General features: G+C 41.2%; 3 protein-coding genes and 1 non-coding gene across 17 annotated transcripts; 2 read left to right on the top strand and 2 right to left on the bottom strand.

Moving 5' to 3' along the window:
• Window positions 1-18,199: 18,199 nt before the first annotated feature.
• On the bottom strand, window positions 18,200-27,677 carry LDLRAD1 (low density lipoprotein receptor class A domain containing 1). Of its 3 annotated transcripts, XM_065928984.1 has the most exons (6): window positions 27,657-27,677; window positions 27,094-27,148; window positions 24,263-24,391; window positions 22,044-22,181; window positions 19,770-19,898; window positions 18,200-18,348 (listed from the first exon to the last, which is right to left on the bottom strand). In XM_065928984.1, the coding sequence occupies exons 1-6, from the start codon at window positions 27,675-27,677 to the stop codon at window positions 18,200-18,202; spliced, it is 621 nt and encodes a 206-aa protein (XP_065785056.1). The 3 variants fall into 3 exon arrangements, with proteins under 3 accessions (XP_065785056.1, XP_065785060.1, XP_065785063.1); XM_065928988.1 differs by lacking the exon at window positions 24,263-24,391; XM_065928991.1 differs by lacking the exons at window positions 22,044-22,181; window positions 24,263-24,391.
• Window positions 27,678-35,586: 7,909 nt separating this feature from the next.
• Window positions 35,587-59,274, bottom strand: TMEM59 (transmembrane protein 59). Of its 5 annotated transcripts, XR_010660027.1 has the most exons (10): window positions 58,967-59,274; window positions 55,267-55,299; window positions 54,161-54,266; window positions 52,710-52,804; window positions 49,705-49,857; window positions 47,564-47,645; window positions 46,342-46,426; window positions 43,899-44,007; window positions 36,428-36,662; window positions 36,055-36,224 (listed from the first exon to the last, which is right to left on the bottom strand). XR_010660027.1 is itself a non-coding variant. In XM_065912474.1 (9 exons), the coding sequence occupies exons 1-9, from the start codon at window positions 59,153-59,155 to the stop codon at window positions 36,069-36,071; spliced, it is 1,008 nt and encodes a 335-aa protein (XP_065768546.1). In that variant the 5' UTR covers window positions 59,156-59,260; the 3' UTR covers window positions 35,587-36,068. The 5 variants fall into 5 exon arrangements, 4 of the variants coding, with proteins under 4 accessions (XP_065768546.1, XP_065768555.1, XP_065768562.1 ...); XM_065912474.1 differs by lacking the exon at window positions 36,428-36,662 and having other exon boundaries at window positions 35,587-36,224; window positions 58,967-59,260; XM_065912483.1 differs by lacking the exon at window positions 36,428-36,662 and having other exon boundaries at window positions 35,587-36,224; window positions 46,342-46,423; window positions 58,967-59,258.
• A 173-nt stretch (window positions 59,275-59,447) lies between these two features.
• TCEANC2 (transcription elongation factor A N-terminal and central domain containing 2) lies at window positions 59,448-102,923 on the top strand. Of its 8 annotated transcripts, none has more exons than XM_065912557.1 (5): window positions 59,448-59,487; window positions 60,306-60,449; window positions 76,648-76,789; window positions 93,912-94,105; window positions 101,451-102,923. In XM_065912557.1, the coding sequence occupies exons 2-5, from the start codon at window positions 60,348-60,350 to the stop codon at window positions 101,637-101,639; spliced, it is 627 nt and encodes a 208-aa protein (XP_065768629.1). In that variant the 5' UTR covers window positions 59,448-59,487; window positions 60,306-60,347; the 3' UTR covers window positions 101,640-102,923. The 8 variants fall into 8 exon arrangements, with proteins under 8 accessions (XP_065768629.1, XP_065768596.1, XP_065768584.1 ...); XM_065912524.1 differs by lacking the exon at window positions 59,448-59,487 and adding an exon at window positions 59,563-59,720; XM_065912512.1 differs by lacking the exon at window positions 59,448-59,487 and adding an exon at window positions 59,563-59,720 and having other exon boundaries at window positions 60,283-60,449.
• LOC136156435 (small nucleolar RNA SNORA42/SNORA80 family) lies at window positions 78,680-78,810 on the top strand. The gene has a single exon (XR_010660989.1). It is a non-coding gene; the product is annotated as a small nucleolar RNA SNORA42/SNORA80 family (small nucleolar RNA).
• Window positions 102,924-112,644: the final 9,721 nt, after the last annotated feature.

Below are 112,644 nucleotides of genomic sequence, written 5' to 3'. Positions count from 1 at the left end.
GTGGCTACTAGAAAATTTACATGACTTGCTTTCATGATTTGCGTTGTATTTCTGTTGGACAGGATGGTATGCTCCATACCATATTCCATTCATAAAAGGTGAGCTTAAAGCAAGACCTGCTGGCTTGTAAAAGGAAGGGAGAGAATACCTTAAGGAATTAGGAACTTGGTGTAACAGATTTGACATCTTGAAATACTCTGGAGTTGAACCAGGATTTTAATAAAATTAGATCTTGGATCTGACATGTGTTCTATTTGCTATTCAGAGCAAGGCAAGGTGCTCCCTTTGTAAATGTGGCTGCCTATTGCCCAGGGTCATATCAAAAGCTCTGATTTCTGAAATTTATCCCATGAAAAAGCAGATTCAGTGCAGATTTTTTTGTTGTTGTGGAGGTAGAGTTGAGCTTTAATGTATCATGGGTGAACGGTAGCACACCTTGCCAGATTCCCAGTACAAACAACTAGCCTTGTCAAACTTAGCATGTAATGTTAGTCAAACGTGAATCTAATTTGATCACCGCCCACCATCACCAGGCTACTGTTGCTGTGGTATAATGCTACAGCACAAAGTGGCATCTGATTACTCGTCAAACATCCCACCCATTCTGATCGTTTAGGAGGGCAAATCTTTCAAAGCAACATCTGATTACTTTTCTTTTATAAACACAGTGTACTCTTGAAACTAAAATCTCTCTTTAGCTTTTTTTTCTTTCAAGTTTCTCATTTTCCCTTGCTGGTGAGTCCTTTAAACATATATATTTTGTTTGATCCAAACAGTTCATTGTAGTCATTCATAGAGTTATGAAAGTCTAGTCTTTGTTTTAATGACTGAAACAAATGATGAAGGTCAAGAAATTATGACTAGCATAAAATAGACGAGGTAATCTCTGTGTGTGTTTTAACTTGTAAGATTTGCGTGTTTAAAATTAGAGTTTCTTGTTTCTAGAATTCACTTGCTAACTAATGATGAACTTTGGGCAAGTGATTCAGTTCTGCTAATACTTAGCTTACTGTTTAAAACTAAGCCACCTTACCTACAGAAAGCTTGCAAGAGTGAATATATCAATGAACTATAGCCCGCCAGGCTCCTCTGTCCATGAAATTTTCCAGGCAAGAATGCTGAAGTGGGTAGCCTTTCCCTTCTTCAGGGGATCTTCCCAACCCAGGGATTGAACCTGGTCTCCTGCATTGCAGGTGGGTTCTTTACTGTCTGAGCCACCAGGGAAGCCAGTGTTACCCAAAAACTGTGGTGAGTGATTCCCTGCCCTAGAGTCTCCTAAGGATTTGTTAAAATAAAAACTCCTGTACCCCACCCATATTGACTGAATCAGAATTTTTCAGTTTGTTTGGATTACATAATAATCTGACATTAGGCCAAATTTTCTTTTCATACATTTACTCCAAAAAATGCTGAGCTATTCATTTGAAGAAGTATCCATTGAACTTTTAACCTGTGCCTAGTCCTGGGGATTCAGCACTGAACAAGACCAAAGACAGTATTTGCCTTAAAGAAGCTTCCACTCAAGGGAAGTGAGACAGACATGTAAGTTAACAGGACGTAGATCAGCAGGCTAAATTCACATAATGATAAAATAGAGCTGGTAATGAGATGCTGGGGGAGGGAGACGGGGAGGGTTAAGTTTTTAATTAACTTAGGGATTGCAAAAGGCCTCGGAGGAAGAGACATAGGAGCTGAGTATGACAAGAAGGAGCTAGGCCTACAAACATCTGGGTAGAAAGGTTCTGAGGAAAGGAAAGAACAAGTGCAGAGCCTGAGATGGCGAGTGCTTGGCACCTTCTAGGGACGGAGAGAAGAAAGAGTGAAGGTCACGTGGCTTGTACAGTGAACAGGTGGGGAAGGATGAGAGAGGCAAGCGGCAGATCATCTCGGCCTTGTGGTCGTGGACTTTGGCTTTTACTTCAGTGTAACAGAAAGCCTCTGATTAAATGTAAATCATGTCATCTGAGTTATAATTTGCAGATTGAATCCTTGCTGCTTGATGGGCCCAGTGTGTGGGTCATGGGTCATGGGGGCTGGCCAAGAGTAGAGTAGGGAGGTGCAATCAGGACCATTAAAGGAGCCCAAGTGAGGGATGCTGGCAGCTTGGACCAGATGATAGCAATAGCAATGATGATGGTGATGATGATGAAAGGTTAGATAGGAGGCTGTTTTGTAGGTAGAGCTGATAGGTTGTGTTGATGCATTTAATGTCAGAGTGAAGGAACAGAGGGAGTAAAATCAAAAGTGACTTCTTCCTAAGGTTTTACCTGAGCATCTGAATGGATGGGAAAATGCAGGAGAGGAATAGATATGGGGTGAGTGTGGAAATCAAGAGTTCTGTTTTAGATAAGTTTGAGAGGCATAATGAGATGCTCAAGCAGGCAGTCAGACATATGAGTAGAGCTCAGAGAAGTCATCAGGACTGAAGGTATAAATAAAGTTGGGGTTCTACAGTATAGGGTTGACATTTGGAACCCATGAGAGTATAGAATCACCTAGGGAAAGTGTAGATAGAAAAGAGACACAACCTAGGGCCTTCCCACACTTAAGATCATGCAAAGTAGAAGGAATGGATGTTGAAGACAGGTAAAACCAGGAGAGCATGAGCCTAGAAGTGAAAGTGCTATGATAAGAAGGGAGTAGTGAATTGAGTACTTCAATTTGGATGAGGACAAATTATTTGACAAGTTGGAGGTTGTCCATGGCTTTGATTGGGTTGGGGGGAGAGGTGAATGTTAAAAACCCAAGTGGAGTAGATTAAAGAGAATGGGAGATAAGGTGGTAATAAGAACTACAGGAGAAATTCCCAAGCCATGTCTTTTCCATCTAAACTACATAAAGGAGTGTAAATTCCAAATTGTTTTAGTAATTGATGTCTTATGGTCAAAGGAGTATTTTGTTTCAGTTTTTTCATTCAAACATTTAAAAGAATAGAACAAACCCACATATTACTCATTGCGATAGGCTAAATAATGACCACCTCAAAGATGTCCAGATCATAACCTCTGGAAATGTTACTTTACGTGGTAACAGGGACTTTGTAGATGTGCTCAAATTAAAAATATTGAGATAGGGAGATTATCCTGTCATCAGAAGGGTCATTCTAAGAGGGAGGCAGGAAGATCAGATTCAAAAGTGAGAGATGTGATGACAGACCCAAGAGGTCGGAGTATTACAGTACAGGGACCACAAACCAAGGAAGATGGGTAGCCTCTAGATACTGACGAAGGCAGAGAAATAGATTCTCCCCCTGAAGCCTCCAGACAGAGGGAAAACACATGAGCATGAGAAAGCATGGGGAGTGTTTAAAAAATGCTTTCCAATTATGGATATGCTTGGGACCATTTAACATCTTGACAAGTTTCACAGAGTTAGCTTGTAGCTTTCTCTGGTCTTGAGATTCTCCCCACTGCCTTTTTCGTGTTAAACACAGCTTTGATCATCTGGAGTCTTGCATTAATAAATACAAGACTATTTTCAGAGGGAGGGTTTTCCTGGGGCAGAGGAACATGATTTTTCTGGATCCAGAACTAATTAAAAGAGATTTGATTCAGTAGCACAGCTATGGGAAGGAGTAGTAAGGTCCTCTGAAGTGTGCATACAAAAGCTGGGTGATTATTTGGCAAGACTGGTACATAGACAATGCAAACATCAGGCGGGGGTTGGATTAGATGACTTTCAAAGTCCTTTCCAGGCTTGAAAATCTCAAACACTTAGGTTTCCCTGGTCATCTCAGAGAATTCTGTGAAATGATCAAAAAGATTATTTTGATTCATACATACATATTTTTAAATCAAGTCACGTAATGCTCATGAGGTTAGGAACAGAAAGGGATAACAAGATAAAACATCCAGCAAGTGTACATCTTGGGAGGAAAATTGCTGACTTAAGAGTTTGGATTAGTATTCACTGAAGTTCCCAGAGATCACTCAAGTGAAGTCGCTCAGTCACGTCCGACTTCTTGCGACCCATGGACTGTAGCCTACCAGGCTCCTATATCCATAGGATTTTCCAGGCAAGAGTACTGGAGTTGGTTGCCATCACTCAAGGAGCCTGTAGGAAAAAAAAAAAAAAAAAGCAGGGATCTCCCTGGCAGTCCAGTGGTTAAGACTTTACCTTCCAATGCAGGGGGTACAGGTTACATCCCTGGTTGAGGAGTTAAGATCTCATATGCCTTGTGGCCAAGAAAAACAGAACATAAAGCAGAAGCAATATTGTAACAAATTCAATAAAGACTTTAAAAATGATCCACATTAAAAAAATATCTTGGAAAAAGTGCAGATAACCTCCACCCCTCCATTCTGATTCTGGAAAGTGAATTTGCCCCAGGAGCATGCATTTTAATTAATCAGCACATTCCCACCCCTCCCAAGACTCTGATGTGGCAGATCCCAGGAATCCTTTTTGAGACACTGAATGAAGATGATGGGATGAGGGTGACAATGATCTTCTAAGTAAAGTGCTCTGTAATTTCAGTGTGCTTAGAAGATGGGAAACTAGTCTCAGAGATGTGAGGGGGGTGGTCCTTTTTGGGAAAGTCAAGATGTAATCTCAGGTTGATTCTCGGGTTCAGTATTTCCCCAGAGCAGAGTGCAGGCCAAAAGGGAGAATTTTGTAGGTCTTAGTCTCTTTCATTCCCATCTGAAAAGAATAGGAGATTTGAGTCATTGCCTAAGTCTCCCAACCTATAAAATGAAACAATGATGGTTGGATCTTGTCTTCTCAGTGAATGAGGTAGGACAAATCTGAAGGTATAGACCTCTGGCCTGGTGGCGCTGAAAAACTATGGTGAAGTATCTCCCTCTGCCTTACTCAAAGGGTTCAGAAGGCAGTCACAATGCAATAAAGGACCCAGGTTTTCTTTCCTGCCTGAAACAACCAAAAAAGCAGGCAGAATATATAAAGCAACAGTTTATAAACTGGCAATAAAGCACAGTGACTCCCTAGAGACAGGATACTTGAGCCCTATGATTGCTCCAGCTTACTGCCTAGAGAGATTTCCTAGACTGCAGCAGAGGGACAGGGAATCCAGGCAGAGCCTAACATAATCCATGAATTGAGGAGTTAGAGCTTAGAGTTCAGGAAAAAACAAGGCAGCTAGAGTTCACAGGACAGAGCAGCAGAGAGGAGAAAGCCACAGGCACAGAGAACTCTGGAGATGGGCAGAGAGTGCCTCTCGAGAATCCCGGAGAGGACCGATCAGCACTCGCCTGTAAGGAAACTGCTTCAGGCCAGAGAGAGAACCACCCAGAAGGATTAGAGGAAGCAGTACTTGATGGCCACACAGGACTAGGAATAGCAGATAAACCTCATTATCCACGGTATTGAATTCAGAAAATTCTTACCTCCGTAGTGGAGAATAATTAGTCCCAGATAATAATTAGCCAAGACAAAACATGGCTCTGGGCTTCCTCGGTGGCTCTGACTGTAAAGAATATGCCTGCAAGGCAGGAGACCTGGGTTCACTCCCTGAGTTGGAAAGATCCCCTAATCTGAAGGTATAGGCAACCCTTTTGAGTATTCTTGCCTGGAGAGTCCCATGGACAGAGGAGCCTGGCGGGTTACAGTCCATAGAGTCACAAAGAGTTGAACGTGACTGAAGCGACTTAGCGTGCACTCACGCAAACATGGCTATAGTCCTGCGCAGTAAGTCTTAAAAGCAAGACCTTAAAGAATCAAGTGTTATAAGTAATTTAACAACATTTCAGAGCCACATCAAGAATACAGGAAATCAAAAAATGTAACACTCAACAAACTAAAATTCACAATGTCTAGCATCCAATAAAACTTTAGCAGGTAGAGTCTAGAAATAAACCCTCAATTTACAGTTAATTGATTTTTGACGGGTGCCAAAATAATTCAATGGGGAAACGATAGTCTTTTCTACAAATGGTGCCAGGCATCTTGATAGCCACAAGCAAAGAATAAAATTAGACCCTTTCCTCATACCAAATACAAAATTTATCTAAAAATGGATCATAGACCTAAATGTAAGGGCTAAAACTATAAAACTCTTGGAAGAAAGTATAGGCATAAATCTTCATGACTTTGGGTTAGGCAAAGTCTCTTCAGACGTGACACCAAAAGCACAATTGGCCAAAAATGAAAATTAAAGATGAAAAGTTAGACTGCATCCAAGCTAAAATCTTCTATGCTTCCGTGGACAGCAGTGAAAAGACAGCCTACAGAATGGCAGAAAATATTTGCAAAGCATGTATTTAATAAGGTCTTTAGTATCCAGAATATATAAAGAATTCTTACAACTCAACAGTAAAATAAATTACTAAAAAAGTGGCAAAGTAGCTGAGTAGACATTTCTCCAAATAAGATATGCAGGTAGACAATAAACACATTAAAATGTGTTCAACATAATCAGTTATCAGGGAAATGCAAATAAAAATCACAATCCACATGAGATGCCACTTCACACCCACTAGGATGGTTATAATAAGAAAGGGACAATAACAAGTGCTGGTGAGGAGGTGGAGAAATTGGAACCCTTGTATATACACTACTGGTGGGAATGTAATATGGTACAACCACTGTAGAAAACAGTCTGACACGTCCTCAGAAGATTAAACATATTTATGACCCAGCATAAATATGTTTAAAGATTAAACATATGCCCAGGTTAAACATATGACCCAGCCGTCCCACTCCTAGAGAAATTAAAATGTTCATACAAAATCGTACATAAATGTTCACAGTAGCTCAAAAGTAGAAACAACCCAAATGTCCATCAACCAAGGAACTGATAAACAAAATGTGATATATATATATCACTTATATATAATATATATATTCACATAGTGGAATATTACTCAGCAATAAAAAGGAATAAAGTACTGATACATACTATGAAATGGATGAACTTCAAAAATATGTAAGTGAAAGAAATTAGCCACCAAAAACCCCCACATTTTGTGTGATTTCATTTATATGGAATGCCCCAAATAGGCAAATCTACAGGGACAGAGTAGTGGTTGCCTAGGGAGAGAGGCTGGGTAGAAAAGACAGCCAATGAATACGAGGGTTCTTTTGTGGGTGATGAAAATGTTTTAAAAGTGATTATAGTGATGGTTACACAACTCTATGAATAAAGATTATTGCACATTTTAAAGTAGTGAGTTGAATGATATGTAAATTATACCACAATATAGCTATTGTTCAGTTCAGTCGCTCAGTCGTGTCCGACTCTTTACGATCCCATGTACCGCAGCATGCCAGGCCTCCCTGTCCATCACCAACTCCCAGAGTTTACTCAAACTCATGTCCATCGAATCGGTGATGCCATCCAGCCATCTCATCCTCTGTCGTCCCCTTCTCCTCTTGCCCCCAATCCCTCCCAGCATCAGGGTCTTTTCCAATGTAGTATATGAAAAGTAAAATTATCAGGGATGAAAAGAAAGAAAATACAATGGGGTTGTAAAGAGTCGGACATGACTGACACAGCATAGTGAGAAGAAAAGTCTATCTAAATTCACCCAGAACTGACAGGTGTTAGAATCATCACAGAGGGACATTAAAAGTAATTGTGTTCTATGTGTTGAAAGAGTTAAGTAGAGGCATGGAGGATACAGGAAAGACCCAAATCAAACATATCCTTGTAATGAAAACAACATTGTATAAAATGAAAATTATTGACATTAATGGCAGGTTAAAATGGGCTGAAATGAGAAGAAATAAAAGGCATCCAGATTAAAAAGAAAGAAAACTGCCTTTATTCACAGACGATATGATTTCAAGTATTATTGTAAAGCAACCCGAATCAAGATAATGTGGTATTGGTATTGACAGTCAATGGAACAAATAGATCACAAGTGTATGAATCACCATATTTTAACAGAGATGCAAGGACGAATGAAGGGCCTCCCTGGTGGTTTAGTCATAAAGACTCCACCTGCAATGTAGGAGGTTACCTGCAATGCAGGGGATTGCCTACAAAGGAGACTGCTTGCAATGCAAGAGATTGCTTGCAGTGCAGGAGACTGCATGCAGTTCAGGAGACCTGGGTTCAATCCTTGGGTTGAGAAGATCCCTTGGAGAAGGGAATGGCAATCCACTCCAGTATTTTTGCCTGGGAAATCCCATGAACAGAGGAGCGTGGTTGGCTACAGTCCACGGAGTCACATGAGTCGAACACAACTTAGCGACTAAACCACCACCAAGGACAGTCAAATAGAGAAAGGACTGCCTTTTCAACAAATGGCGCTGGAACAGTTGGATTCCATGTGCGAATACAAAACAAAAATAATATGGATTCATTATTTGCACCATATACAAAATTTAACTCAAAGTTAATCGTAGACCTAATTATAAAACACTGAGGTTGCCTCAGAACTGGTGAAGACGTCAGGACAGGCTTTCAGCTCTGTGAAAGAGCTCTGAGAGTACTCATGGACTTCCCAGGAGACTCTTCTTCCAGATGTGATATGTATTGGATAGCTATTCCAAATAGGGAATACTGATACTAGAATTAGGTTGTCTAAGTTATACTTACAGTTCTATCTAGGTCACAGCAGAATTCCCCTACTGCAACTACATGCTGAATATTTGATTCCAAAACTGAGAGTAATTCAACATGGAGGATGAGTCATTGGAAACTCCTGGATTCTTTTTCTAGGCTTTAAAAATGGCTTTAGTGAACAAGTCTAATTGCTTAGTTTATTTGCCAGAATCTCACCAGCAGTTAAGAGAATTCATTATTATTCAATTCAAAGTGATATTTTGAAGTTTAACCAATGAATGTCTAAGTTATAAATCCTTGCAAAGAATTGTTTTACTTCACACCTTCAGGATGAAACCAAATTGAACTTGAATTGTTTTGTGTCAATGGCTTTTCAAAGAAAGAGTATCTTTTTCTCCTTGTGGAGAAATCAGCTTAGACACTACTGAAATTTATCTAAACAAAAGAATGGAGCTTTTTTATCACTCCATTATAAAATGGGGTTTTTCTTAGAAAGAAAAAAGCCCTAAAATTATAAACACTCTAGAAGAACATATGGTATAAAATCTTTGTGATCTGCATTAGGTAATTATTTCTTAAACACAACAACCAGAAGCATGATCCATAAAAGAAAAAATTTGACAAATTGGACTTTTATCAAAATAAAAAAATTTGCTGTTTGAAAGACACTGTTAAGGGAATGAAAAGACAAGCCATAGACTGGAAGAAGTATTTGCAAATGATAATCTAATAGACAGTGTGTGTTCCAAGTATATAAAGAACTTTCAAAACCCAGTAGTGGGGTTTCCCCGTTGGCTCAGTGGTAAAGAGTCCACCAGTGCAGGAGACATGGATTTGATCCCTGGTCTGGGAAGATCCCATGCTGTGGAGGGGCTAGGTCCATTCACCACAACTACTGAGCCTGTGCTCTAGAGCCCAGGAAGTGTTACTGAGCCCATGTCCCACAGCTACTGAAGTCTGCACGCCTTGGAGCCTGTGCTCCACAACGGGAGAAGCCACGGCAATGAGAAGCCCTAGCCCCTCAGCAAAGGGTGGCCCCTGCTCATTGCAAGTAGAGAGAAAGCCTGTAGAGCAACCAATACCCAGCACAGCCAAAATAAATTTAAAAATTTTTTAAAAACCCAATAATGAAAAAACAAGCAATTAGAAACTGTTTGAGCAAACTTTTCACCAATGGAGATATATGGATGGCAAATAAGTGCATGAAAAGATACTCAACATCATTAGTCTTTAGGGAAATACAAAGTAAAATCACACTGAGATGCTGCTAGGACTTCCCTGGTGGGCCAGTGGTTAAGACTCCATGCTTGTGCTGCAGGAGGCACTGGTTTATCCCTGGTCAGGGACTAAGATTTTGCAGGTCCAGTAGCACAGCCAAAAACCCCACAAACCAAACAAATAACAGCAAAACAATGAGATGTTACCACCTACCCATTAGAACAGCTAAAATTAAATAAAGACCCATCTTACCAAATGTAGGTAAGAATATGATACAACCATGTTGGAAAACAATCTGTTTCATAAGCAGTTAAACCTACACCTACCACATCCAGCCATTCTATTTTCCAAGATAAATGAAAGTAGATGTCCATATGAAGATTTATACAAAAATGTTCAGATCAGCTTCAGTTGTAATAGTCCAAACTGAGAATAGCCTAAAACCTATTAGCAAATGAATGGATAAATGGAGAGTGCATCTCTTAAACCTGGAATTCACAAATGATGGCATATCCATACAATGGAATACTACTCAGCAATAAAAAGCAGTGACTATGGGCAGGCTACAACGTGGATGAATCTCATAAGAACTATTCTGAGTGAAAGAAGCCAGAGAAACAAACAAAAATTATATGCAGTGTGATTTCCCTTACATAACATTCTAGAAAAGTGAAACTAACCTATACTGATGGAAAATCAGTTCAGTTCAGTGGCTCAGTTGTGTCCAACTGTTTGTGACTGCATGAACCGCAGCACGCCAGGCCTCCCTGTCCATCACCAACTGCCAGAGTTTACCCAAACTCATGTCCATTGAATTGGTGATGCCATCCAACCATCTCATCCTCTGTCGTCCCCTTCTCCTCCTGCCCTCAATCTTTCCCAGCATCAGGGTCTTTTCAAATGAATCAACTCTTCGAATCAGGTGGCCAAAGTATTGGAGTTTCAGCTTCAACATCAGTCCTTCCAATGAACACCCAGGACTGATCTCCTTTAGGATGGACTGGTCGGATCTCCTTGCAGTCCAAGGGACTCTCAAGCGTCTTCTCCAATATCACAGTTCAAAAGCATCAATTCTTCAGCATTCAGCTTTCTTTATATTCCAACTCTCACATCCATACATGACCACTGGAAAAACCATAGCCTTGATTAGACAGACCTTTGCTGACAAAGTAATGTCTCTGCTTTTTTTTTTTTTTTTTATGTCTCTGCTTTTTAATATGCTGTCTAGGTTGGTCATAACTTTCCTTCCAAGGAGTAAGCATCTTTTAAATTCATGGCTGCAGTCACCATCCACAGTGATTTTGGAGCCCAGAAAAATAAAGTCAGCCACTGTTTCTCCACTGTTTCCCCATCTATTTGCCATGAAGTGATGGGACTGGATGCCATGATCTTAGTTTTCTGAATGTTGATCTTTAAGCCAACTTTTTCATTCTCCTCTTTCACTTTCATCAAGAGGCTCTTTAGTTCTTCTTCACTTTCTGCCATAGGGTAGTGTCATCTGCATATCTGAGGTTATTGATATTTCTCCCGGCAATCTTGATTCCAGCTTGTGCTTCTTCCAGCCCAGCGTTTCTCATGATGTACTCTGCAGTGATTGTCTAAATATGGAAGTGAGGGTCAGGGTGGGGTGAGAGTGAAGGATTACCAAGGATTACCAAGGGGCACAAGGACTCTTGAGGGTGATGGGCATGTTCACGGTGGACATGAAATTATGTGATAGTTTCATGGGTATATATGTGTGCCAAAATTTATGAAAGTGTACATTTTAAATATGTATAGCTTACTGTTTGTCAATCATATTTCAATAAACCTGTTTGTTTTTTTTTTTTAAATAACTCACTGAGGGACTTCCCTTGATAGTCCAGTTGTTAAGAATCCACCTTGCAATACAGCAGACACAGGTTTGTTCCCTGGTCAGGGAACTAAGTTCTCACAAGCCATGAAGCAACTAAGTCTGTATGCCTCAACTGCTGAGACTCGTGCCACAAGCAGAGAGTCCATGAGCCACAGTGAAAGATCCTCCCTGCCACAGCTGACCCAACGAAGCCAAAGAAAATTAAAAAACTCACTGAACTATACACTTAAGATCTGCGTATTTCACTAAATGTAAATATAACTATAAATGTGTGTTGTGTGTGTGTGTGTGTGTGTGTGTGTTTTGTTTTTTAAATAACTTAAAAAAAAAAAGAGAAATCACTTTTTTTGGAAGAGAAATCGCTCTTTTTAGAAGAGAAATCACTTCTGCCTGGCCTGGAGTTGCTGGGTGGCCCTCAGAATCCCAGAGATGGCTACCAGGCAGTGCCAGTTTGGGCTGGTCCCCTCCCTCTCTACTTCTCCAGGAAGCAGTGTCTTCCTACCAGAAATCTGGCTGGACTCTGAGCTCCTTACTACCTCTGATGTTTGTGGCTCGGTGAATCTAAGGATGAATGGAGAGCCCCAGGCAAACAGTGATGGCAGAAGGTTAAACCAGGTCAGGTTTCCAGTCCAGACCCTGTGGTGAAGCCTGAGCCATTTTAAATTCCATTCATCTATCCCTGCATATTTGCACAGAGGAGAACCTGTTGTACTTAACGTACTGATCATGGAGCTGGGGCCAGGGAGGCTGGGACATGGCAAATATTGACGCTGGCTGCCTGAATTCTCTCTGCAGGTTGTGGCATTAAATCCCCTGCTCTGCTGATGTGAACCAAGTGAGGGGCCTGGCTGATCACCGTGGGTTCTGCGTCTTCCTGGACTAGCTTATGGAATGCTGTTTGGAAGGTTGCTACAGCACCTGCTTCTTTCTGAAAAGAAGAACCAATAAAGCAGAAAAGAACAAACACCATTCTTATGCCAGCACCAGCCACCTCCTGTTGACAGGCTGCCTCCCCCGGCGTAGGCTCCAGCTTTCTCTTCTAGGGAGTCCTGGCTAAGAAAGAGTGAGCCATCAAGGAGTGGGGGTAGAAGGCTCTGGGCTTGGGCCCATCAAGGTTTGATCCTGGCACCACCTTTTAAAAACTGTGTGGTCTTAGCCCAGCAACTTCATCTGTCTTAGCCGCTGTGAAGTACGAATACCAAGCCAGGTTCCTTTATAAGGATAAAATAAAATGAGGTACAAGAGCTAACACATAGAAGTTTACAATAGTACTTGGCATGTACTAAATGCTCACCAAATATTGCTAATATTTGTAGACAGGGACTGTTGCCTGCCATTCCAGTAAACAAAGAATGGTGCCCACTACACATACCACTTTTGTAAAGATCAAGCCATTAGCCCTTGCAGCCTCCCACCAATGGTGCACCATGAGGGGAATCCAGAATGGAGAAAACCAGGAAATACTCTCTGCTTTGGATACTGGTCCGAGATAGTTACAATGCATATGTAAAGAATGATTTCAGTGAACCCAGAGTCTTGTATCTTTCCATGAATAGAAAAGTGCCAAAATCATTCATTTGAGATGTCTGTTCTTTGTGATTAGCGGTAATCTTTTGATGTTCAACTACATGTGTGTGTTTGTCTTCCCAGCAAGAAAGAAAAGCAAACCTGTATATCCTGGCTCCTCCCTTGTCTCTTTGGAGTGGTTCCTCAGACCTGTCTGGGAGGCTGTCTCCTGGACTATAGTTTTCAGTAAGGTCCCTGAGTAAAACTTAACTTACAACTTTTAGTTGTTTATTTTCCTTCTGTCTACATACTCATTAAAGGCCCTGCCCTTTCTTCTGCTGGAAGTTTACTGTTTCCCAGGGGAATTCACCTTTTGGCTTTCCCTCTCCCCTTCCTGCCTGCAAAGTAGTCTGGTCATGACATCCGTTTACAAAGGAAAGCCTTCTGAGGAGAGCCTCTCTTCCAGAAACAGGAAGCAAATGTGTTTTTTGTCTGCTGAAAACCTCTGCCAGCACCCTGCATGTTCAGGGTCAAGTTCACCCCTCCTGCTCAGAATCCAAGACTCTTCTTTATACTCCAGCCCTGAGGGACTGCTTCTCATGCCCATAGGCTCCCTCCTTGCACTGGCACCCTGCAGCTCTTCAGCCTGGTCTGCCCTGTCTCTGGCTCCTCCATGGCCCTGCTCAGGAGTCTCTGCCACTGGAAGCTTCCCAGACCTCCTGAAACTTAGCATGAAACAGCCAACTGCCATAGCTAAGTGTCCAGACTCCTGGTGTTGTCAAACCCAAGTCCACGTGCCCAAGGCACAGGAAGGCCAGATGAATGGAAGTATCAGAATTTAGAGCAAAGAAAGGTTTATTGCATGGCCAAGCAAGAACAGGCAGCTCCGGCTCAAAAGACCCGAACTCCCCAATGGCTTTCAGGGGAGCATTTTGTTTTTACAGGGGAGCATTTTTAAAGGCGACATTTGGGGATGGGCTCCAGGATTCCTGATTTTCTTTTCACTGGTTGGTTGAGAAGTAACAGTGTGGTGTTTCAGGAACCTTAACCATCCACTCTCTGGTTCCGAACAGCCTGGGGGTCTAGTGCTTGTGCTCAGCCTGTGGTCACCAGCCTCCATCTGACTTTGGGGGTCTTAGTTGCTACAGAACAACTCGAAGATAGGCATCAGATTGCTATGTTTATTCCTTGAGGAGGAAGTAGGACTCTGTTTTATCCCTGAACTATTATTACTTTTCTTTCTTAACTTTTCTTGTTTTCTCGTTATTTTTCTTGTTTAACTGCTGTTCCTTTGTTTCTATATTCTTCCCATCCCTAGTTATTAATAGTAATTGCTTGAGTCTGCTCTTTGTAACTCGGGAAAGACCTAAGAGACCAAGTGAGAAATGAGGGGGTGAGGCACGGAAAGGCTTTCGTTCTGGGAGACCGCGCAGGATTCTCAGTTTCCCTGCCTCTGGGCTCACCAGTCATGCGCCTTCAACAAGTTGCCTGGCCTCTCTAAACCTTGCATAAACACTGTTCCACCCTCGGAGCCTTGTTGGAGGATGAGAGGTGAAGTTCTTCCTAGCACGGTGCCTGGTTAGTAGTGAGCACTCAGGAAGTGTCAACCGTGTGCGCCTAGAAAGCTGGCTTTTCATCTTCCCCTGCTACTGACATGCTGAATGGACTCAGGCAAGTTGGTCTTAGCTTTGGTTTCTTCATCCTATAAACTGAAACATCTTAACCCCACGGGCCAGTTAGGGAACGGTTGACTGAAACCATCCACCTTGGCCAGACACAATGATAACTTGCTCATGTGTTGTCTCACAACAGGAGGTCTCATCAGTAAGGACCCTGAGTCAGACCAAATATGGGCCAAACACAACCCCTAAATTAACCCGATTACCACCATACAGCTGGAACCATGTGGCAGAGCAGTTCTCCTGGGTTCCCTATTGCTCTCCATCCTGGGGCCCCTTCACAATAAAGTTTTTTGCTATGTCAGCTTGTGTGTCTTCTCGGACAACTCATTTCTGAGTGTTAGGCAAGAACCCACTTTCAGGCCCTGAGAAGGGGCCCCCTTCCTGTAAAGGCCCATGGATGGGCTTGATTGGGAGAGGAGGGTAAAATTATGTGCAACTGAGAGCCTCTGAGCATTTTTCTGAGAAACCGCAGCCCGCTGAAGAAGCTCAAGACTGAATGAGCACTGAGGTCTCCTCATCTTCTCTCCCACAGGGGCCAAACTTTGCACCGCCAGCCCCTGGCGGGAACGGGGCCTCTGCGGCAACTGAAACACCGAGGCTGACTGGTATTGAAACAGGAGGGAAGGAGTCAGCGCACAACCTTTAAAAGAATGGCAAAGCCCTTGAGGACACAACATAGACTGATTAGAACCGTTAGGTCCAATTTGGCAGACGATTTGACTTCCAGTGGATCTCACTGTTCACTGACATTAGCATGTACTGATTGACATACCCACAGGCGCCATGACAGTTCCCAGGTTAACCATAAAGGGCCAAAAGGTGGATGGTGGGCCAATTCCTGGAAAGCTCCCCTTTCCCAAAATAGTTGGAATAATCCTCCCATTCATTAGCCTATGAAATGACCCATCCCATAAAAACTAACCACCCAGTGTTTCAGGTCCTTCACCTTCCGAGATGGCCCGTGCTCTGTGTGTGGAGTGTGTTTCTCCCGGGGCCATTCTCACCTTTTGAGATGGACCGCATTCTGTCTGTAGAATATGTATCTCTCTAAAGAAGTCCACTTCTTACCTATCCCTGAATTCTTTCTGCAAAGAGACCTAAAGAACCTGAGCTTCGTTAAGTCCTGAGACCAGGCATTTGACCTCAATTAAAAGACAGTGGGTTCAAGTCCTAACCTGGGTTTTGGCTGAGTGTGAGCCCTAATCTAAGTTGTGTGGTTTCAGCGGGAGCTAGCATAGGCTTCTGTTCCCATGGGCTCTCCCCAACAACCTTGTTTTCAACTCTAATGCTCCGGGTATCAGGAACATGTTGGCCTGTGAATCCTGGGAATGAACTGCTGGACCTTTTCTTGTTCCCCGTGTTATTCTTAGCTGCTCAGTTGTGTCTGACTCTTTGCTACCCCATGGTTTATAGCCCGCCTGGCACTCTGTCCAAGTAATTTTTCATTTTTTCCTCCTCAGGGGTCAGTCAGTTCCTCTGGATCAGTCTTCGGAACCGAGGATGCCCCGAGCATGCTGGTTGTGCCCCATTTGTGCTGCCCTTGGAGAGAAACTCAGCCAAACGTGCCAGAACCCAGGGCTGGGCCTCACTTGGGTGGGATCTCTGAGGCGTCCTGTTCCATGAGCTGGCCCTCAGGTCATCTGAGTCAGAAACGTGGTTACATCCTGGCTCTCCAAGTCCCGTCCTTGGTGCCCTCAGCCCAGCACTTCCCGCTGTCCCACCCATCCTTCCAGTGTGAGATGCCTCCTCCGTGACACCTTCTTCTCCTCGGGTGCTGGGGTCCAGGTCTGTTCACCTCTGGCTGCCTGGCACTGGGCTTTGCACAAAACAGGCACACAGAGACTGTTCAGTGAGCAAATGAATTGACTCAGGTGGCAATAAAGAAACTGGAGCTCATCTGTCTCTCAGATGCCCATTTTTAATTCAAAACTCACAGAAGACTGATACATGCTGCTGCTGCTGCTGCTGCTAAGTCGCTTCAGTCGTGTCTGACTGTTTGCAACCCCATACATGGCAGCCCACCAGGCTCCCCTGTTCCTGGGATTCTCCAGGCAAGAACACTGGAGTGGGTTGCCATTTCCTTCTCCAATGCAGGAAAGTGAAAGTGAAGTCTCTCAGTCGTGCCTGACTCATAGCAACCCCATGGACTATAACCCACCAGGCTCCTCTGTCCGTGGGATTTTCCATGCAAGAACTCTGGAGTGGGTTGCCATTGTCTTCTCCAATACAGGAAAGTGAAAAGTGAAAGTGAAGTTGCTCAGTCGTGCCCGACTCATAGCAACCTCATAGACTGCAGCCCACCAGGCTCCTCCATCCAGTGGATTTTCCAGGCAAGAACACTGGAATGGGTTGCCATTGTCTTCTCTGAGACTGATACATAGAATTGATTATATTAATTTCTAACAGGGATATGTAGGTCTCCAACAACAAGAACCCTCTTATTAGCCAGATTCCAAGTCCATGTTTCAGAATAAGGGTGGGACACTTTCTGACCCTCAAGCTACATTTTTAAACCCAGAGACTCTGCCTTTACCCCGGCCAAGATAGGGTCACATTGGTAGCAAAAACGACTTTGGGTTGGGACACCATGGACCGTGTTTGAGTCCCACTTCTGAGCCCGACTTTGCTGTAAGATCCTGGGGGCCACAGTTTCCTCATCTGTTTAATGGATATATCCATCCATGCCTGCCTGGGTGTTGTAAAGCTGGAATATATGCCAAGAAACAGCTGGTTCACTCAGACTTTGGGACTGAAATACAATCCCTACTTGAAGGAACCTGGGCTGTTTGGTTGGGCAGTGGTCTTGGGGTGAGGGTGGAAGTGGTTCAGAGGAGAGGAGATGGAAAGGGTTGAGGAGGGGCTCCTCAAGCTGTTCTTCCTACAGCTCAGAGCCTCCTGGGGTGGTTTCCTTGTGGTAGGATGACAAGTACCCTGTCTCATGTACATCTCATGTGATCCATCAGTGGGCCCCACTAGGAGTATTGAGCTGAGAAAAACACTGAGGCTATATCCAAACCTAGCAACATGTGCCTTAGGTAGCAAAGCGGCAGGAAGTGGCATATATATTATATATGTGCCATCCAGAAGGGCTAAACTTCTCAGCTTGGTGTTCAAGCCCCAAACTTATTTTCTCCAAGGAGTGACAAGGTCAGTATCTACAAGCCTGTCTTGGAACAAAGGAACAGATTTCCTCTGTGTGTCGCCAGAGGCAGGCCTCAAATCATGGAGGCAGATTTCCCTCATCTTTGTTAGGAGTTGCCTAACATGGTAATGAGCCCCCCATCCCTGGAAGAATTCAAGCAGAGGTTGAAAAACTTGAAAGCAGGAGAGGCAATTCCTATTCAGAGACAATGGTGTGTAGATTCCTCTATGTAATCTCAAAGACTCCTTTCTGCTCTTGGATTCATAACACATGTGAAGGGTTATCAATACCATTCCAGCCAGCATCCCACTCTGGCCTGGGTGACTCAGTCAAGGGCCAGGACAGGAGTACTCATCGGACCAGTCGGAACAATGCTGCACATGATCCCGGCAGAGGCTCCTGGGGATACAGCTGCAGTATTTGAAGACAGTCGAGGGGCAGAGCCACCACCCAGGGCCGCAGGGCGGGCAGGTAGTCACTGGGAAGACAGAAGAACAACTGGAATGCCCCATGCACCAGGACACTCCTTAGCCCTGCAACTGGCCATAGCCCCCACAGCCCCACTCTGTCTGACACAGGTTGACTGTATTCCTTATTTCCTGCAGAAGAGAGGATCTAGACTCCCCAGCTCAGCTCAGAGCCTCCTGGGGTGGCTTCCTTGTGGCAGGGTGACAGGTACCCTGTCTCATGTTCATCTCATGTGATCCATCAGTAGGCCCCACTAGGATTATTGAGCTGGGAAAAACACTGAGGCTGTATTCAAGCCTAGCAGTATCTGCCTTAGGTACCAAAGCAGCAGGAAGTGGCATATATACCATATATGTGCCATCCAGAAGGGCTAAACTTCTGTGTGACTTTACGTGTGACCTCAACAAAGTCTCTCACCCTGTCTGAGCCTCAGTTTCCTCATCTGCTCAAGGTTGTTACTAAGAAAGATAGGCCAAGTGCCAGGCCCACGGTCAGTGTTCAAATATTATTGGGTGCATGTCATCTCCCATCCTCCTCTCTCACCCTAAATTTGGTCCCACCAGCCCACTTATGACTCCCTGAGGGAACCTTGCAGGCTTCCCTCCTTTACCCTGGACCCTGGGTCTCCAGCATCCCCTGCTTCACACCCAGCCTCTGCCTGGTGAAACCCTGTCTGTTTTTTAAGGCCTGCTTGATTACAGCCTCTTCTAAGAGATCTCCCTTGATGATTTCTTCTCCCCTTCCCCCCAACAAAAACCTCTCCAGGACTCCTGGCACTACCTTTGGTCACTAGCATGATGTAAGTCCTGGGGATAGGACATATGTTTGACCCCTGGCTGTCTCCCAGCAGGACCTGGCACCAGGCCAGCCCCCAACAGTGCTCAGAACATATTTGTGGGTTGAATGCCAGGGAGGAGATTGGGAGCAAACTCTGGGGCAGTGAAAGAACTCAAATCTTAGAGTTGGGAGACCTGGGTTTATACCCAAGTTCCCTCTTTATCACTCATTTTACTAAGTCGCTTCTCCCCTCTGGCCTCCGTTTACCTACATATAAATTGGGGCCAGTGATTCCTGCCCTGCTTTTCCTCACAGGATTGTTGGGTGGTGCAGAGGAGATGAGGGAAGCCCAGGTTCAAACCCCAGTTGGGCCATGCATGTACTCTTATTGTGACTGTCCTCTGGGCTCCCTGGCTTCCTCATTTGAGACCTTGAAACTAAGTTTCCCACCACAGAAGAATAACCCTCCAGAAGGAACCACTTGTAGTGGTAATGAACACCATGCCACTTGAGGCATTTAGGCAGAAGTGGAAAACTTCTTCCTAGAATGCGAATAGGGGACGCAGGGGGAACCTCAGAGATTCTCTGGCTACCTTCTGCCCTCCGGCCGCTGCCTGGCCAATTGCCCAGCCCGGCCTGTGCCCAGACCCCCACCTGGGCTCAGTTCATCTGAGCAGTCCCCACAGTTGTTGATCCCATCACACATTTGGTCTGAGTAGATCCAGGAAGCAGGGTCTCCACAGTGAGCCACGAGAAAGCCAGGGAGGCTCTGGGGCACAGCTCCTGCAGAGGGAGAGAGGAGGCAGGAGCAAGTCCACATTTGGCTGCAGTTCAGGTACATTCAGGCTGGTACACTCAGGCTGCAGGTGTCTCATGGCTAAATGGAGGGGGATTGTCCTGACCACCGTGGCAACTGATAAACCCGGGGTCCCTGAGCATCCAGGAAGGGCACAAGGAGAAGATTTCCTGGGGAGGAGGTCAGTCAAGGGGAGATGAGGGTTCTTGCCCTGTTTATCCAACTGGATGCCCAGAGCTGCTTCTCCCTTCCTCACTCCTACTCAGCTCTTGCTCCTTCCCATCCACACGATGTCTTACTCTGCTCCTCCCTCCAGAAATGTCCTTCTCGACACCTGTCCAAAACCATCCCACCTGCAAGTCCAGATTCAAGTTCCTTCACCTCCAGGAAGCTTCCTCCAACTGGAACACAACAAAAATAAATGTGGGGTTTCCCTGGTGGCTAACCGGTAAAGAAATCACCTGCCAATGCAGGAGACACGGATTCAATCCCTGATCTGGGAAGATTTTACCTCCAATGGAGCAACTATGCCTGTGAGCCACAACTATTGAGCCGGTGCTCTAGAGTCCGAGAGCCACAGCTACTGAGCCCATGTGCTGCAACTACTGAAGCCCCTGCACTTAGAATCCGTGCTCCACAACAAGAGAAACCACTGCAATGAAAAGTCCGAGCACTGCAACTAGAGAGTAGCTTCTGCTCTTTGCAACTAGAGGAAAGCCATACCAGCAATGAAGACCCAACACAGCCATAAAGAAATAAAATAAATGATTTTAAAAAAGAATAAATGTGAAGTCTTGCACTTGGGTCCTGGAATTCAGGGGATGTGCGTTCACATGTTTTGTGAGAGGGAATCATAGAACCCTTCTTGAAAGTGGGTTCTGTGTTAGACGGCAGTGTGACAGGGCTACCAAAAATTAACACTAACTCGAGCCACATCCCTAGAGATATAACCCAGACTTAGGAGGGGAAAAGTCTTTGTTCCCTGGACTGGCCAGAGCCAGCCGGAAGTGTCACGGATGCCTCTGAAGCTAGTCCAGGGAGAGGGACATGGCAGTTGGTTTGTGTTCTGTGGATGCTGGTGGAGTGGGAAAGACCAATCACAACGGGGTGACTGGGAGTTCAAAGGATAGTTCAGGGAAGAGGAGACTCATGTGGGACAACAAAGCAATCTCCAATCCACGCAGTGCCACCATCACGGGAAACAGATTGACATGTGGTTTTTGGAGGGTAGGGGTTGATGAGAGGTTAGAGTTGGAACCAGTCAAGGGCGCTATTGGGAGGTAGCCCTAAACTCTGTACAAGGGAGACATCCCCATGGGAAAGCCAGAGTGATAGGAGCAGCTGCCTCAAGTTGTAGTGAACTCCTATCCTGGGAGTGTGTACGCAGAGGATGGATGGCAGAGGGGATTGGGGCATGAGATGGAAAATGGGCTAGATGAATTTAAGATCTCTTCTGGTCTTGAGGGCTCATGATGCAATGACCCTCCCCTCATAAGCTACCCCACCCCACCCACTCTAACTCACCAATCTCTTTTCCTCCTCTGTGGCAACTGCCATGCTCCTCTCTCTTGAGAACTGTCAGGTCTAAGGTCTGGAATTAGACCTTCTCATTCATTCCTTGGTTGATTCACTAATTTCATCATTTATTCAACACATCATTCCAGATATTTCTCTGTGCAGAGCCCAGTGCCAGGCCCTGGGCCCCAAGATCAAGCAGACTAGGTTTGCCTCAGAGGAGTTCACAGTCTGATGGGGTTGGCAAACATGCCAAATGAGATTGACAATCAAGGTGACTGGGGCTGGGACACAGGTAAGCACAGGGGCCATGACAACCCAGTAAAGGGAACGTCATCTAGTTTGGGGGTCAGAGAAGGCTTCTTAGAGGAGGTAACGCTTGAACTCTGCCGTGAGGAGAGTTCATAACTTTGCATAAAGTTTCTCCAGGCCCAGAATGGAGACATTCCCTCGTGTGGGCATATGTGTGTGCGTGTGACGGGGACAGAGTGGGAGAAGCAAAGGCATAGAAGCACGCAAGGGTGCCTGGTACGTTCAGGGTGGTCGAGCTTCAGTCTGGCTGCAGGGAGAGCTGGAGTTGGGGGCAATTCCCGAGGGGCCCTGGCATAGGTACTCACGGCACAAGGCCTCCTCCTCGTCCTCACCATGGGCACAGGTGCGGACGCCGTCACAGACCCTGCTGGCCGGGATGCAGCTGCTCCGGTCGTTGCACAGGAAGCCCGTCCTGTTCATCTGCGTCACGCAGGCCTGGGCCCCTGGGTGGGCAGGGCGAGCCCCGGAAGGGTCAAGGGTGGTGTTCACAAGGGCATCACCAAGTTCTTCCCCTTGAGCCCCACCTGAGCTGGAGCGAGGGGCTGGGGCCACGGGGAGGACACTGAACTCGGCACTGAAGATGGTGTGCACGCCCCAGTTCAACCGCTGTGTGACTGCGCTGGCTGTGTGACTATGGGTGGGTGGCCTGACCTCTCTGCACCTCAGGTTCCTGGTCTGCAAAGGGGGGAGCATGACACACACCCCGTGGGGCTGCTGGGGAGATGACATAAAAGCCTCTCTGTGAGTAACCCTAGAGAGAGTGCAGAGAAAATCATGGTTCCCATGTCTATTGAACAACCACCTCACGAGAAGCTCCCCAGGACAGGCCGAGGGTCAGTGACACGGTTTTCACGGCAGGGCTCCTGGTGCAGGTGAGGGTGTCAGAGGCAACATCCTAGGGCCAGCTAGCGACCATTATGCCACAGTCCTTATGTCTGGGACAGCTTGACAGGCTGCAAACATCTTCACATTTTTATTCTATTGTTTCCCTGAATCCTTGTGCAACGTGTCATCATTAGCCTCATTTTATAGATAAGAAAAGTAAGACTTGGTGAGGTTCAAGAGGCCTGGCCACACAGCTAATAACCAGGCTGCTGCCTCTCTCTTTCCTGAGGTCGGGCTGCCTCTGCAGTGCCCAGGAGTGATGGGGACCATCTGGGTGTCTGTCCCTTGGAGAGTCTTCCCTCTGTCCCACTGCGTGGAGCACCCAGCCCTGGGGCTGCTCCAAAGAATTAGGGGAGAGAAACTGACAGGGGGGCTGGGAGGTCCGACTTTGCGGGCTATGCACGCAGACACACATGTGTGCAGGTTGGAGGTGGGGGCGAGTTTATGTGGGTTGCAGCTCATCTCCTGGAACGGCCTCAGCTAGTGTGAGGGGGCTGGCTCTCAGAGACACATTGTAACACACACACAACTGCTCACAGACATACACACTTGGACACACTTGCGCAAACACAGACATGCACACACAAGGGCAAACACACACACAGATATGTTCCTGCACATACAAGCATGTGCATACACACAGATGCTTGCACACATGTACACACAGACACACAGGTGTGTGCATGGAGGCAACTCTGCATGTGTTCCCATCTACCCGCAGTGTCCATGCCCAGGCACGAGGGTGCCGTGGATTCTACCGCTACTCTCACTGTGTCCCCTTAGCCCCTCCTGCTAGGCAACAGGCATCTCTCAGAAATGTAGGTCTGGTGACATTCCATCCCCGGCTTAATTCCTTCCCATGGTTCTCCAGATGGTGACCTCCTTCCCCAGTGCAGCCTTCAAGACACTGGGCCCTGGGCCCCTGGCCCTACCTGCTGCCCTGTCCATCGAGTCCACTGACCTTCTCCTCATATTTCCTCCCACCCCAAGGGCTCCACACATGCTGTTCCCTGTGCCTAGATGCTTTTCCTGCCACCCCCTCCACCAACCGGTCCTGCTTTCCCTTCATGCTTCAGTGCTTTTAACTTCTCAAGGTGCCCATCCTGACCCCTGGACTGGCCAGAGCCTTGCTCCAGACTCAAAGCCTGCCTTAAAGTGCTTATTGGTTAACCTCCGTGTCACTCTGCAAACTGTTAGCTCCATGAGGTCACGTTTGGTGTTGTTGCTCACTGCTGAAGCCTGCCTGGCCTCAGGGCTGCATTGGACAGATCTCTGTCCTTTGTGGTGGAGACAGACACACAGAAGGACAACACCACTCTGGGTGATCAGGCCTGGGGGAGAAGAATTGTGAGAGTAATGGGAGCTGAAACAAGGCTCCTAAACAGGGCAGGCAGGGGAAAGCTTCCTGGAGGAGGTGGCATCATAGCTGGGTCCACTTCAATAGCTCAGGCTACAGATGTGCAGATGGAAGCTCAGAGATGTGCGCATGTCAGGGTCAGTGTGTATCTGTACATGCACCCTAAGGAACTGTTCAAAAGTCACTTTGTCGAGAAGCCAGGCAGGATCAGTTTCCCCCATCGCTCTGTGCTCCCTCTACCCTCCCAACAAGTCTGACCCACTCTCTCTTGCCCACCCTGACCTGGCGTGCGAGATGGGGGTCCAAGGATGGCGACCAGGGCGATCAGAGCTGCAAGAGTTGTCAGCAGGAGTATCAGGAAGGCTGAGAGGCAGGCCCCTCGGCGTGAGTAGCAGCAAGGGCTGCAGTCCGCTGTGTGGGGTGGGAAACCAGTAATGGAGCAGCCAGTGCCGGGGCCCAGGGATCCCCCACCCTGAACCCTACAAGTGATCCCTCTTCACTGGGGTGCTGGGGTAGGACAGGCTTCCCTGGAAGAGGGCGTTCCCAAGCCTACTGAGATGCTCTCGGCTCTGCCTGTGGACTCACCCGGCCAAACGTCTGGCCCTGGCCTACATCCAGGTGAGTGGCAGTCGGGACAAGGGTCCCAGGTCTCTGCTCCACCCCCTAACCCTCATGTCCTTCTATGAGTCTGTCTCCTCAGGAGAGAGGGAAGGAGACATGTACACCTACTTACTGAGTTCCTGCCACAGGGCAGAAACCAAAGCAGGCCCTTCATAGCCATTATTTTCATTATTCAAAACTACCTTTATTTACAGATGAGGAAACCGAAGCTCAGAGAAGGAAAAGTCCAGGCCCCCTTGTGTGGAGCTGTTATGTCAGTCCACATCTATCTGCTGCCAAAACTGGTGCTCTTTCCACGATGTCAACTGATTGTTCATTCTGGAACCTGCCAGGATGCTGGTTGGAATCCCATCTCCGCCACTTTTCAGCTGGGCCACACTGAAAAACCATTTTACTTCTCTGTGCCTATTTTCCCCATGTGGGAAATGGGGCTCTAACGCTTACATTAGAGTTGTTGAGAGGATTAAGCTAGGTACTGGATTAGAACAGGGCTTGGTACGTAGTAAATACTATAAAGGTTCTAGCTACTATTTGTCTTTATTGAGCATCTACTATGTGCCAATCTGGAAATGACAGTGACGTCTTTAACTGATTTTGCTCCTGAATTTTTTCTGGCTTGTGAAATAATGAAAGAAAATCATATTGGGGACCTACTAAGTTCCCTGGTGGCTCAGATGGTAAAGAATCTGCCTACAACATGGGAGACCCAGGTTCAATCCCTGGGTTAGGAAGATCCCCTGGAGAACGAAATGGCAACCCACTCCAGTATTCCGGCCTGGAGGATCCTGGGAGGCTACAGTCCATGGGGCTGCAAAGGGTTGAACATGACTGAGCAACTCACACTAGGTGCCCTGCTCTGTAGAGGACGTAAAAGCAATCACAGCTCTGATCCTTGCCCTCCAAAAGCTTGTAGTTCACTTAGAAGACAAGGTCTGAACATGTAAAAAGGAGAGCGTGAGCACTCCTCTGTCCCCCCGGGACTATTATCTGAGGGAAGGGGCAGGAGCATGTGTCTCCAGAGGTCAGCCCAGCAGCAGGCACACAATAGGTGCTTTGTGAATGTTCTGACCTAGAGATTCAGGGAAGAACCCAGTTCAGGTCAGTTCAGGTCACTTCCATACGGTCCACTGACATTTTCAGAGCAGCCTGCTCTGTGCTGGTCCATCAGTCAGACCTGTACTTGTACCCCAGCAGCTCACACAGCCAGGTGACCAGTGTGGTGAAGGAGGTGTCCTGGGTGCGTAAAGGGGGATGGCATTTCTACGGGTGGGTGAGGGGAAGGTGCAAGGAGAAGGCAGTCCAGGTAGAGGGTGCAGGAGGGTAGAGGTCCCGATGGCATGTGGGGGACAGCAAGTGTGGCTGAAGCCCGGGGTGGGTGTACCTTGGGAAGGGAGACATAGAAGGAGGTGCAGCATAAATCTGAAGCTCACATTCCCTGCAGCCTTGGTTGGTGGCTCCCTTGTAAACTCGGGTAACCAGGGAGACAGCGAGAAGGCTGGCAAGGAGAAGCGTCCTGGTCGGTCGGCCAAGCAGCTGCTTCTCAAATATTTGCGCAGCACAGGCTGGGCAGGAGGGGTCACAGGAGCGTCTCGGGGTCCACGGCCAGGTGAAGGTTGCACTTCAAAGCCTGAAAGCCCTTAAGTGCTGATCCCCCTGGGGACAGATGGGAAAAGGAGGCCATTTTCCCACACCAGGCCCTTCATGGAGCAGGCTTGAAATAAATGAGCACCAGCGTGGAGCAAAAAGATTCTGGGGCTCTGCGAGCCAAGGGACCCTAATTCGAACTTGAACCCTCCCTCACGCCCCCCATCTGTGCGGGATCCCAGTTTGGCTGAACCACCCGACCTCACCTCACCTCAGCTGCCTCGTCTGCTATTGCACCTAAGAGGAGACCCCCTCGGAGCTGACCATTGGGTGTAGAAGAGGCCCCATGGTGCTGGGCACACAATAGGGCCTTGATCCTTGATAGTTATTAGCAGTAGCTACCTCTCTGGGTCTGTCCCCTCAGTGGTCAAATGAGTGTCAAGATTGGACATATAGCAGGTGCTCAATAAAAGTGTTCTTTTCTTCTTTATTCCACAGAAGTAAAGCATACTGTCCTGGTCACTTGGTGAGCCAGCAGCCGAGAGCAGGTACTCAATAAACGTGAGACCCCTTCCACCTCATCCCTCGGAGGTAGAGAGACCCACCCGGGTCACCCTTTGAGTCAGGGTCTGGACTCTACAGCTCTTTCCTCTGTGGGTTGTGAGGGGCACTGTACGTCTGTGAGGCGGGCAGCTCACAGCTCGTGCTCACATGTGCATGTGCATTTAGCAAATGGCCGTCAGTACGGATGGCCAGGACCCTGGGAATGGATGACATCAACAACGGGGCAGAGGTCTGAGAGACAGAGGGAGCCTTAGGGAGCTGCTTTTGTGTCTCCATGGCAACAGCCCAGCATCAAGGGAGTCCCATGTGGGGGAGGGGCTGGCCCCAGGCCCTCCAGCCTTTACCTTCCCCTCCAGGGAGGGCTTTGCTTCCAGCAGCAGCATTGCCATTGGCATCCCCCTGCCCAAGAGAACAGAATGTGGGGTGGGCTGAGGTGAGGGGAGGTCCAGCCTCAGGGAGCTAGACTGAAAACTTTTTCAGAAGCGTCACCAAGAACCTTGGGGAGAAACCCTGGCCCTCCACTCGGATGGCCCACACTCCTGTCTCTTTCACGTTCCCACACCTTTGCCTGTACTATGCCCTTTGCCTGGAAAGCCTTTTCCTCCACTGCCCATTTGGCAAACATTCACCCTTCAAACCAGCTCGGGGGTACCCCCTTGGAGAAGCTCCCACAGGTGACCCCCTTAATGTCGATTGTTCCATCCCCTGGCCTCCTGGCCCTTCCCAGCTCCCACCACCTGAACCATGTACCTGGTTCACCTGTTGTGTCTCCCTACAACCTGGTAGAGAGCCTCCGGGGCGGCAGGGGACCCAAGTCACCTCAGTGTCTCCCCTCTTTACTGCCCACCCTTAGCCCGGGACCTGCACCCCCACCCCAGGTCAGGAGCCATCTCAGGGCAGCTCTTACCTGGGGCAAGATCTTGTTCATGTCTCTGGCTCCCAGCTCCAGTCTCCGGGCCCTAGGCAGTGCAGAAAACTCGGCAGGTTCCTGGCCTGTCACCAGGGGCAGCCAGGAGGAGGGATGAAAGGAGGCCTCTCCTGGCCGCACCCTACCTGTGGGCAGGCTCCTCCCAGGCTGCCTCCCAAGAAGAGGAAAGGGCAGGAGGGCCCTGCTCCGGCCTGGCCTCTTCCCACTCTGCAGGCTGACAGCCACGCTCCAACGCCAGAATTCTCTATGTTACAGAAGAGCCTGTGGTTCAGAGAGTGAGGAACTGCCCTTGAATCACATGGTGTGGGGTTGAGAGGGAAGTTGAACCCAGAAATTTTTCAGTGTGTGATTTTTCTCCACATCAGTGATGAGATGGAGGATCTCAGGTGTCCCCCAGCTGCATGAAGATCCAGGCAGAAAGACCCAGAATTAAGGTTCCAGTGGCTAAAGAGCAGGGGTCACGTTTTCACTGATGTTTGTCCAATGAAATACATAATCTATGTGGAAAGGATATGTATTTTCCACTAAAATGATAGGTCCCTTAACCTGAGTTTCAGCTTTCTCATTTGTCTCTCTAAACTTCTCTCCCCCTCATTCCTGAAGAAAGGTGGTGTCCCCGTAGACGGATCTCTTTGTCCTCCCCACTCAACACCCAACACTGTACCAGACCCACTCAGTCCACTTGCTCTAATGTCTCCCTTCTTCCCCCTCTCTTTCCCTGAAAAACAAAATTTAAAAACGTAAGAAAATACAAAAAACTTGGAGAATAATGTAACAAATAAACAAATAATGTAACAAACAAATATTTGTGTGCTTAGTTTGTGTGTTCAGTCGTGTTTGACTCTTTGCCACCACATGGACTCAAGCCCGCCAGCCTCCCCTGTCCATGGAATTCTCCAGGCAAGAATACTGGAGTGGGTTGCCATGCCCTCCTTCAGATGATCTTCCTGGCCCAGGGATCAAACCCGGGTTTCTCGCATTGCAGGCAGATTCTTGACGATCTGTGCCACCGGGGAAGCCCACCATCCAGAGGTAAGAAATGTTGAAATTTAGTCATCTTTCCATCAAGTATAGCAAAACTTTCAGTCAGTCAGTTCAGTCACTCAGTCGTGTCTGACTCTTTGCAACTCCATGAACCACAGCACACCAGGCCTCCCTGTCCATCATCAACTCCCAGAGTCCACCCAAACCCATGTCCATCGAGTCGGTGATGCCATCCAACCATCTCATCCTCTGTTGTCCCCTTCTCCTCCTGTCCCCAATCCTTCCTGGCATTAGGGTCTTTTCCAATGAATCAGCTCTTCGCATCAGGTGGCCAAAGTATTGGAGTTTCAGCTTTAACATCAGTCCTTCCAATGAACACCCAGGACTGATCTCCTTTAGGATGGACTGATTGGATCTCAGTCCAAGGGATTCTCAAGAGTCTTCTCCAACACCACAGGTAGTCCTCTTCTTTTACCCAGTTGTATTATTCCTTCCCTCCCTCCCCAGAGCCAACCAGTTTCCTGAACAGGCCGTGTATGCTTCCAGTGGCTAGGTTTTATGCACTCTCTAGAAATATACATACACATACATCTAGAATCACACTGCTGCTGCTGCTGCTACTGCTAAGTCGCTTCAGTCGTGTCCAACTCTGTGCGACCCCATAGACAGCAGCCCACCAGGCTCCGCCATCCCTGGGATTTTCCAGGCAAGAACACTGAAGTGGGTTGGCATTGCCTTCTCCAGAATCACACTGCAGGGGCCCCCCAACTTCATCAGATATTACCCAACCACTTTTCCAGGAGGCTGTACTGGTTTGCACCCCCATTAGCATTGACGAGAGTTTCTGTCTCCTCAGTGTTGAAAGTGTCAGACTTTCTGACATCCATCTTCCTCTGGTGGGTGTGAAATGGTATCTCACTTTGGTTTAGTTTGCATTTCTCTAGTAACTCCTATGGCCACCACTAATTGCTAACATTTATTGACCACTTGTTTTGTCACATGCTGCACTGTATGTGTTATGTATGTTAACCCACTTAGTCCTCCCAACTACAAATGATGGAGACTATTACTATCTCCATTTCGTAGATGAGGAAATTGAGGCACAGAAACATTGTTACTCGCCCAAGGTTCACAGTTAAAAGGAGACATAGCTGCATTATAGACATGGGTGGCTGAAAATTTCACACAGTACCTCTACCTATCCCCTCACTTCTCAAAAATATGGTCCTCGGACCAGCAGGACCTCATCATCTGTGAGAGATGGAATTTCATCCAGGCCCACCAAGCCAGAACCCTGCATTTTAACAAGAACTTTAGGAGGTTCAAATGCATATTCAATTTGAAAAGCCCTGCCTCAGCCCATGCTGTTATGTTGCCCTCTTAAAATGTATTGGTCGTGTGGATTTCTTCCCTGGTGAAAGGCTTTTTCCTATCTGTTGTCCATTTTTCTATAGGTGGCTTATCTTTTTCTTATTGACTTATGGGTTTCTTTATGCTAAATTTGAATATTTTGTGGCATGGATCAAACACATCTCTCCCAGTAGTAGCTTGTCACTTGCTTAGGGTGATTTCTGCTGGCTCCATCCACCTTTCTAAATCCATCTTTCTTGTCCAGAACTAGGCAATAATCTCATTCCATGAAGCCTTCTCCAACCCTCCCCCCCTCTTCAGATTTGCCTTTCCTTATACTCCTTAAAGTCTAGGGCTCTATCTGACCTTGGTTACAGCTAGTGGAGATCCTCTGCCCATAAGATCAGCAAAACTCAGCTTGTCAGACAAACCTGGGTTTTTATTCTGATTCTGCCAAATTAATACCTACCTAATTTAAGGCGGCAGCCTCTCTGTTTCCTTATCTGAAGAATGGAGATAAGAATACTTACCTCAGAATTTTGTGGTTAGAACAAATTAAGTGCACATATGTGAAAGTGTTCTGCACCCTGGGAGAGTACAATATTGTTTCTGAATGGCTTGGTTTGTTTATAATTACAAAGAGATCTGCTTGAGCGGGGGGACTACTTTGTAGTCCAGGGTGCAGCTCAGGGTTGGTCAATAGTAAGTGGGCAACACACTAGATTGACCCAGGCACCTGTCACATCGACTTCCAGACCTGCCTAGAGGTGAGGCTCAGTCCCTGCTTCAGCATCTATCACTGTGCCTTCCGTAACTCTGAGAGTCCTGGCTGGATGCCTTTCCTCACTGAAGCTCTGTTTCCTCAATTCTAACATGGAGATGTTAAACCCCATCCTGCTTTCCCAGAAGGATGCTGTAAAGACACATTTAAAGGTGACAGTGAGAGTACTCTAAAGGGCTTTGCAAAAGTCACGGGGAATCAATATACAAACTTCTTCATGAAATATCTAAGTAGACACTTTTACAAGACAGCATTATAATATTTCTCAGTGCAGATGAACCAAATTTTATTTGGCACATACATACTTAAGCATTATGAAATTTTCAGATGTGAGGTTCCAATGACTGCATGATGGTATCTCTTGAGGTAACATTTTCAAGAGATGTTGTTGAAACCTTTCATTTCTAATCAGTTGCTGATTTCTTTCCACCCAAGCCTTCAATTATTGCTACAATATTGCAAAACAAGTCAAGTATACAAAACATGTAATAGTAAAATAAGCCCAAATCATTTAGAAGTGAACAAATAAAAATATTATACTCTCAAAATAACAAAGTAAAATTACTCAACCCCTAAACCAGTAACTTGGAAGAGAAAAAAAGTTAAATATTTTCACGAACTTCTAACTGAAATATAGCATATCCTTTAATTATGAACACAGTCAACGATTGATAGTACTGTGAGTAGTTCTTGTGACTTTATCACCAATAGAAATCAGACATTTACATATTATAATTATTGCAGAGATTTCAAAATAAAATTTGAAATTGCTTTGAAATTCCAGTAGTTTTAGAACCACCACTAGGCCTTATTTTATGTGCTAATAAAGAAGTACATATATACATAATCGAAAAATTTTGAAAATAATTGTATTTTAATATGATTAAATTTTTTTTAAATCAGTTTTCTTTGCAACCCTTTATGCTTGGTTTTATGCATGTGAAAACATTATTCTGAGGAAGAGTCAGTCCATAGACTTCACCAGATTATCCAAAAGGTCCATGGCATGAAAAAGGTCAAGAACACCTGCTCTAAACAGATAATTCATTAACATCACAGGAAGAGAATACTTAATAGTGAAATGTGTAAAGTTGACTTCAACAATTATACATTTCAGAGAAGGTATACAAATAACACTTCAGAATTTAATTATTGCAAAGAGTCAGAAAACCTACACTAACTGTACAATCTAGCTTCTCACAGAAGGCTGCGTTTCCCACTAACTCAATCTTTTGTCTCTACATTCTGTAGGGTAAGGGAGTTAGAGAAGGCGAGGTTCAGAAAAAGAACGAGACTGGCACTTTACAGGAACAGATCACCTTTAATGAGGTGAGAAGGGGCAGCAGTCAGATTAGCGAGCAGCTGCACTCACCTAAGAGAAGAGTAAGTATATATAGGCATATATGTGGACATATACTGTCTTAAGGGGGCCTGTTCTTCTCCAAGGTTGTTCGGAGTAGTTCTCTCTTCAATGTCTGGGGTAAGGAATTCTGGAGATCGACCAGAGGCTGGACCGGCTGGGAGCTGGGTGTAATCAACTTTAAAGTCCATTTTTCTTCCTTTGGGTGAGAGAGTTTTTTGTTTTGTATAGAATGGTGGGGAGGACCGGGAAGGGAGTTTTAACTCCAGGCTATTTTGAGCCAGGCAACTTTCCTTCACATACCTCCACCCTTAGACTCTAGTCTAGAAGTAGAAAGAAAGATAAAAAAGGTAGCTTCTACTGATGATACTCAAATGCAAACATAACCTACTCTGCAACTGGTAACGTGGAGGCAAGGGCTCAGGAACACCCTGGGTTAGTAGAAGCTGGGCTGGCAAACCTAGAATTTGAGGACAGTAATAAGTAGACTAAGCATTGTGGTTTAAAAATTTAGCCCAACATGAAGTATGGTAAGAAACTTAGGGAGTCCATGGTACAGCCTTCCAGTTTGCTTGGCAATACTCAGATTGTGCCTATGACCCAACGAGTAGGCTTACCATTCAAACAATAATGTGGAGCAACAGAGAGCCTTATACTTAAGAGCTCAAAAATATTAATATATGTCAAACAAAATGAAATAGGGTTATTGGGCATTAAAAAAAAAAAAAACACAAACAAAAAAACCAACCCTGGGAAGCAAATGGAATTTCCCATTTCTCTGTGGCTGGATAAACACAAAATTTAATAGATCCTGGAGGTAACTACAGAGCTAAGACGTTGCTGTCCTCTCAGATGCCCCCCTAGTCTATCAGGCGCACTGTTGTCAAGTGCATTGTTCTGAAGCACTGTTGCTCTCATGCTTGAAACCTATGCTTACCGTCTTGCTCAGGACCAGGTCCGGGTTTACTAAGGTCCTTTATTTTGTGGTCTGTCTAGCTCCATCTGTTGCTATGTTTTTGCATATGCTCTCTCAGGCTGCTAAACCATTTGCAGTTCCCCACCTGTTGCCTCTAGATGTGAGCATGCTATCCTCACTGGTACACTGCTCCCTGTATTTTGTCTGGCTTTCCTTTTCCCTCCAGGTTTAAGCATGGGTACCATTGAAGCTAGGAATCCTCCCATAGTACTTCACGCTTATCTGGTCGTATCACGTTAATAACACTTTGTCTCCTTGTTTAAAATCTGAGCAACCAGAGTTGGGTACTGGGTCTTTGTTGTTGCAGTTCCATCATCCAGCATAAGGCCTGACACTCGGGCTCTCAAGTGGTTGTTCAAAGGTTAAACTGTGGATCTCTAATAGGATATCTTGGCAAAATCACTGCCATGGTGTGGTGACAATGGGGACATAGCTGAAAATTTTACAGATTGTTCCAAAGGTTGGTGGGAGGGCTGACTAGCTTTATTTTAAAAGGTCCACAAATTTCTGTATTAATGATTCTCCTCGTGTGATCCTAAGATACATAAGAGCCCACAAAAATTATAATGGGAACTATTTTATGTATTTTAAAAAAATCACAGTGGAAATGGCACATTTACCTAAAATAAAGCCACAGACTAATAACAAGGGATAAACTTGTTTGCTTTTGGCTGAGCCAAAGTACCAGGTTTCAACACGCTAATAAGCAGCTCAGGTTGACAGAGAATACATCATAAGGATTTCTAAGATCAATAGACCAGATAATCTGGTAATTTCTGATTTACAAAAAATATACCATATTGAGAGGGTATCCATGAAGTTTTGTGAAAAGATTGGGAATCTTTGGCCTAGATCATTCATTAGGATTACTACCATGTTCGTAACCATCAGAATCAGCATATCTCTTAGACCAGGGACCTGAACCAAGTCCTTCTGGCAGGACTGAACCAGAGACACCAACAGTTTTGATTATTTGCATAGGAACAAAGGCAAGTTCTCAAGATGTTATGTGGTAGGAAAGGTGATACCTAAGGGAAACTAAGTAAAGTTGGGTCCACTGAAAGGGCTAAACTGTTACTTGAGGCAAAGGGGCCAGTTTTGTTGGAATTTTCAAGTCAAATATTTTAATGCTGTATACATTTGGGGGAGGGGGTGGTAATTTTTTTAAGTGTTTTTTGAAAATGTCTGGTTAATCATGCTAAAATAAAAAGGACTCAAGTATTTGAGTGCCTACCAAATAGAGAAATGATTGGGTATTTCTACATACAATGAACTGTCTCATAAACAGGAGGTGAAAATCTGTCTAAACTTGGATCATACTTTCAAGAGGAATGACGGTGTCTCGGGGTACTTCATTCAGGAAGCAAAGAGAAGGAAAACCAAGGGAAGGTGGAAGAATATAGGATAGTCATATAGTTGCTCTCTTGTTCAGGTTATCTTTTGCATTGTTTTGTTTTGTTTTTATAAGGGAGGACTTTCCTAATTGTAGGCTGACTCCTACAAATCTGCAGCATTTTGAACATATCCCCCTCAGTTTCCTTCACTTGGTGCACTACAATTAAACCTGTGTCTGATTAATGAACATAAGTGTGTGCCATAAGTGGTAAATAAGACAACTGGGCTTTTTTTTCCCTAAGGTAAATCCAGTCCGTTTCTTGTGTTTTTATAATTGTATTCTCACACAAAATAAGAAAGAGACAATGACTGCTTGGCAACCAGTTAGTAATTTCCTCTTTTCCCCATTTGAATGTGTTCACATACTTTCTAACCCTCTATCTACCAAATCTAGACAATCTACTATTTAGAAAACCAAAACCTATTATCTTGTGACCAAAGCCTTACTTGGTTAATTGTATTTTCTTTTGACTCAGAGAAAGCTAACGACTAGGCTGAAGGTAAATTAGTGACTCACTCTTCAGTCAACTGGCACTACTGTAGTTGCCAGTAATGCCCACATGAGTAAAAAAATAATGGTTTGCAAAGTCATTTAAGATTTCATGGTATAATGACACTGAATCACTTTAAGACTGTAGTGTATTATGTTACCTGATGTCATTCTTATTTTTGTACCTGTATTATTGATAATAATAATAATAAAGGAATGATAATAACAACTATTTTCTGCAAAGTGGAATCTAAACTTAGTCCTGCATCACTAGAGTCAAATTTTTACTGTCAAAATGAAGTTTTCTCTGAAAATATCTTTAACTTATACTTGACATGCTTTATAACAGAGAAAAATAGTTCTTTGGAAAGATTCATCCAACAGAAAAAATCTAGTCTGTGCAAAATAACATAAAATACACTTGTGAGAAGATCATTTTTGCTTTCATTTGCTTCTTGATCATATAGCAATAAACAGACACAGAACACTTCCTGTTTATTTTCTGGGTTGGGCAGTGGCGAAAGGGAAAATCTGGAAAATCAGCTGCATATTAACTCAAATTTCAGCACATAATTATTCAAAGAAAATTTTAATGATTTCAGTTCCATACAACTGAAAATGTAGTGTATTAAAGGGTATTTTCTTCTAAACTTCAAATTACAAGTTGTTGGCCATTTCTGAGCAACAGCATCATTTCCTACTGAGTATTCAGCTTATTAACTAAGGTGAGTGACATGGCAGGCGGTGGGGAAGAACAATAATCAGCTCACAGAATTTGGCTAAGAAAGGAAACAAACAAAAACAATGCAAATAATAATTAAAATAGCTACAGATATTAGTAAAATAAAAATACAATCCCAAATAGCCATCTCTTAAATTACTAGAAAAAAATTAAAGGTAAAGTTATAGCAAATACAGTCTTCACAGATTTGGGTAACTTTATTTGCATTTAATAGTGATTTTTAAGCCCTATATCCAATGAAACCATTTTTAAAAGCTCTATGAGGAATGGAAATTTAGATGTCTATTCCACTTTTCTTAAAAAAAAAAGAAGCTTAAATTTCTGAATGAGCAAGATTCACTTTTGCAGGTAGAGGCCCTGCTTCTTCATGATCTTCAGCTTTAGATCTAACAACCACAAGAGAAGAAGCTGGATATCTGTTTAGCTTTTGTTCATTCATAAATTCCAAGTCACCATAGATACTCAGCTTCTGCAAAAGGAAAAAAAAATCAATCAATGAACATTAGCAATTTGGATAATTAAGAACCTCTCCAAGTAAGGTTTCAAATAGCAATTTAATATGTTAAGATTTGGTTTAAAAAAAAAAAAAAAAAAAGATTATAGATATGTGATTCAATTCCCAGTGGATAGTCAAATAAAAAATTTCCATATGTCCTGACTTAAAATACTTACAAATTAACAACTGAGTATCAGGAAAAATTGCTCAGGTTTAAATGGAGTAAGTGTGGTCATACCACACCTGGTATTGATTCTGGAGCATGGATTACGGATGCTTGATGCCTTGAGTGATCAATTCCTTTGAGGTCTTATCTCTCCAACCAAGTGGTCAAATGATTTGGAGTAAGTTCCTCTGCTACTAAATGTTCTAAATTAACATATATGGAAAATGGTATGTACAATTTTAAGTCTGTGAGTAGAACAAAAAATATACACGAAATAGTTTAACATTGACAGAAAGGTCTTCATAAACATATAAAAGTTCAAATTGTTACTAACATACTCAAAAAGATACTAAAATGAAAGAATAAAAGCATAAACATCATTAGGGCAATGTCATAAAACTCACTGAAGTATAATGGAAATGTCTAATTTAATCTTTTGAAAGTATATCTATTTAGATACAGGTTTATCTTCTAAAGGTAGAAAAAGAAAAGTTTTTACTAAGAGGTGGGGTAGATTTTGTTGTTAACGCATGTGGCAATAAATCTCTGATTCTGTGAGCTAAAAACTGAAGCGCTGACATTATTGACAGGGCAACTAACTATTAAAAAGATAGGGACTTCCGTGCTGGTCTAGTGGCTACGACTGCACTCCCAAAGCAAGGAGCCCAGGTTTGATCCCTGATCAGGGAACTAGATCCTACATGCTGTAACCAACAGTTCGCAAGCCACAACTAGAAGATCCCACATGTCACAACTAAGACTCAGTGCAGCCAAATAAATAAATAAGTAAAAAACAAATATGTATTTAAAAAAAAACAGAACCATATACAAGTATATTAATGTTGGAAAGATGCTTTTAGTAGGTGCTGAATAAAGAGCACCTTCGAAGTTTAAGTATCTACAGTATCAATATGTACAACAATATGGAGCGTAATGCTCAGTGAAAGAGGCCAGTCACAAGAGACCACACATATGGATTGTCTATGGCTGGTAAAGATGCTTGGAGGAAATGGAGAGTGACTACTAGTATCAGTTTCCTTTCTGGGGTGATGAAAATGTTCTAAAAGTGATTGTCATGATGGCTGCCTACTTGAACACATTTCTGATGTGGTCTGCCGTCTACTGTTTCAATGTAACAATAATCCTTTAGCAAGGAAGTGGCCCAGTACTTGACACTTTTCCAGTTAAGAGAATATTTTCAAGACAAATTCAATGGTTGATGGATTGGACATGGATCTGATATAGTGAGGCCTCCTTAAAATCCAAATTAATAACTTGGGTTTTATTTGGGTGATAATTTGCTCTGAGGAACAATAAAAGAAAAACTTTCACAATTCTACTTAACATTTAAAAGCCTTGAAAAACACTACTTAAATTTAAAAGCCTTGAAACAGTGATAGAAACTGTTTAAATGATTTCAAACATCTGTACGGAAGAAGCTATCTAAAAGAACAAGGAGAAAGAGTAAAATTTGTGCAGAGAAATGGATGGGAGCATATGGATAACCTCTAATCAGTACGTTTAGTGATTTTGTGGCTACTCTGTATTCTCAAGTGAAAATCAAAATGGTCGCTGAGTTGTGTCTGACTTTGCAACCCCATGAACTGTAGCCCACCAGACTCCTCCGTCCATGGAATTTTCCAGGCAAGAATACTGGAGTGGGTTGCCGTTTTCTTCTCCAAATTATCAATCAAATACAAGGGTACAATAAAGGTATTTTCAAATGTGTTAACTTGGAAAGTTAACTGCCCAAGTATCTTTTATGAAAAAAATTACTTAAGGAGGTATTTCAAAAGTAAAGAGGAATCTAAGGAAGAAAGCAACATACAAGAAACAAGGGCAACTGAGATGACTTTTATGGGAAGAAAGTCAGAACAAAACAAAAAAAACAAACGTTCCATTAAGCAGAGAGATTTGGAAGATTCTCCTGGGAACACTTGTAAGTAATTCAGGTTTGTAATTTGCTTTCATGTGACTCTAATCACCACTGTACTTGGTTCTATTTTGAATATCTACATAATCATAATATTGTAAATATGGATTTTAAATTTTCAGATCAACCAATAGCAGAGCCTGAAAGCATATATACAGAAGAATGAATTTATTTTATTTCTCAAGGATTTAACTAATGAAAATTGAGTATAGGAAGAAAGTGAAAAGCAGTAATAAGGAGTCAATAGAAATTTACAAAGCATTCACTAAAAGTATGCAAAGTAATAATACACATTATAAGAACTAGGAAGTGAAGAGATGTGAGAGACGGTGTAAGGAACTAAACTCCTCGTCTACAGTAGAAGGACATCGGATAAAAAGCAAAAAATAAAAAATTTTAAAAAGGCAACTGCATGGGAAAATGTTTTAAAACTACTGACTGGTTTATCTGAGAACTGAGGAAGAGGAAATCAATTTTATCAGTCGCTCACTGTTAGTCGACTACTCAGTTGTGTCTGACTCTGTGACCCCTCTGGACTGTAGCCCGCGAGGCTCCTCTGTCCATGGAATTCTCCAGGTAAGAATACTGGAGTGGGTAGCCATTCCCTTCTCCAGGGGATCTTCCTGATCCAGGAATCAAACCCAGGTCTCTGGCATTGCAGGAGGATTCTTTACCATCTGAGCCACCAGGGAAGCCCCTTATGTCACAAGTATTACTTCTAAAACTTAAATTTAAATACTAAATATGTATTTGGGCTTTAGGCCTGGATTTTCACTAACCAGTTAGGGAATCTTAGGCAAGTTATTATACATAAATCTTTTCCTAGACTCAATTTTTTTCTTTCTTTCTTAAATTATGAAAGTAAGATAATACATTTATAGAAGACTTGGAAAATACAAAGTTATGTATAGTTCCACTCTATATTACAATTATTTTTTAAGTAGACAGATTAAGATTTTTATCTGGAGTTTCAATATTAAACTCTCAAAAATTAATAGAACGAGTAGAAAAGTAGAAGGATATAGTAGACCTGAAAAGCAACTATGAGCCAATTCATCATTATTAAGGTTTATACAGTTTTCACACAGTAGAACACAAATTCCATTCAAGTTCTCATAGATGTAAACCAGGAGACCCTGGAACATACGCAGAGGCATAAAACAAAGGGCAAAAATTTCATGGTCTAAAGGTATTGAAATCTTACAGTCTGTTCTCTTATCACAGTGGAATTATGGCAGAAATCAGTATCAAAAGATATCTGAAAATAACTCGTGTATTTTCAAGTACAAAGTGATATTTACCAAGGGAGATCTCAGACTCAGCCATCAAAAGCCCACGTTAAAAAAAAAAAAAAAAAAAGCCCACGTTAAAAGACTGAAAAAACTGCAGAGAAGCAAGCATTTAAATGAGAAATAAATATCAAAATGAGAAATTAATATTAAAGATTACTTTTAAAACACCATGTATTTGGAAATTAAATGTCCCTTTTAAATGATGGATGTATCTAAGAAGCCATAACAAGGAAAGTTAGAAAATATCTGTAACAGAATAAAAATGAAAATTCTGACTTTATCAGAGTTTGTTGCATGCAGCTTTAGCTGCGCAATGCAACTAGATACAAGGTGGAATCTTGAATAACGTAAGAAAACAAGTAATAGATTCCAGCATAAAATTTTGTGAAATCTGAACGAAACCTGCACTTTAGTTAATAATACTATATCACGTGTTAATTTCCTATTTTGCACTTTGTTTTGTTTTACAACACAGTATTTCTTTATATTCTCAAAATGGATTAGAAATTTCAAGCCTCAATTTTAAAAAAATCACTAAGATAATAATAAGCTTTCTAGTCTTTAAGCAATAATATTATATGCCAGAATAAATGGAACTATATCAAAGTTTTGAGTGAATATAAGTTAGAAATTTAGCGTTCTATTCATACTTAGACAAGTGGAATCAGAATGTCATACATTTTTTAGCTAGGCAAAAATCCATTTTTTAGGTTTTCTAAATTCACATTTTAGGTTTTCTAAAATATATATATTATACATACTATTTTTATATGCATGTATAAAAAAACTTACTACATTTAATAAAGGTTTGAGAAAGAACAAAAATCTGCAAAACTAAATTTCTTAACAGAACTTAGATTAAAAAGCTATGGCAGCTCTGGCATTTATATAGTTTTTTGATTGTCTCTCTTGAGATTTAAAGATTCAAAACAGTAAGATTCTTGGTCTTTTTTTAAAGACAAAGAAAATAATGTTTATTAGAGTTTAAAACATGTTTCATTCTACTCAAGTCTTGAAAGCTTTAACATTTAACTTTGTTCATCGTGATCTTATTCTTCATTTTCTAATTTCTTGAACAGGGTCTGGCACACGGGATGTGACCAGGAAGTATGTGATTTACTAACGTGAATATTATTTGGAGTCTTTTAAAACTTTTTTTAACTGACCATGTGAAATCAGATGATCATGGGTCTGGCAAATAAAAAAGGAAACAAACAGATAAGATAACAGAGACAGCATTTATATGATTACTTGTTGCTTCGGTACTTTTCTGAGGCTGCCTGATCTCTAGAAAGGAATATCCAATACTGCTGAACCCTGGTTTTATAAGTCAGGTTTCACCCGCCTGACAAGGATCACTGTGAATGACAACTCTTTACTATCCTAAATAGGTAGTTCAACAAGAGAAAGGCATTATTATTTCATGATGTTTCCCCCAAAAATGACATCCTAACTGTGAAAGAACAGGGGGGGAAAGTGGAGAAATAAGGATCAAAATCTTTATAAGTCAAGTTACTCAAAATGATACTGCATTAAGATCAACCAATGCCCACTCTTTCTGGCACTATTATTAAATGATGTATGATGACTATTTACTATGTGCAAAAGAGGCTAAAGATAAGTTATTTCAGAATTTTCCTAAATAAGAAATCCACTAAAATGGCAATACAAAATAGTTATGGATGAGTGATTTTTTTTCCTGCTTCTTTTTTTTTCCCCCTGCTTCTTTATATATAACTTTATAAATTCTATGTCAAATATATAGAACTTTTATAATTAAAAACAGAGCTGAAAAAACATTACTTACTTAGCCAGTGAGGTTTCAAATACAAAGTAAAGCCTAAAAGCAGTGAATACAAACAGCTGTCTTTGATACATTTTCAAGAAAAATGTAAAAGTATATATTCTTTGAGGGTATCACCATATTCTTGATTGTTAAGGACAGGAAGAAGAGTTCTAGAGAGGGGCAAAGTGACACCCACATGCAGATATCAGGAGGGAATGTAATAACTGCTAATAGGACTCCACATGTGGTTCTAATGCTTTAGGCTTCATGATCCAGGGGTGTGGGGGGCATATGTGCAAACAGTGAGATGCTCTACAAACAACCTGGAAATAAGGGAAGAGAACTTCTCACAGAATTAAAACTATACAATCAAGACAAAATTTATCACAGCAGAGACAACATCTAAAAGGAAGAGAAAGCTCAAGAGTCATCTGAAAAGGAGGGACGGATTCCCAGGTCTGTAAGATGTAATCAAACACCAATGAGAGGCATTGCTATGTCTAAAGAACACCAGAAGATGGCAATTCTGTAAGTCAAGTAAGGAGGTTAAGAAAGGAAGAACTATGAAATGTCCATCTAGGAACTGTTTCAGTAAGCGTTTGAGCATCCTGGCTCAAAAACATAAACCATGTGGTACTGGTGGTGTTCAAATTCCTAGTGTCAAAGAGGTTACACAGATGAGCTCCTGATATGAGTCACATTATCAAGTTCCCTAGTGATGGAGGGTAAAACAAAAATTTAATACTACAGGTTTGTAGCTTTGCTGCCATGAGGATTTAGAGTCATGGGGCAGTTCAAAAGTAAGTTAACAGGCAAAAGCAATCCTATATAAGATGTCTAACTTCTACTTTATCAAGAACAAAAAAAATGATTAAAATATCGACATCAGAACTAAACAGGAACACAAGTAGGTAATAAGCAAAGAGGTTGTTCAGATGCTATCATAAATAGATGAGTTCTTTAGAAATTTACCCACTCTCTGATATCTGATATTTCCACAATTCAAGGCAACCCTGTCTAACTTTATCCATTTGTTTAAAAACTGTCCACTTTTCTCTCTCTGCTAATCCATATCATTCTTCAAAGTTCAGGTCAAGACCCTCATGACCTATCCTGACAATCCAACACATACTCTCTGCTTTCCTTAACACTTCATTTATTTATTATTTGTGCCACTTAAATAGTTGATCAGCTGGAGGAAAGATGGTATATAGGAAAAGACATAGGAGTTGCAGAGTCAAAAGACAGGAGCTTAATTCCAGGCTCAAAACTTTCATAGCTGTGGACCCCAGGAAAGTAAACTTCACAAGCTTATTTACTCATCTACAAAATGAATAATAAAACCTGCTGTAGAGTTGTGTTGGACATGTAAGATTCATGAAAACACTTTGTAAATTTTGAACAACTATATAAATATCAGTTATCAACATTATCCTATCCCAATTCTGTGTGCCTATATCCCATATGGTCTTAATAAAAACATGAAAAATATTATCTGAATCATTATTCATGAGTAAATCTTATAGCATATCTTTATAGTCTGTGAACATAAGAGTACTGTTCAAGCATCATGCTAGGGACATGCTAACTACTTATTATCAGATTCTATTTTAATTTCCCTCCTTCCTTCTTTTCACTCTTTTTCTACTGGATTTTGAAGGCACACAAGAACTAAAGTTTACTTCAGTTGGATGTGATGTCAATAGAATTTATTATCTTATATTTAGCTACATAAATAATTTTTCTTCCTTTAAAGCTAAGTTGAATCATCAAATTAGAGGCTTTTTCTGAAACAAAAGTCCTTTACCTTATGATTCCTGGGCCAGTTAAATTTTAATTAACAGGAAAGTCAAGATAGTGTTCCATCTCTCTCAGAGTATAGCAAAACACATTACTCAAAATCAAACGCTTCAGTCTTGATGCTTCTAAAGCAACAATTATTCCTTAACATTTGTGGCAATGTTAAATTTAAAATTTGAAGTAGTTCCACAAGACTTCTTTCTTATATATCACCTTAGAAACAAGTCAATGGGTTTTTTTCGGTCTCCAAGGCCTACGAGGGGATTCCCTGGTAGTCCAGTAGTTGGGACTCTGTGCTTCTACTGCAGGGGGCAAAAGTTTGATCCTTGGTTGGGGAAATAGGATCCCTTGAGCCATGTGGCATGGCCAAAAATAAATAAATAAATAAAAATTACAAAAAAAAAGAAGACCTAGGGAGAAGAGAGACATTGAACTCAAGTTAGTCAGTGTACACTGGTCACTATAGTAGTTAGCACGACAGAAAATTGGGAAGTGATGCTTATGCTGCAAACCTGTAATTCTCGTGTGTGCCAACCCCCATGTGTGTGATTAAAACCGTCATTCTATTAGTAGAAAGGTTTTGCTTTTCTAGTTAAACAAACAAAACATTTAAAAAAGGAAATGATATGGCTCAGTCTTCAAATGGCCTAAGGGTTAGAATTAAATTTACCTCAGAGGGCACATACTGCTCCACAGCTGTAGCAACAGTTGCACAGCAAATCCAGAGCAACACCATCACAGACAGGACAAGAGTCATGGTTAAAATCCACCCAGAGTTACTGGGGAAAAAAAAATCAACAGTTTTGTTAAAATCGCATAATATTAAAAACAGAAGGTTCTTAACAATTAAAGGCAATCAATTTTATATACTTAAATACTACAAAATTTTATGTGTACTACCCTTAAAACTATTTTAAAAAAACATACGGAAGAAAACATTATAATAGCTATTATATTAGGGTGATATAATGTCCTTTCCTCCATTTCTCAAGCTTCTATAACATGGCTATATAACTTTTATAAATTAAAAAATTAGACATATTGGCTTTCTGCTAAATATATAAAATTAAAGCAAATTACTGCTAAGGATTTTTTAAAATTACTAAATGAGATAAAGCAAATCAAAGTGTTTTATAAACTGTATACTGCTACACAAATATATTTTTGCAAGGTATTATGATAACACTTGCTCTAAGAAAATCCAATAGCCCAAAGAATTAAGGTACAGAATAGGTAAATTATGAAACAATAACTTGTTTTATAAAAGGACTCACAACAGGCTTCCAGAAGTTAACTTCTCTATTATATTTCAAATATTTAACTTGCCACAATTTACTTGAATTTCAATTTACAAGAGTATATCTATTATGAGGCATTCTGTATTCATCACAGCGTATCTTAAAAAAAGATAGTTATATTTTTCTTATGATTAAAATATCTCAGTGTAGAAGGCTAGTTACAAGAATTATGGAGTTTTTTCCATAATTGACCTATTGTTTGCCAAACTATAGATTAAGATTCAAAGAAAAAGCTATTCTTAAAACGTTAGATTTAAAAGAATAACATATCATGACAAAATGTTAAAGGTTAGTAAGGAACCAGTAAGATGCTAGGTAGTATAGTATTAGGGATAGACTGTAGGGAATTCCTTGATGGCCTAACAGTTAGGACTCATTGCTCTTACTGCTGGGGCCTTGGATTCGATCCCTGGTCAGGGAACTAAGATCCTATAAGTCGAGTGACGTGACCAAAAAGGAAAAAAAGAATAAATGGTAACTTAAGATTAGGCAATGACTTAGGTTTCATAAAACTTATCAAACTGCAACAAAACTCCAAACACAGAATGAGAGAAAAACTCCCCTTTTTTGGTACAAAATCAAAAGCAGGTTTGGAAGGAAAAGGAAGGGAAAATTTGAAGTTCAGTTCTTATTTTCTTATCCAGTCTTTAAAATAAAAAGTATCTGATACCTGATTAAAACCTGTCAAGAAACGATTTCTACTCTAAGAAATTACAGGGAGCATGCAGTGTGGACTACTGAAGTGTTGTTACACTTGAGACACAGCCCACTTGTTCACCTCTCTACTCAAGTGCTTGACCTGGTATCTGACACGGGTAGATAACCATCACTAACTGCTACTGTCCCTTTTTATGGAGAGGGGCTGCAGGTGGTTGTAGGGGGAAGGCTCATATCAGAACTCCTTGGAGGAGTAGAAGGCTGCATACTTTGACAGAACCCTCCTCACTCTAGAAGGCTTCATATTTCTTCCCAAGAGGGCACAAGGTACCCATTACCCTCACCAGTCCACTTTCCCTTGCCACCCTTAAGAATCTTTGGCATGGAGATGACACTCAGTATAAAACACAAAGCCCTCCTTAATCTATAGCCCTTATCCACCTCCCCTAGCCTCCTGTCTGGCCATGGAGATATAAAAATGAAAATACAACCCTCAAACCATTCAAATACAGAGTCATCCCTTGGTACTCCCAGGGCAATGGTTCCAGGACTGCAACCCCCTCCTATACCAAAATCTGAGGGTGATCAATTCCTTTTTATAAGTGGCATAGATTTCCACATAACCTACACACATCTTCCTATACACTTTAAATAATCTCTAGATTACTTATAATACCTAATAAAATGTAAATGCTATATAAGTACAGTTGATCCTTGAACAACTTAAGTTTGAACTATGTGGGAGAATTTATTTTTATTTTTAAAAATTTTGTTTTTTTAATTGAAAAAAAAATTCATGTGAATATTTTTTTCAATAAATATACAGTTGGCCCTCCAACTAAATTAATTAAAGCTTAACTGAGATGTCTGAAGAAGTGCATATCGTAACATAAATCAAAGACCCCCAGTGAGAACAAGAGTGTTTCTGTACTGCGGAAAAAAAACCCTGGGTTTTATTAAAGTAGAGTGAGTATCACCTTTTAAACAAACCAAAATATCCGAAAGTACAGTTTTTGTATGGAAAAGATGAAAAAAAAAGTTTGTTTTTTTTTTACTTTTGAGCAGTTAATATAACTTTAAAATAATAAAAAGGACTGCATCTCTCTGATACAAGCCAGATTTTATCTTCTGTATACATAAGTGAAGATGAATACATACAGAGACAGGCATCTTAAAAAGCCATCACTTTCTCCATCTTCAAGATAGTTCCTATGTGCTTGTGAACTTCTCATTTGCAGATCTGCTGAAATAATAAGATACAAGTTAATGATATCCTATATTTCAAAAGGTGATCTCAAATGACTGCTTCTAGATATACACAGTGTACCCAGTTATTTCTGTAAATGTAATCTGGTATATTTATAATGAATGCAAGTTCCTCTGGCACATTAAAAACCAACTGGATACTATACAACATTATGAATTTCCTAATTTATTTTCAAATTTTTATTGACATTGATGCTTTCCATGTCTGAATGTAATAATAGAATGGTTTGTTCAAATCTGAAGTTAAAGATGGGGTTTCCCTGGTGGTCCAATAGTTAAGAATCCGCCTGCTAAGGCAGGGCACAAAGTTTGATCCCTGCTTCAGGAAGATCCTGTATGTGGCGTGGCAACTAAGCCCATGCACCACAACTACTGAGTCAGCAGTCTAGAGCCTGGGGGGCATAACTATTGAGTAAACACCCCGCAACTACCGAAGCCCGTGCTCTGCAACAAGAGAAACACACACACCGCGATGAAGAGTAGCCCCTGTTCTTTGCAACTAGAGAAAGCCCACAAGAGGCAATGAAGACCCAGCACAGCCAATAAATAAATAAATCTTAAAAAAAAATAAAAAGATACAGTTAAAAAGTTAATAAAATCAGTATCAAAAATAAGGAATGAGTTAATACATTGAAAAAGGTAAGCATAGTTTTAGCTTGATGTTTTATATTTCTGTGAGTTTAAATTCACTTCTAGCATAGAAATAAAAAAAGAATAAAAACATATTTTCAGGGTAGTGTCACTATTTGGTTAGTTTATTGGAAGATACCAGGACATCTCCTTAGTTCATACTCAAAACATCCTTAAAGGAAAACGAAATGTTTTTAGAATAGTGATTCTCAAAGTGTGATCCCCAGACCAGCCAACAGAACCCAGCAACCTGTTAGAAATGCAAATTCTCATGTCTTATCTCAGATAGAGTAAATTGGAAACTTTGGAGGCGGGGCTCAGAAATGCTTTTAATAAGCTCTCCAGGCCATAATTCACAATAAAGTTTGAGGACCACAGTTTTAAGTTATTTATTCACCTTCCAATAATCATACAACCAATTCTACCACCATCAGATCTGACTGCTACATGTTTTTAATCCTAGGCTACTTAAAATAAAACTTACAGGACATTTTGCTTAGTGACGATTCTTTCAAATTTGTAGGCTCCTGCTCCAACTGTGGTGCATACTGGATTTCTGGTTTAGACTAAAATGATAAGAAAGCAATTAAGTCGTTTGTACTTCTTAAGCCTTTCTCAGTAGCAAGTTCTGTAAAATATCATCTCTATAGACATTCAAATTGATAAAAAGTAATAGAAGTATGGTATAAAAAATAAAACAGTAACTACAATATATATTATAATTGCTTGTGCTAAGCACTAGATCCAGTGTCTTGCAAAGAAACAGATTTCCATCATTGTCAAGAAGAGTCAGTTTAATTTCCTTACAACATTAAAAAAGAAAAAAATAGATTACAACATAGTACATTATCATACCCAATAAAAAATGATTTCCAGCTCTGGTTGATCAGGAATAATTTGGCAGATTGCCAAAATTTCTGGTTAGACACATCTCTTTTCTTTTCTCATCTGAAACATTCTATTCTTTTCTACATATGAGTAACTCACAAATTTTAGCTCAATACTCCATACTTTAGAGCTTCCCTGGTGGCTCAGCAGTAAAGAATCTGCCTATCAATGCAGGAGATGTGGGTTCGATCCCTGGGTTGGTTGGGAAGATCCTCTGGAGAAGGAAATGGCAACCCACTCCAGTATTCTTGCCTGGGAAATCCCATGGGCAGAACATGGCCGGCTACAGTCCACGGCGTTGCAGAGAGTCGGAAACAACTAAGCGACTAAAAACATAGCTAACAACTCCATACTTTACATCTTCACGTAGCTCTGATGCTCTGGAGTAGGGGGTTTCTCCATCATAATCATTCTTAAGTTGACACAAAGAGAAAAACAGTTAACCATACATCTAATCAGAAATGAAGGATTCCACTCTTAAGAGTCAACTTAAGTAGCTTTAGGAAACAGAACTTATTCATGAACTTAAGAGAAAATTTCTTCTGTGTTTCACGTATTACCAAATCACAGGGTAACCAAGACTCAGGATGATGCTAAAAATCACATACTAGGCTTATAGTAAGCCACTCACTTGGCAGTGATAATTAAAAGGTTTACTTTAATTATTTTCTGAGAAAATATCATAACATAATTCATTGGCTGGTAAATTCGAGGAACTTAACAACCAAATTAAAAAGAAGACAGCATAGTAGGGTGCTATATGAGCCTTGGAGCTAAAGTAACAGGTTTGACACCTAATTCTGTTACTTGTGGCAGTGTGACCTTAAACAAGCTAACCTTGCAGTTTCCTCATCAATAAAGCAACTGTAATGCAACTTTATGAAGTTGTTTGGAGAGCTGAGACAAAATATATAAATGTCTAGTACACATGAACCTTCACCAAACAGCAGCTATAATTATCAAATCCCATGATAAACAATGAACTGGGAGAAAAGTTCTCTCTCTAGAAGGCAACATGCTTCTTCAACAAGCTCTCTCTCTCATCAGAGTTAAGAGGAAAAGCACTATTAACAACTAAAAATTATGTCCCATTGCTTTTCTCTAATATCCATATGTGGTATAAATACACACCATTATTTATATTCAAACTACATTAATTTTTCTTATCTCTTATATCTGCTGCTGCTGCTAAGTCCCTTCAGTCATGTCCAACTCTGTGCGACCCCATAGATGGCAGCCCACCAGGCTCCCCTGTCCCTGGGATTCTCCAGGCAAGAACACTGGAGTGGGTTGCCATTTCCTTCTCCAATAAATAAATGTGAAGTCGTTCAGTCGTGTGCAACTCTTAGCAAGCCCACGGACTGCAGCCTAGCAGGCTCCTCCATCCATGGGATTTTCCAGGCAAGAGTACTGGAGTGGGGTGCCATTGCCTTCTCCGCTCTTGTATCTATAGGCTTCATTTTATTAATTAACCACTCTAAAATTTAGAAGACTCAGAGATTTTGTTAGATACAGATCAATAGGCTTTAAATAGATTTCCAATGGGCAGAGGGAGGAGTAAATCACATTGGGTCCTGATGCCCAATGTAGGTTTTAATGCAGGCTAAAAAGTAATTATTATTTGATAATAAATATTTGTAAGGGACTAAGTATGTGATTCTATGCTAAGATATTCATTTAAAATATATACATTACTACTGCTAGTATTTAAATGAATCTATGAAGCACAGTTATCACCTGGAATATAACTATTTTTCCATCATCAGCTTGAAGATAAAAAGTCCACGAAGAGGTTATGAAGCTCTGTGCAGAGTCCACCATATCACTCCAGAATGATCTTACCAGAGTTAGAGGGAACAGTAGATGCATTTTTGGCATCAGGGACATGAGCTTTAAAAAAAAAAAGATTAAATCAAGGTGAAATATATTATTTTTTATATACACATATACAAAAGAACAATATAATCAAACCCTTATTTGGACAGAGTATAAAACAAGTGACTCTATTATCGTCATTAGCATCAGAGTAAACTCTTCATTATCTATGCAATTAACCATGAGAAACTTAAATTCCTAGGATCCTTTAATGTACCACCTAATAGAATATAAGCTACCTGTCACCTCTATGAAATTAACAGGCTTTTGAATTAGGTCCAAAAATGCAGAGAATCTTAATTCTTCTCTTTTGATTAAACAAGGATTAACAAGGTCTCAAGAGGTAGAAGGGGAAGGGACAAATCTTTAATACTTTCATGTAAAATGAACCATCCCGTAACACACACCAATGGAAAAAAGGAAGGTAAAAAATCAATCCAAGGAATATATGCATAAAATGTGAGATATCTGATAACAGGGCAGAGTGAGGGAAATATTTACCGGCTGACTACATACAGTAAACTACTGATGAGATTTTTACATTAACTGGTATCATCTCCCCTTCAATTCTGACTATTGACTAATTCAACAGCAGTGAGCCCCTCTAGAGAATAAGCATGAGACACCATTCACTGAACTTTAGGGATAGTTTTGGTTCTGGCTATATTTCAAAAGAATGACAGTATGGGGTTATTAAGAGAGAAGAGCTTTTAGAATCAGAAGAGATTTGTATTCAGATCTAATTTTTCCACTGAAAAGCTGTGAAATCATTCATTGATTAGTTCACTAAATAAGCATTCATTGAGATTATAAATTTTAAGAATCAGAAGCCAAGTGTGTTTTATTTATCCACATATGCCTGTGTTTAATCTGTGCAGGACAGAGGTGAAACACAGGGTGATACATGTGTATGGGGAAAGGCATCTAACCCAAACTGGGGTGAGAGGTGGTTAAGAAGGCTTCACAAAGAACATGATACTTGCCCTGAGTCAAAAGGATTCACTAGGCAGACACAGAATAGAAGAAACAAGATATAAAGTCATGATGAACATATTACAAACATTAAGAACTTCTCAATTAAGAAAAAGGGAAATAAAAATGGGTCTTAAAAATTAGAAAATATGTTTAAAGTTACTTGTAAGAGAAACACAAATTAAAACTGTAATGAAAGTAGTACACTGCCAAGGACTGGCAGGAGGAGGAAACGACAGTGACTGCTAATGGGTAAGAGATTTCTTTTTTTGATAATGAAAACGCTGTGGAAGTAGATAGTAATGATGGTTGCACAGTCTGGAATAGACTAAAAACTACTGCACTGAATACTTCAGAAGAATGATTTTTATAGTATGAATTTATATCTCAATTTTAAAACCTGACAGAAACTCCATACAAGGCAATTTTGCTCTATTTCTCAAAATAAAAATGCATATACTTAACTCAGCAATTGTATTCCTATGACTTTATTCTAGAAATGTAAATATGAAAAATATGCATTATATGTAAATCTAAAAAATTAGAAACAACCCTACATGTCCATAAACAAGTGAAGTGAAAGTGAAAGTGAAGTCGCTCAGTCGTGTCCTACTCTTTGCGACCCCATGGACTGTAGCCTATCAAGCTTCTCCGTCCACGGGATTCTCCAGGCAAGAATACTGGAGTGGGTTGCCATTTCTTTCTCCAGGGGATCTTCCCAACCCAGGGATTGAACCCAGGCCTCCCACATTACAGGCAGACGCTTTAACCTCTGAGCCACAAGGGAAGCCACTATAAACAAGAGACTACTTAAATAAATGATACATCCATATAATGAAATATATATGTAGTGGAAAAAAATGAGTAGACAAGGTCTTTAACTATACTTGTATTTTAGAAAAGAATACATGTATCCTTGTATATGTATAAAATACCTCTGCAATGGTAACCCTGGCTACATTAATGGAGGAAAATGGAGTGGTTAAGAGATACAGGGGTAGGAAACTTTTCACTATTGATCTTTGAACAATGCCAGGGGTTAGGGGTGCTAAAATCTGTGAATATACACAGATTATAGTTGGTCTCCCATATTTGTGATTCAGCATCTGAGAATTCAACCAACTGTAGATCATGTAGTGCAGTATAACATTAAGAAAAAAAAAATTCAAGTGTAAATGGTCTTGCAGTTAAAATCCACGTTTTTCAAGGGTCAACTGTATGTGTATATAATATACACATATTTTTTTCTTTTTTACCTTTTGAGTTTTGTACCATGTGGTTGTATTTCCTATGCCAAAGTTAATAAAATTCAAAAACTTTTCCCCAAATGCTTAGATAGAGTATGAGGGGTAGAAACTCTAAGAGATGATATAGAAGAGGTAATCAGAAGCCAGGCTGTGATAAATGGTTTGGATTTAAACCTGTATATAATCGGAAGCTACTGAAGTATATAAGATAGAAGAATCATGGCATGAGATTTCCATTTAGAAAATAAATATGCAGACACAGACTAAATGATAGACTAGAAGGGGCTGACGTGGGAAAACAGATTGGCAGTTAATTTAGTATACAGATGAGAAAAGATGCTGATCTAAGGCAATGGCAGGTAGGGTAAAAGGAACTCTCCATTTCTCTGAGCCTCAGTTTTTTCATATGCAAAATGGGGATAATATTGTCACCGGACCAAGAAAAAAAAAACAAAATGAGATTATGGGTGTGAACATACCTCTTAACATTAAAGCATTATACAAAAATACCTGACTTTTCTATTTGCAAAAATAATTCGCTTGCTGAAGACTAATTATAATACTGAAATAGGATCATGTGAACAATACACATTTCAATACAAAGTGCAATCTAAGCAGGCATTTCTGAAGGGCAGTATTGTTTCGTACTTGTTCTTGTCTCAATTCTGCGTATGGCAGCTGATTCTGGCAACCAAGATGGCAAGCATATTGCTCATCAGATTGGGAATATGCTTCTGTACATGCTGGAAGAGAAAAACAGTAAATTACAAGAAAAAAAGAGAAGGAGAGAAAGAAAAGGGATAGAACAGAAAGTAAGGAATTTGGCATTTTATAAAGCAATTTATTATACTTAAAAATTATTTCACTAATATGAATTTTCATATTTGGCAATAACAGCAAATGTTTTATTTTACTAAAATCCCATATCTTCTGCCTCCCACAAGTCAAATGTTTCAGGAATAGATCTATTAATTACACACTCAGGCTCTGGCTATATTATGACATTCATATGAGGTGAACCTCATAGCTAAGGTTTGCAGAAAAGAAAAAACACTGAATTGGCAACCTGAAATTCTGGCTCCATCCATCTGTTGGCTGTGTATGTGACCAAGGTAGAGCTAAGAAAAATAAAACAATCAGTCTAACATCCTAAATTCTGAGAAAACTGAACTTTGAAAATGTTCTGCAGCAGGATTCCAAACTTGGAATTAGTCTCTACCACATATATGCTCTTTATTTAGTTTACTAGAGTCATTTCTTTCCTGTGATATAACACTTTACACCACAATTTTATTTTTTTTCCCACCCAGTCATGCATTTGTAGTATACTTCTCGAAGGTACTAGATAATAAACTGAACAGTATTATGCACATATAAAAAGATGGCCAGTTAGGAGACTGAGCCATAAAAAAAGAGGTTATGATATCACACAGGGTAGATGGAAATAGTGGCATAGTGATAGGGAGAAAGCTACCTCACTGCACTGAATAAACAGTGTAAGGTAATGAATGAAGAAAATTCCATTATAGTTTTTTAAAAGCCAAATATCAATTTTGTCCTGATTACAGGTTTCTTTTATTAAACACATCGCTTTGGGCAAAAGGTAAGAATAGTGGCTTAAGAGATGACAAAGACTCTAGTTACTTCTTTTATTGGCATGACTCACAAAGAATACACTATTAAATACTGAGTCAAAGGCCTGATTCAGTAAAAAAAAAAAAAAAAACTTGGGAGCTAAGTCAACTAACCTATGATTGAAAGGCTTAGGAAAATTATACTATCCACTGAAAGGATAGTGATGAATTATGAGAAGGGTAATCACTATTGCATTTGTCTAAACCAAATACTTGGTTAAACAAAGGTGTTCCTATCTGTAGTACAAAATAAATACCGTCTCAACAAATAGATGAAATTTAAAGCCCATGAAATTTCTAGCAGCAGCTCTTAGAAGTTCAACTTTATAATAATTAAAATATGCTTGATGACTAGTTTAAATAGTATGCTTGTCATTTTCCAAGGAAAATACATAAAAAGCGTAACACAACTCAAAGAAAACACCAATGTTATATACTGCTGATGTCATTAGCATAGCATCTTACCAGATTCACATTCCAATTTGGTCCGATTTAAATCAATTCCATCATCCACAAACTGACAAATTGAAAACAGCCTGCAACCTCTCTGACATGCGTACAACTCCTCTTCCTAGGGAGGTCAAGAACAGGGAGGATTAACAAAAAAAAAATAGTATTTTTCCCTTATGGGGGAAAAAAAGTCAAAAAGAAAGCAAAGTTAGTAGGGTTTATTATAAATTGTCTAATAAAAGTTTTATAACTGAAAGAAAGAAAAATGATAGAAGTCAGGTAATACTTAAGGCTATATAGTCTGCCGCATAAAGAAGTTTTAATTTCTTACTTTAACAGTGATATCCAAAACAAATAATAAGTGATATAAAGAAACCTAGTGCATAAAAACATCACCCTTTTCCTACAGTCCATGGTCATATTTTGGGGGGAAAAGTTGAAAATAAAAATAACAGTGACATAATCAGAACTTTAATAGAGGCAAAAATGAGAAAACAAGTACTTTAGGACCAATGGTGTACTTCTGCCACATAAATATTTATACAAATCATCAGGCCTATCAGGAAAAATATCATGACTAGTTTTACATAGCAGATAGTGCTATAAAGGCCCCCACAAAGTGAGGTACACATTTAGAAAAATGCTTAAATGAAAGGATTTTTTAAAACTCAGTTTACCCGAACTGAAAACAGAAACAAAGGCAACATGTGACATATGGAAAAGGCCATTGGAATCAGCCAGACTTAGATTAAAACTTTTCAGGTCAGCATGCACATTACTTTACCTATCTACAGATAAACGTCAAAAAGGAAATAAAAGCTATAAATTACCTCTAAACCCCTCAACAATGCTGGAAGACAGCTATTCCTAGTGCAGTGCCCGGAACACTGAAGGTGCTCAATAAATGGTAGTAGTGTTAATCATAATACATTTTAAAAACAGAAAACAACAGTTGTAGGCATCATTGTATTTGTGTGAGAGCTCAAGAGAAGATTCTGCATTGCTGGAAAATGTGAACAGCTAAGTAAGACTAATGACAATGTCTTCAACAGGCTTTCCTTTGGTGAAATGTGTAGTATTTGAAACAAACCAGTATATGTGGGGAAGCCCCCTCAACTTACTGTGTGATCCACTGTGTACAAACTGGCAGGCACCTAATAAGGAAGGAAACAGCATGTGCATATACCAGTTAGCAACCAATGGAATACAAAGTTATGCATTTCTTTCCAGCAGGATTAGTAAAATTTGTGCAGCAGCAACAATCCACTAAGAGCAGATGGCTGCAGTCTAGTATTTATTGTTGTTCAGTCACCAAGTCATATCAGACTCTTCACGACCCCCTGGACTATAGCACACCAGGCTTCCCTGTCCCTCACCATCTCCCGGAGTTTGCCCAAGTTCATGTCTGTTGAATCAGTGATGCCATCCAACCATTTCATCCTAATTGTCTAATATTAAACAATCTTTATTATACAACTTTGAAGGTAGTGCATTTCTGGATGTCAGTTCTAGCTGCATTTATTGTTACAGTGAAATTGAAGGAGTTTTTTAACCATTAAAATAAATTTTATACCTGAGTAGCTTTTATAAGACAGTAGAATTCTCTCATGTCTTTGGAGCACCACATACTTCCTACTATGGCATAGAGAAGTATGAGCTCATTAGTATGAGCTATACTGCAAGCCATTTTGCTTTCAGATATGCTTTCTTTTATTAAACCAATCCAATAAGCCCTCCAGTACGATTTTCAGAAGAGAGTGTAGCATGGTAAAAGAGTCTAGGTTCAGGAATTAGCCCTGGTTAGTCACTCAGCCTCATCATTTATTCTGCACAACTTAGGCAAGGGCCTTAATCTCTCTCAGCCTCAATTTCCTTAGTTGTAGAACACTGACAATACTTACATGTCAATCCTGAAATATGATGAGGATTTTGTGTTTTATTTACATATTATTTTATATCCATAGCATCATTAATATTATGCTATACTATCTAATAAACAGATATGACATTAATAATATATTTTGTGAGCACCCACAATGTACCAGGTACGGTGTTAACACTTAATATATCATATGGCACCTGGCACAGAGCAGGCACTCAACTGGTAGCAATTAAGTCATATCCTTGTTCTAAGTAAGTGTTTCATGTTTCATACAATGTTTCATGCCCTATGCATCCAAAATTACTGGCAAGCTCATATAAAATATACCTTCTCTAATTTAGACCAAATCCTCCTTAAAGGAACCCTACTATCTATAGATTTTACACTCATTTTCTTATCCTGAGCTAAGTTAAGCTAACTATTCTCTTATTCAGCACTACTAATATACTGCACATACCAAACTGGCCTTATGACATCTGACAAAGGAAAAAACTATCTGTTGCCATGTGTTAGGTACTGTGCTAAGAGTACCATGTATATTATCTTTAATCCTCACACTTACTCCGCAAGGTGTAAGGATTTTTTTTTTACAGTTGACAAAATGAAGTCATGAGAAGTGATTATCAAAGACACACAGATATGTAACTGTAAAGCTGGGAATGAAACCAGGTTTGTAAGGTTCCAGAGCCCACACTCTTAAAAATGACCAGGCTGACTCTAATTATCTTTATTATTCACAGGACTTATGTCTCCTGTATTTGGACCTAGACAAGTTACACAATTCTACCTCTGAGGAAAGTGAAAGGGTGAAATATGATAATTTTTAAGTACTTACTACAAACAAGTAAAGTACCACGCTTTCTTGCAACAAATAATTTTGAAAGAGTCATTAAAATGAGATTTCTATTTGCCAGTCACAAATACTAGACCAAGGGAGGCTTTAGGAGCTTGTAAATTTAAATAATATAACACCCACTGCTTTTTTCCAAACCATAAAGCACAATAATTTGACGGAGGACCAAAGGACATCAGTGAAATAATTAAATATTTTTAATCTACAACTTTATTAATAGAAAGCAGTACAGTGTAGCCAGTTTTAGGATTGAATTCCTGCTACTCCACTACTTCTTGGCTATGTGACCTAGGTCAAGTCACTGAACATTTCAGAGCCTTGACTTCCTCAGCTGAAAAGCCCAACTTGGCAGGGTGAGAATTAGGGATAATGGAGGTAGATCTCCCATCATACTGGCTAATAAGACAGTAGGCAGTTTATAAACTTTAAGTCCAGGACAGGAAACCAGGTGATTTAGAGTTCCTAGGGAGAATAGTTTTACTGAAAAAGTAAGAAAGATTTATAGATATCACATCAATTGTTAGAAAGTAGTGGATATTATAAAAGTACTCAGAGGTTCCAGAAATGTCTAACCTTTTAAATTGCTTATTCTCCAGCATATGTACTCAAGTAACTACAAATATGCTAGGAAAATCTCAAAAAAAGGGCGGGGGTGGCGGGGTGGGAGGTGTGTGGGAGGGAAGGCCAGTATATCCCAACACTATAAAGATACAAAATAAATCACTGCCCAATTCCAGGCCAAATCATTATTAATTTCCTCACACAATCCTCTTACTTATGAGCGATTTTATAAAAAGAGAAGAAAATAATGTATTCAGGAGCAGTACACATTGATTTAAAAGTCTAGAAGCCAGAATTCCTCATTTTTCTCTCTCTTGATTGCTAACGATATATTTGCCTCTGATAATTTGATAATCCCCTCTCCCACACTTTTTCTTGAAGACTGATAATCCTCAAGCAATGTAAAACCCAGCAGTAAACAGATATATGGGCAGAAACAGCATTTAGAACTTTTCATTTCAAAAGCCTGAAAGCACTTGCCAATAAGGAACATTCTAAACCTTTTCTCCTAGTCACTTTGTAGTTTGAGAGAGCAAAGAGGCCTAGCCACATGCTTAAGCATATAGCATATGGAAGACAAAGCAAAAACAAGGGCAGAAAGATCAGTACAAGCTGTTATAAAGAAAGTCAGTGGTGTGGGGGGCGGGGCTTATACCCAAATCACATATTTGGAAGGGTGGGGGACAAACCATGCAATTTAGGATGCTCAGTCAACAGTTCTTAAGCTGAAAAAACAACTTGAGAAGTGGAATGGAATTAAAGGAAAGGCTGCACCTAGGGACGGACAAGGAGGGGAGGAAGGGTCACTCTCTTCGTAATATGTGATCCGCTGCGAGGGTCAGTCTCGTTTCTTTCCCACTCTACTAATCTCCTGTCTTCTGCTGCACCGAAAGGTAAGTTCTCTGAATGTAGAAACCTAACTGCTTTTTCTCTAAGCCGTCTCAGTCCCAGTCCCAGTCCCAGTGTCAGCACCTAGCACACACTCAACACAGGCGGAAAGCCCTTGCTGAGTGTCTCCCCACTCCTTAATACATTTCATATTATGGGGGAATTATCTACTTGTCTGACACCAGGTACAGACTGCAGGCTTCCAGCCCAGAGAGGCGCTAAGGGAAGAGGGGGTTAAGAACTAACCTTTTAGTGGACTGGCGTATCTGCAGCTTCCCCCCCTCCGCCCCGCCATCCCTGGAAAGTGAGGACCCTGCATTAATCATCTGAATCCTCCTTCCCCTCCGAGCGTTCTTCTTCCCCGCCTTCCCCGTAAAACCCCCAGAAAAAAAGGGGTCGTGTCTTGCTTATTTTTCTGTCCCCGGCCTATTACAGGGTAGGTGAGGCACAAACTTCCGGTAATTACAGCAGGAGCGGGATGCGGGTAGGATTAGGGAAGAAAACAGGAGCCACATAGATGGGAGACAAAGGCTGAAGGGTGGATTCAACATCATGCTCCCAGAAATGACAGAGGTGCGGGAGAGCGGAAAGATGGGCGACCAGGGAAGGGCTGTAGCCCGGTTCGGACGGGCCCTACCTTGGGGTAGGTGTGCAAGGGATACGTCAACTGACAGGCCCGGTGACAAGACGCCGTATCACCCAAAACCGAGTCAAACGCTTCAGCTGAAGCGGTTCCCGAGCCTCCGGCCAGGGCCATGGCCAGCAGCAGCAGCGGCGAGATCCCCAGTTGGGCCCTGAGCCATAGTCTCCCCTTCGGCACCGCCATTTTGTTTGCCTCTGTCACAGCAGCACAGCTTGTTGCTGTTTTCTTTTCAAGGTTCCTCCTCCTTCCGGGACCAGCCCCTTCCCCGCCCCGCGGGCCGCTGCTTCCGCCTCTGTAGTCTTCACAGCTCCGCCCTGACCCGTCCGAAACTGCCGCCTCCCGCCCCACCTCTACGAACTTCGAGGTTGGCGAGAGGAAGTGGATCCAAACATCGCGAGTACTAGAGCGAAACGACTCCTCCCTCTGCGAGGCATGCTGGGGCATGTAGTTCCCTTCAAGCGGGAGGCGCCCGGTGGTTGGGGAACTTGGTCTCGGGGAACTACCAGCTGCCTAAGGTGCTCCCGAGCCTGCCCATTCGCGGTGTATTCTGGGGAATGTGGTTTGGTTCACCCCGCCCCCCCCTCCCCCCAACCACCGCTGGCTGGCCTCGTACTTCAGCTGGCTGGCGAGGCTTTTGCCGAGAAAGTGCCAACCCTGAAAGGTGTTCAGACCCCCTAAGGCCTAGGCTTGGGCCCTCAGAGGGTGCGTGCTGGAGAGGCCCAGCTGCTTGGCAGGTCTGCTTTTCCTGGTGGGTCTTACGTGCCACCGTTAGCCTTCCCCTTCCTGGGCTCCTGAGTGCTGAAGGCAGAGGAAGGTGGTGGTTCCCTTTGCTATGGGATTAGAGCAGGACAGTCTTTAGGGTCCTTTGACCGTGGAGCATTTCCTGGAGATGAGGACCCTGCTGAGATCTGGAGGAGGTTGTTGGATATTGGTTACAAGGGGAACCCTTGGGGTTGTGGCTATGGTACGGTAGTTGTTAAGAGAGCTTCACTGAACCTGGGGGAAAGCTAACCCAACCACAACGCAACCTAAGATGGAAGAGGCTCTAGAAGTCAACAGGTTCAACGCCTGGCCCTCTACTGGTAGCCACTTTACAGTGTGCACTTCGGAAAGCTAGTCACCTCTTAATTCAGGAAGTAGACCGATTATTGTATACAATTTTCAGTTTTTAGGAAAATGTTTCTTTTTTAAGAGGAAACCTTTTAAATTCCACCCGAGTCCTAATAATTCAAGAATGCTTCCAGAGTGTGTAGAACCCAATTATGTCACTTTAGGGAGCACACATCACTGAAGTTTTGATGACATTTTAGAACCTGCCCTCTTCGTTGAGCAGAACACGGTACAAGCACGTGAAGGTAGTTGGAGTCCCCTAGGAATGGATAAATTCGTCATTCGAACACCCAGAATCCAGAATAGTCCTCAGAAGAAAGATCCTGGAGGAAAGATTTACAAGCAGGCCACCATTGAATCTCTCAAGGTGAGAGGGGATCCGGGAGTGGAGAAAATGTGCAAAGGACTGGGATGGCAAGGAGGTCTGGAGGAGTTCTACTATGGAAGACCTTTGAGTTCCTTATTTCTGTGCTTTTTCCCCACCGTGTTCCTGACCACTCCAAATTTGTTTCCCCCGTACCCTATTTATCAATTTCTGGACCTTTGTTACACCCTTCTAATTACTTTAGCTTTGTGGTATGTTTCACTAACTGGTAGGATACATCCTCTTAAATTATTCTTCTTTTGCAAGATGTTCTTGTCTATTAAATGGAATGTTCAAGTACCAAATATGATTTGTGTACCCTGTACAAACTCAGTATGATTGGGTGATGATACCACCCCTCATCATATTGACCTGAACTGTATCACGTGGCCTTCACAGCCACAGCTGAGACTGAAAAAGAGACTGTTAAACTGGACTCTTTGCAACCTCAAACTGTCTGACTTATGTTGGCAAGGAAGAGGCAAGGCATCATGAATACAGTATAGACAACCAACAGTGAATCAATGAATGTAAGAACCCAATTAATGGTAGTTACTGCTTCACTTAATAGTGAAGGACAGAGGAGCCTGGTGTGCTGCAGTTCATGGGATTGCAAGGAATTGGCCACAGGTTAGCAACTGGACAACAACAAGTTTCTTCACTAAAAACAAGCAGAAAACTGCTTGCAATTATTTCTCTTTGTCTTCTTGAGCCTCTCCTAATTTACGCACTTCTTCTTTCTGATTTCCTTTATTGCTTCCTCTTTTCTTCATTAGACTGCTAATGTTTGTGCTTTGCAGAGCTTTGTCACATTTTATGTATTTGGCCAGGGTAATCTTACTCATCTTAAGGCTTGCCGTGCTGATGACTGCCAAACTTGCACCTCTGGCCTAGGTCTCTGAAGAGAGTGGGATCAGGGGCTAGAGAAAAATTTACAAAGACTGTGATGATGGGGGGGGGGGGAGGGCTTCTGAGTACTTGACTTAAGTACTCCATTGGACTTTTAGATATACCACACGTTTACCAGACCCAGATTAGGAAGTGGTATAGGTAAGTGTAAACAAAAACCCTGGGTTCTCGGCCTCCTGTGCAGTTGGGTGATCTTTAGCAAGTCATTTTCTAAACTGGGATCTCACTTCGTCCTTATCTAGGAAATGTGATGGTTGACCTATGTCTTTATGTCAGAGTTTCTTCAAACAAACACTGTTGTCCTTTCGGGCAAGATGATTCTTCCTCATTTGACACTGTCCTGTGAATTTTACAAAGTTGAGTATCTCTGGCCCTCGGACACTAAATGCCTGTAGCACTTCCCATTGTGATGACCAAAAATGCCCTCACGTGTTTACAAGTAGGCCGTAGTTAAGACCTACTAAGCTCAAGATGATCTTTAAAATCTTCCCTAGTTTTGCAGTTTTGTGAATTCCTAGAACACGTTCAAGTGTTTCAACTGTTTGCTCAGAGTATCCACGAATAATTGTAGACTATATATTGTATACAGTCACTACTGTATATAATTCTCAGAGACAGTGGTGGACAGGACTGTGGTATCAGACTGTCTGGAAGAAAAAAAGGGATAGTAGTAATTGACCTACATGTACATTCAACATACAAACACCCAGATTCTAATACGCCTTCTCCTGTCCCTTCTGCCCTTGGTGTACCCCTGTGGGCCCCAGTTGAGAATCACTGTGTGTGATGATGAGAATAAGTCATGTGAAGATTGTGGAGTCAGAATAAACAACAGGCATATGAAGTAACAACATTCTCCTTCGGTGCAATGGCTTTTCTTCCAAACCTTCTCCCATATTTATTTTATCCATATACCAAGTAACTGGGACTAGAAATTTAGAAACCACCCTTAATTCTTCTTCCTTATATCCAATTTTCAATTTTGTCTGCTAAAAATCCTTTCTGCCCTTACATCTCTCTCTTTAAATTTCAAAATCTTTTTGAATTTAGAGCAGTTCTGTAGTCTGTTAACTTTCCCTCCCTGACTTTGGCATCCCCTATCATTCCAACCTCCACACTTAAGTCAGAGAAATAAGGCTTAAAAAAAAAAAAAAAAAACTACTTTGCCAAAGGAAACCCTTCCCTCAGTGGTTTCAAGTTACCTTTCGATAAAGACATTTCTTTACATGACACCAAAGACCCTCTGTGACCTGGTACCTGCCTGCCCTGCTGCTCTTCTTATTTACCTTCTGTCCAGTGTCAGCTATTCACAATTTCTCAAAGATGTGTTTTTTCATACCTCTGTATCTTTGCATTTGCTGTTCTGTTTTCCTTGAATGGTTTTTTTCTCTTGTCTTAGAGGCAGTATGGTGTGGTAATTAACACAGACTCTGGAGCCAAACTACCCATGTTAAAATTCCAACTCTGCCACTTAAACTACCTGTGTGACCTTGGGCAAGTTATCCTCTCTGTGTCTTTCCTTATCTGTAAAATGGGATTAATAGTAATATCTATTTAATAAATGAAGTGTGAAGTGAAAGTCATTATTTTATTTTATAATAACTTACATGGAATTCTTCAGGCCAGAATACTGGAGTGGGTACCCATTCCCTTCTCCAGGGGATCTTCCCAACCTAGGGATTGAACCCAGGTCTCCCGCATTTTAGGTGGATTCTTTACCAGCTAAGCCACCAGGGAAGCCCTAATAAATAGATAAGCAACTGGGATATACTGTATAGCACAGGGAATTCTAGCCATTATTTTATAATAACCTAAAATAAGCCTCTTATCCTTCTCCATCAAAGGGCAGACAGAATGAAAATCAATTCCACAGAAAACTAACCAATCTGATCACAAGGACCATAGCTTTGTCTAACTCAATGAAACTATGAGTCATGCTGTGTAGGGCCACCCAGGATGGGCGGGTCATGGTAGAGAGTTCTGACAAAATGTGGTCCACTGGAGAAGGGGATGGCCAACTACTTCAGAATTCTTGCCTTGAGAACCCCATGAACAGTATGAAAAGGCAAAAAGATAGGACACTGAGAGATGAACTCTCCAGGACTGTATGTGCCCAATATGCTACTGGAGATCAGTAGAGAAATAACTCCAGAAAGAATGACGAGGTGAAGCCAAAGTAAAAACAACACCCAGTTGTGGATGTGACTGGTGATGGAAGTAAAGTCCGATGCTGTAAAGAGCAATATTGCTTAGGAACCTGGAATGTTAGGTCCATGGATCAAGGCAAATTGGAAGTGGGTCAAACAGGAGATGGCAAGAGTGAACATAAACATTTTAGGAATCAGCAAACTAAAATGTACTGGGATGGGTGAATTTAACTCAGATGACCATTATGTCTACCACTGTGGTCAAGAATCCCTTAGAAGAATGAAGTAGCCATAATAGTCAACAAAAGAGTCTGAAATTCAGTACTCACATGCAATCTCAAAAATGACAGACTGATGACTGTCTGTTTCCAAGGCAAACCATTCAGTGTCACAGTAATCCAAGTCTATGACCCGACCAGTAATGCTGAAGAAGCTGAAGTTGAATGGTTCTATGAAGACCTACAAGACCTTCTAGAATTAACACCCAAAAAAGATGTCTTTTCATCATAGGGAACTGGAATGCACAAGTAGGAAGTCAGGAGATACCTGGAGTAACAGACAAATTTGGCCTTGGAGTACAAAGTGAAGCAGGGCAAAGGCTAACAGAGTTTTGCTAAGAGAATGCACTGGTCATAGCAAACACCCTCTTTCAACAACACAAGAGAAGACTCTACACATTGACATCACCAGATGATCAATACCGAAATCAGATTGATTATATTCTTTGCAGCCAAAGATGGAGAAGCTCTCTACAGTCAGCAAAAACAAGACCAGGAGCTGACTGTGGCTCAGATCATGAACTTATTGCCAAATTCAGACTTAAATTGAAGAAAATAGGAAAAACCACTAGATCATTCGGGTATAACCTAAATCAAATCCCTTAGTATTATATAGTGGAAGTGACAAATAGATTCAAGGGATTAGATTCTGATAGAGTGCCTGAAGAACTATGGCTGGAGGTTCGTGACATTGTACAGGAGGCAGGGATCAAGACCATCCCCAATAAAAAGAAATGCAAAAAGGCAAAATGGTTGTCTGGGGAAGCCTTACAAATAGCTGAGGAAAGAAGAGAAGCGAAAGGCAAAGGAGAAAAGGAAAGATATACCTATTTGAATGCAGAGTTCCAAAGAATAGCAAGGGGAGAATAAAAAAGCCTTCCTCAGTGATCTGTGCAAAGAAATGAGGAAAACAGAAGAATGGGAAAGACTAGAGATCTCTTCAAGAAAATTAGAGATGCCAAGGGAACATTTCATACAAAGATGGGCACAATAAAGGACAGAAATGGAATGGACCTAACAGAAGCAGAAGGTATTAAGAAGAGGTGGCAAGAATACACAGAAGAACTATACAAAAAAGATCTTCATGACCCAGATAACCACAATGGTGTGATCACTCACCTAGAGCCAGACATCCTGGAATGTGAAGTAAAGTGGGCCTTAGGAAGCATCACTATAAACAAAACTAGTGGAGGTGATGGAATTCCAATTGAGCTATTTCAAATCCTCAAAGATGATGCTGTGAAAATGCTGCACTCAATATGCCAGCAAATCTGGAAAACTCAGCAGTGGCCACAGGACTGGAAAAGGTCAGTATTCATTCCAATCCCAGAGAAAGGCAATGCCAAAGAATGCTCAAACTACTGCATATTTGCACTCATCTCACATGCTAGCACGGTAATGCTGAAAATTCTCCAAGCCAGGCTTCAACAATACATGAACGGTGAACTTCCAGATGTTCAATCAGGATTTGGAAAAGGCAAAGGAACCAGAGATCAAATTGCCAACATCTGTTGGATCATTGAAAAAGCAAGAGAGTTCGAGAAAAACATCTGCATTATTGACTACGCCAAAGCATTTGACTGTGTGGATCACAACAAACTGTGGAAAATTCTTCGAGAGATGGGAATACCAGATCACCTGACCTGCCTCCTGAGAAGTCTGTATGCAGGTCAAGAAGCAACAGTTAGAATTGGACGTGGAGCAACAGACTGGTTCCGAATCAGGAAAGGAGTATGTCAAGACTATATATTGTCACCCTGCTTATTTAACTTACATGCACACTACATCATGTGAAATGCTGGGCTGGATGAAGCACAAGCTGGAATCAAGATTGCTGGGAGAATTATCAATAACCTCAGATATGCAGATGACACCACCTTTATGGCAGAAAGTGAAGAAGAACTAAAGAGCCTCTTGATGAAAGTGAAAGAGGAAAGTGAAAAAAGTTGGCTTAAAGCTCAACATTCAGAAAACTAAAATCATGGCATCTGGTCCCATCCCTTCATGGCAAATAGATGGGGAAACAATGGAAACAGTGACAGACTCTATTTTGGGGGGGCTCCAAAATCACTGCAGATGGTGTCTGCAGCCATGAAATTAAAAGACACTTGCTCCTTGGAAGAAAAGTTATGACCAATTCAGACAGCATATTAAAAAGCATATTAAAAAGTAATGAGAAGTCTTTTCCAACAAAGGTCCGTCTAGTCAAAGCTGTGGTTTTTCTAGTAGTCATGTATGGATATGAGAGTTGGACTGTAAAGAAAGCTGAGCACCGAAGAATTGATGCTTTTGAACTGTGGTGTTGGAGAAGACTCTTGAGAGTCCCTTGGACTGCAAGGAGATCCGACCAGTCAATCATAAAGGAAATCATTGCTGAGTATTCGTTGGAAAGACTGATGCTGAAGCTGAAACTCCAATACTTTGGCCACCTGATGTGAAGAACTGACTCATTGGAAAAGACCCTGATGCTGGGAAAGATTGAAGGCGGGAGGAGAAGGGGATGACAGAAGAGATGGCTGGATGGCATCACTGACTTGATGGACAAGAGTTTGAGTAAGCTCTGGGAGTTGGTGATGGACAGGGAGGCCTGGCGTGCTGCAGTCCATGGGGTCACAAAGAGTCGGACACAACTGAACTGACATGAAAATCGCTTAGTCGTGTCCGACTCTTTGTGACCCCATGGATTGTACAGTCCTTGGAATTCTCCAGGTCAGAATACCAGAGTGGGTAGCCTTTCCCTTCTCCAGGGAATCTTCCCAACCCAGGAATCAAACCCAGGTCTCCCGTGTTGCAGGCAGATTTTTTACCAGTTAAGCCACAAGAGAAGCCCAAGTATACTGGAGTGGGTAGCCTATCCCTTCTCCAGCGAAGTTTCCTGACCCAGGAATCGAAACGGGGTCTCCTGCATTGCAGGTGGATTCTTTACCAACTGAGCTATCAGGGAAGCTCCATCTACTTAATAAGCTCGTTGCAAAGTTTGAATGAGTCAATACATGTAAAGTGTTTGTAGCAGAACCTGGCTTGTACTAAGTACTATGTAAGTGTTTGTTGTTATCAGCCGCTTTATGAAATCCTTTGTCCCCATGACCTAGTCAAGAGTCTCCTGTATTATAAGGTCTTTCCTAGCCACCCTCTGTCCCCCCAACCCTCTGTCCCCCAAATACAGAACCATCTAATGCACACTTCCTGTACTTGTGCTATGTAAAAGGTGTTTTTCTTTTTTTAATTGGAGGATAATTACTTTACAGTATTGTGATGGAAACGTGTTCCTTTACATGCGTGTGTCCTGGTATACTCTCAGCATCTGGAAAGACTACGTGTTAATGTTTTTGTGACCCCAATAGCTGTCATGGGACTGGGCATATAGAATGCCATAGTGCATTTTTCTGAATGACCAAATGAGCTATAACTCTAAAAGCCTGGACATGGCGTATGAGCCCTTTTCTGTTCTGTTGTGTCTGAGGTGCCATCTCCTTATCTCTTACAGCTCCCCTTTCACAGGAATGCATTCCAGCCACACCTCACTTCTTGCTCTTCTTTTTCTAAGCTCCTCTCTTTCATGTCTCCAGGGCTTTGACTTGATGCTGATCCCCTTTCCTGAATCTTTTACAGAGTGAATTCCTACTCATTTGTCAACCCACTCAAGTGAATCTTAGATTATAAGCTTCATAAATACAGGGACCTTGGACATTTTATTTACCTCTCTACCCTTGGACCTAAGATGTTGTTCAGCACATATTAAGTCTTTAGTAAATACTTGTTTAAAAAGTGAATGCTGAACTGCTTTCTGAGGAATTAATCTTTCCCTCTTTGATATTCTCTTAGCACTTGGTGCAAATATCTGTTTTAATTAGCACTTACCTTACTATACTGTAATTGCCCAGTTACCTGTAGTTTCCCCAGTCTATCATGAACTATTCGGACTGGGATTGCAGTATCTGTGTTCTGATTCTGCTCTAAGCCCTAACACAGAGCCTGCTATATTGTATGTAAAAATTTATTGAGTAAACAATAATCATTATTATTTGGGGATGTTCTTGCTGGGTCTGGATAGTAAGCTACTCCACAAATGCTATTGTGAAACAGCTTTATACTCAGTTCTATGCTAGGTACGCTAGAACATAAGAAAAATTTAAGATAAAAGTATGAGCCATTATAGGACTTCTTCTTAGGACATCATAAGAAATTAATAAGTAATGATACAAAATCATATGTGCTCCATTACAAAATTGTTGTTTAGACAATAGGGGGTCAAGAGTTAGGAGAGAGCTTAGCGTCTTGTTTTAGGGGTTTAGAGCACCTTAAAGAGATGGAAAGATTTGGCTAGGTAGAGGGAAGTTAGCAACATCTAGCCATTCAATAAGTTGTACCTACTGTTCTCTTTCCTTTATGCATGCATGCATGCATGCTTACTTTCCTGTGTGCACAGTACAAATTAAAAACAAGTTAAATTTGAATTCTAGAGAGTTAGCTAGATCCACGTTTTGCCAAGTGACTCTTCCCACACACCACCATTATGTTTTAATGCTAAGAATTTGCTGAATGGTCAAGCCTCAATTTCCTTATCAGTAACATCATAAATAGTATTTCACCTGCAGGGTTGTTATGAGGGCTAAATAAATAAATGCGTGTTGAAAGGGCTAAGCATTGTGCCTGGCACAAAATAAAAACTATTAAGTAGTTCTCTCTTTTCTTATATGGAAATAAAAGAGGCTTGTGTAGTAAACCTAGAGCTGAGAGTGATGGTGGTGATGGTGATGATGATAGTAATGATTACTGCCTGTATTTATTGAGCCCATTTCTATGGGCCAGGCATTGTGCTAAGTGCTTTACATAATAATAACTCTAAATTTGAATAATAGCTCTGTGAAATGGATGCTTTTATCATTTATATTTTACAGATGAAAAAAATATAAGTCACAGAGAGATTAAGTAGCTTGTCCAAAGTCATGAAGCTCAGTGGTAGAGCTGGGATTTGAACTAGACAATCTGGTTCCACAATCTGCCTCCTATAGGGAGAACTAAAAAAAATTGGAGGTTTCTGAATGCCAGCAAAGGAGGTATAAAAATCTTGGGATATTAGGACTATTGTACTTCTGTTATCAGCATATTAGAAGTAATTTTGCCATAGCCTTATCACAGTCAATGAAAGTGCTACTCAATAGAGCTCATGTGGTGTGCATTTGAATAGTAAAGGTTAATTTGGTTAATCTCTTCTTACTCCCTAAGGGAAAGTGATTTCTTCTGTTGGTTGCAATAGGAGATTTTTTAAATTGAAAGATTCTGAAATATGCCTATTATTTTAGGTTCTGCACTTAAGAATGCTCTGTAAGTCTTTACACCCCTTGTAGGATTGACTAACCAATATTGTCCCTGCCCCCACCAGTGGAATGTTGCCCATGTTACTGCTTATGAGCGAAGCATTTTCCCTCATTGGTTTTATCAGACCTTATATTTCAGTCATCCACAACTATAGGACCAAATGGGATTTTGGAAGCACCTTTTCTTTCTGGCAGTAACCATTCCACTACTCATAGTAGCTTTCCCATTGATATTTCATGTCCACTTCCCTTTTTTCCTCTAAATATTTCAGATAAGAACTTGTTGCATCTGTTTTGGGGCTCATATTTGGACAGACTTAGAGAAACATTCTTTTTAAGTATGTGAAATTCTTCTCTGGAACTAATTGCTATATTTTTCTATTTTTGCTCTAATATTTCAGATCTGAAGACTACTATACTTAGTCCTTGAGGATAGAAATAACTGTTCAGTTACATCTGCTGATCCCCTGGAGAAGGAAATAGCAACCCACTCCAGTACTCTTGCCTAGAAAATTCCATGGATGGAGGAGCCTGGTGGGCTACAGTTCATGGGGTCGCAAAGAGTCGGACACGACTAAGCGACTTCACTTCTTCTTCTTATATCTACTGTGCATTGGGGATAGAGAAATAAGAAATTGTTCTGGCCCTCAACTTGTTCATAGTCTAGTGGAGAAGACAGCCTTGTAGATAACTATTTGCAGAAAGCACATATGCAGTAATTGATGTCTTTGCAGATTGCATGGGAGTTTGGTTAAATGTGGTTAGAGAGAGGCAAGAAAGTCTTTGTATAGTAGTTGATTCGTTAATGTCTTTAAGAATAAACAGATGTTTATCATATGGTTCAGGCAGAGAAAGAGCATCCCAGGCAGAGGATGTCAAATGCTGTGATTTGTTTAGATTGTTTGACAATCTAAACAGTTTCAGATTGTTTGACGTATGTTGAGCCAGTGGTGAGGCCCTGAAAAGGATGTCAGGAGCCAGGTCATATAACGCCTTTTATGCCATGCTAAAGAGCTTAAACGTCTATAGTTCCATATGTTGAAATAGTCTGATGTGGAACCCCCAACCTCATTCCAATCATGTAGAAATGCTCAATAAAAAATCTCCAATACAAGAATTACCCTGGCAGTACAGCAATTAAGACTCTTGCAGGGGCCCAGGTTTGATCCCTGGTTAGGAACTAAGATTGCGTGTGCCACATTGTGTGACCAAAAAAAAAACAAAACCAACAGCAAAAAAGTCTCCAGAACAGAGCTGAGCTTGAAAAGAAAAAAGAGAAACCCTCAGGTGCCAGGAAGAGAGAGGAAATTCAAATGCAGAGCTATAAGTGGGAGTTGAAGGTACAGGCATACCTTAGAGATATTTCAGGTTTGGTTCCAGACCACTGCAATAAAGCAAATTTTTTTTGTTTCCCAGTTAATATAAAAGTTATATTTGAACTATACTGTGTAATCTGTTAAGTGTACAATGACATTATGTCTAAAAACATGTACATACCTTAATTTAAAAATATTTTATTGCTAAAAAATGCTAACCATCGTCTGAGCCTTCAGTGAGTTGAAATCTTTTTGCTGGGTCTTGCCTTTTGGAGGGTCTTGCCTAGATGTTGCTGGCTATTGTCTGATGAGGATAGTGGTTGCTAAAGGTTATAGTGGCTGCGGCAGTTTCTTAAAACAGTGAAGTTTGCCATACCAATTGACCCTTCCTTTCCTGAATGATTTCTCTATAGTGTGCAATGCTGTTTGATAGCACTTTACTCACAGTAGAACTTTCAAAATTGAAGTCAATCCTACCAGACTCTGCTGCTGCTTTATCAGCTAAGTTTATGTAATACTTTATATCCTTCCTTGTCATTTCAACAGACTTCACAGCATCTTCACCAGGAGTAGATTCCATCTCAAGAAACTTTCTTTCCTTGTCCATAAGCAGTAACTCCTTATCAAAGTTTAATCATGGGATTGCAGCAATTCAGTCATATCCTCAACTTCACTCATAATTCTGGTTCTCTTGCACTTTCCACCACATTACCCCTCAAAGTCATCCATGAAGTTTGGAATCAACTTTATCCAAACTCCAGTTAATGCTAATATTTTGACTTAATCTCATGAATCATGAATATTCTTAATTGCATCTGGAATGATGAATTCTTTCCAGATGATTTTCAATTTACTTTGCCGCCAGAAAAATCACTATCTATGGTAGATATAACCTTAACGAAGTGTATCTCTAATGTATTTCTCTATGTATGTATCCTAGAAGTATATTTCTAGGTCTTGAAAGTCAAAATTAGTCCTTGCAACAGAATGGATGTTGTATTAGAAGGCATGAAAACAACATTAGTTTCATTGTACATCTCTGTCAGAGCTCTTGAGTGAACAGGTTCATTAGTCAATGAGTAGTGATATTTTGAAAGGAATCTTTTTTTCTGAGTATTACAGTCTTGACAGTGGGCCTAAACTATTCAGTAAATCATGCTGTAAACAAGTGTGCTGTCATCTAGGCTTTGTTACATTCATAGAGCCCAGGAAGAGTAATTTGCTTAATTAAGGACCCAAGGATTTTCACAATGACAAGTGAGCGTTGGCTTCTACTTTAAGTTGCCAGCTGCATTAGTCCCTAACAAGAGAGTCAACCAGTCCTTTGAAACTTTGAAGTCAGGCATTGACTTCTCCTCTCTAGCTATGCAAGTTCTAGATGTCTTCTTCTTCCAGTATGAGGCTATTCTATCTACATTGAAAATCTGTTGTTTAGTGTAGTCACCTTCATTAATTATCTTAGATAGATCCTCTGGATAGCTTGCTGCAGCTTCTACCTCAGCACTTGCTGCTTTACTTTGCACTTGTATGTTATGGAAGCTTCTTCCCCTAAACCTCATCAACCAACCTCTGCTAGCTTCCAACTTTTCTTCTGCAGTTTTCTCACCTCTCAGCCTTCATAGACTTGAAGAGCATTAGGGCCTTGCTCCAGATTAGGCTTTGGCTTATGGGAATGTTGTAGTTACTTTGATCTATGCAAACCACTAAAATGTTATCAGCATTAAGTCTGTTCTGCTTTCTTATCATTTGTGTGTTCACTGGAGTAGCACTTTTAATTTCCACCAGGAACTTTTCCTTTGCCTTTATGACTTGGTTAACTATTTGATGCAAAACACCTAGCTTTTGGCCTGTCTTGGTTTTCAACATACTTTCCTTACTAAGCTTAATCATTTCTAGCTTTTGATTTTAAATGAGAGTAAAGCTACTCTTCCTTTCACTTGAACACTTAGAGGCCATCGTAGGGCTGTCAATTAACCTAATTTCAATGTTGCTGTGTCTCAGGGAATAGGAAAGCCCAAGGAGCAGACAGAAATGGGGAAAAATGACTGGTTGGTGGAGCACTTAAAATATTTATCAGACAAGTTTGCTGTCTTATATGGGCATGGTTTATGGCACCCCCCAAAACAATTACAATAGTAACATCAAAGATCATTGATCACAGGTCATAACAAATATAATAATAATGGGAAAAGTTTGAAACATTGCAGGAATTACCAAAATATGACAGACACGAAGTGAGCATGTGTTGGAATAAATAGCATCTGTATGCTTGCTTGATGCAGGGTTGCCACAAACCTTCAATTTGTTTAAAAAAAAAAAAAAGCACTATCTGCAAAGTGCAATAAAGTGAAGTGCAAAAAGCAAGGTATGCTTCTATATAGTTTTATGGAAACCAGGCACAGAGTTTGGGGGCTGGATATTAGGGCCACTATGAGGATTGCAGATAAAGGAGCTGGAAGTCAACATAGGGCTACCATATTTTTGAAAAATGAGCTAGAAAAATTCCATCCACCAATCTAAGGAATCAGCATGAGGATTATATCATCTCAGGGTTTGGGTTCAAAAAAAGTTGACCCCATAATAAATTAGAACCTCATGCTTATGACTGTGTGTGTGTGTGTGTGTGTGTGTGTGTGTGTGTGTGTATGTATGTGTATGTGTGTATTTAACTTCATACTATCTACAAAGCTGAAAAATTAACATGAACACTGGTCCAGAACCAGGGAAATCCAAGGACCTTGGCAAAGGCAAAGGTGAAATTTCCATGTTAAGACTCTTCTAAACCTAGAGTACATAGGATTCCCTTGGAAAATATTAAAAATGTACTCATGGTCAAAACTTACAAAACTTATAGTAAAGTAAATTACCAGGAGGGAGAATGAACAGGTAGATTTAAGTAATAGAATTTCTACTCCAGGAAACATAGGTAACAGTCTGAAAGAGATCTTAAATGTGTTAAAAATATTCACAGAGATAAAGAAAGGAATAGAAATGGTAAGAATAGGATAGTATGGAAAAAATGGGCAGATTTAGAGGAAAAAAAAACAGAATTTGTCCAATGAAAAAGCATATTTGTTGACAAGCACATTGGACAGGTTAAAAGTAAAGTCATAGCTATGGAGAGAAATGCTGAATTGAAAGCTGAAAAAAGTGAAAGTATTAATCACTCAGTCCTATCTGACTCTTTGTGACCCCATGAACTGTAGCCCGCCAGACTCCCTGGCCATGAAATTCTACAGGCAAAAATACTGGAGTAGCCATTCTCTTTTCCAGGGGGTCTTCTCAACCCAGGGATTGAACCTGGGTCTCCTACATTGCGGGTAGATTCTTTACCATCTAAGCTACCAGAGAAGCCCAAATTGAAAGCTAGATCTGAGGAAATCACTGGAATGCATCCCAGAGAAATAGAAATGTGGCAGAAATGTAGACAGACTTGAAGGACAGGCAAGAGACCATGTGTATTTCTAATAGGAGTTTTCCATAATGTAGAGACTTGGTATAGATTTCATTGATTATCTTAAAAATTGTAGGGACAAACACTAAAATGATAGAAATAGAATGTATAACTTCTAAGCCTTGAAAGAAAAAACAAGATTAAAGAAAACTCAGGCTGTTAAATAAAAGATAAGAAGAAAAAAGGCAAAGAGAAAGTATGTCCAGTATATCAGTAATCATGATAAATGCAAATGGATTAAACATGCCTGTTAAAAGATAGAAATTTTCAGATTGGATAGGGAAGGAGGAGCAAAATAAAGCAGCCATAAGCTAGTAAATCATGACCCAGAAAAGTTGAAGGATAGAAGACATATGAATATATAATAGGCAGGAGTTCACTGAAGCAATGTTTATAATAGGAAAAATATGAGGGGGGAAAAAGTCCTAAATATGCATTAGGGGAATCGATTTTAATATTCTGAGATATTGTATATAAAAATAATGGAATAATATTCAATACTATCAAAATGGATCAACTGGGTTTATACGTATCAGTATGGGTAAGTCAAACTATACTGAGTGAGAAGTGCAAGTTGCATAATATGATATTTATATCTACTTCCTACTGAAAATATCCCTTACCTGGCTTCATTTATTTGTGTTTCATGCCATTTAGCACCAATGTTCTTTTATATTATAACAGGTCATGGAAAAGTACTCTGTGTCAATTTTGGTTAGGGCTCCTAAAGACTGAAAACAAAGTGTGCATGTATGCATTTTAAGTCGCTTCAGTCGTGTCTGACTCTTTACGACCCAATGGACTATAATCTACCAAGTTCCTGTGTCCATGGGATTCTCCAGGCAAGAACACTGGAGTGGATTGTCATGCCCTCCTCCAGGGGATCTTCCCTACCCAGGGAACCCGTGTCTCTTATGTCTCCTGCACTGACAGATGGGTTCTTTACTACTAGCGTCACCTGGGAAGCCTTGAGAACAAAACAATATGTATAAAATGGTGTTCCCAAAAGTTATTTAGACCATCTGTGCAGAACTTGTGAAGGCATCTTCACAGTATGTGAAGACCAGTTTTGGAATCCTATCTTAGGTAATAAAGAAAGTTGAAGGTAAAGAAAGAAAGGAATAAAAATTCCTTTGGATAAAATGGGACGGCTGTGGTATTTTCTTTCAGAGAACTTGACCTCAGTTCCTGGAGTTGGTAGACAGAGACCAGACCTGTGCCTGGGGAAGTCTAAAACCAGAGGGTTTTTACTGATGCCACTGAAAGGGAAGTGGTTGCATTCAGAAGGTGGTTATGCTCAGAGTTTTTCAGGGCAAAGATGTGGGCATAGCAGAGAAAATACTGGCTAACCTGGAGTTGAATTAAAGGGGCTTGGTTCACAAGGATCCTTAGAAGGGTAATGAAACCCCTACAGAGAATGTATGAAGCTGGTTGCCAGAAACTGGAGACTTAGGGTAGACCTCTATGTGGCTGGCTGGAAAAGACCTTCCCAGTGCTGTGGGAGTACTACAGGTGAGATCTCAACCATGGGAGCTCTCCATGGAACCACAAAAGCAACTCATGAGAGAGAGTCAGCTTTTGACTATCTGCCAAGTCTAGAGAGCACTGAAACCTGGTGAGCATAGCATCACAACCAAAAGTAAGGCTTTTCCTGACTGTTACTGTTCCTCCTTTTCCCAATTTCAAACCTGGAAGGATCAGAGACCAAAGCAAGCAAACAGCTAGGGAAGGAGGAGAAGCAAAGACGGGGAGATGGAGAAGTCCCCAGACATCCCCTTCTCCCAGCACAGGCGGCTGGGCTAGACCCTGCCCGGGGAGGTAACTGAGACCTTGAGACCCAGGGAGGTAATTGAATTACCACATGCATGTAGAAAAGTAGACAAATCCAGAGTGTACATCTTAAAAGATTTTCACAGAACACATTTGTGTTGCCAGTATCCAGATCAAGAAACAGGACATGTACCAGAAGCCTGTGTGCCCCTTCCCAGATAAAAGCAACTTTATTTTTTGTCTCCCAGTTTATTTTTAAAAATTATTAGCAGAAATAATTTTAAGTGCAACATAGTACAAAGACATTCCTCATCCCTTTCACCTGGATTCCTTAATTGTTAATATTTTACACTTAACGGAAAGATTCGTGTCAGCTTTAAGATGGTTGTTCTTCCTAGAAATGGAAGGAAGAGATTAAAGGGTGAAGGGTGTAAGGAGACTTGAACTTTACAGTGTTTTATTGTTTTATGTGAAATGGCAAAATGTAACTCATTATAAGTGGTGAGTTACTCTAATTTTTTGTGTTTGAAGTTTTAAAAAATTCTTCATACAAGAGAAGATTTGAGTTTTACCATCTAGGACGTAGGGAGCTGTTGAAGTGTGCTTTTTCTTGTTGAAATAGCTATGCCTTTATGACTTCTCCGCTCTCTGTCCTCTGCTATGGATTAAGACACTTAAGTGAGCTATAGGGTTGGTTCACCTCAGCATCGTTTTTCTTTTCTTCTCCTCCTTTTCGCCTCTCAGTACTAAGTGCCCAGTGGTGTCAGACATGGTAAGATTAAAACTTGCACTTTTCCTAATAGATGTAACTCTCTTCCTGATTTGCAGTAAGCAGGGGCTGCTTTTAAGCAATTACCCATCATTTGGGGCCATCATACATACTGTGCTTTGGTTCAGGTCATAATCAATAATTCATATGTCAGTAGGAGCCCCATTAGTTCAGGTGAAGGCAGATGTCTTTCTAATCAAAATGTTCCATTTTCCAAATGACTTTTCTTTTTCCCAGAGAGTTGTGGTTATAGAAGACATAAAAAGATGGAAAACTATGTTGGAGCTTCCTGATCAAAGCAAAGAGAATCTAGTTGAAGTCTTACGAGAATTAAAGAAGAAAATACCTTCCAGAGACGTGTTAAAGTCAACAAAGATAGGTATGTTCCTTCTGAATTTTATGAGAAGTGCTTCCATTTTATCTTTCTTTCCTCCCTCTCGCAAACATTGTTATCTATCATATCAGTACTTCTCAAACTATCTGTGGTGAGAGACCATGGTTTAAAAAATTCTCCATTGATTGTAGACTAATACTTTTATAGTATAATAAAAATTATCAGGTAAATGAAATTAAAATATGCGAAGTGCAAGCCCTATTTTTTTTAAAAATTAGATTCAACAAATGTGGAAGTACTTTGTCAGACTACTATAAAAGTTTCTAAATGCTTACTTCAGTTTCTGTACTTTTTGCATGATCTGTGGGTAATGTTTTGAGTGTGCTTGATGCTGGGTGTGCAGAAATGAAGAAGACATGATTATGACCTCAAGGAGTTTAGGGTTTGGTGGAGAAACCAGCAAGTAGACAAATGTAAGTAGTAAAATAGTTTAGATTAAAAGTAAAAACATATGAATAATGTCTGTGGTACCATTCTGATCTGTGCAAGGTGTGTGCTGGCACAGAGAACAGAGTAGTCTTACATCTGGGGAATTCAGAAAAAACTCCATAGAAGTGGCAACAGGTCACTTAAACCTTGACTTTTCTGTCTTGAGTAGAAGTAACTTCCAAAGCATGGTTTGTAAAAGCAAAATGATAGCAACTTTTGCTGCTACATCACTTATTACAGCATTGGAGTTATCTTAAGAGGTAAGTCAGGAACTACGTCGAATTACCATTTTAGTACAGTACACAACTGTGAATAATATGCGAGGGAGGGCCAACATGTGTTCCTCAAGCTGCTCCCAAGTCCCCAGGGAGTCCAGGGTAGTCATTCACAGCTGTTGTTCTTGCCCTCACCCGTGCAGCCATTGCCTTCTCTGCCTCCCCTTGACCTCTTGTTCATGAGAAGCAGGAGAAAGAGTGGCTTCAGACTGGCGCTAACAGCTGGCAAGAGCTGTGTGAAATCCCCCAGAGGTTCCCCCAAGAGTCTTGAGAGTTGCACCCCTGTAATATAAACCAGAATCTGAGAAAATTAGATGCTTAAAGAACATAAAACCCTATCATTATAGCCAAGGAGATTCTCCCATCTGCTGCTGGATTTTCTCTTTATAGGTTGTGGTCACTAGAGGGCAATAAGACCATTCATATGAACAGATAAGGTATTTCCACCAGTAGAGGGTACTAGTGGTTAATATTTTATGACATGTTCATGTACCTATGTGTATATATATATGTTCATATTTAGGCACACCACAAATACACTTACAATCAGATCTTAAATGTCAACATAATAGACTGGAATTATCCTATAAATACAGAACAGATGACAGTTTTAAAAATCATTTCTATTTGTCCTTTGAGTACAGTTGCAAGTATGCTAAGTGCAGTTACGAGTATGCTTTCAAGAATGGGCGTGTCTGATGTTCAGAGATTTCAATTCAAGGATCATAATGAAACCACAACAAGGGGATATGACTTAGGAGGACCTGGAAACCATCCAACATTTGAGTCTTGACCTTATCCCAAGCCTTGCCTAAACCTGAGGTTGTGTGGATTATAAGGGTTACGTTAGTTGCTAGCCTGAAGATTCATTTGTATCATTGCCTGAGAATGTTTACATTCTTCCACCTTTAGAGTCCTTCCTGTCCCTGTCCCATGAGATTTCTGTGAGTGCTCTGATGATGGGAAGTTAGCCCAAGGAGCACATGTGTTGAGAGTAAAGAAGGTGTTAAAGAATGTGTCAGGCAGGGTTGTGTCATGTGAGCTGTCCAGAGAGAACATGGTGCATGCAGAGACTAAGAGAAGTCTGGTATACTTGAAATGTAATCAGTTAGAGAGTCTAGATCAGATGGAAAAGGCTCTCTGTAAATCATCTGAAACTGTTTGGTCTTAGGCATGGGTTTGGATTTATGGCAGTTTGGCCCCCTGGGCCTCTCATAGCATCCTATGACAGAGCTAGCCAGCCCTAAACCATTGCCTGGCCTCTGTCTGTAGGCTGCAGGCACTGAAGTGGGTTGCACAGTGGGGGGGAAGAAAAACTGTTTAGTCTTAGCATGCGTATTAGTTACCTCTCCCTGTGTACAAATTACCCCCAAGTTTAGCAGCTTAAGTATTTGTTATCTCACACAGGTTTTCTGAGGGTCAAGAATATGGCAGCTGTTTGAGTGTTTCTGACTCATGGTCTCTTAAGAAGTTACAATCAAGCTGTTGGCTGGGGCTGTCTGTAGTCATCTGAAAGCTTGAGCAGGGCTTGGAGATCTGCTCCTAATGGCTGACTTAGCATGGGAGACAGCTTCGCATGGGTTATGAATGCCAGGAGGTGAGGATCAGTGGGGCTGCCTTGTCGGCTGGCTATCACAGCCTGTGTTTCTTTAAATTTCACCTAGATATAGTCTTCTTCCTGGACCTGCAGACTTATGTTCATTTGTAGAAGTTTTATGGTGGTTATCTCTTCAAAAGCACCTCCTTTTTATTGTCTATTTCTTCATTCTGGGATTCTACAATTAGAAATAGGTTAGATCTTTAATTTTCCATATTCTTTAGCTCATATGTCTACTTGTTTCTCATAAAATTCTGGGCAATTTCTTCAGAGATATGTCTTCCAAGTCACTAATTCTCCTTTCATTTGACTCTGATTTGCTGTCTCACCCATTCATTGAGTTCTTTCTTTCTGAAACCATTTTTTTATTTTTGCAAGCTTTCTTTCCTCCCAAAATCTGTTTCTTTTAAATGTTACTTGTACATACTTGTGATTGTGCCTTTTATTTCTGCAAACATACAGTGTATAGTTCTTCTGTAGTCATCCAACTATTCTAATATTTGTTGTCCTTAGGGTTTAACTCTATTGTTTATTGTTTCTGTTGACTCTCCTGGTGTTTGCCTTTCCCTGTGCTTGTTGATTTTTCTTTTTTTTTTCAGCTGTGCTATGAGTCTTGTAGGATCTTAGTTCCCCAGCCAGGGGTTGAGCATAGGCCCTCAGCAATGAAAGCACAGAGGCCTAACCATTGAACTGCCAGAGAATTCCTTGCTTGTTGATTTTTAATTGTGAGCTTATTGTTTTCTTTCATTCTGTGGGAATTCTGTGGGGCTAAATTGGAAACATTTCTCTGTAGAGGGGATTGGCTTCTTTTTTTGTTTGTGCCAGTAGTCAAGGACCACTTCTGGCCTGAAATGCTTTAGCACACCACTCAAGGATCAAGCACTCCCAGCTCAGAATCAGAGTCCCAGCATTAGCTCTCTCATTTCACCACTGACCCAAAGCAAAGTATTTCAGTAGTGTTGCTATTAGCAGCAGCCCTTAGGATAACCCTATGCCTTTAGCCTCCACTTATTTTTTTTGAGATGATTTTTATCCAGAATCAAATTCTATTGCAGTGAAAGTGTAGCTTTAGTCCACTATAAAGCCTCAGATCCTAAAGATAATAAGTGGTTGTTATCAGAAGATTTTTGAATTCTTATTTGCAGTTTAGAAATACTGTCTCTGCATAGGGGAAGAGTGTTTGAGAAAAGCAAACTTGGAAGCAGGAAGCCCAGTTAGGAAGCTACTAAAACATCTAGATGAGAAATTAGGGTGGCCTGGAAGGGGCTGTCATCACGAGGATGGAGAAATGTGGTTGGAATCAAGAGACATAAATGCATTAAAATCCAGCGAACCTAGAAGTTGATTGGATGTTGGGGAATGAAGAGAAAAGAGTGAAGGCTGAGGCCCAGATTTCTGATACAGACAGATAGGTGTATGGCAGCACTGCTCATTAGGATAGGAAACAGCATGTTTGGAGGTGGGGGAATGGTAAGTTCAGTTTTGGACTCACTGTGTTTGACATATTGTGGGACATCCAAGAGGAAATATCCAACAGAATGTTGGATATATAAGGCTAGAGCTAAGGAGGGACTATAAATATATACTTGAGAGTCACCATCAGCATGTAGTGAGAAAGCAAGGCAATTGCCCAGGAAGAGTATGTAGGAAAAGCAAAGAGCCAAATCCCAAATCCTGAAGCACACCAGCAGGCAAGAGGCTTGTGGGAGATGGGGAAGGTGTGACCAGGGAAACAGGAGAGAATGTTGCTGTGGAATGAGAAAGAGTGCTTCTGAGACGGGATTCGTCAGCACTGTCCATCGTTGTCAAAAGGCCAAAGAAACTAATTCTAAAATTGCATGTTGGCTTTTGCAAAGTAAGGTCATTAATGATTTTGCTAAGGACAGTTTCTTTTTTTTTTTTTCATTAAAAATTTTTATTATTGTATATTACCAGCATAACAGGACAGTTTCAAAGGCATGGTTAAGGGCAGAAGCTTGAGTGAAGAGGAGGTAAGGAAATGAACTGTGAAAATAGACAACTCTTTCAAGAAGTTTGGTATTGAAAGAGAGAGGTGGCAATATCAGAAAGGAATGTGGGATTGAAAAAAGTTCTAATTTTAAAAATAGAAAAATCAACCTGTTGAGCAACAGGTTCGTAGGGAGGCCTTAATCAGGGAGAATGGACCAGACTTTGCAGGAATTGACTGTGGAAATGAGAATGCCAAGGTGCCTCTCATAGCCTCTTTACTGGCACTTGCTTTCTGCCTTCACATACACTTAAATCTTCTCCTTTAATTGTCTGCCATCTTTTCCAGATACCTTGTTTCTCTTCTGCTTTATATAGTTAGATTCCTTTAAATATGATTAATAATCGTAACTCCCATTTCTGGCTTTTCCACTCTTTCATTCCGTGCTGGCTTCACCCATAACCACTATTCTTCTCTCTTGGGACACAAGTGATTTCATTCTATCCAAATCCAATAGTCTTGTCTCAGTTCTCATCTTCCCAGAACCATGAATTTGAGACCATTGATTACTTTTTTCTGTTAACATAAATGACACTGAACTTGTTGCTAATTCTTTATCTATTTTATAAATGTTTATTTCCTTGAAGTCCTTATCTGAGTTTGTAATTGCTTATTTAATTATTTACTTTGTTGTTTTTTTATTTTCAGTAACTCTGTGCCAGCAGGACCATGCTGTATATTTTATTCACCAGTGTGTTTTAAGCATTAATGTGGCATATGCTCAGGATACATTCATCAAATGAATGAAAATGACAAAGTCAAACAAGGTTTTCTCCATGGTATTTGTAGCTTTCTGTATTCCTGTTTCTTGCCTTTCTCTGTTTCTTCCATCTTTGTTCCCTGTCCTCTCAGAGGGGACTGTTCCATAAAGCTCAGAGACCTCAGTCTTTGGCTCTGCTTTAGAGCACTTAGCCAGAGAGGCTGTTCACTTCTTCAGCTTAACTGAGGCCTTAATTCAGACAGCTCCTGGATATGCATCTCCTGTCCTGATCCATTTCTGAATCTTAGATTTTTAGAATTACTGTTCCAGTTTACATTACTACCATTTACAATAGCATCTTGTTTTCGTTTGCTGTATAGAGTGGATTGTTTTCTATTGGCTTATTGTCATTCTGTCCCTTTTGTGTGAATTTTTGTGTTTTGTGTCTGTTGAGATCTTATAGTTTTTGTTATCTGTATTTGAACTTTATAAATGTCAATGTCATAAACGTCTAAATCCATTTAGCTACTTCAATTTATAAACAAGGAAATTCAGACTCAGACAGATGAAGTGACTTATCCAGGGCCACATCGTGGGTTAGCACCGGCGATGTAATGAGAACCCAGGTCTCTTGGGGCAGTGTTCTTTCTTGGTTAGCAGACTGCCATTGTGCCCTGAATCCCAGCCATATGTGCCTTTATTTTATTGGACTGTCTCTATGGGTTCTGCCATCTGCTCAAGCTCACCTCTTTTAAATCAGAATTTAGTGCCTTTTCTTGTGTACATCATATGGGAGTTTTCTCCTAGTATTTTCATTTTAGTCAGTGTTTGCTCTGACAAACTCTCTAGGAGCAAATGTCCAATAAGCAGTTGGAGATGGAGAACTGAAACTCAGATGAGAGATATTTAGACTAAAAATCTGTATTTGGAACACATTTGCCTGGAGGCATTTGCTTAAAATCATTTAAGTGGATGAATTCTTTGAGTGAAAGAAAAGATTAAGGGCTGAAGGATTGAAACAAAAATATCCATGGAAGGAAAATGGAAAGAGGAAGAGGAGCTGCTGAAGAAGCGGATGGAGTGTAATTAGAGGAAGAGAACCAGGGCCATGCAGTGACACGTGGACTAAGGAGGAGAGTGTTTTAAGAGACAAGGAAAGTGAGTGGCCTCACTGTTCTCCAGTGGTCTTTGGAAGTTGAGGGCTCACTGGGCAAAAGCCTTTGGAGCTACCTCTTAATGGGGCCTCTGTGACTGGAATACCTTTTTTTAAAGGAAACCACTGGGCAGGAGGTGGCAAGTAAATGGCTGACAAGGCGGTGTAGTGAGGCCTCGCACCCTGCCTGGGAGGCAAGCATGCGCTACTTCTGCAGTACTGTGGATATAAGTAATCTGGGAAAGGTTTTAGGTCAATCATATTGATCTGATTTTCATTTATAATTGATTAACAACAAAAAAAACCCTATACTTACAAAATGCCTTCCGCTCTATGACTTCCCTGGAGGAGGAAATGGCAACCCACTCCAGTATTCTTGCCTGGAGAATCCCATGGACAGAGGAGCCTGGCAAGCTACAGTCCATGGGGTCACAGAGTTGGACACAACTGACTGACTAACACACTATGACTTCATTTGATCCATATTAACAATTCTGTAGGATAAATATTATTATTTTCTCATTTTACAAATGAGAATACTGAGGCTTAGAGAGTTTGAAGTAACTTGCCTCAGTTCAGGAAACAAAATAAGCTACAAAGCTAAGAGGGACTTAGGCCATGTCTTGCCACCTCCTGAAACCCAAAGATGTACCTTGGCAAGCCTGTACTGGGCCTTTAAGGCCCAGATGAAACATAATCTTCTTTGTGAAGCAAAAGTGTTTGTTGAATGAATAAATGAGTTAGTGAGTGAATGAATGACTGGGTATGTGATTTGACTTGCCCAAGTTCACAGGGTAACTTGGTGGAAAGGTACTTTCCAATGGCCTTCCATTCTCAGGTTGTTCTGTAGGTTCACATTGCTTTAGCAATCCCAAACTACCGAGAAGCTCCTGTATTCATTATCTATGAACAGTGCCATAACAAACTGCCGGAAAATTGTTGTTGCTATTGTTGTTCAGTTGCCAAGTCGTGTCCAACTCTTTGTGAACTATGAACTGTAGCACGCCAGGCTTCCGTATCCTTCACTATCTCCCAGAGTCTGCTCAAACTCAAGTCCATTGTGTCGATGATGCCATCCAACCATCTCATCCTCTGTCACCCCCTTTCTCCTCCTGCCCTCAACCTTTCCCAGCCTCAGAGTCTTTTCCAGTGAGTCAGCTGCTAGCATCCGGTGGCCAAAGTATTGGAGCTTCAGCTTCAGCATCAGTCCTTCGAGTGAATATTCAGGGCTGATTTTCTTTAGGATTGAGTAGTTTGATCTTGCTGTCCGAGGGACTCTCAGGAGTCTTTGCCAGCACCACTATTCCAAAGCCAGAAAATTAATGATTTAAACAACAGATTTATTATCTTGCATTTCTGAATGTTAGCCCTTCAGTACAGGTCTCAGCTAAAATCACGGTGTCAGTAGGGCTGCATTCCTCCTGGAGACTCTAGGGGAGAACTGGTTTCATTGCCTTTTCCAGTTTCTAGAAGCCACCTGCTTTCTGTGGCTTGTGATTCCATTCCTCCATCTCCAAAGCTGGCAATGGTGGGTTGGATTTTTCTCACACCTCATCTCTCTGACCCACTCTTCTTCTCTTCTGACTTTAAGGACTTATGTGATTAGATTGGGCCCACCTACATAATCCAGACTCATCTCATTTTGGGGTCCTTAACTTTAATCACGCCTTTTTCCATGTAAGGCAGCATATTCACAGGTTCTGAGGTTTAGGGCATGGATATCTTTGGAACATTATTTTGCCTATCACAGTGCTCAATGACACTGTGCTCTTTCAGCTTCTCTGCTCTTGTTCACTCCACTGCTTGTCAAGACTTAGGACAAGAAGTGCCTCTTGCATGGTATTCCCTGGCCCATTTGCCAGCCAGATTGACTTCTTTGTCCTTTTGGCTCTCTTTTGGGTTCCCCTTTCAATACTGTCTTAGAACCTGTGACACTTTGGTGCATTTGTTTTTGTTTAGATGTCTTCTCTGTGCTTAGACCTCTGTGGGGCTCCTTGAATAAAGAACTATGTCTTGTTCAACATTCTATCGCAAGGTCTAGCACAGGGCCTGGTACTTACTAAGTATTTGATAATGTTTGTTAAATGAGCAAAAGACCACTTCCTGCAGGGAATTTGTCTTAACAATGTGCCGGGATGCAGAAACCCCATACTCTTCAACCCAGGGGACTTGACCTAGATCATAAGACCAGCCAGTGGCACTGCTTGCTTTAAAGCATAAACTTCATGGAGCAAATAATGACTTTTTGCAGATCATTAACTTCCTTGATGTAGCTACTGACCAACTTGTGACCTTGGGGAAAGGTCATGGAGCCTCATTTTTTCATCTGAATCAGGAGGAGGTAGGGCTGTGTGATCACTGGAGGCAACAGTATGGGTTTAATACTTGAGCTCTGGAGCCAGGCTGCCGACGTTTGAAACTTGGCCTTGCTGCTTGTTTGCTGTGAGCTGTGCAAGCTCCTCAACCTCCTAGTTCCTCAGGTTCTCTACCTGTCAAACGGCATCATCATAGCACCTGCCTCATAGGGTTGTTCTGAGAATTCATTGACTTAAAGTGTTCAGTGCAGTGGCTGACTGTCATTATTCTTATCACGAAATTCACTTTCTGATCTAAAGTTTCATTTTGCCTTGTTTTTCATAGAAGGCGGTTCCGTAGACCTCCCTCTTCTCTTTTCCCGCCCCAGACTGAATGCCTTCCCTGCGGTCATCTTGCCTCCGTCACCCTCTTGCTGGCAAGTCTTGCATCCCCCATTCTCCTTATAGCCCTGCCCTGCTTGGCGTGTTTCCCTGGTGTTGGGAGAGCCGTCTGACCAGTCTGGGTGGGCTGCTGTGGGGGACACTGTGGAGTATACTGCCCCCTGTGGGCCAGGAGCAGTGATCACTTGTCCTGGCCTGAGAGCCCAAGTCTTCTGCCATTTGGCCATCTCTCAGGACCTGTGCTCTTCTGATTTGGGAATATCAAAGAGGTGAACAACATTATCTCAACGGAGCTTTATTGAACACTCCCTGTATGCCGGTCCCTAATGACAGAGGAGGACAGGGTGTTGGGCTAAGTGTGCAGACTCTAGGGCCAGGCGGCTGTGCTCAGATTCTGGCGTCCACGCTTACTAGCTGTGAGGCCAGGGCAGGTTGCTTTGCTGAGCTTCAGTTTCTCACTTGTAAAAAGAGATATAACAATAGTATTTAATTCATTCTTTAGTTATTAAAAGATGAGATAATTCCTATAAAATTTGGAGTAGTAAGCAGAAAGCATTCTTAGCAGTGGGTAGGAATTAGAACCTTTTCATTCAGTACTTTACAGTATAGTTCCATTATTTTGTTTGCAATTGTGTGATTTTCCCAATCAGCTGCATCCATATTCAGATGTTACTACAAAGCCAATTTGAAAGCCAAATGTAAACTTTTTTTTAATATAACTGATTCAGTTCAGCAAACATTTCTTGATTGATTTGTGGTAGGCACTGTGCTGGGAGCTGGGAATGTATTTTGGAGTAAGGAGTCAGGTGTGGGGTTTTGCCCCCAAGATGTTTACATCAAGCTTAGAGGGAAAAATGAGCATTTAACCTTTCTAGGCAGAGGAAACTGTGAACTACGGTACAGAAATGTCAGAAGGCCAGACAGCCTGACCCCAAACAAGGGCATGCAAACTGTTCTCTATGACTAGAACTTTGTACCTGGGTGGCAGGGTGTAGGAAGGTTGAGACTGAGGGGAGGGAGGAAAGAGAGAGACATAGCAAGAGATATGGCCAAAGAGGTTCCAGGTCATTGAGGGCTTGAATCTATACTGAGAAATTAATTTGAAGACAGAGGAGAAAACCATTGAAGGGCTTCCAGTAAGGGAATGATGTGATCAAATTGTGTTTTTAACAGGTTAATTTAACTTTAATGTGGAGGATGAATTGGAGAAAGCCAGTCTGGGGACAAAAATTGGTTAGTAAGTCGTTGCAGTAAACCGGTGAAGAGGTGATGGGGACCTGAATTAGGGCAGCAGTGAGACTAAAGCGGGAAGTGAAAAAAAGGAAAAGTTATAGGAAATGTTAAGGAGATAAAATAATGGGTGAGTAGCACTGCCATGGAATACAGGAGGAGAGACTGAGGGGGAAGTGATGAGTTCCACTTTCCATTTTAGAAATGTTGAGCTAGAGGTGGTTTGCAAAATAAGCAAATGGAGCTGTCCAGCAGGGGCTGGATACATGGGCCTTGAGCTCAGTGAGAGCCTTTGGAAGTCATCTGCTTGCAGATGGTAGTTGGGCCCCAGGAGTGGGTAAGATTACTCAGGAAAAACAGTTGAAGAAAGAAGAGAAGAGGCCAAGGACAATGCCCCAGCTAGGCTGCACTGATAATTAAAGGTTTGGCAAGGCACATACCAGCAGAATAGATGGAGAAGGAAGAGGAGAACCATTAACAGGTGGTACCTCAAAAAGCAGTGGAAGAGACTATTTCAGAAGGAAGAAGGCAGCAGTGTCAGATGCCACAGAGTGATAAAGTAACATCACGATAAAAAGGTCCAGTGAACAAGTAGAAGCACTCTTTTTGAGGGACTTCTACGTCTTCATTTCTCATGGAGAAAGCTGAATCAACAGTGCCTTTTTTGGGAAGAGAAAAGGATAAGGTGGGGAACATATGAAAGGAAAGATCTCTATTCCAAAGAAGCTCAAATGCACCTGTAGTATAGCATTTACCATGCTTTTTTAGGATTCCTTACAGGTTGAGCCAGCCCATGAGATTGTGAGCTGAACTGCATAGATACACACAGTCCCACTACTCAGAAGAGACCCTTGTAAATAATTTCATTATAAATATTTTTAGACTCTTTCTCTGCATGTGAGCAAATATATGTATTTGTGTGTGTGTATACAAATGTCATTTTAAAAATAAATATTGACTTATACTATGCAGGCTCTTCTGAGAACCTGAATAATCATTTTTCCATGTTACTACATATAGAGCTATTGCAGTCTTTAGTGGCTGCAATGTATTCACTGTTCAGTCACTCAGTCATGTCTGACTCTTGGCGACCCCATGGACTGCAGCACTCCAGGCTTACCTGTCGATCACCATCTCCTGGAGCTTGCTCAAACGCATGTTCATTGAGTCGATGATGCCATCCAACCATCTTGTTCTCTGTCGTCCCCTTCTCCTCCTGCCTTCAGTCTTTCCCAGCATCAGGGTCTTTTTTTTTTACTGAGCCAGCTCTTCCCAACAGGTGGCCAAAGTATTGGAGCTTCAGCATCAGTCCTTCCAAAGAATATTCAGGATTGATTTCCTTTAGGATTAACTGATTTAATCTCTTTGCAGTCCAGGAGACTCAAAAGTCTTCTCCAACACAACAGTTCAAAAGCATCAATTCTTTGGCACTCAGCCTTCTTTATGGTCTAACTCTTACATCCATACATGACTACTGGAAAAACCATAGCTTTGAGTATACGGACCTTTGTTGACAAAGTAATGCCTCTGCTTTTTAATATGCTGTCAAGGTTTGTCATAGCTTTTCTTTCAAGGAGCAAGCGTCTTTTAATTTCATGGCTGCAGTTACCCTCTGCAGTGATTTTGGAGCCCAAGAAAATAGTCTCACTGTTTCCATTGTTTCCCCATCTATTTGTCATGAAGTGATGGGACTGGATGCCATGATGTTAGTTTTTTGAATGTTGTTTTAAGCCAGATTTTTAACTCTTTTTAACTTTCCTCTTTCACCTTCATTCAGAGGCTGTTTGCTTTCTCCCATAAAGATAGTGCCATATGTATGCATATCTGAGGTTATTGATATTTCTCCCGGCCATCTTGATTCCAGCTTGTGCTTTATCCAGCCTGGAATTTTTCTCATGCTGTAACTCTGCATATTAGTTAAATAAGCAGGTTGACAGTATATAGCCTTGATGTACTCCTTTCAGTTAACAAATTGGACCCTTAATGGTGAGCTTGTAGGTTGTTTTTAGCTTATTGCTGCTGTACACAGTACTGTAATGAATATTTTTATACATAAATCTAATTTGCACATATTGGAAGAGTTGTGTGTAGGTTAAATTTCAGAGTCTGTGTCTCACTCATCTGTATCTACAGCACCAGGCAGTTAGTAGGTTCTCAACATAAGTATTAAAATGCCCTGGGGCTTCCCTGAAAGCTCGGTAGTAAAGAATCTGCTGGCCAATGCAGGACACAGGTTCAATCCCCGATTTGGGAAGATTCCACATAATGTGGAACAGCTGAGCCCGTGCGCCACAACTACTGAGGCTGCGCTCTAGAGCCGGGGAGCCGCCACTGCTGAGCCCACTTTCTGCAGTTACTGAAGCCTGTGCACCGTAGCTAGGGAGTAGCCCCTGCTTGCCGCAACCAGAGAAAAGCCCACACCGCAATGAAGACCCAGCACAGCCAAAAATAAAATTATAAAATGCTCTGAATTGAGGTCTTTGAGGTCCTGCAGTGTATCATTTATCTTGGTATTTTTAGCATCCACAACAGTGACCAACAGCACAAAAAATTGTTTTCTGAATGAATAATCTCAAGGATATGGAGAACTCTACCCCGAGAAGAAAAGTGTTGAGTAGTGACTTCAACTTTTAAATGCCATGTGTTTCAGAAGCATTTCACTAAGCATCGCCAGCTAGGAAGCACCTTGAGCCATTTCTAAGGAGGGCTCTGCATTCCTCCCCTTCCCCTTCCTCTGTGTGTTGAGTGTTGATGTACTTCTTTCCCTGGGCAGTAGAAAGACTAGGTAAAAATTCTTAACAGATAATTGGGTAGAGAGAGACCTTAAAGACTCTGATTTCCCTTAAAAGTTACATTTTGTTCTCACTTCCAGGATGCTACTCTCAGAACCTTTAAAGCAGGGGCAGTTTCTCATTCAGCCCCACATGACTAGTGCCTAGTGTAGTTCCTCATACAAAGAGCAGGCCTTCAGTCGACATGTGGGAAGTAAATAAATCAAGCAAGTGTTGAACTATGCAGTTGGCATGATCTGAGAAATTTTCTAAATATTTTGACCATCTTCCCAAATTTGAATTCTCCATTTTCTTCTGTTCATTGATGCCTCTTTTATTATATATCAAATTTTTTGTACAATAGGATTTATTCATGAGTGTCATTTTTTTAATTTGTAGATCTATCCATCTGTTTTTTGGTGCCAGTACATATAATTTTAGTGGCTTTATAATATGTTCTAGTATCTTATAAGTCTAATTATACCTCAGAATTCCTCTTTTTCAAAATAGTATTTTATACTCTCGTTTTTCTAAAATAAGTCTAAAATTCTGAAGCTATCGCAGCATTGTTAATCAGCTGTCAGTTCAGTTCAGCCACTCAGTCGTGTCCGACTCTTTGCAACCCCATGAACCGCAGCACGCCAGGCCTTCCTGTCCATCAGCAACTGCCAGAGTCCACCCAAAACCATATGCATTGAGTCGGTGATGCCATCCAACCATCTCATCCTCTGTCGTCCCCTTCTCCTCCTGTCCTCAATCTTTCCCAGTATCAGAGTCTTTTCCAATGAGTCAGCTCTTCACATCAGGTGGCCAAAGTATTGAAGTTTCAGCTTCAACATCAGTCCTTCCAATGAACACCCAGGACTGATCTGCTTTAGGATGGACTGGTTAGATCTCCTTGCAGTCCAAGGGACTCCCAAGTCTTCTCCAACACCACAGTTCAAAAGCATCAATTCTTCTGCACTCAGCTTTCTTTATAGTCTGACTGTCACATCCATACATGACTACTGGCAAAACCATAGCCTTGACTAGACGGACCTTTGTGGACAAAGTAATATCTCTGCTTTTTAATATGCTGTCTAGGTTGGTCATAACTTTGTTTCCAAGGAGTAAGCATCTTCTAATTTCATGACTGCAATCACCATCTGCAGTGATTTGGAGCCAAAAAAATTAAAATCAGCCACTGTTTCCACTGTCTCCTCATCTATTTGCCATGAAGTGATGGGACTGGATGCCATGATCTTAATTTTCAGAATGTTGAGCTTTAAGCCAACTTTTTCACTCTCCTCTTTCATTTTCATCAAGAGGCTCTTTAGTTCTTCTTCACTTGCCATAAGGGTGGTGTCATCTGCATATCTGAGCTTATTGTTGTTTCCCCTGGCAATCTTGATTCTAGCTTGTGCTTCCTCCAGCCCAGCATTTCTCATGATGTTCTCTGCATATAAGTTAAATAAGCAGGGTGATAATATACAGCCTTGACATACTCCTTTTCCAATTTGGAACCAGTCTGTTGTTCCATGTCCAGTTCTAACTATTGCTTCCTGACCTGTATACAGGTTTCTCAAGAGGCCTACTACTCAGATATAAAACAAAAAATTAATAAAATTAGTGTAAAGCTATTTGGATGTATTCCAATAAAAGCAACCTTTTGAGATTTTTTATCATAGTAACATTAAAACTACAAATTAATTTTTATATTGACATCTCTGTACTAGTCTTTCTATCACATTTTCTGTTGTATATTTTAGTAAGAGCATATGTATTTCTTCATATGGGTTTCTCATTCTTCAACCTTTACCAAACAGCCATTCTCCTGACCCCCACTTCCTGTCATTGTATTTTTTGCTGGAGATACAAAGATGAATGTGTCACAGCTCATGCCCTCAAGGAGCTCACTTTGGTGGCAAGAGAGATAACTGACCAGATAATTATGACTAATTATCATAGTTATTGTGGTGAACAGAAGCGCAAGATGCTAAGGAAGCACAGAGGAGAGTTACCAACCAAGATTGGGGGTTATTAAGCCTTCTGGATGAGAGGACTCCTGAACTAGAGGCAGAATAGAAGTTAACCAGATGAAGAAAGAAGAAAGCGTACTCTAGGCAGACAAAATGCTCTTTGGAGTGTATGTTCAAAAGTAAAGCGGTGAGAAAATGATTGAAGTGTCTTAGGAACTGCAGTAGCTGGAATATCACATGACAGTGGGCTGATAGCTGGAAACAAAACTAGGAAGGAGATGGGAGGGTGGCAGATTGTGAAGGTACTTGTGTGACGAGAGAGAAGAATTTGGGTATGGGATTGAAAGATTTAAGTGGGGGAGTGTAATGGTCAGATTAATGTTTTAGAAAACATATCCCTGAAAGAGAAAATAATGAAGTTAAATAAAGGTCACTCTGGCTGCAGTGTGGTGGATGGCATTCAGGGTTCCAAACTTCAGCTGACAGGCCAGCAGGCTGCTGGAGTCATCTGGAGGCAACCTGCCCTAAAGCAAGGGCCGTGGTGATGGAGGTGGCATTTAGGAGTGGTTCCAAGCTACAAAGGAGAGAGGCATGTACACAAACAGCAAGCATGGGCACGTGCAGCCCCCTCTTGTTAATATGTTGCTAAGTAGTTTATGGTTTTCACTAGTTTAAGCATGATTTCCCCCCTACTATATTCTGTTTATGGCTAACATTAAAAAGCTATTGATTTTTTAAAAAAATACACCTGTCTTGATATTCTTACACTTTCTAATTCTAAGTACTTACTTGTTTTTTTTTGGCTTTTCTGTGTGTTTATTGCTAAGTATTTTTGCTATGGTATTTTTTTTACCTTTTCCCTCTTTTTCCATTTTTATTATGAAAATCTCAGACAGTCACAAAAATAAAGACAATAATACAGACTCACATGGGCCTTTCACCTATATTTGATTCATTATTCACCTACTATTAAAATTTGGTCCTGGGAGGGGGGATCGGGATGGGGAATACGTGTAACTCTATGGCTGATTCGTGTCAATGTATGACAAAACCCACTGAAATGTTGTGAAGTAATTGGCCTCCAACTAATAAAATAAAATTAAAAAAAAAAAAAAATTTGGTCCTATTCACTTTATCTTTCCCTTTCCTGTGTTCTTGTGCTGTTACTAAAGTATTTTAAAGCAAAATCTCAGACCTTTTGTCATTTTAATATGTCATACAATGTCACCTTTTGTCATACCTCGGTATGCATCTCTAAAAAAATATGTTTTCTTACATAACCACAGTGCTATTATCATACTTAACAAAATCAGCAGTAGTTCCTTGGCATAATTTAATAACCAATGTATATGCATATTCCTTGTTTATCTCAAAATGCATTTTGATTGGCTTATTCCATTCAGGATTTGGATTGCACATTACCTTTGATAGTTTGAACTCAAAAACTCTTACTCTTTAACAATCCATAACCTTACTCCCGTTTATAAAAAAATGCCACTGACAGTTGAAGAAACCAGGTCTGTTGTCATGCAGAATGCCTCACATTCTGGATTTGTCTCTTGTGCTATAATTTAACTTACTCCTCTGACTCTCGTATTTTCTATTAACTGGAGGTTATCTTTGAATGACGAGTTAGTTGGGTTATGGTTCATTTTTCCCTCAGAAAGAGAGTGCAAGGCTATTTTGTAGGTAGGTCTGTGAAGTCCTGCCTCTCTCTGATAATCCCACTCAGGGACACTAAGATGGATCAGTGGAGGTGATGTCAGCTCATCCTTCCATTGTAAATTTCCCCATCAATTTTTCATTGACTGAGTTCATCCGCTATTGATTGTCACCCGAATAAGTTATTTCATGGTGGGCCACAAAAAATTGTTTAAGTACTGTCAATTTTATCACATTTATTAGCTGAATAAAGAACATTTTATCAATAACTGGGACTGTTTGGTTGTCCTAAAATATAACATGTACTGAAAAGACAAGATAAATGCTTAATTCATTTTCTTTTATTGCAAGTTTTGGATTAAGGAGTTGGTACCTTAGCTGTTCCATTTTAAGTATCTATTGATTGTGCTTCTGTTTTATGACTTATTGTACTAGCTAACCCAGTGGTTCTTCCCTAGTGATTATCTCATTATCTCAGCCTTTGAGAAACAGGTCTTCATTTGCACAAGAGCCTCTATATCCTTAGGTATGTGAATGATTTGCTAAGTGCCACACATCAGTCCTTCCAGTCCTATACTTCTCAGAAGACAGAACAATGTTTCCTTTGGTTTCTGTTCTCTTGTTCCAGGTCATGCTGTGAACAAGATGCGTCAACACTCAGATTCAGAAGTGGCTTGTCTTGCCAGAGAAGTTTACACTGAGTGGAGAACTTTCATAGAAAAACATGTCAATAGACCTTCCATAGAAGTCCGAAGTGATGCCAAAACTGAATCATTTAGGAAAAATGCCCAGAAATTACTCTCAGAAGCCTTGGAATTAGAGGTAATGTCTTGGTTGGAATGTGATTATTAGATATTCTTGGTTAAATAACCTTCACATTTTCACAATGAGCTTTCATACTCTTTAGGGCCATAACTTTATTCTAACTTTTTTTTTTTAAAGATTCTGGATTTGTAAACATTCTGGGAGACAGTATTTATATAAGGAGTGCAGGCATTGGAACTAGCAAGACATGGATTAAAACACTGGCTTTAGTATGTACTGGTTGTGACACCTTAGGCAAGTCTCTTAAAATTTCAAAGACTTGATTTTTTAATCTGTAAAGTGAAGATTATAAGTCCTACTACCTAAAATTTTTGGAAAGATTAACTGAACAATATGTACAAAAGAATAGTATAGTGCCTGGTGGTTAGAAGTCACCTCATGAATGTTGGTTCTTTCCGATTTTTGAAATCCTTTCTGTAACAAACACCATATGATACCGTCTATATATGGAACCTAAAATATGACACAAATGAACTTACTTATAAAACAGAAACACCCACAGAAATAAAAAACAGACTTACGATTACCAAAGGGGAAAGAAATTAGGAGATAGATAAACTAGGAGTTTGGGATTAGCAGATACAAACCACTATGTATACAAAATAGATTAACAACAAGGACCTAGTGTATAGCACTGAGAACTGTATTCAATATCCTATAATAAACGGTAATGGAAAAGAACATATATATATACACACATATATATAGTTGAATCACTTTGCTGTATACCAGAAACTGGCACAACACTATAAATCAACTATACTTCAATAAAAATAAATAAATAAATAAATAAATAAAATTCTTTCCCACTGAAGCAAAAATTCTGAGATGGACTCTGTTATGGAATATCAGTAGCACAATAAATAGCTGTTTTTCGAAAAGACTCTACTGCATTTTTTGTCAGCACTCTACCTTTAGTTTTAATGCTTATAGTCAATTGACTAGACATCATCTCTATTATCTTTGTGACCAGCAGTTAGATGGTGTTAGTGGTTTGAGGTACAAATGCCGGAAGAGAAATTTTTGTTCATTAGCAATAATATTAATCATCATCATCAAATGAATCTTACATTCAATTAGTATTCTGGGAAAATCAGACATATAACATTGATATTTTTTCCTCCTCTCAGGGTACCCCTAATAAAGTATCCTTAAAGAATGATTTAATAATATTAACAAAAAAGAAGCAATTCAGAAGTCTGATTTAAATAGTAGACTAGATCTGTCACTATATTCTCTAAAAAAATATTTTAACCTTTCTATCTCAATTATGCATCCACAAAAGAAAGGCAGATGGATTTGTATATATTATTTACTTTATTTAAAAATAAAATTTTGAGTTTTTAATACAAATGTGATAGAAAATGGAAAAATACAGAAAGGAAAATTAAAGTCACCAGTGGACCTACTATCCAGATATAATCTTATTAACATTTTGGTGCATTTCCTGTTGGTAAATTATTATAGCTTTTTCAAAGAATAATGGTCAAGTTATGATTATCCCAGATTTATTAAGAGTCTGTTATGTTATGTGCCAGCTGTCCTGTAAAGTATTTTTATTGATTATTTAAATGACATTGCACAACATTGACAATTATTTATTTTTATATTATATTTAATCTTGATCAGTATCAGTATCATCTTGTATATAGTTTTCTATTATTTTTATCTATCTCTATTTTTTGCGTTTTTAACTTTTAATGTCTATTTGATGATTCAGTGAATTAATATACTATAAGTTTGTTTAACTTTTCCTAAAGAAGCATTAATATGAACATTAAGCCCTTGGAAGAGAGAAAAAAATACAAAGATCGTAAGTCTAATTTTCCAGAGTCATTGATTAGCCAACAAGACTTGGTATATGATATTTTAAGAGAAGTTTATTTTTCAAATAAACTAAAATTATTGCAGAAACATAGAGTGTGGATATATAATATGTAGTTAATGTAGTGGTAAATACCAGTTCCCTATGGTATCTTTTTAAGTAAATGATAATAACGAAGCTATGCTTGTAAGGATTAATGAGCAGTTTGCCTGCTATATTAAACTCCATAATAATTATCCTTTTAGTTTATCCATTAATTATCCTTTAAATGGCACATCAAGTGGTAAGCATTCAAGTGTTACAAAGCAAAGTTAAAAAAGTGATACATTTGTTAGTGCTTTCCAATATAATTGGAAAAAATATCAGATTAAGCATAGTTGAATGGTTTTGCTCCCAAAGAGTAAATTTTAAAAACTAGAAGTGTTCATCTTACTGTCCTCCTTGGCCAAAGAAAGTCAATCTCTTTTCCTTGCATAAACAGCACTTTATAGTATTTTTATATATAATTTCATACATCAGAAAAGATAAATACAAACACTCTTACATAAAGTTAACTCTTAACACCCATCATCATCTGAAACATTTTCATATTAGGGTAAATCAATGAACCATCTAATCCAGTATCTGGTCTTTGACAGTAAATAATGTTGAGTGCATTCAAATCAGACATCAGATCTCCATAAATGTATTTTATCAGGCAGAAGTAAACCATTGGGTAAGTTATTGGCCCAGTGACTTAAAAGCTTTTGCAATTTGATTTTAGCATGTGTTTTTTTTTTTCAAATCTACTTATTACATTTTTATAGAAAGTAATGTTTCCATGATATTTGTTTTGGTCTAAGTAGTGAAAGCCACAGAAGAGGAATATATACACACAGCCCCAAAGTGCATCTATTACTCTACAGATCTTGCTTTCCAGATTCATGGATTGTTTCCTTGTTCTTGGAATAATGGAATAGATGAATAAAAACTCCATTGTTGAGACCCACGCTCCATTCCCCTTTACTTTCTCCCTTCTAGATCTTCTTTGTTCTTCCCTATATTTTAGATCTTTCCTCATATGAACGTCCCCTGTGGTGTCATTCTCTTACTTCCCCTTCCTCATTATCCACTCCCCTTCCTACCTCATGGCCTGTGATCATTTTCCTATTATGCCATTAAAAAAAAATGAATCTGATTCTCAAAGTGAGCCTGTTATCGTTAAGAGTTATGAAGCACTGGCTGGTTGGCCCAGTTGGTTGTCAGATGGTGCTAATGAGACCCAGGTCAGGCATACATCCCCATATGGGACTGTTAGTTTTTTCTTTGCTTAATGGCCTCAGACTGCACCTCTGGTTTTGACCAACTCTTTAATAAATGTATTCAAGTGGTCAAAAAGGAATGTGGGTATATATGTACAAGTTCAATCATGCTATTGGAAAACTCATACAAAGTTTCCTTTAGTGGATATTTAATTCCCCGTGTTTAGTTCTGCTACTGCTAGTGCCAGTGGAGAATGTTAACATAGATGAGTTGCAGTCCTTATCCTAAGAAAGTTTACTGTCTCCTGACTAAGAGCCCGCAGATGACTAAAATATGAGGCAAGATGAAATATGTCTGAAATAGTGGTACTAGGAAGAGGTGTAAACACACAAAGGACAGAACAGTGAAATTTGATGGGGAGATCTGGGAAAAGTTCATGGAAAAGATAGCAGTTGAACTAGCCTTAGAATGGTTGGAATTTGCTCACTAGAAAATACATATAAAATAGAAACATATTTCATCTGCTATGTATAGGATGTTACTGACAGAGCAGAAAAGGAGAGAGGTATACCTGGGGAAAGAGGAAATTCATTTAGTAAATATTTACTGAGCACTTAATATGTGCCAGTACCTATGCTAGGGATGGGGAATTTAGAAATGGATCCAGCATGGTATCAGCCCTGGAGGCACTCACAATCTTCTGAGGGAAATAGACAAATAGAAGTTTTAATACAGTGTGGGAAGTTCTGCACTTCAGGTAAACACACTAAGAAGAGTTTCTTACCTTGCTTTTAAAAAGCTTTTAGTCATGGCAGACATCACTAATTGATTATGACGCCATTTCTTCTGAGTCCAAAATCCTTGACATAAGACAGCTCGGGGTGGATGTGTTTTATATCTTCTCTCAGTTTGTCCATGATTGGACAACTGAATAACGTATTCATCCCACAGGTACAAATACATAAGGAAGGCAAATCAGATTTTCTGTCTCTGGGAAACTGACCTAGAAAATACCAAGAAACAACAACGTAAGTTTTGAAACAGAAGGAATCTTGGAGGAGTTTCAAGGAAGCAGAAGCTATGGATAGAGAGATGTACAACAGGAGGAGAGAAGAAGGCAGTTAGAACTGATAGTAAGGCAAATGAAAAGAAGCAAAAATATGTGAAAAAGAGATCAGGCAGATCATGAGAGACACAGAGAAAGGATATGGTCCATAAATAAATCTCCCTAGGTTTCTTACAGCATTCTTGTTCCCATTCATACATGTATCCCATAGCAAAATCCCTTTTTCTCAAGGTCTTAGTAAGACTGTGGTCCTTTCACCTAAAGTTGTTATTGTTCAGTCGCTAAGTCATGTTTGACTCTTTGCAACCCCATGAACTACAGCATGCCAGGCTTCTCTGTCCTTCACTGTCTCCCTGAGTTTGCTCAAATTCATCTCCCATCAAGTTGGTGATGCCATCCAACCATCTCAGCCTATGTTGTCCCCTTCTTGCCTTCAATCTTTCCCAGCATCAGTCTTTTCCATGAGTCAGCTCTTTGCTTCAGGTGACCTAAGTATTGGAGCTTCGGCTTCAGTGCTTCACCCAAAGGGGCTTACCTAAATTACCAGGTTAGGACCCACAGGAAAGACTCTCAGCTTGGGTAGGTTTGGAATGTCCAAAGGCGTTATAAGACAGGCATTTTTCACTTTGTGCAATGAACACATTATACACAAGGATACATGATGAATCACTTTCCTTTATGGTTTACATTTTAACATTACAAATGTTTTTCTTCATGTCTTCATTCTAACTGGGCTTCATTTAACAAGAGGCATCCTTGAGAATTGTTAGCTCTTGCCTCTTATTCCCACCACATCGCTGGGATAACACCTGTCCTGCTGCCCCGTGGTTTTCTGTGTATGTGCCTCTCCTTTCTAGGTGTGACTTCTTAAGGGTAGGGTGTCAGGTCTTTTCTTTTTGGGTGTCTCAAATATCTAGATCAGACCGTACTCAGTAGTAACTCAATAGCTATTTGTTGAATGAAGTATGAATAAGTATTCAGTTCTGTGAATTTCAAGGTACTCTCAGGTTCTTTATATATATATATTATATACTGTAATATAATGGAATGGCCATGATTTATTTTTGCAAAGGCACACATACCCTTCTTCCCCGAACAACCACTCCCCTCAAAACAAAGGAAAAAACAGACTTTTTTCTTGCTCGTTATATTAAGTGAATTTCAAAACAGTCAGTGAGTAACCATCCTCACACTGGGATGAGGAACCCCGCATTGGGATGAGGAGCCTCTCTTGCAAATGTTGCTGGACAAATGCTGGGCAGACGGCCAACCACCCTAACCACCTTGTAAAGTAGTCTGGTACTAGGGCTGCCTCAGACTGGGGGCTAGTTCAGCGCCCACCCAGGAGTCCGTGAACGCTCAAGGAGTCTGGGTTGTAGAGAGCTGTGGCACCAAGCCAGCTCACTCCAGCACCATCCTTGGAGATGATCAGTCAGTCATCAGGACCACAGACTTCCCTGAACGTCTTTCATCTGTTACATCTAAGCAGACGTCTGGGCCTGGATATTTATCTTCTCTCTCTGTCTCTCCCAGTCCTATTCTGCTCCCCTGCTTAGTTCTCATTTTTTCCAGGTTTCTTCATTCATTTTGGTCTGTTGGTCTCTCTTTTTTGTTAGGACACTTTTAATCAAATGTCAGGTGATCCTTTTTTAATTTTGGTGCATTTTTTCCTTAAACTTCCCCTTTTTAAAGTATAAGTACAGTACATATATGTACAACTCATTGAATTTATCCCCAAGCAAATGGCCACGCCACCTGGCCTGATCCTACTCATTCTCCAGGTCTCACGTCAAGCACTCACTCCTTCCTGGGCCGGGTCCCTTTGCTGTATCTCCGTGCCCCAGAACTTGCTTCTGTTCCCTCTGCTAGCACTCACTGCACTTCCAGTGCCTGCTTCTATCTGTCTCCAGCTGGCCCGTGCTCTCTGTGAAGTCAAGAGCTGTATTGACATTGTTCACTGCTCTTTTCTCAGCCCAAGCACATAGTAAGTGCTGAGTAAGTATTTGAGTATATGGTCAGGTAGGAGGGAAAGAGTGAAGGAAAAAAGGCTAATGAGAGAGAAATTTGTTTCCTGTTTTCAAGGAATTCATTCTCAGGGAAGACAAGACCATTCTATTGTGAAAATGACTACGGAGAGCTTAGGACATTATGGCAGCCCCGAGAAGAACTTGTAGTCCTTTAAACTAGGATTGATTTGTTTGCTTTTTGTGTTTTAGCTACACATACAAATAGGAATGCATTTCTTGGGAAATTGTGTCTTGCTGAGGGAGCAATTACCTGCACAGAGGTGTAGAGGTGTGTGAAAGTAACTGAGTATGCTCAGGCTAGGCTGGAATCAGGACCAGGAAGGCAAAGAGAGCGATGCACCTGGAAAGGAAGGAAGTGAGGGGGTCCCTGACCAGCAGCCCAGTCTGGCCTAGATCCGGATCATGTGGACAAAGTCCCAGGCCTGTCCTTTATCAGGCCTGTGACTTCAGGAGGGCTTGGACCTGAGCCACACACCCCAGCATAGCCACAGATCCTGTCCTCCAGGCTTTTCTGCTTAGCTGACCCTGCCGAGGTCTCTCCAAACTCACTTGGTCTCTCAGGAGGATATGGGGGCAGTGAGTATGGTAAAAGGGAAGAAACATGAGTGTTTGAGTCAGAATCCCAACTTCTCTTAATAGTTGTAAGATCTGGAGCATTTCTTTACCTTTGAACTTGTTTCCTCATCTGTAAAATGAGATAATAGGAGTTGTTAAGTGTTAAGTGTGAGAAGTGATTTGTAAACTGCTTAATATACATTTAGGATCCAGACCCAGTGTTTAAAAATACTATAAGGGGTTAAAAAGCACTTTCAAGCAAACAAACAAAAAGTATAGACTCTTACACTGATTTATTGTCCTTGGTCTTTGTTTCCTGGTTGGTAACGTGCAGGGCCCAGGGCCCAGATCCCATTGCTTGGTTCAAGCCCGTTTCCTGTTATAATGGCAGATATTACCTCCCGGCAGGGGTTGTGAATGAGGTCCCTGTCACAAAGCACATGGCCTTGTTCCTTAATTGCCAGGGTGGAATTAATTTGCTCTTCCTGTTTCTCTTGTGACAGGAAGTAGATGTCCTTGAATTTCAGTTGATTAATGGAGGCCTCTGAGCAAAGTGCTCCAGCCTGTCTTGCTTTTAATCTTTATGCAATGCAAGGCCCTAATTTGATAATTTTTCTGTTTTTTTAGATGGATCACCTACTGGTTGAAAATATTGAACAGGAAACGTTTCATCTCTGCTCCCGCCTCATTAATGGGCCATACCGGCGGACGGTGAGAGCCCTGGTCTTCACATTAAAGCATCGAGCTGAAATCCGGGAGCAGGTGAAGAACGGCATGCTGCCAGTCGGCACGTTTGTACAGACCCACAAAAAGTGACCTGAGGGTGGTTCCAACACTGGGCTGGGCAGAAAGGAAAATGGGCCTCTCTCTGCCATTCAAAGATTCTTTTGAGTTTGGGCGATGGTTGATGCTGGCTGTGCTAAATTTTCCCATGGTGCCATTCCTTCAGACAGAGGATGCAGAGCCCTGGAGACAGGCCTGCAGGAAATGCTTCATTAGCTGGAGTGCGCTGGGGCTGCCTAACAGGACGAGCGCTCGCTGTCACTGGGAAGCGCAGTACGGTTGCCGTCACCCAACACAGTGAAAGGGTGACGGATTTCACTGTGAGCATGCCAAGGACACCTCTAAACTTCCCCCGCATCAGGCAGGTGAAGTTACTGCTTTATTTCACCACCCTGCAGGTAACTGAGACTCAATTACCGAGGCTGCTCACTCGGTTCCGTCCCCCCGAGTTTAGATAGCTCCAGCGCCTCTCAGAACTCCCCGTCTGTTCTCTTTGCTCTGCCCCAGGGGTGAGCCTGCCGGAGCCGCCCGCTACCCCTTCTTTCCAGGACTGACTTATCTGAACATTTCAGCTCTCCCTGGAAGACCTTCCGCGCATTGGTCTCCAGAGCCCCCCTGCTGGGGTTTCTAATGAGGAGCTGGCCTGAAGCATGCCCACTCCTTAGAGTTTATTTGAATATGCTGGCTGCCTCGGTTTAGGGCTCTGTAGAAGATACATAATGAAATTGCTCTTGAAATGAATTACTGTAAGAGGAAAAATTATATACATATGTTTTTTAAAACAAAATACCTGTATATAGGCTTGCTTAAACAATTATGGAAATGATACTTGCTTTTTTAAAAAAAATAATAAACTGGGACTTTTTTCCCTTCAAACCAGAGGTATGGCTTTTTCATTGAAAAATATTTTGATTTGAGAAAGAGTATAGTTGGTGAAAATAAAGAATGATTAGACAGGAATTTAGGGAGATAGAATGAGACCCAAAAAAGACTTTTTAGGTTAGGGGAGGCTGGAGCATGTTTGTAATCTGAAAAGAAGGAGCCAGGAGAAAGGAAGAAGTTTGGGGAATTCACTGGTGGTCCAGTGGTTAGGACTCTGCTTCCATTGCACGGGTCCTGGATTCCCTGGTCAGGGAACTATAAGGTCCTGCAAGCCTTAGGGTTTGGGCCAAAAAAAAAGATTTAAAATCCAGAAAAGAGATAGATTAAAAAAGCAAGGACACCCTTTCTCTCTCATACAAACAATTTTTTTCTGATATTCTTGATAGTAAGTTGCATACATCGAAGATCTTTATCACAAATGACCAGTAAACAATAAACGATGCTGAACCTCAAAAATGTTTAAGAAAATGCAAAATAAAGCAATAATACATTGCCATTTTCACCAATAAAACTGGAAAACATTTAAAATTAAAATGCCAACTTCTGTTGAAGATGTGGAGAAATGGTCCCTTTTTTACACTGATGGTTCACATCCCTCTTGGAAAATAATCTGTCAATATTTACTCATATTTAAGACATGTGTATATGCTGACCCAGCAGAGAAGTTTCCTAAAGAAACACATAATCCATGTAAGGATATTGTGTGCAACTTTATTGTGGGAGGAGGAAGACTGACAGTGAGCAATCAGTCATTGAAAAGAAGGTATGACTTCTGCATCCATTGACCTGAAGGATTGATCAAGATGTATTATTAAGTGGTGGGGGGTGGGGGGGATGAGAATTTACAGAGAAATGTCTTTAATAAGAATCCAGTTTTATAAAAAGGAAATAAGAAAAGAATCCTATATATGAATATATGTCTTTGTACAGGATTATATGAGCAGTGTATGAAAGGGTAGGTATCAGACTATTTCCATTGGCTGCCTTGGGGAGGAGAGGGGAGCCAGAAGATGACTTGAAAGGAAACAGGAGATGGGGAAGAAAAAAGTCTGTCACAAAATGAAATATGCCAATGTAATGATGTTGAATGTATTTGTATGATTTTATATGTACTTGTGTTTATATTTTTGCTGTTACAGTGAATTAAGCTTATCAGAGATTTGTTTATTTTAGAAACTTTTTTTTTAAAGCAAGGACAGAAAAAAAGGGCCTAATATTGTCTACCTTCTAAGTGCTAGATCCTTTTCCTAAGATAATTTATTAGCATTTACATTGATCTTTATACGGTTTAAAAAAGCCTGTTGAATCATCTCGTCTATTACTAGATTTTGTTTCCGTTTTTTTAGATTTCTTCTTTTATTTGGCAGTCATTTGCTGAGCACCCATTCCATGGTGCCTTGTGGATACCTAACAGGAGCTACAGATGAGACCCTGAGGCTTACCAAGCAGAAGTATCTTGTTCAGTTTCCCACTGCTAGTAATTCTGGGAGACTGAATAATCATTGCTCAGCACTGTGCTGGACATTTTTAAAAATACCCAATTAAAGATGAGAAAAGTAAGGCTCACAGTAATTTCATAGCTTACTTAAGGTCACACGGATAGTGAATAGCAGATCTAAGACTCAAAACTCAGGGGATATGCCTATATATAGCTTCCCTGGTTGATTTCATCCACTCTCATGGTTACAAGCATCTTTTACATGCTGATGGCAATTCCAGTTTGTATCTTCAGCCCATCCCTGTCTCCCAAATGTCAACCCCTAGATTTCCATGATGAAGTTTGAAGGGTCTTTTGAGCATCAAGTGAAAGAAGGTATTTGGACTGATGCCATGCAGGAACTGGTTAGTATTTTGGATAAGTGGCTGTGTAGAACAGAAGCTGGAGCAGGGAGACCGACCAGTAGTAGGAAGCTTCATTTATAAACAGCCAAAGGGTTCTGCTAACTTAGGAGCCCAGAGTAAGTTGAAGACAAATTGCTCTATGGCTGAAAGGCTTTGGTGGTGATAGTTGGAAAGTAAAATGATTGCAGAGATGTGCTTTGGAGATTTGGAAAGCAGGCTGTGTTATTTGTGGCTGTTTTCTCCTTGATGCATGTGCAGAATTTCCATGAACACTAATGGAGCTATTCTGAGTGTTTGCCGAAGGGAAGGAAGCTTGCTGACATCCATCCAAGCTTGCCCACCCACTAAGAAGCACCTCTGAGCTCCAGGCTCTTAAAAATGAAAGGGTCAGCTCATGAAATGGGGTGAGAGAAGTTCCTGGGACCTCTGAGTTGCCTGTAAGTCTAGGCATGAATATGTCTTCTAAGTGTGTTCAGTTGCTAGAGAAAATTCGGGTGAGTAAATACTCAATCTGCTCCAGCGGCTTATTGATCCTTTCCTTGTGGTGGTTAAGTTGGAGGTCCTGGTCTTTGGAGTAGGGAGCTTGTCTGTTCATTCATTCAATGAACAAATGTTGCCCACCTCCTCTGTTCCAGAGACTAGACTGGCACTAGGAAAACTGCAGTAATTGAGATACAGTTTCTACCCTTCAGGAATTCTTAGTCTGGTGGGGAGACAAACATATAGGAAAATAATTAGAGTATAGCATATTAAGTGCTTACTGTAGTTATTTATTTACAATGTGGAGAGAGTAGAGAAAGTGTTGATTAACACTATTCTAAGGGAAAGGAAGTCTTCACACACAGTTCTTAGCAGAGGGGTCAGTATGTGTGCAAAAGCACAGATGTATAAAGTGCATGGCTTGTTTCAGTAAAGGCAAATAAAAAGGGTGGGAAAAGCTTAAGGGTCTTAGGAATGGAGAGAAATTGGGCAAAAAAGGTAGATAGGGTCCTGGAGGCCTTGTGAAGGATTTGGACTTTGGCCTTCAGATCATGGGAAGGCATGAGAAGTTTCTGAGGAAGTGAGAGACCTAATAAGATGTGTGTTTTAAAAAGACAAAGATATTCCTGTATAAACAGGTACATAAGAAAAAAAATTAATGATTAAAAAAAACAACAACAAGTTAAGGCAAAGGAAAGAAACACTAGAGATTCAGTAAATTAGAGATTTCTTTTTTTTTTTTTTTTTTGACAAATGAAGTTTAGAGTTGATGATACTCCCTAATGATATCTGAGAGTCCCAAGTTTGAAAAATGGCAGGAAGCTCAGATAATTCATTTACTGTGTTCAGTGGTGAAGGAACAGGCAGCTGGCCTTTTTTCATTTATAGAATATCAGAGTTTTAAACTTGTGCCTGTCAGCCTTGGTTTTCTTTTTCTACAGCCTCAGGCCTCGGAGCCTCACTCTGAGATTTGTAATGTGCTTTGGATGCGTTTATCACAGCCAGATGGGCTGAGGGCTCAGTTTGTTACTGCCCATTATTGCTATCAAAGGGAGTCCATCCAGAAAACAAGGCTTTGGAGCTTTGATTAGTTTGGTGACGCTGCCTCGGTTTCAGAGGAGAGATGATTTGATTGGATGACTTTGTATTTTCTTTTTAAATCAACCAAAATGATACAATTGCTGTCAGGAATAGGCTTACCCATAAGTTAAGGGGGTTGGTTTCAAGATTCCAGATGACCAGGATGTCCAATCAAATGCTACTTTTTCATCTTGTTAAATAAAATCTTTGATTTAGGGAATTTCCTGACAGTCCAGTGGTTAGGACTCAATACTTCCACTGCTCAAGGCTTGGGTTTGATCCCTGGTTGGGGAACTAAGATCCTACAAGTCGAGCAGCATGGCCCCCCAAACAAGAAAAAAAACCTTTGATTCAGTGCATATTTATTGAGTTCTCATGTGCCAAGTCTGAGGATCACAGGGATAACTAAGATATAGCAACCATTTTTTAAAAAGCAAACAATTATGAATTACAGGAATTCAAAGAAGAGGAAATAAGCCAATAAACATATTAGAAAATGCTCCACCTCACTGGTCATCAGGGAATGGCAAAGATTAATGCCATCCTTAAAGACCTAAACGTTGCAGGAATAGTGTTCTCTTTATCTCTCTGTTTAATTCACTGGTCTGTCCCCTACAAAAATCAGATGTCCCTTGGAAGGTGACAGTGAACCACAGCAAGATCAGCCAAGTGGTAGTTCTAATGGCGGATGTGGTGTCTTTCCTGGAGTACATTAATCTGTTCTCCAGTACATAGTATGTAGCCACTGATGTAGTGAATGTTTTTCTTTTCTTTCCGTATCAGAAAGATCAGACGCCATATTCACCTGGAACAGACAGAAGTATACATTTACAGCCTTGCTGCAGGGCTGTTAACGCTCATGCTGTCTTACAATCTAGTCTTGAAAAACCTGTACCAACTAGGTATCTTGCAGAACATCACACATATCTATTGTGCTAAACCCGTCAGCTAATTGAAATAGATGAGCAAGAAACAGCAAGTATACTGGAAACCTTAGTGAGACACACACATTGCAGAGAGTGGGAGAAAACACTACCAAGATTCAGGAGCCTGATGTTGTTCCTAAGTTGTATCCGACTCTGTGACACCCATGGTCTGCAGCACACCGGGCTTCTCTGTCCAACATCTCCCGGTGCTTGCTCAAATTCATATCTATTGAGTTGGTGATCCTATCTAACCATCTCATCCTTTGCTGCCCTCTTCTCTTTTTGCCCTCAGTCTTTCCAAGTATCAGGATCTTTTCCAATGAATCAGCTCTTCATATCAGGTGGCCAAAGTATTGGAGGTTCAGTTTCAGCATGAGTTCTTCCAATGAATATTCAGGGTTGATTTCCTTTAGGATTGACTGGTTTGATCTCCTTGCTGTCCAAGGGACTCTCAAGAGTCTTCTCTAGAACCACAGTTTGAAAGCATCAATTCTTCAATGCTCAATGGTCCAACTCTCGAATCCATGCATAACTACTGGGAAAATCATAGCTTTGACTAGATGGACCTTTGTTGGCAAAATGATGTCTCTGCTTTTTAGTATGCTGTCTAGATTTGTCATAGCTTTTCTTCCAAGGAGCAAGCATCTTTTAATTTTGTGGCTGCATCCACCATCCACAGTGACGTTGGAGCCCAAGAAAGTAAAATCTGCCACTCTTTCCACTTTTTCCCCTTCTATTTGCGATGAAGTGATAGGACCGGGAGCTATGATCTTAGTTTTTTGAATTTTGAGTTTTAAGCCAGCTGTTTCACTGTCCTCTTTCACCCGCATCAAGAGACTCTTTAGTTCCTCTTCACTTTCTGCCATTAAAGTGGTATCATCTGCATATCTGACATATCAGTGAAATTTTTAGGGGCCAGTCATTGGGGATTTGCCAGACACATTCCATTCAAAGTAGAAGACGAAAGTGTTGTATCTACTCCTCCATTGTGAAGGAAGCACAATGCTTCTTTGGGTTTTGGAGGCAGCCTAGGTATGTACCCCATACCTAGGAATACATACTGTTTCCTCCCATATACCCTCCCATATATCAGATAACACAGAGGCTGCCTGTTTGAGTTTTTTTTTTTTAATTTTATATATGTAATTTTATTTGTTTGTTTGTTTGGCTGTGCTCGGTCTTCACTGCTGCACAGGCTTTTCTCTAGTTGCAGGGAGTGGGAGCTACTGTCTAGCTGTGGTGGATGAACTTCTCATTAAAGTGACTTCTTTTGTTCTAGGGCATGGGTTCTAGGGCACATGGACTCAGTAGTGGTGGCCCCTGGGCTCTAGAGCACAGGCTTAATAGTTGAAGTTCACGGGTTTCGTTGCTCCACGGCATGTGGGATCCTCCCAGACCAGGGATCCAACCCAAGTCTCCTGCACTGATAGGCATATTCTTCACCTGAGCCAGGGAAGCCCCCAAGGCTGCCTGTTTAGATCAGGACCCAAAGTTTAGATCAGGACTCAGCAGCAGGTTGAGGCTGTAAGACAAGTAGCTTTGCTGTGTGGACCATATGATCTGGCAGAACCCATGGTATCTGAGGCAGCTGCAGTGGGAAAAGATGCCAGTGGAGTTTATGACAAGGCCTAGTAGGAGAATCACCATCTAGACCCCTGGGGTTCTGGAGCAGGGCCATGTTGTCTCTAGCCAGGCATGACACACTTCTCAAAATACAGCTCCTGATTTGCTACCAGGTTAGATCGTCTGACCTCGCATCATCAAGTTGACCACACAGCCAGAGCTGCTCATCGTGAGCTGGATTCTATCAGAGCTACCAAGTCGGAAGGTCAGACAAGGCCTGCAGTAATTCATCATGAGACAGATGTGGTACAGCTGGGATTGGTCACAGGACCACAGGCAGAAGGCAGCCACATGAACAGGTGGCCCAGACACCTTGTCACCCCCCACCTTTGCACCAGTGTCTCTTCCTCTGCTTACCTACGGCTGCCTGGAGAGCTCCTTTTATCCAGCTGAAGGAGGAAAAAAAGCCAAAATTTGTTTATGAGTGGGTAGGCTCAGTACATGTGAGCAAGCCAAAAATAGACTGTTGCTGCACTACAGGCCTCACATAGGGGTGTCCTTGAAAGACAGTAGAGGAGAAAATAATTCCAGTGGGCAGGGCTTTGAATAGCACACACAGTCATCCACTCTGTGGAAAGAAAAGGGGCCCAAGGATGGAGTATTACTGGATATCATGGGTAGCAGTGCATGGTTTGGCTGCTTGGAAGGATAAGATTAGAAAACCAGAGACAAGGAGACCTGGGCTAGAGGCGTATGAATGGACCTATGGAAATGGGCACCGAGTGTGAAGGTCATTGGATTCTTTGTTAACACCAACCAGATGGCGGGAGAAGCATTAAACAACCATGTATATGCAGACAGCCTATAAGACCATCCCAGAGTTGGCAGTAGGGGTGTCAATAAACAGTAACCATGGTGGCATTAGCATGGGTTCCCACTCACCAAGACTCATCCAGCTATTTCTGATGCTAAGTGTTTAAGCTACCAGTAGCAAAACCCCACTTTCAATCTTAGATATGTGTCCTTCCTTGAGAAAAATAGCCACTTGACAACTTCATTATGTTAAACCCCTTCTACCCTGGAAAGGGCTGCGATTCATCCTTCCTGAAATAGACATATATCCTAGGTATCTCTTTGTAGGGCTTCATCATGCACAATTCTGCAAGGATTACAGGATGTTTAAGCTACTGGCATGGGATCCAGCATGACTCTACATCAGTAGGCACATGGCCATGGAGGCAACTCATCCCTCCACATACTGCTCTGTCCTTAAGCTGCCAGTTTGGAACTGTCTGTAGAAGGCACGGCTGAGCCACCAGCTCAGAAACAATACTCTGTGAGGACAGGACGCCATCCTATTAGAAGCAGTATATCAAAGACCATTACATAGCGCTTTGTCTCCAACAGGGAGAATAAATACATGGGTCCAGGAACCAAGGACAAAAGCAGGAGTGGTCTCACACTTACCATCACTCCTCACAACTCTGGCATCTGCAGAGTTGGAGGTCTGGTTCCCAAAGAGGCAACACTTCAGCTGGGGAAACATCAAGATGACTGTTGAACTTTTCACTGTGTCTGACACCCAGGCACTTTGAGATCCTGGTTTCCAGGGACCAGCAGGCAAGAAGCAGAGTCACCATTCTTTCAGCATAATTAACCCTGATCATCAGGAAGTGGTAAGGCTGCTGGTAAGCACTGGAGAGCAGAGAGGTTTATCTTTCATACCCAGCTAATCGGTTTGGAAATCCCTTGGCATTCCCTCAGCCGATTGTTTAGTCGCTCAGTCACATCCGACTCTTTTTGACCCCATGGACTGTAGCCCACAAGGCTTCTCTGTCCATGGGATTTCCCAGGCGAAAATACTGGATCGGGTAGCCATTTCCTTCTCCAGGGGATCCTTTCCCAATACTTAGTAAGTAGACAGTGCAGGAGCCATGGCCCGAGAAGGATCAGGTGACCACAGGCTCTCAGGCCGGAGGGTAAGATCATGCCACCACGTAGGTCACTGAGCCCAGACGAGGTGCTAGCTGAGGGTAAGGGGAATCTAGAACAGGTAACAGAAGAGGAAGATGAGTATCAACGGCAGACCAGTCACAGTGGTGAGGGCGGCAGTTTGTCTCACTCACTTTTCTCTGTAAGTTTCCCCCAGGAAAAGAGGCCCACCAGAATCCTGGAAGAGATGCTCCCAGAACTTAAATGAAGAAGTGGGGCTGGATGGCACAAAGTGTGGGCTCTAGAGGATGCTGTCCTATATTGACCAGACCTTATCCCTAAGACTGACACCCCCATTCCCCCTCAGCTAGCAGCCCTTGCTGGGAATTCCCTCAGCTGAGGAGAGTTACCTCCCCCCAGGTCAGACCCCTCCAGGGCAGGTTGATTCAAGGTTATTAACGCTTATTTCCACTGTTCCCATTCAGGACAACTCTGAAGGACTGGAGCTTCACGGCTCTGTGGCACCACCTGAGGTCTTACTACTGCATCCCCCAACTGATCTCTGCCTAATCTCACCCCTTTCCCTCCTTCCACCCAAGGGCAACCCCTAATAAACTTCCTGTGTGCTCATCTCCATCCTCCCCAGACTCTACTCAAAGGTGATGGGAATCAAACTCCACCTCCTGGAGGAGGGTGCAGTATCTACATATATTATTTGGAATTCTTCCTAAGGAAGACTTGCCCATTCCCCCCTAGTTATTATTTATTTTCTGTAAGTATGGACTCATATTTGTTTTACACTTTGGGTTGTAATCCAATCTGGGTTTTTTTCACAGTGAATATCAACTCATGTATAAGGCAGAAAACACAAGCAACCATACTGGATAAAAAATAAGTTCTGTGACTTGTGAGATTTCTTCCTCCAAAGAACTTCATGACTGCCTTTGAATTGGATAGTCATTGGCTTGTTGCTGTTCAACAGCTTTAGACAAGCTAGTTCAACTCTCCATGACTCAATTTCTGCATCTACATAAGGGAATGTTTGATGAGATGGAGTCAGAGGTCAAGAAAGAGACAATTTTATATGTTTATAGGTGCACAGGTATTTTGTTACCTATTAGTAGACTGAAGTTCTTAATGGCAAGGGTTATCTTCTCTTATTTATGTTGGAAAATGAACCCAGAGCTAATAGCCTTTGAGAACATTGTGTAAACATAATTAATATTTATATCCCCTATCATAATGCCATATAGTTCTCCTTCCCAGCTCTTTTAAGTGGGATTTGGTTTTCCTCTTCTTCCTCATCTTTCTCTCCAGTGGCTGAAATCCACCCAGGCCCTGGCATCCAAGGTCCTGCCCTACAGGCGTCTGCTGGCCACTTTGGCCTCACGCTTGTGCCTCTCATCTACTTGTGACTGTGGCCACACTGATATCCTTGTCACCCAACAAAATTCCTTCCTGACCACTTCCCTCCTCTAGCCAGGCCCTGTTATGGGTCACCGAGATGAACCAGTTAGGGGCTCACAGTCCAATGGAAGGACTGAATCACTGATCCATAGCAGTCTGACACGCTAGAGTAAATGAGTGGAAGACTGTGGGAGTATTGTGGAATGGGGGCCAACTCTGCCTATTGGGTGTCTCAGTCTGGAGACAGTCAGGTTTTGCAAAGATGCTAATGTTGGAGCTGGACCGTTTTTTGTTGTTGTTGTTTTTTTTTTTTTGCCCTTACCACGCAGCTTTCAGAATCTCAGTTCTCTGATTAGGGATTAAACCCACACCCTCGGCAGTGAAAGTGCAGAGTTCTAACTGCTGGACTGCCGGGGAATTCCCTGGAGCTGGGCTTTGATGGATGTATAGGAGTTTACCAGGTAGTGAACGGGTTAAGTGATATTCTAGGTCCAAGGAAAGGTAGTGCAAGCCAGAGAAATGTCAGAGAACAGGGAACAATAATAAGTGTCGTGTGTTGTTGTTGTTTAGTCGCTGTCGTATCTGACTTTTGCGACTCCATAAACTGTATCCCTCTATCCATGGAATTTCTCAGTCTCCTTTGTCCATGGAATTTCTCAGACAAAAATACTGGAGTGGATTGCTACTCCCTTCTGCAGGGGATCTTCCTGACCCAGGGATCAAACTCGAATCTTCTGCACTGGCAAGCGGATTCTTTACCAGTGAACCACCAGTGAAGCCCAAGTGTCTTGTGGCAGGAGGCAAAGTGCATGAAGAGGAAGAATGCCTGGAGTGAGACTGGAGAATGAGGCGGGGGCCAGTCTATGAAGGGCCTGAATTCTGGACTGGGAGTTTCTACTTGGAGAAGTTTAAAGGTTTTGAGATGA

The sequence above is a fragment of the Muntiacus reevesi genome, chromosome 1, assembly GCF_963930625.1.
Source record: "Muntiacus reevesi chromosome 1, mMunRee1.1, whole genome shotgun sequence".
NCBI lineage: Eukaryota > Metazoa > Chordata > Mammalia > Artiodactyla > Cervidae > Muntiacus > Muntiacus reevesi.
Note: the sequence above shows the minus strand (reverse complement) of the source record. Positions and strands in the feature narration are given on the sequence as shown.

Coding starts and splice junctions, on each gene's coding strand:
- TCEANC2 (XM_065912557.1), top strand. CDS start 60,348: ATGGATAAATTCGTCATTCGAACACCCAGAATCCAGAATAGTCCTCAG. Junction 60,450..76,647: donor CCACCATTGAATCTCTCAAG/GTGAGAGGGGAT, acceptor TCTTTTTCCCAG/AGAGTTGTGGTTATAGAAGA. Junction 94,106..101,450: donor CAGAAGCCTTGGAATTAGAG/GTAATGTCTTGG, acceptor CTGTTTTTTTAG/ATGGATCACCTACTGGTTGA.
- LDLRAD1 (XM_065928984.1), bottom strand. CDS start 27,677: ATGAACAAGATCTTGCCCCAG. Junction 27,149..27,656: donor TGAACAAGATCTTGCCCCAG/GTAAGAGCTGCC, acceptor TCTCTTGGGCAG/GGGGATGCCAATGGCAATGC. Junction 22,182..24,262: donor ACCCCCATCTCGCACGCCAG/GTCAGGGTGGGC, acceptor CTGCCCACCCAG/GGGCCCAGGCCTGCGTGACG.
- TMEM59 (XM_065912474.1), bottom strand. CDS start 59,155: ATGGCGGTGCCGAAGGGGAGACTATGGCTCAGGGCCCAACTGGGGATC. Junction 49,858..52,709: donor CAGAATTGAGACAAGAACAA/GTACGAAACAAT, acceptor TTTTTTTTAAAG/CTCATGTCCCTGATGCCAAA. Junction 46,427..47,563: donor GTCACTAAGCAAAATGTCCT/GTAAGTTTTATT, acceptor TTATTATTTCAG/CAGATCTGCAAATGAGAAGT.